The sequence below is a fragment of the Lytechinus variegatus genome, chromosome 17 (assembly GCF_018143015.1).
Source record: "Lytechinus variegatus isolate NC3 chromosome 17, Lvar_3.0, whole genome shotgun sequence".
Classification (NCBI taxonomy): Eukaryota; Metazoa; Echinodermata; class Echinoidea; order Temnopleuroida; family Toxopneustidae; genus Lytechinus; species Lytechinus variegatus.
The window spans coordinates 27,595,936-27,740,114 of NC_054756.1; the positions used below are offsets into that span (position 1 = coordinate 27,595,936).

The window sequence follows — 144,179 nt, forward strand, 5'->3', positions numbered from 1 at the left end:
CATCAGAGTAACACAGTGTGTCAACCTGTGTATCACTGTGTGTTCACCAGAGTAACATAGTGTGTCAACCAGTGTATCACTGTGTGTTCATCAGAGTAACACAGTGGGTCAACCTGTGTATCACTGTATGTTCACCAGAGTAACATAGTGTGTCAACCTGTGTATCACTGTGTGTTCATCAGAGTAACACAGTAGGTCAACCTGTGTACCACAGTGTGTTCATCAGAGTAACATAGTGTGTCAACCTGTGTATCACTGTATGTTCACCAGAGTAACATAGTGTGTCAACCTGTGTATCAATGTATGTTCACCAGAGTAACATAGTGTGTCAACCTGTGTATCACTGTATGTTCACCAGAGTAACATAGTGTGTCAACCTGTGTATCACTGTGTGTTCATCAGAGTAACACAGTGTGTCAACCTGTGTATCACTGTGTGTTCATCAGAGTAACACAGTGTGTCAACCTGTGTATCACTGTGTGTTCATCAGAGTAACACAGTAGGTCAACCTGTGTACCACAGTGTGTTCATCAGAGTAACATAGTGTGTCAACCTGTGTATCACTGTATGTTCACCAGAGTAACATAGTGTGTCAACCTGTGTATCAATGTATGTTCACCAGAGTAACATAGTGTGTCAACCTGTGTATCACTGTATGTTCACCAGAGTAACATAGTGTGTCAACCTGTGTATCACTGTGTGTTCATCAGAGTAACACAGTGTGTCAACCAGTGTATCACTGTGTGTTCATCAGAGTAACACAGTGTGTCAACCTGTGTATCACTGTATGTTCACCAGAGTAACATAGTGTGTCAACCTGTGTATCACTGTGTGCTCATCAGAGTAACACAGTGTGTCAACCAGTGTATCACTGTGTGTTCATCAGAGTAACATAGTGTGTCAACCTGTGTATCACTGTGTGCTCATCAGAGTAACACAGTGTGTCAACCAGTGTATAACTGTATGTTCACCAGAGTAACATAGTGGGTCAACCAGTGTATCACAGTGTGTTCACCAGAGTAACACAGTGTGTCAACCAGTGTATCACTGTGTGTTCACCAGAGTAACATAGTGTGTCAACCAGTGTATCCCAGTGTGTTCACCAGAGTAACACAGTGTGTCAACCAGTTTATCACTGTATGTTCATCACAGTGTGTTCACCAGAGTAACACAGTGTGTCAACCAGTGTATAACTGTATGTTCACCAGAGTAACACAGTGTGTCAACCAGTGTATCACAGTGTGTTCGTCAGAGTAACACAGTGTGTTCAACAGAGTAACATAGTGTGTCAACCAGTGTATCACAGTGTGTTCATCAGAGTAACACAGTGCGTCAACCAGTGTATCACAGTGTGTTCGTCAGAGTAACACAGTGGGTCAATCTTCTATCAGCGTATTGTGACATTGTGGCAATTTTTTTTTGTTGAAATTATCAATATTGTTGCCCAAGCAACCTGGGCTTGCCTACTGTAACGTCACCAGGGTCCCGCCCGTCTTTAGATTTGTGACTGATCCGATCAACCATACTATGGAACGCCAACATCTTCAAAATGCTTTCTAGATATTATGTATACTTATACATGCACCGTTGTCTTGACAAGTCAGTGTGCTTCCTCTTTGTTTACAACGGACATTTTGCAGATTTCTTGTAGGAAAAAAAGATATGACAATGATGGATTTCCATAGTTGAGGTTCATCGGATCAATCATAACTCTTTGTAAGACAGGACCCAGATATGATGTGGCTTCGGGACTTATTCTTCTCAGTAAGGAAGGGAGATGGAATAAACTGACTTGGTTTTCAAGCACTTATTTTACGTAATTCGCTTGAATATGCCTTTTGTAGCCAATCTGCAGGGCGTAACACATCTTGGCATTTTATTTCGAATGCGTGTCTACTTTAATTATTTGTCATTTAACTAGAATATTTTATAACTTACAGTCACTCTAAATGCATAAGTCTTCAACCACACTTCTCTCAGGGTGAGACGATTGACCATTCTTTTTTGGGGTGGGATAAACATCTTTTGAGAGTGCATTAAAGCTCCTTCTGGAGTGAAAAGTGTTTTTTTTTAGACATTTTCGCTCCAAAGAGAATAAGGTAAATCCAATCTCAAAAATGTATATATAAATCCCACTCCAAAGCGACTGGTCCCTCGTCCTCGTCTGAGAAGAGCTTCATTAGGGACCGGATTAGTTCTTTTGCATTTAGAGTGTACTTGTGTTTATCACCACGATTAGAATATCAGATGAAATCTGATTTCTTCCTTAGAAAGTCTAGATAATTATCCTCTTCACATCAATGCCCTAATCAATGCATATTTTTTAATTTTTTGTTCCCGTTCTCTTCCATTCTCTTTTTTTTCTTCAAACCAACCATCTCGGCATGTCGCTCTTTCTCTTTCCCGCTCCCTTTCATCTGGCTTTTCGGGATTCCTATGCAGGTAATTGCACCGATTTTTAGAGGAGTTCAGCTATGGATGGAAGGAGGGTGGGGTGTGTTGGATGCAGGGTGAACGACATTTGATGTCAAACAATCTCCATGAAGGGAGGGGGAGGGGGGCTTATAAAAGCCACTTCCCTTGTTTCATGTTGTAAGTGCAATTATCATTTACAGCTAACCTAATCTCAAATTATGTGTCTGTTACCATGTAAGTTCTGTCTCTCATCCACGTCCCCATCCTCGCTACTTGTCGAATGAAATAAGAAAGAAATCTTCCAAAGAGCACAAGAAAACGAACCAATAAGACCTGGCCGCCACCCGCTGAGCTGGGAGGCGGTTTGAGATGTCAGTCCCCGCCGAGCGAGCCGGGCAAATAAAAAGGGCGCGTCGTGTATCCACCCTGGTCGCTCTCCAATGTCAGCTCTCCCAAGACGCGTCTTGGGTCGAACCAAGTTAAAAAGGAAGAAATTCCTCCTTCTAATCTCCTCCCTTCTCTTCTCCCATCTTCGTCTGGAATATTCCCTTTGGTAGCATTGCAGTAGTACTAGCTCAGTCATCACAGGAAGATAGATGCTTGTCGAGTCTGTGCATTTATGTACGCTAGTGCAGTACAGCGTTACACGCCTTATTAGCTCGAGGCACTTCTTAATATCACTAAGGAGGCCACGTATACCTAAAGTCACAGTACTTCTTCATTTCCTAAGAATGCTACATAGAACCTAGCGTAGAGGAGCCAACAATTTTAAAAGATATAAATATCTTTATCCGGCAAAAGCACCGTCCTTATCACCACCGTCGAGACAACACTTTCTATCTGTTACGGTTTTAAGACGGATTGGTACTTTGTGAGGAGAGCTTAATAGAGAAAAAAAATTCATCAAGCGTTCTTTAAGGCAGCAAAAAGGTTGTATTTCAGGGAGAAACTGGTATCTGACAGCTTAAAGGAAATCTCGTCCTCGCAACTTCAGCTCCTTTTCTTCATTCTTGTCCCATCGCCATCCTCCCCATCTCTTGCACACAGCCATCATCGTCGACGCCAACATCGTCATCCATACCAACAACGTCACCGTCACCAGTACCATCATCGTTATCTCCATGAATTCGAGGTGAGGTCCGTTGCTACCAGGGGTACAGAAAAACGGTCTGGAAGGTCCTGAATCGGGAAGAGATATTCTGCTTATAACAGAAGTGGAGAGTTCATTTCGACCATGGAGCTGAGAAAAGCGCTGTAAGTATCTTTCTCTTCTAATCTCATGCAATACGGAAAACGCATTTCGACGATTTCTTGGCAAACCTATATTCCACTTTCCGTCAACCATAATCGATTTATGTTTTCATTGTTTGCCTCTTATCCGGTTGTTTGTCTTGGTTTCCATCTGTTAACATGTCCAAAAAAGATATGTGTATTGCAATTCAAATGTATAATATGTTTTGTAGGTTGTGTTCATGGTGTTTGGAAGAAGTCGATTGCCTTTCTCAAACCCGCTACAGACAACTCTTAACCGACCAATGGTACACTCTAAATGGCATGATTTGACATGAATCCAGATAGACGGTGGTTAGATACCAATCGAATACTGGATTTAGTTGAATCCTAAAAGTTTAGTTTTAAATCTCGTGGCATTTGAATTTAAATCCTTTAAGATTTAAACTTGAATCGAACTAAATCCAGAGTTCGATTGGTCCGTAATTACAGTCCACCTGGATTTGTTTTAAATCCATGCAATGTAGAGTGTATGTCTTTCAAAATAATGTAACATTTTAGGAAAGGACTGGGTTTGCGATGGGGGTTGAAAGGAATGTAATTTATTTTATAATGGTTATCATACTTTCGACCATAAAGATAAATAATAAAGATAACCATTTTGCAAAGTCAATGCTTGTTCATCGAAAGTTAAGTCATTTCAATTTACTTCACTCCAAGTGATATTTCAATTACGTCGTGTCTTATACGGGCACACTAAAGTTTACTCACATCCATTCTATTTCAAATCAGATAATCAGATTTTTTCGGCGCGATAAAACAAATATTAGTAAATTCGAGCCCGTCGTCTGGATTTCGCCTTCGTCAAATTCTGTTGCAAATTTAATTTCGTCGTATGGCGGGGTGTTATCACACATTGGAGTTACAAGTGCAACGTTTTCCCCCTCTTTCATTGAAAATGTTTGTTACTTCATCTTTAGCAGGCAGAGTTGATGCTTCCTTTTCTTTGATATCTTTTCTAATGAAGCACTCGTGGGGGTGTTTCCACAAAGAGTTAAATGTGACTTAGAGCCATGCTTAAATATCCAGTTGCGTGCGGGATACAAGATATCACCGCATTGGTCATATTATGCTTAGAGGACGCGCACTAATGCATATTTACCAATAAGATTGCGCGTTACATGGTCATTTCCTCGTCAGCACTTAACTTGACATGCTTGACTTTAAGTCACACCAAACTCTTTGTGAAATACTCCCAGGGTCCCCTAACACAAAGGTTAGCAATCGATCTTACGCTTGATTTTTACGATTGATGGTACATTGTAGTCAATGGAATCAATCGTAGAAAAAGTGTTTTACGATTAATGCTAAGCTTTGTGTTACGGGCCACAGATCGTTTTGGCCAGCGTATGACGACATAATTGACTCTGGTAAGTATGATGATAAGTAAGTGCGTGTATTCACACGTATGCCAACGTCGCTATACTGTCTCGGGACAAGCCCGGGGCTGTAGCGGTGTCCGATGCCAGTGTGAAGACGGTAGACAGTTCTAGTGTGAACTGGGCCGCCGTGTATTAGCACCGTGGAATAGTTGCTGATGCTGATATATGCAGAGCTTGGTCTTTTATGAAACACCTGGTTGCAGGTATGAACTGTGTGGGCGCGACTCGGCAAGGGGCCACAGCTGGCCATAATAGCAAGAATAGTACCCTTCCACGTCGCCCTTACAGGTCCTCAACAAGCCCCTCGACGGGGGCACTTGATCTCTCTAAATTTGTCGGGGAATAAGGACAGACCGAGGGCCAGGGGCCAGGGCCGGGAAGAGGGTACATTAGGGTATGACAATAGCTTATCTGTCCATGGAATAATCGTAATATTGACTCAAAGTCTCATACAGGAACCGACACCACTGATTGTGCAGATAGCGTGGCCCATAATCAAGTGAGGCGTTGTAACCGAACAAAGGGGTTGAGGGTTAATAAGTCCTAGACATCTTGGTCATGACGTCGTTTTCTTCAGCGTAAAAGTGATCCACATTGTGCTGCACTCGACCCAGGTGACGTAAGAAAAAGTTGAAGGCTTAATAGTTGTCAACTTAACAAACTGGGCCACCGAAGTCTATCTCGTATAATCTTCTGAATGTAAAATGAAGTACCAAATGCTCTTTCATGTCAACTCTCTACCCTGCATTTTAAGACTGAGAGTTTTACGAGTTTCTTTTTTTATTTCTCTCGTTAATTTGATGAGTATATACTGGGATGTCAATGTCTTTAATGTACGTATTTTAGTATGAATAGCTATAGTCTGAATAGGGTAAAACGAATCCCATTAATATTTTCATTTGGGATGATATTGTGCCCATTGGCTTCTTCGTTGGGGTAGGAAGCCACACCCTTGAAACATCAATACTTCGAATTTAAGAACACTAGAAACTATACAAGAATATCCATTGCTACATCAATAATCATGACCCGGCCACGACCTACAAACTGAAATTTAATATTTTCATAATTGTGAAAGGAAGACACACCAAGAGAGCAGTTCATGAATCAAAAAGTCTGTGATTTCACTAGCAAAATGTTATAAGCTACTGCAAATCCTTGAATTTGATTGGCCGAGAGGAAGTAAGTCAGTAAAAAGCTCTGACAAAACGTTTCATGAAACGCTCCCAGTAATACAACAGGAGAAAATTCATGATGAGATGATAAGCGGACACGGCCATGACGGTGAATCGCCAATTCACCCAGTGGGTATAGGTTGGGGCAGTTGGGTGCCTAGCCAATCAATGATCATGCAGATTGTGGGTTCGAATCCAAGCCAAATAACTGAAGTCCTTACATTTTGTTTATAACATCGATAGAACTCCCTCTTCACATACGCATTAATCCTGGTCATACGCTTTTGAAATACACACATACATTGTACATGCAAGTCTATTCATATATTAAATCATTAAAAGCACGAGAGTCACTACAAGGGGTGTGGGGGTAGTCTTAGTTTATCATAACCAATTGAAAAAAAAGACGTTTCCTTAGACTGTCTTGCCCCCTCCATGAACGATCTTTGGGGCACTTTACATAACTTGCAAAATACAGAGTTTCCATTTGTACAAATCATTATTTGCATTCTCATTATTCACATATGTTGCTTTGTGCTGTATGTATTTTGTTGAAGTTTACTTTGTTCAGTATGCCTAAATTTTTTTTAAGAGGTTCATTGAATCAAATCAATCATTATAGAGACATTACTTTCCATCTTAAAGTATATGTTTTGATTTAAAAATGAGTGTAAAAAATAATGTTCATGAAGCCGGTCATTTGTATAGGCCTTATTGGCTCTACAATAAATCCATTGACGTCATAATGTCGCCATCTTAGAGGTTGAAGCCATTGCCTTGCATGTTTTGTGATCTGTAGCTGACGCATCTCTGACATGTCTGGCAACTACGTTGAAACGTATTCCTATATCCTCTGTAGGAGGGCGCTATGGTATTGTGATGTCGTATTAATATGATCTATATACTACATGTTCAAGTCTTTAATATCTTAGGAGTGTTTTGCATCAGTATCTGTCACAATCCTTGTGTCGACTCCCGCAGAGTGAAACATTTATCTTATTTTCCACTATCATGAATGGCCCAAAGAATGTGATTTATTCCTCAAATTTTTCCTAAAAACCAAGCCATTTCCATTTAATAGGCCAGTTATCTCATTCACAAAATGGTGGAATGTAAAATGTGTCCTCGAAATGTGTTGAATAGAAATAGATTTCGCCCTTTTCACCTTTCAATTTGTTTCGTCTTTTCCTTATTTCAAAACAACGTCTTGGCGAAGTACAATTTGCCAAAGGCGTAGGAACTAAAGTTGTTTCGCAAGGAAATTTAGCAATTTGTACCCCAAGCATGGGGCAAATATCTGGAGGGGGTCATATGACATTGATGCTTAGACTGCGAGGGTAGTGTATGTTCATTAAGTATTCTTTGACCGGCTATAGTAAAAGTGCATTGGATTGTTTGCCATGCTACAAAACGGTTGTATTTTGAATATGTGTTAACCGTTTAGAGATCATTCAAGAACTGAGTCTCATTTCATCATGAGTACTACATTGTATACTAGACATTCGCGCTATGATTCAATCGCTTCTCTCGCTCGCAAGCATGTGTGTGGGGGAGGGGGGTGAAGTATCTAGGGTTATTATGTGGGCACCATTTAGAAACTCCATTTAGAAAGCTAGGTCTCTTTCTTGCAACTATATATAAATAATGTATTGACACACACACACATTTGCCACCTTAACACCCCGCCATACCCAAACACACACATACCTATGCAATATATGTAAATGAGTTAGGTAAAATGCAAACAACTTGTAACAACTCTCTTGTAAATAATAAGCGGTGAAAGAAATGAAAATGAGAAATATATATATATTATACACACACTTATATACATCTACAGGTAAATATAGAACAAACATACTTATTTTGCAGTGTGGTCAGTAAGATTAGTTAATGACGTCACAAGCATTCCCACGCAGTACTTCACCTAGTTAGTTTAACCGAACGCAGTGACGAAACCGAATTCCTGAGACAAAGCTCCCTGCTGCGTCGTTCGGAAGTTCATTGCATTGTCGCAGTACTGAATACATTGCTCTCTGACCAGAAATAGCCTATGATGCGTACATATTGTCTCTCGAGGTTTTACACTGCTTTTTCCTCAATTTAGCAGTATTAATTATTTGGCGACATTTTGAGCAACAGGGCGTGATCCATAACGCTGACTTTAAATTCTGCACTAAACTGTATTACAAGCGATCTAAACGTCCGGGACGTGAACCCCGATTGTTAAAAATACTGACTTCATTGTTTCGTTGAATTTATGTCCTTCTAAATGATACTGACTTCATTTTCATTCAAAAATACTGACTTCATTGTTTCGTTGAATTTATCTCCTTCTAAAGGAATATTATTAAAAATATTTGTCTGCTAGAAGCAGTTTAACAATTATTTTGTGATCTTAGGTATGCGCTATATACCTCATCGCGTTTGGCATCAACTGGCTATATATTATGTACTTGGTCTTATTCTAATTTAAACTCTGGTCTTAAGCTCTGGTCTAACTATGGCTAGCCAATTTTGACAGGTACTTGTAATAGAACAATTCGTCAGCTCATTTGGCGCTCTAATCATTCATAACTGACTTGGAATAATTACTGAATTGGTTATCTTCATCATTGAAACGTTCCTGGGTAAGAGCCAAGTGAAGATGGGAAACCTAATAATGCAAATGTTAATTTGCAAGGTTTGGCCTCCCATAATTTCAACACAGACCAAGCATGGCCTAAGTTAAACCGGGCTTTAGACATGTTAGATTACTGGTCAAAGTCACCACGCGGTAGCGTATCATGTCACTAATCACGTGGTAACTCATATTCACAAATGCCCAAAGCATCGTCAACAAAAGAGACGAACTGCAGAGTACTGTATACCAAGAAGAACCAGATGTAATAAGCATTGTAGAGACATGGCTAAACGATAAGATATCAGATGCTGAGATACAAATTCCTGGTTATCAAGCCACCCGACTAGATAGGCAAAACAGACCACATGGAGGTGTTCTATTGTACACCAAGGAAGGAATAGAAGTACATCCAAGAACAGATTCTGAGCTAGATATCTACGACGAAGCACTATGGTGTGATATCACTAGCCAAGGCACAGAACTAGATTTGTTAATTGGTATTGTGTACAGAAGCCCCAACAATACAAATGAACAGAATGACAACCTGAACAAAGCCCTATATCTGCTAAACAAAGAACAGAAAGACATCTTGATTATGGGTGACTTCAACTATCGTGATATTAATTGGGAAACGATGCAAGCAGGCTCAGGCAAGTCAGAAGCATTTTTGGACGTTATTATGGACAACCTGTGGACTCAACATGTGTCAGCACCGACGAGACAAGAATCACTCCTGGACCTTGTGATCACATCAAACCCTTGTGCAATCGATGAAGTTGAAATCATAGCACACCTGGGAAATAGTGACCATAATATGCTACGATGGGATACAAACTACTTTGTAAATCAGAATAACATGGTACCTAAACGAGACTTTAAATCTGCCAACTTTGATGCAATTAAATGTGAATTAGAGGAGATTGATTGGAATAACAAACTAAACAACAAATCAGCTGAACAGGCATGGAATGAAACTAAAGCTGTGCTACATCAGCTAATATATGACTATGTACCTACAAAACAACACAAAAAGAAGAAGACATTGTGGCTCACAAGGAGAGCACAGAAATCGATTCGCCGTAAACACAGAGCATGGAAACGATATAAAGCCCAGAAGTCAACCCAAAGATTTGAGCACTATAAGCAGTGCCAGAAAGAGGCAAAGCATGAAGTAGAAGTGGCAAAGAAAAACTTTGAGAAAAGACTAGCTGAGAATATAAAGGAAGATACCAAAAGCTTCTATGCATATGTGAGAACAAAACAGAAGGTTAAGGATTCCGTCGGGCCTCTTAAGAATGAAGCTGGTGAAACAATTAACCCAGGAGTTGATACAGCTAATGCCCTCAACAACTATTTTATAACGGTGTTTGCAGACGAGAAAGAGGAAGCACCCATTCCTGAAACAATATTCCAAGGACCCAGTGACATGTTTCTGAAAGACTTCTTGATATCGGATGAATGTGTCAGAAAGAAACTGGAAGCTCTTGATCCAACTAAAGCTGCTGGACCAGATGAGATACCTCCAGTCATTCTTACAACTCTGGCAAACCAATTATGTGTACCCCTAGCCTACATATTCAACAAATCCTTAGAGGAAGGAATAGTACCAACAGATTGGAAACTTGCCCATGTTATCCCAATTTTCAAAAAAGGATCAAGGTCTAAGCCTAACAACTATAGACCGATCAGCCTAACTTCAACAGCTGGGAAAGTTATGGAAAGCATAATCAGAGACAAGATAACTGAACACATTGACAAACACAAGCTTATCTATGACACTCAACATGGCTTCACCAAAGGAAGGTCAACAACAACAAACCTGCTGGAGTATCTCGAAATCATCACAAAGAGAGTCGACGAGGGTACGCCAGTTGACGTTGTCTACCTCGATCTAGCAAAAGCGTTTGACACTGTACCACACAAAAGACTAATCAGGAAAATTGAAGCACACGGGATCGGTGGCAAGTTACTACAATGGATCAAATGTTGGCTCAATGATCGTAAACAAAGAGTTAGTACACAAGGAGCAGAATCCGATTGGAAGGAAGTTACCAGCTCAGTTGTTCAAGGCTCTGTGCTGGGCCCAATCTGTTTTTTGATGTATGTAAATGACATGGATATTGGAATCAACAATGACTCTACAATCAGCAAATTTGCAGATGATACCAAGCTTATACACGCTGTACAAACTGACGATGACATACAAGGTATGCAACAGTCGATCAATCACCTTGATAGATGGGCAGCAAAATGGCTGATGAGATTCAATATAGACAAGTGTGGTGTGATGCATTTTGGATCCAAAAACCCTAACCAAGTGTATTCACTGAATGGCTCTGCACTAAAAGAAACAGTCGAAGAGAAAGATCTTGGGATTCTTGTCAATAAATCACTAAAAGTTGCTTCCCAATGTGCAGCAGCGGCCAAGAGAGGCAATATGGTACTAGGGATGATCAAGCGCAACTTTACATATAAAAACAGACAAGTGATCATGAAACTGTACAAATCTCTGGTACGACCACATTTGGACTATGCAATGCAGACCTGGAACCCCTACCTAGCAAAGGACAAAAAAATACTGGAGAAGGTCCAAGCAAGAGCTACGAAAATGATCCCAGATATCCATGATCTACCCTATGAAGACAGGCTCGCCAGACTAAACCTTACTACGTTAGAAAGAAGGAGAGAAAGGGGAGACCTCATTCAAACATACCGTATTATTACACAAATAGACAAATCAAACCCGGACAATTATTTCAAGAGAGTAGAATGTGACAGAACAAGAGGACACACTCTTAAATTTGCTAAGCAACGATCTAGACTGGATATAAGGAAACACTTCTTTAGCCAAAGGGTTGTCAATCAATGGAATAAACTCCCACAGTCCACAATTGAGGCACCAACACTCCTGCAATTTAAGACACAATTATCAAAATTGGGTTTTTAAATGGGCTCTAAGAGCCTCCTTAACCCTGCCACACTCATCTGTACACTTTCGTCGTGAAGACAGTGAGATGTGGCCATCAAGGTAACTTCAAGGTAACTTCAAGATTCACTCCTAATTCATCAAACGTCATCGCTTGTTCAACCTTAAAAACCTATTAAGCGGATCTACATCATGGGGTGGTGATACACAGAAAGCGAAAGGGGACCGAAGCTGGCGTCGGAAGCGGCTCGACTTGTGCGTATCACCTACCTTTCTTTGATTGACGTACTGACGCCGCCTCGGACTGAGTCTACCTTTGGTTGTGGTTGAAGGCGCCTTCACGCCGGCTTCATTCCTGTATATCACCCCCAAATAGACTCAGGCCGGCTTGACCACTGAAGTATAGTGAACATATTGAAAAAAACTTCAGGCGAGATGGTTTCTATTTGCCTTCGTAAAGGCGGCTTTAAAGCCGGCGTCCGAGGTGGTCTCAAACCTGACGCGTGTGTGTCACTGCCCCAAGTTGACTTTCCGTAGTCATGTTACTCGATAACACTGTTAAATTGGCTGCGTTTAATTCAAGAAAAGATTCCAGCGAATTCTTTGCACGCAAATATAAAGATTAAAAGAAAATCTCAGTCACCTGTGAACTCCACACATTCAAAACTAAAAACATTTCTTCGAAAAGGGATTACGAAGTCATGATGTGACATATTTGCTTTGTCAAGAAATAATAAAGAGAATAATGATTGACATGCAAAGGGCTTTTGAATTTCAAAACCTGCTCCACCAGCATGTTTCGATCTTTCTGGGGAGAACATGGGAATTTACAAGGTCGTTTTCACCAGGGCGAGTGAAGTTTTCTATATTAGGGACATACATTCATTTCTAATAACATTCCTGGCAACTTATTGCGTGAAGTCCTTTTTTTACCGTGACATTTACGGTTTATCGTAAAATTGGCTTTTCCTTTTTTTTTCATCGTTAACTTGAGTCTTTTGTCCCTATTTTATGCTATTTTCACCATAAATTTAGGCCAGTTTTACAACATTTTTTTCGTAAAAATACAACAATTTTTATAGTGAAGGCCTACTTGCAAAAATGTATCATATGTATTTTCTATATTCGTTTTTTACCGTATCAAAAATAAGGCTTTATATTGAAATGATATATATTGAATTTATGTTTATATGACAAAGAATGTGTAAAAATTTGATCATATTGTTCAGAGATATTACTAACTATGATGAACAATATGAAGAAAGTCATGTTTGGCCTAGCCTATAAACAAGGCCCCGTGTCTGATATGATGACCATTTCAGAAACTGAGCGACTAGTATGAAAAGACTAACCTCTCAAACACGGGTGAACAAGCCATCCATCGACCGTGTGTCGACTAGACTCGTTTCAGCCATTACTTCACTAGGAATACAGGAAAGTCACAAGGCCTTGTCAAGAGTCTATGTTCGGCCATGTTTTCTTGTTTTTATCCAGTCCCATACTGACTTGTTGAAACCAAACGCCAAAAATATTACAGTTTTCACGCTGTTTGTTAATTTTCGTGTACGCCTACACCTCAACACCCCAGAGTGACCCCCGACTTTTTGACTTTGACTTTTTTGACTTTGAAAGTGTTTAGGTCATTCGAATCTCACAGCTTGGATCATCGTAAGTCATCATGAGTGTATCCGTGGATGACGTCACAGGGGAGAAGGGGTGTCGGCCCTCTCTGATTTTCAAGTACTATAAAAAAGGAAGGAGGGGGAGAAGAATCCTGCTGAAAAATAACACAGTGTCACACAGTACCACACAGTGTGATAACAGTGTGTTCACATAGTACAACTATGTAAAAATATTCAAACTGCTAAATTGCTCGAATCAACAGTGTGAAGATATTTCCACACTGTGGACACTTAGACAGTGTGACTGTTCACAGTGTGTTCACATGGTCGACTATGTGATTCACACTAAAACTTGCTCAAATTCAACACGTGTGAATGTGATTTCAGCTTGTGTTCCACACTGTGAACACACTGTGGGACACTGTGATCTTTTCTGGAGCGAAATTAGAGCACACAGAAGAGAGAATAAAACAAGGAACGTGTATGGAACGCTACGTGTGTGTATTATAAAACGTCTTGTGAGTTGTAGCATGTAATCATACATCGAATACGGAGTGGCGGTCTAGAAAGTTGAAGAAGAGAAAATGGCCTGCAAAATTGACACAAGGTTATAGAAATATATCATGTATTGTGCAAAAGCATTTAATAATTTCTTAATGCGCATCATTTTCAAAGGTCGTCTCATGTCGTATAAAATTATCAGTGGCCTACGAAACAACATTGAAAAGGTTGGAGGAGAGACAACCTTGTCTGAATGTTGCATTTACCAGTTTAACTGGGTTCGATCCAAACACTTAAAATGAAATTGTTCTATTCTGCTTTATGCAAGGTTGGATGTGACATTTGGAAAAAGGTCACTCCTCCAACATGTCCAACCTTTCAAATGTTAATTTAAAATTTTCATTTTTAAGAGTGTAGCTCCTCCTCTCACTGACCTCATCTCCCTTCGCTCTTCTAAATCACTCAGATTACTTCCGGTTCTTTAACAACCTTGCGGCTAACGCTATAGGACCGCGAACAAATACCAGCTATGGCGATTGAGGCTACATTTTTTGGTCCAATCAAATGGAATGAATAACCAACATACATCCATAATGCCAACTCTGTTGATAGTTATAAGGCCTTCTTAACGAAACCCTTGTAATGGCTAGACATTTCCACTCTGTCTATCACTATTGTTGGAGGTACACATCTTTGTTTCGTTGATTTTGTTTCTTTTGAACTTTACGTTTGGTGATTTACTCATTTTGAGATTACACTTTTTGTTTTCACAACCCCCGCAATTGATTAAATGTCAGAAAATTTAGCGTTTAGAAACATCTGTATTAAGTGCCTTAAAAAAGTTATATGTATTATCATTATTATTATCATTATTATTATTACTATTATTATTATTAATATCATTATTATTATTATTATCAACATTAGTTCCAAGACTTCTGGGGAGCTGTTCATGAACACGAAGAAAGGACTTAAGGACTTAAGGATGAAAGGACTTTCGGATAAAATGTCCGACAATTAATTGTCGGACATTTTATCCGAAAGTTACCATAGTAACAGTGCTTCTCAGCCAATATCAAAATCACAGAAAGATGTCAGATTTGACAACTTTTTATATGAAAATATTGATGAAATGCCCCAGGTATGGCTTACAAAATACATTTTTGAGTAAGTCTTTAACATGTGTAATGTCCGCTGAAATGTGAATAGGCCTATAAGACGAAAATAACATGGATTATTTTACACAGTAAAAAATAGCACATGGTTTAAGCCTGTCACTCTAGCAACAAGTTGTTTAGACTTCTTTTATAATTGTTTAAAACTTTTTAACAACTTGTTTAAACAGTTATAACAGTTGTTTAAAAAGCCTAAACAATAGTTGTTAGAGTGACGGGCTTAAACAACATGCTTAAAAATGTAACCAGCGATTTTACTATCTCTCAATAGTCGTGATAGTGCACTTGGATTTCTTTATCGAAAACACACTGCAATTTGTCTTACCGTGAGCTTGCCAAAGGCGATGATGTTTCTCGACGGGATCCCTTTTACCAGTGAACCTCAAGGCACGCTAGGGGAATTCCTAACGAGACTCGTGAGGCTAGCCTCCCCAGGAGCTCCCCGGGGACGAGCCAAGAGACACTGGGAAGCGTCGTACTGGGTGGGAGACACTCGGGAGCACATGGTCTGAGTTGTCAGAGCTAGTTTCCTCACAGCCATGACCAGGGTACCCCTGTTCACGTTCATTAAGCCACGTTCATATGCAATGATTTTTTTTTTGGGGGGGGGTTAAAATTGTGATAAAATGAAAAAAAAAATGTATTTAATAATATCAGCATTCATAATCGACATTAACCTGTTCATAGGTCGGTTTTTTTTCATTCTTTTGAAGCGATTTTCTTTCAAAAAAAGGATTCTCCTTGATAATTGAAAAGAAATTAATTTGAGAAAATGTTATCAAATCCCCAAACGGTCCACATTTTATTAATAAGTTAATATGCCAAGTAAAAGGAGGAAATATAATAATAATAATGAATAATAAAAATACTAATAATAAAATCACTGCCCGGGAAGAAGATGGAGAGGGCGACAGGGCGTACCCCCTCTCCCATCCATTTATTACGGCCCCAAATATGGTAAATTGACAGGAAATTGAATGAAATATGGGAAACATGTTTAATGAATGAAGTAGACATGCTATTTGAGTGAACGAAGGGCTTTCTCACTATTGGAATTCAAAATGATTAGTTGCATCACTACACACTTAAAATGCTGGGCAACATATTGTTCTCTGTGTAGGGTAATGTATGTTGGTAAAAGTTTATATAGTCTGGGCAAATACTAATCCAATTGAGCAAATGACAATATATATATATATATATATATATATATATATATATATATATATATATATTTTTTTTTTTTTTTCTTTTTTTTTGGGGGGTCAGCCCCCAAAGCCACCTCCTAGAACCGCGCATGAGCATCTCTGCATACTTAAAATGTTAAGCAGCATACTCTCCACTGTATTGGGTAATGTATGTTGGTAAAAATCCATATAATATTCAGGATTATTATTATTCAACTGATGCAAATTGATTGCTCAATTATCAGTTTTTATTATCAAATTTGGGCAGATTTTAACCAATAGTTGTGTTGACAGTGTGATGCCTGGGGTTGGTTAAAAGTTTGTCATTTTTTGCCCAACTATTTCCAGAGTGTAAGCATTCTAGCACCTTTATTCTGGATTATCATTTTAAAAGCGAACATAACCTAAACATACATAAACCCAAGTATGAACAGACCCTAAGGCCACAACCTATACCACATTCGCCCATTCATGTTGATACTCTCTCAGCATGTTGTTAATAGAAAATGGATGCAGCAGACTTATGCTTATGGTGTTCAAGACGTCCTTCTCCTTCCAAATAATGGGAGGGGGGGCAGTATTACACGCTGTTTAAAATTTGTACAGTGCTGGTTACTATATGAACCTTAGGCCTAAAGTGCTTGTTTAACAGTATATAGAACGATTCCTGATTCATCGAGAATTATATCTTAAGAATTAAACTTTGTTGTTTGAGATTTCAAACACTGGTTTTAACCGTTTAAACAACTAGTGAACAACGATGTATAAAAAATCAAACAGCGATTTTACTGCGTGGTATAGTTTGCAGTTGAATATCTTGATTTGACCACCCCCACCCCCGCCGCATAAAAAGGAAATAAAAGAAAAATATTGACAACATTGATTTAAGTATAAAATGAATCTATGAATAGGGCACTGAATTGTAAAAGGAAAATGCAAATTCTTTAATGAAACCTTTATAAAACCCGTTGAAATAAAAAAAATGATTTATTAATTTATTTGTTTATTTACATATTTATTTATTTATTTATTTATTTACCACTCGTGGGATAGAATACCCTGTCAGTAACGCTGTTTTTCATAGGGGTCCATATTCATAAAAATAAAAAAAAACATTATACAATCAAACATGGTAATGACAATTGCACAAAATCATAATACATAAATCATAAAAATATGCAATATTGGTAGAACAAGCAAAGTACATTATAAGCAAAATGTAATAATAACCAAAAAAGGAAACAATAGCGGGACTATATAAAAGAAAACTGAGAATAAATTTAAATAGGAGAAAAATGACATAAGGAGAGCCTAAACAATGGACTGGGTGTGAAGGGAATGATTATGCAGGCATTGTTAAAGGGGAATCCAACCCAAATAAAAACTTGATTTTTTAAGGAAACGAAAAATCAGACAAGTTGATAGCTGAAAGTTTGAACAATATTGGACAAACAACAAGAAAGTTAAGAATTTTTTAAAGTTGTAAATATTGGTAATCACTATACCCATGGAGACTTCAAATTGGCCACATATGGGATGTCATAGTGATGTAAGGCAAGGACTACTCTTCCATGTACTCCAATACATATTATGGCTAAATTGTCATTTTTCCTAAAAGTTTTATTTCAAATTATATTTTTCTTTAATGAGGACATAAAACAATATAGTATCTGGGTTATATTTAGATTACAGCCCCAGGGGAATGGGTACTTAGGAGAAAACCACAAATCCCTGATAATAAAGTACATGGCCTACGGGAAAGTTGTCCTTGCCCCTTGTCATAATTTACTTACCCAGTTGCCAATTTGAAATCTACATGGTATTAGTGATCTCAGTTTTAAAACAGCAATAACTTTGTTATTGCTTGTCCGATTTCTTTCAAACTTTCACCATTCTGTTTAATTTATTTTTCTCCTTCCCAACACACCATTTTATGGCCAAGGCTGAATTCCCCTTTAACAACGATAATTAAGATGAGGGGGTGAGTATTTTTTTTTTTTTAGATGTCTTTTAAAGGAATGTATAGTGATACAAGGGGAATTTTCTTTTCAATAGAGTTCCATATTTGGGCACCTCGGTATACAAAGCATCTTTTTACCATTATTTTTCTTTGGATGCCTTGATTGGGTTCAGATCTGGTATTATAGGGTGTATTACGAATATAAAGATGTATTGCTAATGTTAGTTAGTTCGTAGACGGCACGGAACATAGAAAGATCCTACTGTTTTTATCTACGGTCTTCAAGATTATCAAATTTTAGGGGATTATACAATACTTTGATTTGATACTACTGTATGGACTGACTTTGCTACACATCTGTCAAGACTCTGCTCTATAACATCAATTAAATATTGAAAAGAAAACAACCAAAAGTGGCAAATTGACCATTTACGTACCCTAAAACATTTATATTTCACTAATTCTATTCTAGCCAAACTTGAGCGAATTTGTATTAGACTTTGATTTCAAGCAACCCTGTTATGTCTTTCTTGTAATCACCCGAAGTCTATCATGTCTATATGTATACCTTGTAAATTCACATCACATTCCTTAAACCATGTTATTTCTTTTTTAGTTATAATTGGGGGTATTTTTTCATGTTTAATTTTGATAAAATAAACTTTTTATTTTGGTGAAATTACTCATGAATGCAGTAATTAGAGTCAGGCAACTATCTATGAGTACACTAACTAATGAGAGACTACATAGACTACTATTCACATCGTTATTGTTTATGAGAGATGAGAGAGAAAATTGTATCGTTAGAAATTATAAAGGCAACCATTATTGTCCTCAACGCATCACGCCCCCGGGCGAGAGCTGAGGGGGCCACACGCTCGATGGGGGCCCACCGGCTACGTAAATGACAAGTGTAATCAGATATTTTCCATTCAAGCTTAATTGGTTCAATACTTTCCCCCTTGATATGAACACACAATATCAAAGTCAAGTATCACTGACATTAACTCAGGACAAACGCTCCACCGTCAGTGCAGTTCTAATTCTTCTATATATTTGAGTATTTCATGGCAGATATGGAAGTAAATGGGGGGGGGGGGGATGAGGAGCAGCTTTACATATTTAAAAAAAATCAACACAACTATTTAAGGAACGATTTTGAAATTAAACACTGCTTGGCGTATTATAATGGAGAGTGGTAAAAAAAACAAAAATTTCGTTCTGCAGCCCCGCTTCGAGAACAATGCATAAAAGGTTTTTTTTCTGTAAATAAGAATATCGTGTTTTATTATTAGTTTTCTTAACGTTTCTTCTACTCTTAAATTTCTGACTTCGAGTGACATTTGCGAGCTGGTTGAATTTTCACATATTTTAAAAACAAATAATTAGATGTTTTCACTATTGTTATAAGCTACTGAAATCCTTGCATCTGATTGGCTCAGAGCAAAATGATCAGTGGAAATCACCGACTACTTGTTTCATTAAGTCATACTTAGGTTATTTACTTTACGCCTAGTCTTCTGTGCAAACCCTTCACTAGAATTAAGTGGTCTGAATACGCAGCCTAACTATGACCTGTGTACTGAAGTTCCTCTCACTTGCTCAGAAATTGGAACAGCAATGTGTTCAGACTCTAATTGTTTTAGTTTGTTCTGGATTATGTTACTTGTCACTCCTTTTTTTTCTTTATCAATGTTGTTGTTTTATTTTTGTTTGTTTGTTTACGATCATTTCTAATTATGTAAATATTGTGATTTCGTGTAATTGATTATTTATGAAAACAATAAAAACATAATTAAAAAAAAGTTTTATTTGCGCTGGTCTTTCGTGAAGACCCACTTGTTGATCAAAGTTTCAGTCAGGGTCTGTGCCTGCAGACTACGCGACGCCTACCCAATGGCAATCTGCTCTTCGATTTGGCTTCGAACCTGGGACTTCCCCCCAATATCCTTGACCTTGAGCCACCATTATAAACATCCAGGTCTCGGTACCAATTATTATTGAATTTGATATACTGCTTTATCCAGCAATTAATTAAGCCAAATGAAATACGATATGCATTATATCCAAGCTGTTGTGCTGGTTTATGCTGTACAGTATGTTAACATCTTAATTAGATATCTCTTACTTTCTTATATCGTAAAGGCGGTTATTGTTGGTGAAGTGTTACAAAAAAAGAATAGCAGATAAAACTAAACTGCATGTAAGCATCATTCAATTTTGGGAAGAATGCGATGCCTAGAATCTTATTTCCTTTTTTGTCAAGTATAATAACGAAATACCCATTCCTTGTGTATCGCAGTGGGCAAAGTGAACATTCCATGATATTCAGTCGTTTACTAATAGGACATTATTTCAGTTAATAATAATAACGAGTAATGATATTCAGTCGTTTACTAATAGGACATTATTTCAGTTAATAATAATAACGAGTAATGGGTAAGGAGTGCTTACAGGTATACGCATGCAGTGAAAAGTATTCAATATATTTCAGGTCTGATATTAGAGACTATACTATATCTGCAAATTCTTTTTCAGGCCTCACCTGTTTTTAATGTAATTTACATTATTTGAAATTACTAATGACATGTCTTGTGCAGTAACAAAACGTAAACTACTCTAAACATGTCTATCTACACATGCATACCATTTTCTTCTCCTTGCTGCATATTGCAATGTGAAGGCCAGTATGAAATTGGAAAGGTTTTATGATTTGAGAAGTTAAGAAAGTTACTTATTATTTCAGCTGTAAAGTATTATGAAAAGTTGTGACTTTAAGTGGGTTGGATACCTTGTCACAATGTCAAGTTTTATGGAAGGATTTTACATGTATGTTCGATATATTGTCTACGTCCATGAATTTGTAGATGTCTTTGTTCTATGTTCGTATAAAGAAAAAACCCACAGTAGATGTGTTACAACTTTAGGAAGAAATGTCTTGCAGAAAACATTTTATGTTAAGCTATCGAGTGTTTTGTATAAGGAAACAAGAATGTTTTATTATGGCTGATGTCAAAATAATAACGGTAAATTGTAGAGGACTAGGTGATAAGAATAAAAGGAAGGATGTGTTTGATTACTTATGCCGTAAAAATGGCTCAATCTATTGTTTACAAGATACTCATTTTGATGCAGGATTATCTGACATAATTAAACAAGAATGGAATGGAAAAGGATTTTTCAGTTTTGGAAATACACAATCAAGAGGAACTGCCATTCTATTCAATCCTAAACTTGATTTTACAGTAAATCAAACAAAAATAGATCCTGAAGGAAACTGGGTAATTTTGGATTTGGTAATGGTTTCACTGAAATTCACATTGATATCATTGTACGGACCAAACGAAGATAATCCTGATTTTTATGAAAAGATAGGGAAAATTGTAACTGAATTTGATAATCCGCATATTATTATATGTGGTGACTGGAACTTAACACAGGATCAAAATATGGATAACTATAATTATGTAAACATAAACAACCCCAGAGCTAAGGGAGTGGTTGAAGAATTAAAAAATAAATTTGAATTAATTGATCCATGGAGACAACAAAATCCATATGTTAAACGTTTTACATGGAGGAGAACATCTCCAGTAAAACAATCCCGTTTGGATTTCTTTTTGTGTTCAAAAGAGCTTTTGTCTATTTTAAAAGAAACAGATATATTGCCTGGTTATCGAACAGATCACTCAATGGTCACTTTAAGTCTTAGATGCTCTGATTTTGCAAGAGGTAAGGGATACTGGAAATTTAACAACTCCCTCTTAGAAGATCAAGCGTATGCAAACTTAGTAGTTGAAAAAATTATTGATCTTAAAAAACAATATGCTGTATCTCCATACATAAAAGAGAAAATTCAAGATATACCAAGTCAAGACCTGCAGCTGACTATAAATGACCAGTTGTTTTTTGAAGTCTTACTAATGGAAATAAGAGGTTCAACAATATCTTATTCTGTGAAGAAGAAAAAAGACATGATTGAAGAAGAGGATTTGTTAGAAAAGAATATACAAAGATTAGAAAGTGAACTGAGCTTTAATCCCAACAGTGATCTAGAAAGACAAGTATTAGAAAAACGTATTCTACTTCAAGAAATAAGAAATGTGAAATTGAAAGGTCAAATGATAAGAGCACGTATAAACGCCATTGCATATGGAGAAAAACCTTCCAAGTTCTTTTTAAATTTGGAGAAGAAAAGAAATGTTGAGAAAACTATGTCGTCTATAACTTTGAGCAATGGATCAGTTGTTGACAACCCAAAAGAAATAACAGATGAATGTAAAAAATTTTATTCAAAATTATATTGTAACAAAGATCATATTTTAGACACAGAAAGTTTTCATGACAGGTTAAAGAATTTGGAGATAAACAAATTAAAAGACCATAACATGAAAAGACTAGGTGGTCCTTTAACCTATGAAGAAGTGACTGAAAGTCTTAAAAACATGAAGAATGGGAAGGCCCCTGGTTCGGACGGATTTACAGTAGAATTCTTCAAGTGTTTTTGGAAAGAATTGGGACATTTTTATGTCAGAGCAATTAACTATTCTTATAAGACAAAGAAGCTCTCAAATTCACAAAGATTGGGAATTATTTCTTTAGTACCCAAAGGAGAGAAACCTAGACAATATTTACAAAACTGGAGACCTATAACTCTTTTGAACACGTCATATAAAATTGCATCTTCTGCTATAGCCAATAGAATTAAAAATATATTGCATGAAATTATCCATGAAGATCAAAAAGGGTTCATGAAGAATAGATATATTGGAGAAAATATTCGTATTATTTATGATACTCTCCATGAAACTGAAGAATTAAATACTCCTGGGATGTTGTTATTACTCGACTTCGAGAAAGCTTTTGATTCAGTTTCACATAATTTTTTATACAAAGTCTTAGAAACATTTAATTTGGGGCCTTCCATTCATCAGTGGATTCAAACGTTTTATAATGAAAATATGTCTTCAGTATACATAAATGGTCATTTGTCAGAACGTTTCTTTATAAATAGAGGCTGTAGGCAGGGTGATCCCCTTTCCTCTTATTTATTTCTGTTATGTGCTGAAATTTTAGCAGTTAGGCTTAGGAACGTCAAAATGATTTTATTAAAGGAATTGATATTAAAGGAAATATTCGGAAAATTACTCAGTATGCAGATGATACAACCCTCTTTTTAGATGGTTCGAATGAATCTCTGAACAGTGCCCTTTCTGTTATTGCGATTTTTTATTCACTTTCAGGATTGAAAATTAATGAAGGTAAAACTAAAATTGTTTGGATTGGATCGAAAAAATATAGCCCATACAGAATTAAAACAAAAATGAAACTCTCGTGGGTTGATGATGGCTGTTTCACTTGTTTAGGTATAAACTTTTCTTTAAATTTAGATAACATTGTATCTCTTAATTACATACCTGCCCTAAACAGGTGAAGCGCCTAATTCAAGTCTGGTCAAATAGAAACATAACCCCACTAGGTAAAGTAACTCTTGTTAAAACTCTTTTTCTTTGACAATTTAATTATTTAATTTTGTCTTTACCAAATCCATCACCTGTGTTTATAAAAGAGCTGGAAAGGTTTCTGTTCAGTTTTTTGTGGAATAAAAAACCTGATCGTATCAAAAGAATTCAGATTTGTAATTCCTATATGGAAGGTGGTGTGAAAATGGTAAATATTGAATGTTTCTTTATGTCGTTGAAATTAACCTGGATACGAAGAATGCATAATGGATTCATGGATAATATATGCTTCAATTCTTTTTTGCATGCCATCCCTTTTTCAGACTCCAATTTTTTACTTTATAGTCATGGCTATTTAGAAAAGTTTGTTGATACAATAACAAACCCTTTTTGGAAAGATGTACTCTCCTCATGGTGTATTTTTCGGAAAGCAAATAGATGTTCCAGTAGAAGAGAATTCTTTTCTGAACTCCTATGTCATAATGAAGACATAGTTATTAACAGAAATCTAGTTAACTTTAGGCACTGGAGTCAAAAGGGTTTAAGATTTGTCAACGACTTAATAGGAACAGATGGTCAGGTTTTAAGTAGACAAAGAATTATTGAAGTGTACAATGTTTCCATTGATTACCTTACATATTTCATTATAAAACAAGAGATCAGTGAAAAGTTAGAGAGTTTTTCGCAACCTGATAACGATTTTGTGAAGTTAACCACTCCATTGAGACCAAATGTCATTACTGTATTGATGAAGCAAAATAAAGGTTGTAAAAATATTTATGTTCCATTGGTGAAAAAAAAGGTATCTGATAACTTTCAAAGAAAAAAAAATGGGAAGAGAGAATCGGAAAACAATTCTCACTGGAGAAATGGCGTTGTTTTAATTCTATACCGTTTCAAGTAATGACAGATGTTTCAATCAGGTGGTTTCAATATTGCTTAATTAACTGTATTATTCCAACGAATTTGTATTTGTGCAAAATCCAAGCTAAAGCAAGTAGTACTTGTACTTTCTGTACCTCCCAAGTTGAAACTATTGAACATCTGTTCTTTGAATGCCACTTAGTTAAAAAAGTATGGGCATACTTTGAAAGGAGACTGTTTGAAAGATGCAAATTAGTATTAAAATTAACCATGGAAAATGTTCTTTTTGGAATTACTCCCATTAAATATAATAGAGCCTTAAATACACTGATTATTTGGATAAAATGGATGATATATAAAATCAAATTAGCTGGAATTCGTCTTATGCCACAGAAAATCCTCTACGAGTTAAAGAATTAATCTTTTCGACTAATGTCGAAAAGATTGTCAACTAATGTCGAAAAGATTTTCAACGGTTTGCGAGATACAATTTTGCATCTTTTTCTTTCGTTCTCTACATAAATTAAAGCTATGTTTTTGCTTTTGGTACCGTAAATGATTCATTTTATAATAAGACTGTATTATCAGCTTTTTATACTGTTAAACACTCACTTTCTGATTATTTTTGTACATTGACTGAAAACAAATGTAAACTGAAGCCATATTGATTGTGCAAGCAGATCTACATGTAAACTGATTATATATTGAATAAAACACCCTACTGTGGGTGAAAAAGAAATTGGAAAAAAAAATAATAATAACGAGGGGTCGTATCTTAACAATATTGTTCACGATTGAATAATGTTTTTCCGTGAAGATTTAACGTTAAATTGCATCTTTCTTCCAAAACATTGTCAATACAAATAATAACACTGGTAAACTTAACATTTGTAATGTAATAACTCCGTTAAAACAGAAGTGTGCCCCCTTGAAAGTGAGAACCTCTTTTTTGTTGGGGGGGGGGCTTGTCAATTTTTCCTCGGAAAAATGTGCCACCCCCCTGGAAAATCCTGGATCCACCCCTGCAATAAATGACTTCTGGGTCAAGAATGAAAAAAAGGAAAGGACTAGCAGTAGTCCACTCATTTGTTTTCATTCAATTTGTCAATTTAACTAGACTCGCGTCGTGATATTATGTGGAGGCCCAAATTGTACCAGTGCATTTCGGAGTTTATATTTTGGTCTATAGTTCCAATAAGACAAAATACCGTTTAAGGTCAAGTCTTATTGATCTAAAGTGGCATAGCCAAAAAAGAATGATTGTCCTCGTTTTGATGATGATTCCACTTAGGTTATTTTTGTTTAAACTTTGATACAACCAGACATTCTGCGGTCAAACATATCAATTGAATAATCCAATTTGCGTTTTCCCATCTCGCCTGCAGTCTTTCTCCATTTATTTAAGTGGAACTTTGCACTGCGACAGTCACACCGACCCCAGACAGACTAAATATATTACGTTATGTCCATTGCCATATCATCGATCGGTTGGGAAATGAAGTCGCTGGTGTGACTGTTAAAGACAGTATGAGAGTTTCCGTATTTTGTCTGTGTCGAAACGTCCCTAACAGATTTTTAAACCGCTTTGGGGATGTCGTGGTCTAGTGGTTATGACTCTCGTCTTTCAATCTGAGGGACATGGGTTCGATTCCTATCCATGGCGTGTTTTCCTTCAGCAAGAAATTTACCCACGTTGTGCTACACTCCACCCAGGTGAGGTGAATGTGTACCCGGTAGGAAGAAATTTCTTGAATGCTTTAGCGCCCATATGGCAGCACGGCTAAAGCCGGGGTAATAATAGCAGCGCTTTGTTATCCTCAAGCGCTTTATAGAGTCAGCTATTATCATTATTATTATCATTATTATTATCATTATTATTATTATTATCATTATTGTTATTATCATTATTATTATTATTATTATAATTATTATTATTGTTATTATCGTTATTACTATTATCATTATTGTTTTTATCATTATTGTTATCATTATTATTATTGTTATCATTATTATTATTATTGTTATCATTATCATTATTATTATTATCATTATTATTTTTGTTATTATTATCATTGTTATAATTGTTATTATTGTTATTATTGTTAGTATCATTATTATTATTATTATTATTATCATCATAATCATTGTTATTATTATCATTATCATTATTATCATTGTTATTAGTATTATTATTATTTAAGAGGTATAAAACTCAAAATAATAGACACTCGCCATGTATAGTGAAACGATGGGATATTTTTTAACCTTGCAAATATGCCTTGATAAGCTGACATGTTGGATGTGGCCATTTCAATCACTGAAATCTGTGAATTGGCAAGAAAATATTGTGATAATCCTTTTATTAGCAATACTTCCGATGACCAATCATGATCGGTGATGTATGTGGATCGTCATCAAAAGACGGCCCAGTAGCCTATTAGTCTGCATTGTCTTTTTTTTAAATTTGCAATCGTTTACAAATACAAACCTTAAGGTTACATTGGTCACGCTTGCAGTTTACCAGCAGCGAAGCTATTATCTTGAACCTCTACTTTTGCGCATGCGCATCAAAAAATACAGAGGCGTTGCACGGACGAAAGCCAACCGTGCTATTTGGCTATTGGTGTAGGCGATGTCTGTATGTTGGCTACTGGTTCTATATGTATAGAGAGTCGTCCAGATTGAACACACAAGTAAACTATTTGTTATGCAAACAACAACGTGGAATACAATAATAATGAATACACAGTCAGTGAGAATTTTGATGGACCCCCCCAAAAAAAAAAAAAAAACAATAATAATGATAATAATAAAATAAAATAGAAAAACCTAAAATAAAAACCCATTTTTACAGTATCTTCTACATATATTAATTTAAAGTGTATCGATTGAATAAGGCATCTAATCATAGAACCGGGATTAAAATACTTTCCATGCACCCAGATATAATATGAGATATGAAATCGGAGCCTCTTATAGCAGACCCGGCAGGGAGCCTGGCGCACAAGGTTATATTCTTCTGGGTCAGACTGAGGTCACGCCTATACATTGAAACTCCCGGGGAATTTGTGTGTTAGTTGCAAATTGTTTTCCAAAACTCATCATGTTATGAAGAGGCGAATGTAATTGCCATGTGAGGCCGTGACGGAATGACGGCGGGAAAGTTCAATTGTTTCTATACCTCTAAATAACATTACTCATTTTCTTTTCATATTACATCTTTTGCTCAGGTATAAAGTAGTTATTGTGAGGTTTTTATAAGGTATGCATGTTTATTATTATTATAATACATTATTAGGATTTTAAAAACAAATTCACACCTAGTTACCAATAATGCATATAGCATGTCCATTTATTTGAAAGCAGGATAAAAGAGCATTGTAGATTAAATGCCTTGCTCACGGGTATAGCTGCCGCGGCCGGGAATCGAGCCCCGGACTTTTTCATGTATAGCCAGGCGCCTTAGACCACTCGGCCACGGCACCTCCTCGATATGCTTCTTGATAATGTTATTTGGGCATTTTCGCAATTAATACGCAGACGCTTTCCATAACGCAGATAAAATTGTCAAAAGCCCTTCAATGACAAAGCAGTCTTTGTCGGAAATCGGTGAAACATCAGTGTCGTCCGAGATTCTGGACAAACGAAGTTGTGTGCAATTTCTTCGTCCGGTCCGAATCTTTGGACGATCTGCTGTCCCAGTCAACCAGGTTTCGACAAAAACCTCTCAGCTCTCCATTATGATGTGAATGGTATTTTCAAAGTATTTGGTGCGTTGTAGAAGGAGTCTGCGTAGTCATTGCAAAAATACGCCATTATTTGTTTATAAACAGCAGAAAAAACCCATATCATTCTGTCTAGAACTATTAACATTAAGAGAAATTAAGCGACCTGTGTTTTTGTTATCACGCTATATGATTCACCATATTTCTTAATATCTTGCTTGCATATGAATTGGAAAATATTGATTGATTATATAATGTATTAATCATGTTCACTGAAATCCGTAAAAGTTGTAGCTCACAAGCATTGCTATTCTCTAAAGGTAGAACAAATAGAAGGTAACATTTATTAATCTTGGTTTTGTTAAATTTTGTCATATTTTGTATACAATGAATATGTGTATTTTACACTGAAATTTGGATTAACATCCATTTCCTTCTGACACAGTTTAAACACTTTGCACAGTAAATATGCTTTGACAGACATGCTGGGAAAACCGTTGAAAAAGGTACATGAATATCGAAGGGGTTTGCTACCTTGGTGCCGGTTAAAAATGGCAGAGGTAAAAATGGCAGAGGTAAAAATGTCAGAGGTAAAAATGTCAGAGGTAAAAATGGCAAAGGTAAAAATGTCAGAGGTAAAAATGTCAGAGGTAAAAATGGCAAAGGTAAAACTGGCAGAGGTAAAAATGTCAGAGGTAAAAATGGCAAAGGTAAAAATGGTAGAGGTAAAAATGTCAGAGGTAAAAATGGCAAAGGTAAAAATGTCAGAGTTAAAAATGTCAGAGGTAAAAATGGCAAAGGTAAAAATGGCAGAGGTAAAAATGTCAGAGGTAAAAATGGCAAAGGTAAAACTGGCAGAGGTAAAAATGGCAGAGGTAAAATGGCAAAGGTAAAAATGGCAGAGGTAAAAATTGCAAAGGTAAAAATGGCAAAGGTAAAACTGGCAGAGGTAAAAATGTAAGAGGTAAAAATGGCAAAGGTAAAAATGGCAGAGGTAAAAATGTCAGAGGTAAAAATGGCAAAGGTAAAAATGTCAGAGGTAAAAATGTCAGAGGTAAAAATGGCAAAGGTAAAAATGGCAGAGGTAAAAATTGCAAAGGTATAAATGGCAAAGGTAAAACTGGCAGAGGTAAAAATGGCAGAGGTAAAATGGCAAAGGTAAAAATGGCAGAGGTAATAATAATTTTTACCTTTGCCATTTTTACCTTTGCCATTTTTACCTCTGGCATTTTCACCTTTGCCATTTTTACCTCTACCATTTTTACCTCTGCCATTTTTACCTCTGCCATTTTTAACCGGCACCAAGGTAGCAAACCCCTTCGATATTCATGTACCTTTTGCAACGGTTTTCCCAGCATGTCTGTCAAAGCATATTCACTGTGCAAAGTGTTTAAACTGTGTCAGAAGGAAATGGATGTTAATCCAAATTTCAGTGTAAAATACACGAAGTAACAGTGTTACATGTATTCGCTCTTAAAATGTTGGGCAACATACTGTCCACACAACAACTGGTTTTAAAAATTATCCAACTCTGGGTAGTTTTCAACCAATACTGTGTAATTTTCACCCAAAGCACAAATTTCTGGTTAAAAACTACCCAGAATTGGATAAAGTTTTGACCAATTGTTGTGTGGACATTATGTTGCCCAACATTTTAAAGAGTGTAACGTGTGAATGAATGGTACAAATAAGCGGGTGTGATGGAGATCATTGGGTGTGTCAAAAAATGTAACGTCATCTTTCATTAATTATTCACACCCTTTCCGAAACATGACACATAATTTATATTATGGGCATCTATGCTGCCTCGCCCATAAGCTTATTCTCTTTTATAATATGAATTAATTATTCACACCCTTTCCGAAACATGACACATTTATATTATGGGCATCTATGCTGCCTCGCCCATAAGCTTATTCTCTTTTATAATATGAAGTTTTTGTTTTTTACTTCACATGTTAATCCTAGCAATGATTATTCGCCCTTTTCCCGGCGAGAGTTCGATTATTGCATTTAGCTGAGGTGCGCACCTGCGCGGCCCCTTACTGTTAACTAGACGGGAGTCGTAATTAGCTTGAGCAGCAGCGAAATTGGCAGGTCTGTGCGAGGTGTCGCACACCTTTTGTGCTCTTAAATCTCAGGTGTAAAAATGTCAAAAATTTAGTGAAATCCTGAGAGTAATATCTTCATATCAATTGGCTAAAATTGAAAACAAATCGTGACAATAATATTCATTGTAGAAAATGTTGGGGAAAACTTAACAACGTGTGCTTGAAAGTCATATTATCTAAGTATTTGAAATGAAACCAAAACAAACGACACAAAAATGATAAAAGGACAACATTCTATAATTAAATGCATCTCAATGCGGATAAGTACCCCCTTCCTTCATAGAACATATAAAACAAAAAAAAAATATTATGAAGTTAATATTGTAGTAAAAAGCGTGCAATAAACAGCGTTTTAATTGTGTGAGGAGGGCTCATGGGACGGATTGTCTCAAATTGCAGGTCCTCTATCATAATGTCAATTGTAGACATTCGGGTAGCTTATTTGTCGGTATAAACCGAAATATACACCAGACCATTTCACTGAGCTGTACATGCAGTGCTGGTATAGAAATCTCATTTAGATATGAAATGGTAGGAAGCAATTCTAAGGTGTCTATCGCAATCCAGAATGCTTATTTAGAACTAGAAAGTTTCATTGAGATAATTCAGGTTTCCTATAGGAAGAAACATATGGGACTACACGACAAACGGACGGGCAACTTTCGGTATTTTTCTGATCTTCATTTGCTCAATACTCAGTTACATAATATTTTTTTTAATTTTCATGAATATCGGTAAGATCTGTTCAATTATGTGAACATGCTTGTTATGTTCAGTTGTTACCAGTATCAGAGTTTATCGTCTATGACGTCACCACAGTACGCATCGCAGAATCGAAATCGGAATGGATTAGATTAAATCGTTTATATTTACTATTCCATGTATTCTGACTTTGTTGTTGTTGTTTTCTGGGGGGGGGGGGTGAAACGCCTCTCAGTGGTTTAATGGGGTTGTAATCTTGCTATTAATGTACATATTATCAATTATTAGGATTTTTTTTTCTTAATTTGACTTATATGAATTAATGTTCAAAAATGAAAAAAAAAAGGTTACATGGTCCTTGGGCCTCACAGAAAGATCTAGTTTCGATGAACTTATGAATCATCATCTCTACAATATTAGATGGCCTCGTTCAGTGATTCAAGGTCCCTTTCGAATCGAAGACAACCCCACAGCCTTGAACCACTCAGAAATCAGCAGCAATCTTTATATTATTCATCATTACGATATTATTCCCCACCAGTTTCTTATAAGATTAGCTCCAGACAAAAAAAAATATAATAATGCTAAGTAATATTTGGGACATGCTCGGGAGAATTTTCAATCAGGAATCTTAGCGGTTGGTTGGGGGTTACAGGAGGCATCGCATGAAGATATAGGCCCGTATTCTGAAGTCGGGTTTAACCCTCAAACTCAGGTTTAAAGTCGTGGTTTAAGTATGGATAGCAAATTGTTACATTAATCACTGACAGTAGAGATATCACATTTTAGCTCATTTTGGCTCTCAAATCATTCATAATGGTCTAGGGAGTATAAATAGACGATTGTCTTCACCATCGATGAATCAGGAAAGAGCACAGTAATCATAAGAAACATACAACTTTTGACACTTTTGGCTTCCCATAATTTTAGCACAGTTAGATCATGGTCTGACTTCAGAATACAGGCCATAGTGTTTAGAAGAAGAAAGAACAATTTGGAAGATAGAACCCACAATTATCATTATGCTTGGTAAACAAAACAATTAAGTTTAATTAGTCTGATTATGAATATTGTATGATATTTGCATCATTGCTGCAAATCTATTTCAGTCTATAGCGATCATGCTATTAAACGAAGTAATAAAATATATCAACAGATATCTCTGTAACTGCTGGTTGAGTAACAAATATTTCCCCAAACCCTTTCATGTTTTCAAATAATGTGAGTACTTTCAAACACAGTTGCGACACAGATCAAATATTGTTTCCCACATGTTCTATAATTGTAGAAGAATAAGACACAATGTTTTAAGAAATTGTTCCAATTTGTTCCAAAATATTCTCCGTGTTAAAGGGCAAACGAACCAGTAGCCTAAATACATAGCGCCACCACAAGTCCTCAAACTACTCATATCTGACAAGGTTCATTACCCATCATGCAATATTTTGAGCAGTGTAGTAATACAGGCCCATTTGAATAATAGCACACTCATATCGCAATAAGTATGTTACAAAGTAACAAATAAAGCACTCTAGAAAAATATTTTATTATCCCTATAAAAACAAAAATATAGGCCAATTTATATGACTAGCTATTTATAACACACAGTCAATGAGAGACAGAACACAGTGCCGGTCTGTTGCTATCCCTTTATATCTTAATTTCCCAATATTACTGCAACCACTTGTAATCTACGTATATATTTCATTTCATACTGACATGAAAAGTTCCCACGATGGACTGGACAACGTAATGATGAATTTGAAATTTCAATGGTTGAATCATTGTAATATAACTATGTTTAATATTCTATTTTGCATTTTTTTGTGAATTTCGTATTTTGAAAATAATTTGGAATATTCCAATGAAGGAGGCATAGAATTCCACTAATCTATTGTCAAGCATCTGATAATTTGCCAAGAGCGGCAAGTTTTGAATGCTAAACCACATGAGGCTGTATCCACGGTTTAAAATCAAACGATGCATGTGAAGATGTATTTGGTTTTACAATCATAAGACACATGTGAATGTGGTCTTAAAGTGAATGAAGACGATAGGAGATGTAAATCTTTAAAGAAACCTTGTGGATTTTCCTCAGAAATGGAAACCACAAGCACTGCAGTTGGTTATTAAGGATGACCTGCACACTGCTTGCCTTAGATTAAAGATTGATTTAAGGTTAATAGGAAATTGGAGTGTCCAACTTTCAGACTTCAAGGTCACCAAGATGTCAAAGGGATCTGGAAGTGTCTGGAAGAAAAAAGAAAACGCCAGTGATCTCCAGCAGGTCACGATGACAAAGATAGGAATACGACTAGGATTCACATACTGAGGAGAGGCAACGCGTTTCCTTCGTAAAATTTATTTATAAAATAAAAGAACAATCTGCATGTTAATCTGAAAGAAAATGTCATAAGTTTAACGATTTTCTTTTCCCAATGCAAATCAGGTATTGTCAGTGTATTCGTGATATTAGTTAAAGATAAAGAACACATTCACGTCCCACTCGAATAGAAATGGGCAAATGATTTATAAAACTATGTCATACTTACGTTCTCTATATGTAAGAGTACCTCAAGGTTGTAAATTTGGGCCTTTTTTATTTTTCATGTGAGTTCCCGATGCTCAGAACGCCTAAGAGCAGAAGAAATGTCTTTGTTATCGAATCTCTTTTCCTTGAATTTGATCAATTTGGTCAATGGTTATGTATTGGCCATCATACAATAACATTAATATGAACCAATTTGCACAATGACGTAATAGTTAAGAATTCATTGGTGCATGGGGGCATGTTTTTTTCTGTTAAAACATTGCTCGTCTTTCTTTAGGAAAAGGAACATTACAGGATATTCAATTAAAAAAAAACAAATCGACTATCGAGAGTCCTTTTCGTACTATTCTCATTTTGATGAAATGCTGAGCTCTGTTATAGTCGTATACATGGTATGTAGTTCCATTATGATGAGATCCTTGCCGTTATAACCATTTGTTCTGTTTAACAATTTCTGTGATAATTAGGGATAATCGCCTGCAAGTTAATGTAACATCACTAAAATTCAAAAGGTGTAGTTTTATTTGCCTAATAATTCATGAGAAAATGTACACCACATCTGTTATGTCTACACAATGTGTGTGAATAACATATTTTCATAGTCAACCACGTGACCTTGCTATGAACAGTCACACGGTCGAAGAGTCCACAGTGTGAAAATATCTTCACACTGTTTGAGCATTTTAAATTTGTTATTTATTCATTTATTTATGATGATCACAATCTCACAATATGGGGTTATAAAAATATAACCCGAATAAGTACACAGTGAAGACATACAGAGGTGCTTTATCATAAGCTTTAAGCTGGGATACATTGTATGAGTATCGCATACGTATTTATGGTTTTACGACCTCTTTCGATTGTCAGTTGAATTCGATCTTAAGTAAATCGCAATATTAAGACTGTCAGTGCTGTTTTCTTCACTTATCCCTCGATATATATTTTGAAAATATCATTTTATCACACAATGACTTATATACAAATAAATGATAATGTAAATCAAACATTTTTATCAAATGTTAAAACATATATTAATTTCCTGCAAATGTAGAAACAATTTATGAAACACAATTAAAATAAAACAACGTGGAATGTTATTCTGTGACATAATACGTTTTCATTACTTTTCTGAAGAGAAAGAGAGAGAAAAATCACCCATAACGCCAAAAGAGCGAGAATTCTTCGTAACGCTTTCGAACGCCTTCATCCACCTAGCTTCCTGTAATATTTACAAGATATTAAATGTGATTATGAACAAGTTCATAACACATTGTCTTGTACGGATACTGCTTAGGAAAATTGCACGAGCAAGCACAAATATTTCAGTGAACATAGTGTAACCAGCGGGGGTGCGTGTATATATGACCCCGGGCTAGTCTCCGCTACAGCATGTTTCTCGAATATCAAAACAAACACAGGCGAAGCTTGTCATGCACTTTATAAAAGTATATACTCAATGCAGAGAGATCATTTACCAAACCTGTCAAAGGGCCCTCGTGTGACAATGAAAAAGATAAGTCTATTAGCTTATTTCTCAATTTGAAATCTTCGTGTTTTTTCCCTACAATTATGACAACTTTATTTTACTATCTGTAAACCTCGGCGAGATATTTTAACTTCGAAACTTCAATAAAAGCTAGGTTATATCCCAAGTAGTTGCAACCTCAACGCTAACATAAATTCAATATTAAAAACAACGGTTTGTATCAACAAACTTTCCAAACCAGCTTTCCAGTCAGCAAGACGTCACGAGTTACCCCCCCCCCCCCAAAAAAAAAAAAAAAAAAAAAAAAAAACATCATCATCATCATTAAAAAGCTCGAAACCCTTCTTACAGCCCTTTGCAAATAAATCTTGAAAGAGTGAATGTTGTTGCCCTAGAAGTGTCTTTCACAAGTAATTTAGAGGACAGATTTGCACCTGTAAACACACCATCTTCGATCTCTTGAACAACTCGTCTGGAAGATCTGCAGGTCCCAGTCAAAGTTTCAGTCTTCCAAAATGACAATTTGTATTTGTAAGGTCTAAAGCTACATCAACAAAGAGTTACTGACTCACCAGTGCTAGGACTTGACATGGTATTACCTTTCAAAATACAAGAAGGTGAATGATAACTTGAAATAGTTTGAGGCTCGCAAAGTTCTCGATCAAAAATCACGAGACTAGCGTATAGAAGTTGCAAAGGTTGAGACCAAAATAATTTGTCTTGCAGCAAATCGTCAAACTGTTGTTTTTTGTTTTAAATGAAAATGTGAATGTTTAACTTTAGTTCATATAAACTGTTTTATTATATCATAGGGCCATATTTTCATTTTTATTGTTTCTTTCGATCAAGCCCTGCTGGAAAGAACATAGTATTACACAGTGTGATCACAGTGTCTTCACAAAGTGTACGATGTGAACACATTATTCACACTGTTAAAATTCTCAAAATTCAACAATGTGCAGACATGTTCACACTGTGGATACATCGACAGTGTGATTGTTCACAGCGTGTTCACATGGTCGACTACGTGAAAATGTGATTCATGCTGTTTGAATGCTCATAGTCAACAGTGTGAAGGGTGATTTTACGTTGTGTTCCACACTGACACGGAACACACTGTGGCAAACATTGTGGGACACTGTGTCCTTTCCGGTAGGGAACTTAATATTATGTCACAGTTACATCTGCGAAACTGACTCCAGACCGATTGTATTACGCTAAATCCGTTGAGATATCGTCGGACGGTTTGGAGTTAGTTTCGTTGGTATGACTGTACCATTGTCATCATTGCAGTTCCCTTCCCTAGCGGAAATATCACAGTGTTCCACAGTGTGTTGACAGTGTGGTACACAATGTGAACTTACCTTCACACTATTAAATTCGAGCATTTCAACAGTGTGAATCCCATATTTACACAGTCGACCATGTGAACACACTATGAACAGTAACATTTTCGAGGTGTCCATAATATGAAAATATCTTCACACTGTTGAATTTGAGCATAACACTGTTCCTTCCAACAGGGGTTTGACCCCCCTAAATGACCGTGACCATTTGCTATATTTCACTTCTTTTCTTCCCTTCTAGGTGCAGCTTTAGACGCGGGATCGTCTTCATATTCATTTGTACATTATTTAGGATTAATCAAATAAAAGCACGTAAGTAATCATTATCTTTCTTTACAAAATCTTACTGTGATTTTCTTTATTTAATCAGTTTTTTATGTCAAGAAACATAATTAAACATTCATCTCACATAATGTTTAAGACGCGGAATTGTCTTCATATTCATTTGTAAATTATTCAGAATAAATCAATTAAAATGACGTAACTGATCATTAACTTTAAAAAAAATATCTTGTGATTTTCTATATTCAATTGGCATTTGATATTAAGAAATATAATAATGACCTATATTCAACTCACGTTTGTTTATAGGAAACGAAAATTATAGAGATTTTATAGCAACATATCAACACAAAGTAGGTATATTCATTTATCAGAAATGTTTCTTCAACGGTACTGCATATTCGTAAATACATTCCGCGATCTGCGTTGATTTTTTTTCCATTTGAGATATTTAGTTCCTCAATTTTTTTATATGAAAATTGCTTTTTCGACGGACAGCAGAAAATGAATATAGTCAAACTCAAATTGAAACCATATAATGGCCACTGTTTTATTGTTCATGTATTGTTTGTTTTTCTTTTCTACAAAAGAATTAATGGAAACTGTGGAATGCCCTGGAGACATCCGGTTAGAAGAAAACGATTTGCCTGGTGAGAAAATATTTCATTTATCATTACCCAGTCGATACTCATTAAATACCAACTCTACACCCCACTCCACACAACACACACTCACTCTACACCCACTCCAACTCCACACCCACTCGATACTCACTAAACACCAACTCCACAAAAACTGTACACGCCCTCCCTCAACACCCACCCACTAAACACCTACTCCACACCGACTCCACACACTTTTTTTACTCTACGCCAACCCACACCCACTCCACAAACACTCACTCTACACCCACTTACATCCTCTCCAACTCCACACCGACTCACTAAACACCTATTCCACACTCACTCCAACTCCACACCCATTTGATACTCACTAAACACCTACTCCACATGCACACACTCCAACTCCACACCCATTTGTACTCATTAAACACTAACTCCACAAACACTCACTGTACACCCACCCACACCCACTCCAACTCTACACTCACTCGATACACACTAAACATGCAACTCCACAAAAAAATCACTGTACACCCATCCACACCCACTGCAAACGCCCTCCCTCCACACCCACTCACTAAACACCTATTCCACACTCACTCCACACCTACCCACTCCGACTCCACACCCATTTGATACTCACTAAACACCTACGCCACACACTCCAACTCCACACCTACTGGATACTCACTAAATACCAACTCTACACCCACTCCACACACACACACACTCACTCTACACCTACCCACTCCAACTCCACACCCACTCGATACTCACTAAACACCAAATCCACAAACGCTTCCTCTACACACACCCACTCCAACTCCAAAACGACTTGATACTCACTTAACACCAATTACACACCCACTGCACACGCACGCACTCACTCCACACCCACCCACTCCAACTCCACACCCACTGGATACACACTAAACACCAACTCCACACACACTCACTCCACACACACCCACTCGATACTCACTAAACACCTACTCCACACCGACTCAATACTCTTATAACACCTACTCCACATCCAAGCCATATTCACTAAACACCTTCTGCATTCCCACTTCGCATCTACTCACTAAACACCTATTCCACACCCACTCGAAACAACATATACCCCAAACCCAGTTCACACCCACTCCAAACCAACTCCAACCCACTCCCTGCTCATTACACCCCTTCATTACTCTCGAATCACCTTCCCCGCACCGGCCTACCCCACGCATTAACCTCACTCACTCCAAACAAATTGACATCACTCGATCACATTCGCTGAGCTATTCCACACGCATCTATTTCACACACTCTACACATCCATCTTATGCCTATTCCAAAATAAGTCTCTCAGCCTGAATTTGTTTCAATGGTCTAAAAAAATTTGCGATTAGTTACGAAAGGCCAATCGCAGCGTTCGTAACGAATCGCACAACAGACGGAACGAGGTAGATGCTAAACTATTCCTAGTGGAATGCCATCGGTAACTTCCGTATGAATTCTGATTTAAAGAGAAATGCCAGTAATTGCAGTAATCACTGATTTCATGAGGAAGTCTGTAAAACAAGGCTTAATCGTCAGCATATCATCGAGGATCTAGATCTGGTACAGTTACATAAATTGAACTTTGTGAAATCTTGAAATCTACACTAAAAAATGTTCACACAGAAGATCACCAACACAGATAAGCGCACGTGGGACAGTGTATAATCATTGCTTTGAATGTCGGGCACGACGCTTTACCCGAATCCTGTGCTTATTTGCTGATTTCTTAGCAATTACACGATTTCTTCCAGAATCCTTTGGCACATATGTTTTATTCATAGAAACAGACACTTTGGTGGTCATTTAATTGGATTCTGTATGAACTCATTTTGATATCGTTACCAAAACTGGCATTTACATTTAACAATTAATACACATGAATCTCCAAACTGTCCATTGTTTCCAAGGGACCACTTAAAACATATTCTCTGTGACCTTCCACTGCCTGGTTAAAATTGCATGGGTTTAACTTTTTATTAATAATAACCAAACACAACATTCGAATGTCATTATTTCTCCTTCGGTACAAATAGTTTTATTCAAGGCGACAAATTTTAACTTTTATTTGTCCTTGCTTTCAAATACCATGTTCGACTTGGTAAATCTAAAAACTAAATCCCTAATAATGTTGAATTATAAGCTCGCGTTAAATGTATAAAAAGAGTTCAATTGTCGAAGAAGAACTACTATTCCTTAAAAAAAAGAGAGATTTGATGCTTAATTTCTTGGGTTCCGTATCTGTCTTCATAATTTTTGTACATAGTGTTGCTATGTTTAATCATGTAAGTATTTTTGTTTTTGTTTTCATTTGTTTCATTATTGTGATTATTATCCATAAACATTCAAATAAAACAGTTTTGAGATCCGTGTAGGATGTGGACGGTAGAGGAATTGTAACACACGCGAAAAATGAATACCTAAAATTAGGGTCTCGCTGACCCCAGTCACACCAACGAAACCGATACCTAACCGGCTGATGGTATGTCATTGAGGATAAAGTGAAACATTCGGTCTGTCATGGGGTTCGTCTCACTAGTGAGACCGGGGCGTTACAGATCACATAATTCACAGCTTTACTGCAAGTGAACCTTCCTCACCTGTGCATACCTACTGTGCGCAGTTTGAGGTCACAGAGGAATTTTCGCTCCACGACGCACGATGGATTCAAGAATATTTAAGATGTACTGTTAAATGCCCTTCTTGACAAAGAACATCCAAGAAGTCTTTGTCGAAAATTGTTGAATAAAAAAAGCCAGCAGTTTCGTCTTGGACATATTCGCAAATTTTTGTCAGGTCCGAAACTTAGGACGAAAATGCGATTCCCGTTTCACCAATTATCGACAAAGACCTCCCACCTTTTCTTTGTCATATTACGTTATTGATTCTGTCATGCATCGTGGAAAAGAAACCTTTTGTGAATGCCATGTTTTGTCCCTGATGCTGTGTGCTCCACCCCCCTCCCTCCCGTCCCCGCCCCTCACATACACTCACACATCACTATCCACCACGCGCGCTGAAAGAACATCACTTTCTCGAATTTACAGATTTCGCTTGTATAATATGCAAGAAGGTTCACTTGGAAAATACCGGTTCCTGGGCCCCGTTGCAGAAAGAGTTGCAATCAAACGCAACTCTAAAAATCATGCGCAACTTGATTTTCAACCAATCAACAGCGCGTATTTTGGAATTGCGGTTGATTTTTTGACTTGCGTTTAAACGCAACTCTTTCTACAACGGGCCCCTGCACTATTTACAATCTGGACGAAGTTTTATCTATCAGCTCCTTTTTTTCTTCTTTTTCTTGCGAATGTTTTCAACAATTTCTTAGATTATATCTAAATTGAATTAGTCATTGAAATACATTATCTGTAGAAGGATTGATAGGTAAAGTATCGACTTATCAGTTCATTAATTCGATTCATGAATTCATTCATTTATTGAATCAATCTTTCATTCATCTTCTGCAGTTACTTACTAACTTGCACTTATTTATTTGTTTAATTTATTATTTTTAACCTGTCATGTATATTTCCTTAATGTATAGGGACTGGGAAGAAGAGCCAACAGTAAATTGGGTTCCTCACCTTTATCAAACCTGGCAAATTAGATTTTGTCACAACTTAAAACATCCAAACCTCGTTGCAGTTGAAACCCCCTAACAATTGTCACATTTACCCCCCCCCCCACAAAAAAAATAAAACCCTACGTCACAATTGAAAACTTCCATATCGCGTCACATTTGAAACTCCAATTTCCGTCAAGTTTGAACGGTCCTTTCCTTATTCCGATACAGGTTGGGATATAATTCGAATGTTTGAATTGGACTCGTCCACTGTTCAAGGGGTTAGAGTAGTGTCTGGATCAGACGATGTGCAGAGGGCATATAGACTTCTCAAGAACCATGATATCAGAGAACCTACAAGGTAGAGTATTACGTATTCCACTATGATAACAAGTATTGTATGATTAAGAATAAAAGATTATTATGATACTTCTTGCGGTTATGGTTTTAAAAGCAAAAGACTGAGCTACTTTGGAGACAATATCAGATCAAAAGACATCGAGCAGGACTTCATGCATGGGAAGGTACAAGGCATAAGTAGAAGAGAAAGACAAAGCAAAAGATGGCTAGTAGGAACCACAAAAGAAACTGGGAGAACTGAGAATGCTTTCACAGGATAAAACAGCATGGAAACAGTTTGTCCATTGGGTCACTAGGAGTCGAGAACGACTCGATGGATCTCATTTACCGAAGCTACCCATTTTAGCTATTGGCATATCTTCCAGCGGGCTCTACGTAAATTATAATACATGAATGTTGTTATAACCCTTCTCCAATCTGTACAAAAAAGTCCCAGTTTTTGGAAGTCTTTGGTATTTCTCGGCAGGGGATCGAACCCTCGACATGCTGTACATGAGACGGGTGCTCCTCCACTGAGCCGCAGTGACCAAATCCTTTCGATTCATTAAAATTTTCGCACTGCGAAGTACAACGGATTTAAGAGCATAGAAAATGTATTGTCAACTGCCTGTCTTGACAAAGAGCAACCAAGAAGTCTTTGTCAAAAATTGGAGAATCAAAACAGCAGTTTCGTCCAGGGCTCTGGACACACGACATATATGCAGTTTTCGTCAGCTCTGAACCTTCGGACGAAACTGCTGTCCTGGTTCACCAGTTCTCAACAAATACCTCCCAGCTATTCTTTGTCATTTTACACTCATTCTCAATAATTTTACTGTGTTCTTGAATCCGTTTTGTGTCGCGATGTAAAAGCTCCCCTATTATTTCTTCTTGATGTTCATTCTCTTAAAGATGACTTTAACATGAGAAGCCAATTAGTGTCAGTTCTGACACCCCATTTAAAAAACAATTTAGTGTTCTTTTTTTTGCAATATCAGTTTTTATGTCTATTACAACCTGCCTTGCAGCATTGACCTGGTTTTGATTGTAACTTTTCCACATTTTTACTCTGTTTATCGTTTTTACACTCCTTTTCTTTGGAATAAAGAAATATTTTAACTCAGCATGCTCAGTAAATAAGTATCTAAATAAGTATCTAAATAAATGGATAAATAAATAAACAAAAAAAACAATTGTTTCTCGTTGTTGTTAGTAACCAGTTTCAACAAGGTCTCCCAGACGAGTTTTCATTCGTATCCACCTTCAAACTGACTGATCGAACAGGAGATGACGAGGATTGGTGGTTATGGCTGATCCGTGACAGAGCTGGCACTCCGCAAATTGGCATCAGGTTGATGGGAGAGGAGAAAGCCCTTCAATTCATCTATGTAAATGAGCTAGGTCAACTCGAGAATGTCCGCTTCGAGTAGGTGCTTTTTTTTCTTTCACCCATCGAATCCAACATTAATTAGATGAAAACTATGACATTTGTACCACATTATACATGTATTTTCAATTCATCTATGTAAATGAGCTAGGCCAACTCGAGCACGTTCGCTCTGAGCAGATGTCTTTTTTTTCTTTCACCCACCCTTCCATTCTTACATTAATATAATGAAAGTTATGACATTTACATGTATAACCCAGGTGAGTGTTTAATAAAGCTGTTCGTAAAGTTACGAACGACTTTACGCATGACTGGAACATGTTCTTAGGTCATAACTCAATTACATAGGGATATCACATAGCACAAGAAAGGATCACCAGTCCTGCGTAAAGTCATTCGTATCTTACGAACAGCTTTATGAAACACCCACCACATATATTTAATTTATCTGTGCAACTGGACTTACGTTAATTTCTCTTTGATCGCTTAACAGCAACGCCATGATGCTGTTCGATAGGAACTGGCACAAACTCCACATGGCCATCAGTAAGAATCGACTCGATCTATTCGTAGACTGTCTGTCTATCGGGTCAGTCCAGTTGAGTCCCAGGGGTCAAGTCGATACCTTAGGAGAAACCCTCATCGGGAGAAAGTTCAGCAACGGAGGGGGACCAGTGCAGGTAAGAACATATGAACAGGGGCGGATCCAGAGTTTACAAGGGGGCATATTTTCCCTAGGAAAAATTGAGAAGGCCCCCCCCCCAAAAAAAAGAGGGTTTGCCTAAAACCTGGAGTTCATTTTGTTCACGTTAAATTTCATATATTCAAGCAAAAAGAAGATTCTCCCTTGTGGATGAACGACTTATTCCCATAAAAATAAATAATATTTCCTGTGGCTCTTAAGGGGGATTAGGGAATAAACGGCACGACAGCTGAGGAACGCTCTGATGGAATGAATAGTATACACACTTGAAGATGACATTGCTAGCAAAGAGACTTTGTTACACTGTGTAATCATAAAATTATAGGCTTTCGCTATTTACATGTTCATGAGTTTATTTTAGCCATGCACATGATATACGAACCCGTACACAGTGGGGGCGAGGTTTTGAAAACTTATTATCCTTTACTGATAAATATTCACAAAATTCACCAAAAGTGTGCACGAAAGTCTTTAATTTGACTTTGGAAAAAGCAATAGAGCCAACATGACGAGCTCTGTCGCTTGGCTCCCTCGAGTCTCTTCGAAAGTTTTATGCGTCAAGCCCCCAAGGAAATAACCCTGTGTATGGCCACGAACATGTTTAGTCAAATTTAGTTTTAGTATTGTTTGTAGTAAATATAAATATAAGTGTCGTTAAAAGCTATTCACGTGAAAGTAAATTTTGATATCAGTTTATTATCTACCTCCTCAAATTTCTTTTTCTTCTCCCCTTCCTTCTCCTCCTCCTTCTTTTTTTTCTTGTTCTTCCTCTCCTTTTTCTTCTTCTCCTTCTCCTTATTTTCATTCGTCTTCTCCTCCTCCTCCTCCTTCTTTTTCTTCTTGTTCTTCCTCTCCTTTTTCTTCTTCTCCTCCTTATTTTCATTCGTCTTCTCCTCCTTCTTATTTTTCTTATTTTTTTCTGCTTCTTATCATTCTTATTCTTCTCCTCCTCCTTCTTCCCCTTATTCTTATTATTCTTCTTCTCCTCCTTCTTTTTCTTCTTCTTCTTCTCCTTCTTCTTTTTCTTCTCCTTCTCATCCTCTCTCTCCATCATTCCTTTTCTATTTCCATCTTTAGTTTATTCTACAATGGATGATTATTCATTGCGACCGCACCTTCCCAACTCGTGACCATTGCTCAGAAATATCGGTAAGATAAGAATTTGTCCCTATTTTTTTTGACATGTCATGAATTTTTTATTAGTTTTTCCCAACAATACAAAATTACAGATATACCCAATCTCGATCTGTACGCTCCCAAAACTCACGATTTTTTTAAATTCCAAAATGGAATACTAAATGGGGGAAAGAGCTTTGGTTCTTGTTGGGCCTCTAATCTTGATTCTGTGATACCAACTCCACTAAAGAAAGCATTTAAAGTATAAATGAAGACTTACTGTATAATTTGATGTTTGTTTCTCTCTTTTCACCTGTGCGCCTCGATCACTTAGATTAAAATGGATTTGGCGCCTTGGAAATCATATTTATCATTATCATTACATTTATTCGTGGACTTTTCCATGATTTGAGGGATAAATCAGTTTATTTTAAATCGCTTTGCTATAATTTAAGCAATTTTTGATACACATTGCTTCTGATGGCAACCCTTCCATATACAGTGCGTATCAAAAAAAGTTTACACTTTGAAAAAGCCCTGGGAATTCAAAAATATACAACATGTGGGTAATATTTTCACATATAATCTTGGGTTTTGGTCTCATCTATCTAATGAAAGTAAAAAGTTTGACAGAATGCAACACTTGAGTGAGCACTGTCCATTTTTGTAAAGCTCGCAGAAATTTGTTTGCGCAGAAATGCTCGTTTTCACGCTTTGTCAAGGGAAAGGGCAAAATCAAACTTACCCTGCGAAACATTTCTCATACATTTCTCTTGCACTTTTATTCAATTGAAATAAAACGGATACATTCAAGCATTTTGTAACAATTTTGCACCCAAATTGAAATTTCAACATTTAGTAAGCACAACCTTTACCCTTTTTGTGCCAGCTGGATCTGAGGACATAACTGAATCTGAACAAAAGTTTATATCAGACATCTCCAGCATTTTTTCACTGAGTTTTTATCATTTAAGTGGGTTTAAATTTCATTTTTCATTTAATATTTGTTTCTCCACACTTTTCCCAAGATTGACAATGATTTACAAAAGTAAAATCAAGCCTTAGCCATTTCATGTAAATCGCAGCTCAGTGTAAATCAAATATCGTCTCGATTGCCTCGGTGTGTGGGGAGTGGGGTTGGGCGCAATGCACTCTTCGAAGTGTTTTGGGCATGGAAACAAGTTAAAAGGTAAAAGATATCTTCAAATCAATTTTACTAGCTAAATTCCACGTGTTCTTCACGATTAAGGTCTGCTTTTATTTGCTTAACTATTTCAAAGTTCTGCGCAAATCATTTTTCACTAAATTTTAAAAAGTAAGTGGTGCTCACTCAAGCGGAATTATTTTTCGACAGTTATATCGTCATTTGCTTAAATAGATCTATACCAATGTTAAAATGTGGAAAAATCTTCAGGATATTACAAATTTATAATTTTACAGGATTTTTTCAAAGTGTTAATTTTTTTTGATACGCACTGTATATAGGCCTATATTAAAACTAGTAATAAGATATGACTATCTGACGATTTATAATTATCCATGCTCCTTTATCTTATGAAGGTTGCGTAATAAACAATAAGTTTAAGGACTTGCCTTCACACAGGCTATGTTTTTGGCAACCTATTCCGTTTACTGTTGATTATAAGAATCAACTGATGATTATAATTATGATTACTCATATTATTTCTTGGAATAAATTTAGCCCAGTTATGTTTTGTTTATCATATCGTGTACAACTGTGAAACGGGAATCAATAAATGAAATAAATTTATTTTGTTTTTGCACAATCAAGTGTTGATATTTTAATTATTCGTAGTCATTATCCTCATCGAATATGATTTTATGATTTAAACATGTTCCGGTTTGTCATATTTTCATGCATTTCTACGTACAATTATAGTCCGTCCTCCGCAAGTGGTTTTACGTTCAATGATATATATTTATGATTTATTGTCATGATGTCTTTGTTACATTCTTATTACCATGTTATATTGTTATGCAGAAGAAAACTAGATCAAATCAAATCAAATCTGATATTTTCAAATGTGAAAATGAAACAGTTTATTGCGAAATGCAAAATGAAATGAATTAAATCAAGCCCACTTTCCAATGCGTGTGCCACAGTAACACCAACGTAACCGACTCCTGAACGATCAAATATATATTAATTTATTCGGATGGCATACTATCCGGTCTGTTTGGGATCGGTTTTGTAGGTGTGACATGTACTATGATTGCTGTGTCCTACCTGTTCATTTGTTGTTACCAATACAATAATCATCAAAACTGTCATTTTGACTTTTTTTACTCAACAGCAAGGACCTCAGGCGACAGAAGAGGTATGTTTAGGCTATATTCTGTTAAATAAGTTATGGCCACTTTGTTTTACATCTTGTCTTGCAATGTGCTAATCCCTAATTTTACGATTTAATCAAGACTTGTGTGTCTAGGAGTTAACGATGTGTCACCATTTTATATTCCAGCAGGGATAGGTGGTAGGTCCTGCCTTACTCTGGTATTTAAATTGTTCTTGAAAATTTAAAATGAAATACATGTTATGTTAAATCATTCAATCAGTCATTTTTACATATTCCTGTTTAACTGTCCCAATTTTCTCACGTGGACTTCTTTTGCTTTCAATAATCTAGCCTAAAACTTGCTCTGTGACCTGCCCAGAAGGACCACCAGGACGACAGGGTGATCCGGTAAATGTTTCACATTTTTCTTGCACTTAATAAATACCAAAAAAAATGATGAGTAAAAAAAATGATGAATGAATAAATAAAAAATAGATTATTAATAAATAAATTGATAAATAATTAAATAAATAAAATGAATGGATGAATAAACAAATTAATTAATCAATCAATGAATAATAAATAGATAAATAAATGAGTAAATGAATAATTAAAAAATGAATGAATGAATGAATAAATAAAATGAATAACATTTTCTATAACAGCAGTTGCTACCTTATAGCATATTTGCTATTGATATTACCAGGGTCGGATCCAGGATTTTCCAAAAGGGGGAGAACACATTTTTCCGAAGAAAAAAATGGCAAGCAAAAAAAAACTTCTCAAAGAGGGGGGGGGGGATGGGCCGGCTGTACTCCCCCCCCCCCGATCCGCCAGTGGTTATTAGGGATTTTGTTCTTTTTTATTGAATTCTTTTAAGTTTTAAGCTTCCAAGCTGATTTTATTTCCGGTGTTTTAAGAAGGAACATACTAAAAAACGATTCCCAATATCATTTTGCAAATCCATGTTTAAGGGATGAAATTTGTCCGAGGATTTTTTTTAAAAGGTCGTGAATAGTTCGACACTACAAATAATTTTAGTTAATATGGAAAAAGAAAATAAGTTACATCTACCTGGCGAGACATTTTATATTGTTATTCTGTCGACATTGTGTGGTGCGATATCTTCTGAATTCAAAGTAATAGCCGTAGTGACGACACACGATACCCATGGCGAATCGACTTTTAACAAAATGTATGTACGTCGACATGGCGAGATAAAGGATTTTGTATAAGTCCACTTATAAAAACAATGTGTCGTTATTGCGAGATTCGTTATAGATAATGACGACAACGTTTAATAAGTCGACTTGGAAAGATAACGTATATCACCACATCGAAATAATAAAGCTTCTATGTTGACATGGCAAAGTAAAATGTGACCATACTTCCATAGTTCTCCTTAAAAATAGGAAAAATAATAATTTGGTCTGAAAAAATTAGTTTCTCGTAAAGAATAACTATTCTTTTTCATACTGTAAATAAATGATGTTGTCAAGTTAGTTAAATAAAAGAAAAGATATAATGGGCTGTTTGGCAGAATTTTCACCGAGTTTGCGGTGAACCCTGAACATCAAAACATGTTTTTTAAGCCCTCACTGAATTTCAACTGCATTCAAACAAGTACTTCTGAGGGCTATTGTTAATCAACTTTGACAAATTATATATTGGGCGACTTAGTGTTCAGTTGTTGGTTTTGGGATGGCCGGCCCCAATTAAGTATCTCGTCAAGTAGAAAGCACTTTAAAACATTCCGTGGAAATATGAGCTTATTTTTCTTTCCTTTTTTTCATGGGAGGTTTGAAAAAAGGATTCACTATTTCTAATGGTAGGGTATCCGCGATATTCCTGTTTTCTTAACCTTGTCTATTATTTCATTTTATTTTATCCTTGTTTGGTTTTTATTTAGGGTTTGCCTGGACCAGCGGGTCAGTTGGGACGTCCCGGTATCCCGGGCCGCATCGGGTCAACCGGGCCGAAGGGAGAGAAGGGAAGTGAAGGATATAGGGTAAGTAAAGCATGCATGATGTCATCAAGTTCATATTCATGCTATATATATTGTTTAGTAACGGTAAGGCGTGATTTATGAAGGAAGCTTTGGTTATCATGGTTATGAGAGGTATACAAAATTTAATTGAAAGGGTATTTGTTGCCAATTTGATAAGAAAACTAATAACGTAATCTGTGACTCAAGGAGAGACGATGGAAAGAGAGACAGACTGACAGAGAGGACAGGGGTGGGGTGGGGGGCGTAGAGTGGATGAGGATGGGGCAAGGGCGGGGGAGGGACAGGGATACTTGGATAAAGAATGAATAATAAAAAGAGATATATTCCTCATCGAAAGCAAGATTTTAATCACCTAAAATATCAATAATTTAAATCTGGAATATGCAAACCTCCATCTTTATTGTACTCATTATCTTTAAATATTATTTGTTTGTGTTTTTTTTTTGCTAGGGGCAACCAGGTCCTATTGGTCCAGTAGGCATCCAAGGTCCAAGGGTAAGTTGTCATCAGAATTTAAACGAATATGTTATTCAGCTTGATGACTATGCTTTTGCATGACCATGATGAAGGGTGACTGTCAATGGTGTATTTTAGCATCCAATTCGCAGACGCTTTCTGCAACATTAAGAATATATTGAAAAGGCCCGTTTTATCACAATGGACAGGGCCCTGGGAACGATTTTTCGACTGGGGGTGCAGATGTAAATTTTGAAAAGTAAAACAAATAAAAATGAAATAAAAAGCCTAGAAAATGGAGGTAAATTGGTTCAGAAAAAGTATCCACAAGATAATTTTGAGGGTGCTACAGCATCCCCGCTTTCTGGGGCTATATGGATTAGAGGTCATTGACGAAAGGTTGAGAGCCGGAGCAGCATATCGTCTTACGATTCGAACCCAACAAAAAAAATGCAATTAGTGTCGTCTGTCAAGAGTTGGGGACGACACTGCTTTTTTTATTCACAGGTTTTCGACAAAGACTGCATTGTTATGAGGGCTTTAGAGAATAGATTCTCTGCGTCGTAGAGACCGTCTGAGAAGTAGCTACAAAGATACGATACATTGTCGAATAATCCAGCTTAACTTGGGGGGGGGGGGCATGACGGGATTCAGCCCCTCCCTCAATTGTTGCAGTAAACTTGTACAGAAAGGTAAAATTAACATCTGATAGTGTTTTATGGCATGTTCATCCTCCTCAACAGACACGCACTCACGCACTTACGATTCCGTTCCGTAGCCCTTTTTTGCCTGTATTGACATATAATGAATTCGATTGTATAATACGTACTAATACAGACTAGTGTGAGTGGTGTTGGAGTTGTGTTCATCAGTCTGGTGTAGTATATGCCAACGCTGCCAACACTAACACCAGCATTAACTCCAGAGCACTAGTTAGCACCGGACTCCAGCAGTAAAACGTGTTACCCGCCACCCCTATACCATCAATGAGTCGCCAGGGAATGTTCTCTTTGAATAGCCAAAATAGTAATTTGGTCTTCAAGTAGTAGAAATTATAAAATTAGCTTATCTGAAATAATTATTCTTATTCTTTGATACCACTTTTCTGGACTTCTTGGAAGGCTCACCAAGCCTGCACATCTCATGCTTAAATAGATCCCAAACCTCGAACGTTGTTTTCACTTTATTAGTAGTATTATACAATCGAATTTATTTTATATTTCAATATAGGCCTATAAGACCTACGACAGTATCATTTTGAAGGAGATGCATTTTAAAACTCGTAAAATACTCCAAAAATCTTTTTAGGGGAATTATTACTACTACTATTATTATTTTTTTTTTTTGGGGGGGGGGTGGAGTGGCAAGTCACATATTAATACTCTCATTCCTTTTTTTTTTCTTTTATCAGGGATCTCCGGGACCTGGCGGGCTCAACGGTGACCCAGGAAGAGCTGGACCTAAAGGAGAAATGGTAAACTTTACAGCCCATTTTTTTTAGGCTGACTAGAAAATGCTGGCCAAAGTGTTATTGAGTCGCCATTCAAAGTATGGTTTTCAATTTTCTTTTTTTGTTGGTGTGTGTGTGATCGAAAGAACTATTATGATTGTTTATATTTCAAAGTACTTACTTGTCCATTCATGTTAGCTGTTAGAGTGAGAATTTTCTTTTCTTCGCTTTCTTTGTATCACGGGAGCCACTATGGATTAAATACACATCTCCATGCAAATCCACAGCATTTGCACTTTCCTGTTTAAAGTTTTCCAGTGCTCTTCCAAATAAAAAGACTTCTCCCCTGATGCTGTCATATAAAAGTGTTGATAATGGGTTTAAGTTCAAATAGAAATAAAAATTGTCAACGAATTCGAAATTATTATTTAATCACATCAAAAACTCGTAATAAAATTCTATTAAAATCATAAACATATATACTGGGATCTAAAGTTCAAACAAGAAAAAGATATGATACAATTTTGGCCAATTAGAGTGATGCATTATGTCTCGCGTTTTTAATGCCACATCACGCGTTCTAAATTTTAGGATAACCGATGAATTATTTGTCACGTGGTCTTGATATGAGGATAACTGATGCATTATTTGTCACGTGATTTGATTATTAGGTTAACTGATTAATTGTCACTTGGTCTAATTATTAGGAAAGGTGATGAATTGTTTGCCATGTGGTATGATTTTAGGATAACTGATTACATTTTCTTAACACTTGTCACGTGGTTTCCATTATTAGGATTACTGATTGATTGTTTATCACGTGGTCTAATTATTTAGGATTATTGATGAATTGTTTGTCACGTGGTGTAATTATTAGGATAACTGATGCATTGTTTATCACAGGTCTAACTATTAGAATAATTAATGAATGTTTGTCACGTGGTCGAATAATTAGGATAACTGATTAATGTTTGTAACGTGGTCTAATTTTTAGGATGAATTATGAATTGTTTGTGACGATATGATCTAAATCTGTTTTTCCTCTGCCAGGGACCCAATGGACTACCAGGTTTGCCGGGCGTTCCAGGTGAACAGGTGAGTGTGTAGGATATGCTCTTAAGACCCTATATACGGTAGTCTAAAGTTAAAAAAAATGATGAAAAAAATAAAGGGTCGCTATTCTGATGTCCGGTTAAAATTTTGGGAAGCCGAAAATGTCAAAATTGTGTCAACACTTTCTGGTTCCTATGTTCACTGTTCTCTTTCTTCATGCTATAATGAGGAAAAAAGAATCTAATTAAGTAATTTTTCATACAGTTATGAATGAGTAGAGTGACAGATGAGGATAATGTTTTTATCCAATCATATCTCTCCATAGGGACCACGTGGTTATCCCGGCCCACAGGGCGATCAAGGACGACCTGGAGATACGCCCACAAGAGAGGTAAGATGGTCATGTGATGGGACAAAGTGGGTCTGGCTATTAGTATTGGAATCATTGGTCGCGTGAATTAGGGAATTTTTCAACGGTTTGCTACATCACTTTATGGAAACATTGAAATTGAAATTTATATTAAAGTTGAAATTGGAAATTAATTCCAAATCCAAAATAAAATTCAAATTCAAACCCAAATTCAAACCCGAATTCAAATTTATTTTCAAATCCAAACGTAATTCAAATCAAATTTAAATCCCAATTCATATTCAAATCCAAATTAATTTTCAAATCAAATCAAAATTCGGTTTCATATTCAAATTCATATTAGAATTCATATTCAAATTCAAATCTAAATTCAAATTTAAATCGAAATTGAATTTTAACTCTCTGCTTTTCTCTATTTCCCCAACAGCAATTGATCGATATTGTCGTTAGTATACCGGGCCTACAGGGCGAACCTGGTCCGCGGGGATTACCGGGTATCGACGGTGTCAAGGTATGTATTCAGCCGTTATTTCCTACTTGAAAGAATACAGTGTGTACCACAGTGTATTCACAGTGTGGGACACAATGTGAATACACCTTCACACTTAAAATTAGGCATTTAAACAGTGTGAGTCACATATTTACAATTCTAGTCGACCATGTGAACATGCTGTGAACAGTCACACTGTTGAGGTGTCCACAGTGTGAAATATCTTCACACTGTTGGATTTGAGCATTTAAACAGTGAGAATAATATTTCTTCATAGACCACAGTGTGAACACAATGTGTTCACGCTGTGTAACGATATATTCTTTTCAGCAGGGTTTGTTCACGGATATTCCAACTATTCATAATTTCAATTTGAAAGTGCATACTGGTAGTTTTTCTTTTCTCTATTCATTTCATGAATGTTGATCTTACACTTTATGGAAAGAATTGTTTTAACCTTCTTCTTGTTTAATTTGGTTTCAAATTAATTGTGAACATAGGAATCCGATATGACTGGAAATAAAAAAAAACACGTGAACATTAAAAAAGAAAAAAAATATAATTAAAAATATCATTGCTTTTAATTCTTTTAATATTTAGTCATAGGATCACTGCCTCGACAAAATTTGTTTTTAAGCAGCATTCCTCATTCCATCCTTTTATTGTATCATTCTCCTTTTTCTCTAGTTATGTATGTGAATATCATAAATATGTATTTTTGTGTTGATAAGTTGATATTGTGACATCATGTATATTCATCGTATTATTTCTATGGTGATTTAAAAAAAAACAGTTATCTTACATTACACCTTTTCATATCTGTTTTGATCTGGGTGTTTTTTTCATAGGGAGAGAAAGGAACTCGTGGAGAATATGGCTACAGAGGTGTTGAGGGACCAAAGGTATGATTCTAATATAAGGTGCAGATTGTTGAAGAAAACATTCATTATAAGTCATACTTACAAGCAGGGAGGCGACGATCACCCCCCCCCCACTCCCCTGCAATGAATATGTTGATGCATACCCCCTCCTTTGAGAAATTGAAAAGAAAACCAATTAAAAAATGCAAATACATGTTTTAAATACCATCGGAAAGTACTATGACATTTGGTAACTGAAAATATTATTTTTAAAAAACGAAACGTTTCTTTTACGCATTTTGGAATTTTTGCCGTATCATCATCATCATTATCATCATCATCAATATCATCATTATTATTATCATTATTATAGTTATCATTGTTATTGTTATTTATTATTATTATTATCATTATTAATCATCATCATAATTATGATCATAATCACGATGTTCATTATTATTTTATTACTTTTGTTGTAACCATTACCACCATCAGCATCCTTTTACTCAGTGTCAAATCTTGTATTTGCTTTTTTCAGGGTATCCGAGGAGAAAAAGGCCAAAAGGGAGTCTTTGGTGAACCGGGACCGCCCGGGCCACCTGGTACTTTGGTATGTATTTCATCAAAATGGATTTATGTCCTTATGGAATGATGATCTGTCATGTAATGTGGATACATACACAAGTCTGTAAAGTGAAGAAAGAAGGTCATGAAGGCCTTCCTCCGTGAAGGAGAACTTGTATGCAGAATTCTCATTGCGAAATCGTGTAAATTATGAAGAAGGGGATAAGGTTTTATCTGAATAACAAATTATGAATTTCGTAATAGGTCCATGGTCATATGCAGTAATAACAATTACTGTCATGAAGTGACAGTTATCAATGTTAAAGTGTGGAATAGGATCGGGAAAGGTGAGTCAATTTTCTCGCAAAATAAATTGTATGTAATTTTTAAAAGATTTTGCACATTCATTTACAGCAAATTGTATTAAATTTCTCTCCCATGTACTCAAAACACCTTTGTTTCATAAATCTTGAAAATGCCAAATTTCTAGGGCAAACTTTCTGTCAGCCAATCGAATCATTCTAGTGTAACTCTAAAAAAGTAACACTTATCTAAATAGGATTATCCAAAGACTGAAAATTTATTATTCATGTTCTGTGCTGGTGATTCTAATCGCAAAACATGTACTATATGGAATAGGATTTGGATGTTATTTCCTGTCAATTTATTTCACTATTTGGACCATTGAATATTTTTTTTGTTATCTGGGCTTCATTCTTTTTTTATAACTCATCACATACCTTACATCTCAGATGTTTAAGGTCAAATCGATGTATTTAATAATTCTTGGTATTTAAATTCATTTATGTTCATATTCCAATCGATATACATATATTTAATATTTTTGATATTTTAATTCATTTCTTCTTTCTTTAGGGTGATATCAACATACTGGAGATCACGGGAACAGAGAGTCAGTTGATTCCAGTACGCGGTTTTTATATCACGTTTCTTATTTGATAAGAAGCGGCATAATTATCTTTATTCTTTATGAATATATTTTTTTATTTATCTATTTTTATATTTCTCCGACCTCTTTGTTCAGATTTCTACTTCAAATAATACCCAGGTCGCGCAGGTAATGTCCAAGAGTTTTGAAGTGTCTTAGAATCTCTTTGATATATATATTAAACAAATTCACCCTAACGAATCGAGAGAGAGAGAGAGGCTTAGACCTATACTATTCAGACATATGCTGTTCATACCCGAGCCTTGGTCAGTTCAAATTGTTTGTTTTCTCACGATAATTTAAGACCTCTGAACACATCTGGGGTTGTCATTTTTTCAAGCAATCTGCTTATGATGACAATCCTTCTCTTGCAAATTGTATGAGATCAGTTTTGTTTGTAATCATAATTTTAGTACATTTAGTTATGATTCATGCCAAAAAAGTTCTCAATATACTATGTTTGTTATGTTATGGAAAATGTATTATATACGAATGATGTAATTGCAGAAGTAAACAAAATCAAATCAAAATTAAATCTTGTGTTCATAATGCCTGGAATTAGCCGATCCATGTAAATCTCACATTTTCTATCAAATCGAATGGTTACATTATTATTATGCATAATTATCGAATTCGATTTACTTTTAAAAAAAAAGAAGAAATAAAATAACGTTGGTCTCTTGCGCTATTCTGACTAGTATTACAGTCACGACAGTTTTAGGGATCATCGTCGACATCAACAAATATTGTTCGTCAAATGTTTTTGTGGGAACTAGGGCTGGCTTTTAGAGATGTTCTAGATTGTCGGAAACATCTCGAAACTCGTCGCTCGGACTCATAATCAAGCTCTTGTGAATTTGACATTTAAGATATGGGTCACTGAAAATGGGGGTTAAACAATTAAGATTGTCTTTGATTATAATCACTAAACACGAATGAGGTCTAATAAGTAGTGTTTTGGGAATGTCCTAACCAGTTATCGAAATAGGGATATTGGTAAAAACTTCCCCAAAAGTAAAAAACTTCCGCCTTCCTAACGAAGCTCTTGAAAACTTTGCATTTAAAATCTAAATTACTATAAAAAAGTTTTTAACGAATTTTGAATCCAATATCGAAAAAAATTACTCAAAATGACCGATATAGCTGAAACATCTTGGGGATATAACCCAACTACCCCTCTCTCTCTCGATACGCTTAGAACACCCTTGGAGTGCACCCTCCCCATATAGAACAACGAACGTAGAGGGTGTCAACACCTTACAGTGTTGCTCTGCAAAGTGTTGACATCCTAAAAGATCGTAGGTATTATAGACACACTAGTAAAAGCCAATCACCCATCATCCTAACCATGGAAATTGTTCACGTCCAAACTAAATTCATTACTTCCATTCATCCATTCATTCATTTTTTTCCCAATCCACCTTTTTTCAATAATATTCTAGAAGTAGCACCCCCGTTTTCTTATTAATTTGATGCTGCTATGAGTTTCCAATATCCATCTTAAAATTCACTCCCCTCATGTTCTTTTTCCAAACAGATTTACACCCTGCTTGTGGTTATAATTTTATAAAGCTTGCCACATCCTTTATAGTTTTCTCATGTGTTCGTATTTGTAGATTTTATTCCACCTATCTACCCACCCCAACACCCCAAAATGTTTAGATAGAGCCTTTAATTTAGGTAAAGCTTTTGAGTAGATAAAATTTTAAAACATGCCATTCCCACATCAATCAATTTCATAAGATATATTCGTATTTTTCTTCTTTTTTAACAAAAGAGAGTAAAAACTAACAATGTAGAAGTCTAGTTCCAAAACACAGTTGAATATGTCAATTATGTTTCTGTTTCGTTGCTTCAGTTTAAAAAGTATTCTTTTTTGTCGAATTAAGTGCATAGTCGTTAAATAATCATTGAATTGTATCATGAGGAACGGTATGCCCAATTGATTATTGTGTTTCTACAAAAGGATGGATCAATGTTTTCTTTGCAATTATAAATTATAAATCGCTTTACCGTTTTCTACAATATTCTATAAATATGCTGTTTCAGCGGTTAATAATTTAAGAGTTAGATGGAAAACAGGAGACAGAATGGGCTCATGTGGGGGTGTCACTGATCCCTGGAATCGAATAGTCGTATGACTTTCCATTTATTCTTTGCTCTTTTTTATTGTTATTCCATTTCTCATTTTAGGGACCACCAGGACCCCCTGGAGTTCCCGGTATACCGGGAGACCCGGGAGCACAGGTGAGACTGTGGAACCCTTTTATTATCATTTTCCCGTTATTCTCTTCGCCCAATCACCCCTTCTCCTCCCCCCCCCCTCTCTCTCTCCATCTCTCTTCCACTCTTTTATTTTCGATATCATCCGTTCCCTCCCTCCACCCCTTTCCCAAGTAACCCGTTATCTCACAAACAGTAACCATTAAATTAAACTTGCCCCCCCCACCTGAAAGTCATGGCCCAGATAAAAAAAATTGTTGTTGTTGTTGTTGTTCTTTGAACTAAATCTATTTGATATCCCTAATAGAGATATTTCTTCTTCCTGATATTTCTTCATTTTCTAACTGATTATTCTTCCCCCTTCGCTTCCCGATTCATTCTTTATCAGCCATCATGATTTATAATTTTGTTCGTAATTAGGGCCCATTCTCCAAATTACATGCGCTCTTTTTTATATATTGGACGTAAGACCATTTCCGATGGCGCCAGTTGGCTGCAACGATGATAATCCGGGATGATAATGTCAATAAATACCATTGTTATGATTAATTCATGACTATTATCATTTTTTAAACTGCAGGGATTCGGCGGGTCACCAGGTGAAAGGGGGCCGAAAGGGCTCGCGGGAATAAAGGTAAGAATATACGCCTAATTCATAAGGAGGGGCATGGGGTGGGCCAAAAAACTGTTTCATTGTGCAGTTGTGTAATGTTGTTTTAAAGGTTGTTATTTGGATAATATGGCGCCATTGTCGCATTTAAAATATCAAACACAGAAAAGTGCAACAAACATTACGATATTTACTTTACATGTACTTTATTTACAGTTCTATTTTTCATTGCTCGAGCATTTTATATTAAAAAAATCTTATAATTTGTGTCTTATATTTTGCTTTGTGAATCAAATCATCCATGTTTTTTTAATCTTTTAATTGAAGTCACTGTTTATGATATTATGTCAAAAATATCAAAATCTTTTTTATTGTATAATAAGATTTACGAATGAACAGAAATTACTTGCCAAGATCTCAAGTGGCAAGTAAACTTAACTGCTCAAACATATCAAACAGCATGAATTTTTTAATAGTTCTGAAAGGCCTATGACTCTCAGTATCACATTAGATTGGAAATATATTGCTAGACCTTGTAAAAAAAATAGATACTTATACTTTATTAGATGTTGGAATAAATCTTATTTTTTACTCAATACTGTGATAGGTAAGCGTATTTTCCCAATACTTGAAGAAATATCTTCTTTTTTTGTTTTACATTACAAATGCAAATTGACAATCGTCCAGCGTGATCAACTGAAGAGAAAGAAAATGCACCAACTTCATTTGAGAATATTTCATACATAATTCCCATGTTTAAACGAAGAAATAATTTCAATTTTTTTTTCGTAGGGAGAAAAGGGATCGGCAGGTTCCCGAGGGCCAAGAGGAGACGCGGGACTAACGGTAAGTATGTTTTGTAAAACAATTTATTTTTATTTATGGAATGAAATAATCAATAAACGAATGTTGCCAATTGCAGTGACAATTGATTGATTATTGGATATAAAAAATGATGAATTTATCATTATATTATACTTCACTTATACTTCACTGTTTAAAAGTTTACCTGTAAAAACAAAAGTTCCTGTAACAGTGTTTCAATAACACCTTTAATCTTACGGCAAGGTGTAATCTATGTGCATTGTGTACAATTACAAGTAAAGAAGATTTGTATAAAGTGTATGGAACCTTCAAAATTTCCTGTAATGAAACCTTCTTTCCTTTTTTTAAACAGACATGTTCTACTAAATTGCAGGAATATCATGTTGTACTTATTTACAGAATGATTCTGTTATATTTTCCCCTGTAAAATCTTTAATTTCGTCACCAGGGAGAGCCTGGACCGGGAGGACCGCCTGGACCTCGTGGGGATAAAGGAAGTACTGTAAGTATGGTCCCAAGAGATGTATTGAAATAATGGTTTTGTTGCAGTTCCTGCTGACACAACTGTGTATCGTCATATTGTATAGCGCCATCGTCGGTTTATTTTAGGAAGTGTTTCTTTATAAAATTATGCACCCCCCTCTTGAAGTCCTCAATTGTCGCAAGGTGCATAACTGGTATTATATTGTATTATTGTATGAGAGGTTCCTTTTTAGTCTTCATTTTTCCCTAAATTTTCTTTTAAACATATTAAAGTGCCACTGTAGGGTTCAAATATATGAGCGAAATGGGTTGGTAGAACAGCACCCCCGCATTGCTAATCATTATAATTACGCACCTTTATGCCTTCTGAAGTTCTGATTGTGCAGTTAGCTACATTTACATATCGCACCCTAGAGGGTGCAAAGATGAATGAAGCATTTAATGAAGACGCAAATTTGATTCTGTTAAAGTAAACATTGGAAAGAGTGCAAAACGAGCGTTTCTGGGTGCACAATAAACAAAAGGATTGTGCACCTATCCACTTACGGTGCAAGATTTCATACATCCCAAATTGTGCTGCCATTGTTTCATATATGGAGCAAACATGAACTTTTATTTCCCATAGTTTTTCACATTTTGACCTGTTTCAAGTAAAAAAAAGTAATTTTGTGAGAGATTTTTACTTAATATTCAGGAATTTTTTTCCCTTTTCTTTTTCTTCTTGTTCTTGGAACTTATTTATTATTTATATTTATTTGTTTGTTATTATTGATTTTTTGGGGGGGCATTGCCCCCGATCCCCCTTGCTAGCCAGTACATATCGCAATACTTTTAATATTATATTGCACAGGGTCCACAAGGTCCACAGGGATTGTTTGGACCAGAGGGTGAACGAGGACCAGCTGGATTGGTCGGACCAAGGGGTGTTCCTGGACCTCAAGGAGAACCAGGGCCAAGGGTAAGTTAACTTGAATATTGCCCCCACCAGTAAGCCAGCCTGTCATTTTTTTTAATAAAAATATTTTGTAGAGGGGGCTATAGGCAAGCCTTCTTAAAATCCAGACCCCACATTTAGTCAAAATGAAGCCCGGCGCAAACTAGATCTACTGACTATATAGGTCTGTGACCCGTTTCCAATGTGATTTAAAAAAAACAAATTGCACTTTTAAATTGTAAGGTGCCAACGAGTGAATTCATTTTATTGCAAGTTCGGCATAATGCTAGGAATACTTTAATCAGAATTCTACTTTGCTGCAAGGCTTGTGGTCGGAGTAAAGTCCAAAACAGTTTCATGTCGCAGCTGATGATGATGACGTCATTACGATTTGGAATTGAAGTTTCTTACATTCCTACAGGGAAGCTTGATGTAGATTTATATGCATTATATGTGCGCCGTGTTTCATTGTGAATATCTAATATTGATATGAATAATGCGAAATAATGTATGGATATGGACATGGATAATGTCCAATCATCATGCTAGTTTCACACTGCCGAATTGATCACATCGATAAAGTCTGATCAAGAGGTTTTGTCTTCCCACTGTCACTATTTGCGCCACGGTTAAAACAGTGATGTTAATCGTGGAGTAATCGTAGTGGTCATTACCATATCGTAGAAGATCGTGTCAAATCAGTCGTGGGAAGCGTATATATTAATCGTAGAAAATTTTGAACGGTTCAGTTCAAGGAGAATGTCCTGCGTAAAGTATCGCACGACATTTGGAACGAGATATCCTTTTATGGAGACGAATTAAATCAGGAATTTCTCACATATCGGGAGCGGCGGATGTAGTGTCTGAAAGAATTGCCTTTCAGTAAATAATCAACAAGGTAAATTGCGCGATGCACATGCTATGATATTCGATCAAAGTTTTCCTTTTCAAGGCTTCAAAACGTTTGTTATATTAATCCCGGAGCAAGCTGAAAGGTTTCTCTCTTCTCTTTGGTTTTTCTTTTGTAAAATTGACAGGGCTTCAAAGGAACTACAGGAAGTGTTGGATTCCCAGGATTCAAGGGAGATAAGGTGAGTCTTAATTCTCATACATAAGTATATATATGTAAGTATATCAGTATATATACTACCTTGGTATTAGGAATTTTGCAACTACTACGCAGACGATTTATGTAACGTAGAGAATCCATTGTCAAATGTCCTTCATGACAAACAGGGGCCCGTTGAAGAAAGAGTTGCAATCAATCGCAACTCTAAAAATCACGCCCAACTTGATTTTCAACCAATCAACAGCGCGCATTCGAGACTTGCGATTGATTTTTTGACTTGGGTTTAATCGCAACTCTTTCTGCAACGGGCCCCAGGACTGACAAACATCGGTAAAGCAAAATAGCAGTGAGACTGTTCTGGGTTCGTACATAACCCATCAAAATGACTACCCAAATGTCCATGCGTATAATTGCTGAAAAACTAGCAAAATAAACATGGGATTCGCGCCAAATGTCGGGTATTTTTCCAAGTAATAATAAAACACTGTCCCGTATATGCTTATCTGTGTCGGTGATCTACAGTATATATAATCATTTGTCAGCTCATATTTTATGATTCCACAAAGTTCAGTATATGACTATGCCAGAGTACCGTCTTACAAAAAGTTACGTTTGATCTGATCAAGCTCAAATATAATTACGGACATCCATCAATGTCATTATTTTCTACACAGGAAATTTGCACAATGTACTTTGTGAGCAAAGAGATGCACACTGGATTGTCAAAACGTCAATGAATGTATGAATATATATCATATATAAAATTTTTAAAAAATAATAATAATAGGCATTTATATAGCGCCATCTATCTAGAAATATTCTATTCCGAGACGCGTTGTTATTATTATTATTACCCCGGCTTTAAGCATAAGCATGCATTTCAGATAATATAATAATAATAGAGGTATATTTACCCAGGGAAGACACTTCAGTTCTACCCAGCGGGCCCTGCTATTATTATTACCCCGGCTTTAGCTGGGCTGCCTAGACGCTCAAAGCATTCAAGGAATTTCTTCCTACCGGGTACCCATTCACCTCACCTGGGTTGAGTGCAGCACAATGTGGATAAATTTCTTGCTGAAGGAAATTACGCCATGGCTGGGATTCGAACCCACGACCCTCTGTTTTAAAGTCATGAGGCTAATCCAATTTAGGTGTTGACGTTGCTGGCTTTGCATCTTTGTGGTTGATTGGATCAATCGCAACTCTTTGTAAGACGGGGCCAAGATCTGCATCCAAGATGATGATTCAGTTAATTGCAATAAATCCTGGTTTTACAGTCGTGTTATCGTCGTGATCGTCAGTGTTTACTGCAACTAATTGAATGTATCTTTAACCTTCAACCTTTTTTATACATACAGGGAAGTACAGGTGATCTTGGTCTACCGGGAATAGCTGGACCCAAGGGAGAGAAGGGTGACAAAGGTGCGACTGGCCTTCGTGGGATAGCTGGACTAGCAGGACTTAATGTAAGTTCATATCTTCATGAGATAGCAACTTGTTTCATTTTATATTTAAAAAGGGGGAATTCCAACAAGAAGAAATAAACACTGAATGAAAGCACATTACTGCTGTAACTTAAGAATTTCTTAAGGCATGGGCGTGACCAGCAGTGACTTCGTTTAAGGAGAGAATTCGACACCAATGCTGTCTAAAGTGAAGACGAGACTCCAAACTCTCTTTCTGAGGCAGCCACAGTACATAGTGAATCTAGTCTCATTACTTAAGACTCTGAAGGGGCATGCCACCCGCTATGATCTTTAAAGTTGTGCAATAATGGGTTAAAAAAGTAACAGAAACTATAAGGCTTAAGAGAGGCCACGGGAGAGGGGGGGGGAGTTTGGAAATAGAAGACTCGGCCATGTACTTCTACAACATAACCTTTAGATCGTCCCACTTGTTGTTAATTGTATATCCTAGTGCACCCCCGGTACAGTATTACCCAATGGTACTGTTATCAGCACAATAGGCAGAAAAATTGAAGGGGGTAACGTGGTGTATGGGGCTAATATTCTAATTTCTTTTAATTATGTGCAAACGAAGCGAGAGAGCAAAAAAATTTGCCAGTTATCATACGAAGCTATTTTTTGATAGATTTTGACATTATAATATTATTCAGAAAACAATACTACTAACTAATTTCACATTTTTTCACTTCCTTTGGCCCCCTCTCCCCCTTTCCTCGGTCGTTTAACATTGGGACAGACACCCAACCCCAGTCTATGATACATGTACAAGTAGTGTCGTATCGTAATCTCTTCTGTTCTTTTATCCTGTTTTAGGGTAACCCTGGACCGGTTGGAGATCAAGGGGAACAGGGCATACAGGGTAACAAAGGTCAACCTGGTGAGCGGGGAGCTCGGGGAGAGAAAGGAGACGAGGTACGTACATTATTATGTTTTATCTTGGCCTTAGATACAGATTTGCGTCCATCGATCTTAGATTGGAGATCACATAGTTTTTACTAATGATAACACTCGTAATATCTCATACTTACTCAGAATAGCCACTTCATCTTTACAAGCTAGCCATCGCCGCACAGTGGGCCAGAATGAGTTGAAAGTGCGCCAAAATTATATTCCGTGTTATATTTTTACACGTTGATTAAGGGTAATATTGGGCGTAGAATCGACTGAGCATAATTTAAAGCCGATATGATGTCACTTTGATACTAAATTTTGATTGGCTACTTAAAACCTGTCTGTGAAAAGACAAATTAGGCTAAACAAAGTGCAGTATATAAACTTTGTGATATGTGTTACTTTAAGATTGACCAGAGTGAATGTTGGTTTATGCTAACATGCCTAAAAAGTGTGTATGAGATCCTGAAAATAATTTTATGGCATCAAAATGATCATTAGATTAAAATAATACTTAAAAATATGAAAAATATTAACCGTGCTTTATCTAGCGGTGTAGACTTGAGTAAAACGCAGAATATATAACACCATGAATGATTCATGAGGAGGGTTTTTGGCTGAAATTGTTCTACAAGTAACTCATATCCCTGGAAGAGGGATGTCAACCTTTATTTTGTTTGCATTATACCCGGAATTCATGTGATTTTAATGGAATGGAAGGGGAATCGTCCTCGCCATGCAAAAATGAACTGCAATGTTCACCCCACGGTGCGCTGCGATGACTACGCGGTATAAAAATGATTGTCGTGGGGGAGTTGTGTCAAGTAAAATTGGCTCTAACATGATAACGGGCAAGAACGGGCAGCTAAATTTGGTATCGACTTAAAAGCTTAGACATCTGGCAAAATGATGATGATAGAACTTAGACGGAAATCCACGGAAATCAAAACGTTTCTAATGGAAATGCAAATACATGGATTATCCGCCTAATTCGATGAATGATTGTTCTATAAACCTTCTGAAATGTGTGTTTTATCTACTCTGAACCCTTTCGCACGAAAAATAGAATATATCAGGATTATGTAGGTGCCATTTCAGACTCCTTTATGAAAAACCTCATGTGAAATGGCTCGTTTTTTTTAACTAAGTTGTCATATACGCGGCATTTCGCAATATGTCACATTTTACGACTTGAGGTAGGAAATTATCAACCTTTATGCAAATTCCCGAATGAAATATTTTGCTGTAGTATTCTTCAAAGTATTGTCTTTCAGCTGGGCATGACAAAAATTAAAATTTGAAATTGCCCACTTTTGACGCACTTTTGTTTCGCCCCGGCCCACTGTGCGGCGTTCCCTGCATAACTCAATACGTAATTTTCCTTGTGAATTAGGTAAAGTAACTTACATCCTTGATAATTTGCGTCAATGCCCCATTGTTGCTTCGAATTTTGGATCATGAGAGATCAGAGAGTCCCATTCTGGCGACAACAATTTTTGTAGATCTGTGCGACAACTATAAAGGTCGTTTTATTTGTGGAACTGTGAACAGGTTACTGCTTATACCTCAGGTCTCTGCATGTGATCAGGGCCGTCACCAGCTATTTGCTAGGGGGGTGCTTTTTATGAAAAAAAACCACAAAAACACAAAAAACAACGTATTAACTCAATTTCATGCAGTTATAAAGCCCGCCGGCCAGATCTTTTTCAAAAGAGCCCTCAAGTATCCCTACCCCCCTCCGGTTGTTTTTTTTTTTTTTTTTTTTTTTTTTTTTGTTCTGAAGGGGGGTGCGTTCGTACCCTCCGCACCCCCCCTGGCGACGGCCCTGGTGATCATGGTGATTTGGTTAGGTTTTGGAGTCATTAGTTCAAAGGTTAAAGGCCACAGACGTCATTATTCGAAAATTGCAAAAGTTAAGTATTAATATATACCTGATATGGCTATGGCATAGGCATTATTATCCATTTTTATAGGAATTTCTGACCAGTATACCACCGAAATGATTGCTTTGTACGATGATAATGAAGATTATGATGATTATCATTAATGATTATTAAATGTAAAATCAGGGTCCGGTTCAATAAAGTCTTTTAAGGAAAAGAAATGCACCATTTCTATAACAAGTTCACTATACCAGCCAGTCGCATTGAATGATTTTTAGGAGCTTAGAACTGTTTTGCAAATTTGTTATAGGAATCGGCTCGTGTAGTGTAACATCCAACACCACACTGCAATAACTTTGGTGTTAACCGGTGTACATAAAATACCACACAAATTATTTTACTCCGGTGTTACATTTACAGTATTAGTTTAGCACCTATAGGTGTTCTTACAACACCTTTGGTTGTTACTTTTACACTCTTTGGTGTCATGTTTAATCTCTAGGGTGTGATTTTAACACCTCAGGGTGTGGTCCTTTAATAGACACCAGCTGGTGTCATTTATAACACCACAGTTTTTACAGTGCAGTTGATGCCCCAAGACTCCTAGAGGACCACACCCTATACCCTATACCCTATATATAACAACAAAAGTGTTAAAGTAGCACCAAAAGTTGTAATAAAGTGTAAAGTGTTAAAGTAGTACCGAACAATGTTATAATAACTCCATGAGTACGTGTTGAAATGATATTGTGAACTTCCGGAGTAAAGTGACTGGCTGGGTCCTGTATATACACCGGTTAACGCCATAGTTTTTTTGTGTGTGTTATTTTTGTCTGTGGAATTAAGAATCTAAAATTGATTTGAATTTATTGAATGACTTTATTCTTTAAATCTCAGGGTCTTCCGGGTGCAAGAGGTTTGACTGGATTGAGAGGGCCCAAGGGAGACGTAGGGAATACCGGTTATTCGGGACTCCCGGGAAAAGACGGCGATCCCGGTCCAAGGGTAAGTTCATTCTCCCGAATCATGCAAAGGACGTTTCAACAAACTTGATGTTGAGTAGTCGAGAGGCGACATATTTCTTGGAAAATAAGAAGATCATTAATATTTGAATCAAATTTATCTTCTTTTTTTCATCTCCCACTTGACCTTTTTTTTCGGGCCAAAGAATAAAATAATTCATTTACCTAAAGAGACAAAGTGAACTTTGACATTTCTACTCTAGATTTACAACTGTTCTAGTTAGTTAATACATGTATGTATAAATAATAACAATATACTACAAGAGTGCGATATACAGACGACCACGTGATCTCTTTTAATCAAAGAAAAAGAAAAATCATAACCGAGATATGTAACAAAAAAAAATTATGAAGTGAAAATGAGTCAATATACGAAAGAAAATGAAAAAAATTTAAGTTGTTTATCGACACGCGCAAGATTTGTCAATTTTTTTTTAATATGTTTTAGAAAATATATTTCGCTATCACCATAGGGTCCTCAAGGTCGTCAAGGAGTCAAGGGAAGTAATGGAGAGGTGGGAGATCGAGGTCCAACCGGATTGATTGTAAGTATTAATCTTGTCAGCTAGGGGGAGATTCACATAGATTTCAGTATGACTTAGGCCCATATTCTGAAGTCAGGTTTAACTTAGACCATGGTCTAAAAACTCTGTGCTAAAATTATGGGAAGCCAAAAGTGTCGAAACTTTTATTAAGTTGTATGTTTCTTATGTTTGCTGTGCTCTGTCCTGATTCATCGACGGTGAAGACAATCATCTTTTTATACTTGCTAGACAATTATGAATGATTTGAGAGCCAAATGAGCTGAAGTATGATATCTCTACTGTTAGTGATTCATGTAACAATCTGTTATCCATACTTAAACCACAACTTTAAAACTGAGTTTAAGTTAAACCCGACTTCAGAATGCGGGCCTTAGAGTCGCACTAAAATTCCCAGTTGCATGTTGTATAAAAGACATCGCCGCATTGGTCAAATCAATAACATTGTGCTTAACATATTCCATGTGCTTGACACTTACGCACGACTTTTTGTGTCAAAGAGGTGTTTGTAAAACCAACCCCAAGGACTTAGAAAGTCGGAGGAGAGAACGTCTCACATGTTATCTTGGACGCTAATAAAATGCCTAAGAGTATCTTTCTCCTAATCTAGACTCCGTAATACTCAATTTGGAAGAACAGTCAACACATTTAATTTCCCCCTCCTCTTTGCACAAATTCGCTTTTGCTGTCCCAGCCCCTCATATGATCTCCAAGAGGTACATTTAAAGGAAAGGGAAATGGATTTACTTTCATCAATGTTTGTTTCTTTCCATTTCCTTCTTCCTAATCTCAATAGAATATATATATGCTATCTCAAGAAAATTTGAACCTCAGGTTCCTGTATTTTAATTTCAATGAGATACACTGCTATCTTATGAAGATATGAACTTACATTAGTTCCAATCCCGTTATTCCACGCAGATCAGTGAAGCCTTTGTCTTTCTTTTCCTCCTATGGCTCGGGTATACTATTGTTGTTCTTGTTGAGATGTTAGGAATCCTCCTGATTTTCGGGGTGTATATCGCCTTGAGAGAGGCAATGTTGATTCCCCCGTCATCGGTGATGCCAGTGGGTACATTTGCCAATTCTTCTACCGCCAACTCGTCTACTCACCACGTGGTCTATCTTCATTTGGTATAATGTCATTCCAACCATCAACATTTCGTATAGCAACCATTTGGTCCAATAACCATTTGGTCCAATCATCACTTCGTCTAATCACCATGTCTTCTGTGACCATTTCGTCTCATAACCAGTTGGTCTAAAATCCATTTCATTTTCATTCGTGTTGCCCAACTAACACCTAGTCCAATTAGACCAATTGGTGTATGGACTAAATGGCTATTGGAGCAACTGATTATTAGACGAAATGGTGAGTGGACAAAATGGCAATTAGACCGTGTGGATAGTGGACGAACTGATGGTAGAGCAAATGATAGTAGACGAGTTGGCAATTAGACGAATTGGCATTGGACGAATTGGAAATAAACCATGCTAGTGATATTAAAGGAACTCTGTCTTGTATTTAATGTCTTAAGATTACATAAGGAGAGTAAATGAGTGACGGAATGACAGTAGCCCGATTTATTTTCTGACGCTCAGTGCAGAGTCATGATTTGCTTCCAGAGATAATCCAAATGACGTAATGAGATAAGGAGAGAGAAAGGTGGGGAGAGAGGAGAGGGAAGAAGCGAAGGATAGGGAGAGAGAGTGTGGGTGTGTGTGTGTGCGTGAAATTGGGAGAATTAGGGCACACGGCAGGGAGGATATTGACAAATAAGAGAGTGATTCTTTATAAATTTCTATAAAAAATGTCTATCGAAATCATTGCATTTCTTTTCCTGTTTGTGTGATACAGGGCTTACCTGGAAGAAGAGGTCCCAAAGGAGAGGTCGGAGAGACCGGCAACACCGGTCCTGCCGGTCGGAACGGCAAAGATGGACAGGCTGGTCCCATGGGCCCCCGCGGACCGGTATGTTTTCTGTTTCTGTCTGTTCCTGTTTGTGGTAACTCCCGTAGGAACTCGGCAGGACAACATTTTGCTTGTAAACGCCAAGCTGGTATATAACCAATTGGAAACATTTTACGTCTAGGTTAATCAGTCATAGTGGCTGACGTAAAAGACGACAGATATCACCCTTGGGCCTTTTTATCAAAGTGGAGACAATGGCAGTGTTTGGATTCGAACTCACAACCTTGCGATTATGAGTCCAATGCTCTAACCAGTCGATCACACTACTCTGTTAAGATTTTCTCCTAAAAAATATTCTTTGATCACTTAATTGTACACTAATAATGTCAGAAAAACAGCTAAACTAGCTTAAGAACTTTATGAGTTTGATTACGCCAAATACTAAATGTGTTCTCCATGTAGAAGTTTATATTTCCGTAACCCCAACTTTAACGCTTTATTGTAAAGTCTAGAAATAAAAAAAAAAGTTTGGTGTTGTATTTGATGGTGGATGTATTGCTTGTCCCATCTTCGACCAATCTACAGAACACGGAATAGGAATATGGGAAAGAAATGATCAATAATTCTTTCTTTTTTATATCAGTAAAATATTTTGCCATCTCATGAAAACTATGAACGTCAAAATATGAACTTAAAGTTACTCTATTTTAATTTTAATTTTGCGTACGCAGCATTGCCACATTAGAGAGCGAGAGAACGGGAATTCAAAATTTTGATTGATGTTACTTTGATATCATTGTTAAGGTGAATGAAATGTACTTAAAAATTACATAATGAAATAAAAAAATGGGCAGTTAGAAGTTTTCGAGAGGGATTATTCATTCTGGGACTGGCCATAAGTCTCAGCCATGACGTTATTTCCTTCAGCAAGAAATGTATCCATGTATGCTGCTCTCATGGGGGAGGAGGGGTGCTCTTCTTTGGAAAGGGTAGGGGTGTGCGGCCCCAAAATCTGAAACCTTACCCTTAAGAACAACGGAAGTTTTTTTGAAATGAGGGGCTTAAGAACTAGATGCCCTTCTGCAAATGGAGGTACTTTGGAAATGAAATTCAACATAAAATGAGGGTTTCGAGAACTGACACCTGAAATGAGCGGCCTATAGGATGGGGGGGGGGGACGGATTGGTCAGAGAAAAATTGTGAAATTGGTATCCTTGGGATACTGGCAAGGCATGAAGGGGGGGGTGCTTAGTGACCGCATATACTGCTCACAGCATAGGTGAGGTAAATGGGAACATGGGCCCCATTGTATGGATAACTTTGCCATCCAGTGGTAACTTCTAATAGATTCTTTGATTTTGATTGGCTGTTGATCAGCGTTACCATGGTAGTTACCATTGGATGGCTAAGTTACCATTACAGTATCTTTTTTGCAACGGGTCCCTGGCAGGAATGAATTCATTGAACATGTTGAAACGCAGAAGCGTGTAACTGCTTCTCAGCTATAGACAGAGTAATTCGTTGCATTATTGTAAAGCACTTGGCGTCGTCTGAAAAAGTTTAGCATTCATCACAATATGAATATGTAATTATCATTATGTTTTATTGGTATTTTTGTTTTGATGATTGTAGAAAGGGGAGCGAGGTGACAACGGTGACCCGGGTAGTACCGGCCCCCAGGGTCCCCGGGGAGTACAGGGGTATGTAGGTGGCAGAGGAGAGAAGGGCGGTAAAGGTGACCGCGGTCTAGCAGGAGCAAACGGGCAGAATGGAATACCTGTAAGTAAATAAGTATAAATTAAGTAGAAGTAAATTCTTGACAACTACATTGTCAAATAAAGTGTTGTGATGAAGAACAAATTAAAGAATTAAAGTAATTTATCAGTGTGCAGAGTAATAGAGATAAACATGACCGCATTATAGGGCAGAGTGCAACACCTGTTGAGTAAAGGAATAAACAATTAAGTCAATTGAAGTTGTAGCAGTAGTAGTAGAAGTAGAAGTAGTAGTAGTAGTAGTAGTAGTAGTAGTAGTAGTAGTAGTAGTAGTAGTAGTAGTAGTAGAAGTAGTAGTAGTACTAGTAGTAGTAGTAGTAGTAGTAGTAGTAGTAGTAGTAGTAGTAGTAGTAGTGGTAGTGGTAGTAATAGTAGTAGTAGTAGTAGTAGTAGTAGTAGTAGTAGTAGTAGTAGTAGTAGTAGTAGTAGTAGTAGTAGTAGTAGTAGTAGTAGTAGTAGTAATAGTAGTAGTAGTAGTAGTAGTAGTAGTAGTAGTAGTAGTAGTAGTAGTAGTAGTAGTAGTAGTAGTAGTAGTGGTAGTAGTAATAGTAGTAGTAGTAGTAGTAGTAGTAGTAGTAGTAGTAGTAGTAGTAATGAAGTGGTGGTAGTAGTACAGTAGTAGTAATAATAATAGTATAAGCAGTAGTAATAGTAGTAGCAGTAGTAGAGTTATTATCAGTATTATTATTGTTATTATTATTTTTGTTGTTGTTATTATCAGTATTATTTTTATTATTATCACTGTTATTTTCATTACCATCGTCATCATTATTCGCCATTACAATTGGCATTGATATTGTGATGAGCATCATGATATTTTGCATCGCTGAAAAAGTGGGTTATGTAAGAATGTCGCTTTGTGTCGAAGAACATTGATCGTGCAATTAGATTCTAAAGTTGTCCATTTTATCAGTATCACCGTTTTGTATGACTTCAATTTCAGGGTTTGACTCCAACCCAAGACGAAATATTGCGACTCATTGAGAGATACTTTCAAAGTAAGTTTTCCTATTTCATACAGGGGGCCAATTTTCATGAAGCAAATAATCGGTTATTTTCACCGACTAATTTGTTCTGAGCCAATCGGATGCAAGGATTTCAATAGCTTTTCATTTTCAGACAATCACCAGCATAGTGTATGGTCTTGATTATGTTGAGTGGTGCATACATGCCATAGGTGACCACTTCGGTAATTTTACTCTAGTTTTAAACATTTCCTGTTCAAAACTTATGAGTGTCGTCATAAAAATCAGTTGTTGTCTTAAGTTCAATTTCTATGGTGTAATTTAAGCATCTCAGTTGTATCAGTTTCAAAAGTGCCCCTGCCCCCCCCCCCCCCCCCCCCGACCCATGCCTGCTTATAAGAGACTATACATTAGCTGCGTAATATACCGGATTCTTTCTCGCCTTTCAGACAATATCGAAAGCTTTGAGCAGCGGTTCCGTGGTCCGCCTGGCCCACCAGGTGAGAGCATCCAAGGCGAGCCTGGTCCGCCCGGTATCCTGGGTGTGATGGGACCGTCAGGCCCAATGGGACTCAGAGGTAACCCAGGATCTATGGGAAGACCAGGGAACATCGGCGGCGTCGGAGCACCGGGAGAAAGAGGTACGCAATCAAACATTTACCTTTTTCCATGCCTCAGTCACATTGACCTTACCGACCCCGGACCGATCATAGCTATTACGTTATTTTCAATGACATACCGTCGGTCAATTTAGAGTCGGATTTGTTAGTGTGACTTAGCAAATAAGTTCTGGGATCGTTTCATAAAGCTGTTCAAGAACGACTGGCGATCCTTATTGTAAATGATATTTACCATTGAATGTCCATTGGTAATCACCAATCATTTAGCGAGTAAGAAAGGGTTATCAGTCGTTCTTAGAGTCGCTCTTAACTCTCAAGCGGTTTTAGGAAACACTCAACCTTTGGTATTGTAAGTCTATTTCTTCCTGTAGAGAGTAAGTGAAGTCATTTTTTTTTATATTAAAGGTGATGTATGAGATGCGTGGGAAATAATGATAACGTCATATTTTACCCGGGGTAGCCACTTCAGTTCAGAAAACTGTTCTCCCAGCTTAACATGATTATGTTATTTTTGGAAGGTGGATATATCTAGACTGTAGCCCGCCTATCAGTAAATCAGGAAATTTGAAAATTCTTTTTTTTGGGGGGGGGGTGTTCGTTTAGTGGAACATTACTTGTCCAAACTTCGATGGACCTACACCTAAAATGACAGGCTTGTTCCATTTAAAAAGAAGAAGAAAATACCCGCATTATCAGTGACAACACAATCAGCACCATGAACATCACTAACAAAATATCACCATGAATATAATAGTAGTAATTATAAAAATAGCAACGGTAAAGGTAACAATGAAATAACATAGCTATGAATATGGGGTCTTCTGCTTTAAACACCAGCTCGTAGCCTGAGATCATCACACCAGCAACTTCTTCAGACTCCCAAGACGCGTGTAGCATATGGCGCGCGAGCTTTCTCTACCTCAGCACCTTCTCTCTGGACTAATTTGCCGTTAATTTCAAGAGTTATACCATCATTGGAGACCTTCAAATCTTAACTGAAGTCTTATATTTTCTAACAGTATTAGTTATTGGCACTTTGACACTCATACAAACTTTCTCATTCTTTCTTTTCTTGTGCGCCTCGGAATAAAATATTTCTAGATAGATGGCGCTATATAAATGCCTATTATTAATATCATATTATTATTATAATTATTATTTCTCACCTCTTTGGCAACACATAAGAGAAAGACATTATTTGTCGCCAATGCGATTTTTTATCCTACGAGTAAAACTCGACTTACGTGACCTGTCACCCCAACATGCCCAAACCCAAAGTTATTGATTATTTTTTATTGAGCCCGGAAAGGCACATCCTAAGCTTTAAAATCATACATGACCTCTCAAAAATTATCAACAATAACCAAGGACCTGATTGAACGAAGAGGAAATATAGTGAGAGCTTCAAGTTTCAAGTTCGGGATTAACTCAAGCATGAGATGTGCACACTGTGAAATATCAGTAGGACTTCTTGTGCAAAAAAACTTATTTCTCGTCTTTTATTTAATTTTTTACAACAGAAGGTTTTGACATTATTTTCATCTTTGAGGCTAATTTTCTCATTTTTTTTTTCTTTCTGAAGACGAAATTTTTTTTGGGGGGTTTATTTACTGATAACTTTTCAGGCGACCTATTGTTGGTTTTGGGAAATAATTTCAATTTATCTTACAATCTTATTTCCAGGTCCGCGTGGTCCAAGAGGAGAGAAAGGCGACAGAGGACAGGGATACACTGGTCCGGCAGGGGCACCAGGAGAAAGAGGTAAGAATATCCCCCCTCCCCCCCAAAAAAATAATCTAGTGATGATAATGTTCTGTTGTTGTTTTTGTGGCGCTTACTACATTGGCTGACGTCTCTAAACGTTTTACGGATATATTTATACTGAGCCACAACACTTTTACATGGCAATTTATTTATCAAATAATTTTTGAGGAGCGTTGTGGCCAATTAATGGCGGAAATCTCTCCCCAGTGGTAGGGGGACCAGGGGCTGGAAAATTTAAGAAGAAAAAAAAGGTTATCACCGCAAATGTAAGGTAATTTTGACAAAAAAAGGTTGTCGCCCAAAAGGTAAGGTGATTTCGTCCAAAATACCTGTTATATTTCGATTTTGAATGAAGTTTTTAGAAGACCAAATCATAGAAGACGCCCCCCCCCAAAAAAAAAAGTAGGGGGACATTTGATATTGTGTCCCCCTACTAATTTGGGTACCCCCTGGGATTTCCATTCATGGTTGTGGCCCAGGGTATGAAAATAGAGTGGCTTTGGTTCGAATCCCAGCCATGATGTAGTTCTCCTTCAGCAAGAAATTGGCCCACATTATGCCGTACTCGACCCAGGTACGGTAAATGGGTACCTGACAGATATTCATTTCTTGTAATGTTTGTGTGCTGTAAAAAGCCTGCCATGCTTTGAGCCAGGATAATAATATCCAAGTCCTTTGGGGTCGCCGAGAGACGTTGAAAGACATTTTTTGATATGCGTTGTGAATATCATTTTTATTGCTACACTCTTAGAAAATTTATCCTTAAAATAAAAGAAGTTCCTGCAGCAGAGTCTCGAGAACACCTGTAATCTTACCAGATTGCGTAATCTTACGGAAAATTGATATTTGGTGTATGTAATCTTACAAATTTCCTTAGATAAAACACCCTTTTCCCCTTTTAAAGAGACCTGTTCTGTTAAATTGCAGAAAAATTCTTGTTTTATGAATTTACAGAATGATTCTGTTATTGCATTCTGCAAAATCTTTTAAAATCACGGGTTTTTTTTTTAACAGTGTACTTTCTTTTTTTATCTCTCCCTCAATTCTCTCTGATATTCTTCGCACCCTTTCTCTTTTCAAACAGGTCTACCGGGTAAACCGGGTGTCGGGCGTCCAGGCAAGGACGGTCAGTCCGGCTTTCCCGGTCCGGCCGGGGTACCCGGAGAGAGGGGTGAGACCGGTAAAATCGGTCCACCCGGATACTGCGAGTACTGCAACTACGCCCCGGGTACCTACCCGTTCCAGATACCCCCAGCGGTGGATCTAAATAGCAAGGGTTAGCTTAGGATAAAACGGGGTGGCTGTAAAAACATCATTTTTACTTAAGAAAATAATTATCGTCAGTGATAAGAATTGAAATGGACAAAATACCTTCAAATGTGTCAAACATGAGTGTGTAGACTTAAAATCCCGATGCCGATACTGTAGAAAATATGGTATTGGAAACAACACCATTCGTTGTTCTGAGACGACCTCTCCAAGCCAGCGTTAACATACACCACTGAGTTTGAACACATCACAACACAAAAAAGTGTTCTAATGACACATAGACTGTGCTATAACAGTTTTATAATAATGTGTTGAAATAACGCCATAAATCTAACACCGACATGACTGGTAAAAATGTTTGGTTTGGTCTTCTTAGAACATCTGCCGGTGTCATTTTAACTCCAATATTTTCCAGTCTATTACATGTATTTCATTTTGTTGTTAAGCATTAATCTGTACGCTTTTGTACGTTAATATAGCCGATGCAAGGTATAAACTCTGTAATATGGAATACAAGCATACCCCAAAATTATAGAAACGCTTTGATTTTTAATTTCGAGTAGCTTTTCTGCCCTCGGATATGTATTTTTGATTCTTTAAACATATTAAAAAGTCGACAACGGGACCAATACCCTATTTCATGTATTGTTATAGGCTAACATACCCCTTGGTAAAGTTATGTTGTTATTTTTTGGTGATTGGCGTTTCTACGTTGCTTGCTGAACAAAAAGTTTGTGTAAATATTATTTCTGAATATTGTGTGTGTAGGCATCATAAGAAGTGTTAATCCAATCAATATTACACTTTGTATTTGATTCGTAGGTTTGAAAAACAATATTTTTTTTCTTTTCATTTTTGTTACGAATTTGTGCAAAGTAATTTACTTTTAGCCAATCGCTCTCAACTTGCTAAAATGTGTGATCCAAATGAAAAATAAAATTAACAATGCAAGCAGCTGTTGAGTCCCTACATCTGTTTATATTGACATCTACTCTTATCAAATAGTCTGTAAGATGACGTCATTGCAATGATAATTGGAATACTTGAAATGAAAAAAAATGTATATATTTTTTTAGACTATGCATATGCTAGGTTTTTTTCTTTAGACAAATATTTTCTTTTATGGTCCAGCTGAATTTCCATTTATTTATCACGAATTTAGTATGTCGTTTCTTGACAAGTAAGCACTATATAGTAACCCTTTTCATTACTACAGTTTAGATAATAATATTGAAAACAGAACGTTATGTTCAATTGTTTAGGAATTTTTATTTCAACATTTAAACGCAATAATGAATCCGAATTCTCTTCATTAATTCATCTGTAGATAGGTTTATATCATTTAGACTTGCTAGCATTATTTTAGAGTTAGAGAAATACTGGCTGACATGCCTAAATTTGTATTACATGTGGTGCTGCATTTATAAATATTCATTTCGTAGAAGTTACCCTTGTTTATCAAATCTAGCAATTTTTTCGTTTCCAGCTACTAGTATATGGCTAAAAATGTACTTATGACGTTGGCAAATGGAATTGTTTGTTGTGTATTTTGTGCCTTATTCACGATTGGTGCTATTTTCCAGATTTTGACTTTTCTATAATCATATCATGTCAATATTTAGCAAAAAGCTGAAAAGCTATGAAAATTTCAATCTGAATGAGATTTTTTTTTGAAACTGCATCATTTTGAAACAACACAATATTTCTCTCTCTCTCTCTCTCTTTATTATTATTTTTTTTTGGGGGGTATACCTTTCACATTAGCTTAAACGATTGCTTCTATCATGTCTATAACCTGTACTTCTGTACACCTATAAAGCATGTGTGGATTCTAGTATTTGAAACTTAATCAGGTATTCATGATCTTACACCCTTTTTTTCAATAAAACTTTGGAAATATAATGCACGCTACAAGTCATTGTGTTCTTTTGTGGTCAGAATATCAAGCTGTTTATGAATTAGGAACTTGCAATATTACACTGTAAAAACTGTGGTGTTAAAACTGACACCAATTTGTGTTAATATAGAGGACCACACCCTAAGGTGTTAAAATAACACCCTAGAGATTGAACATAACACCAAAGAGTGTAAATGTAACCACCATAGGTGTAAAACTAACACCACCAATTTAACACCGGTGTGGTCCTCTATGTACACCGGTTAACACCACAGTTTTTGCTGTGTAATAAAGTGGTATAAGTGACCTTTTTTATGCCAGGCGCGGATCGGGGGGGGGGGGGATTCGGGGTAACCCATGAAATTTGAATTCAGAATGACCTTAAAGGGATGGTCCAGGCTGAAAAATATTTATATTTATGATAGTTATATGCATATTGTCATGAATATTCATTAGGTGGGCTGATGATTTCACATCCCCACTTTCCTTTTTCGTATGTTATTACATGAAATCATAAATGTTTCATTTTTTTCATACATGTGTAAATGATGTGCCTCCATTAAGGTGAAATAAGTTACGGCAATAAATAACAAATCACACAATCAGTTGTCAATTCAATTGTTTAAGTTCTTGGTAGAAAAGTTTGGAATAAACCTGATTTCATATAATAAATTTACAAAGAACAAGTGGGGATATGACATCATCATCCCACCTTATGAATATTCGTAAAGACATGCCTAGAAATGTTTCACAGGAATAATGCAATTCTCTAAACTTCAATAACTTCGTTATTTTGTTATCCGATTTTGATCGAACTTTCAGCATTTTGCTTTGTGAATTTTACTCTACATGTATTTATTGATATACAAATATCTCCGGCCTGGACTATCCCTTTAATTCGTAATTATTTTGTTTTGTTTTGCTTGTCAAAATGTTTGGGCATAATGCACCCCCTTAATAGGAAATTTCTGGATCCGCGACTGAAAACCCCGATCGTGTTCATTAGCAGGAGCAACAGAAGCCGCCGCCGCCGGTAAATCTCTAAGTTATCATCATCATCATCATCAAACATAATAATCACAATCATAATCAATGACTGATTTTACCCCTATCTAGGCCGGGGCGGGGAGTAGAAGCTCCCCCCCCCCCAACGATTCGCGCAAAATTGACCGCGCCGTCCGGTGACTTTACTTTCAAGCCTCCTGCATCTTTTGAAACGAAATAAGCACAATCAATTAATAGCAATGTGCATAAATAAACAAATATACAGTTTTGTAGAATATATCCTAGACAACTAGTGTGCCAATTTTCGATTCTCAAAGGGGCTCACAGACCCCCCCCCCTCCACCCGGCCTTATGATCTCCCAAATTACCCCGGCCGAGATAGAATTAAATGTCATCATCACTTTTATCATATTTATCAATCACCTTTATCGTCATCTTAATTGTCATCAGTCATCATCATTCCTTATCATCTTCATCATTACCACTATTATATTTTTTTTATCGCCAATCGCCATCATTGTCACCATTATAATTATTGTCATCACACCACCATCATCATCACTACCATCATCATCATCATCATCATCATCATCATCATCATCACCATCATCATCACCATCATCATCACCATCATCACCATCATCATCATCATCATCATCATCACCATCATCATCATCACCATCATTATCATCATCACCATCATCATCATCACCATCATTATCATCATCATCACCATCATCATCATCAATATCATCATCAACATCATCATCATCACCATCATCATCATCAATATCATCATCATCATCACCATCATTATCATCATCACCATCATCACCACCATCATCATCATCAATATCATCATCATCATCATCACCATCATTATCATCATCACCATCATCATCAACATCATCATCATCACCATCATCATCATCACCTCCATCACCACCATCATCATCACCATCATCACCATCACCACCATCATCATCATCACCATCATCACCATCATCACCATCACCACCATCATCATCATCACCATCATCATCATCACCATCATCATCATCAATATCATCATCATCATCACCATCATCATCATCATCACCATCATCACCATCACCACCATCATCATCATCACCATCATCATCATCACCATCATCATCATCATCATCATCATCATCATCATCACCATCATCACCATCATCATCATCAATATCATCACCATCATTATCATCACCATCACCATCATCACCATCATCATCATCATCATCACCATCATCATCATCATCACCATCATCATCACCATCATCACCATCATCATCATCATCATCATCACCATCATCATCACCATCACCACCATCATCATCATCACCATCATCACCATCATCACCATCATCATCACCATCATCACCATCATCATCACCACCATCATCACCATCACCACCATCATCATCACCACCACCATCATCATCACCATCATCACCACCATCATCATCACCACCATCATCATCACCATCATCATCATCATCACCATCATCATCATCACCATCCATTTCGCTCTCCTCTTCCTCCTACTCCTAAGAACTATCACTTCCTTCTTCGTCAGCCTCCCCCACCCCTCCCCTTAATACCCAGCTTGTCAATCATCACCATCATAATCAATTTCATTACCATGAGCATCATCATTAGCCCTAATAGTCCGCAAGAACCAAATTCCCCACCAAACGTCAACAGTGTGAAGATAGTTTCACACTGTGGATACCACAGCATGTTCACATGGTCAACTATGCCAATATGTGATTCACACTGTTGAAATGCTCATATTTAACAGTGTGAAATTGATTTTACATTGTGTTCCACACTGTGAACACACTGTGGCACATACTGTGAGACACTGTGTTCTTTCCAGTAGGGATACACACACCCAACCTTCCTCACACTGACCCAAAAAAAAAGAAACACAGTGCGAATGTCTTCAATTGTTGCATGAAAGTGTTTGGTATATTTTATTACAACAACATGTATTGTGAATACATAAACATATTCCAAGTAAAAGTACAAAAAAAACAGCCAAACAGAAAACTCAATGATATCCTTTTATACAAACTAATCAAAACAAACTGGTTTTGCAAAAACAAACGAAAATCGACTAGGAAAGTACAAGAACAATGGTTTCAGCTGATAAATGCTTTTAAAATGTCTGTGTACCTTACACATTAGTGAATTTATAATAATTTTTCAACCAATTGCCAGGATAAAAACAATTTAAGTTTTGCCTGTTGGTGGAGGCATGTCACTTTCTTTTCTAACAAAAAATATTTTGGATTATTTTTCTTTAATTCTCAAAGACCATTTGGTATTGATCCCCCTCCTCGTATTAATGATTTGAGCAATAATCCTGAAATTGACTCTTCCATTGTTTCTGGAATCAACGTGCATGACACTCTAAGATTACCCAAAGTTAGGTTTCAAAATTTAAAATCCAAAACTTGCGTTAGGTTTTCATTTTGTGATGTACATAAAATTGATATCAGCTCGTTGTAATTTAAAATAAGATTTATGCAAACTGAAGAATAGCAATGTTATTTCTGATCAAGGACTGACCATTCCCTGGCCTGATTTTATTTTAAATTAACCAATTGAGTTAAACGTCAATAAAATCCTTTGAAAATGCACATAACACCTAACGCCATTCTTTATTGTATAATGGCTCAAATCATTAATAATTAAAATTAGTTTAGTACCTCTTTTCACATTATACTTGGAAAATAGCTGTACAACTTTTAATTTTTCTGTTGGCCCCAGCACTTGCCAAATTAGTTGCCATTAACCATAAATGAACATTTTGAACACATAATATACATCAAAAACATTATTTGAAAAGAACATAATACAAAGTAAATCTTATGAGATGTATATAATAATTATCATTGGTAACTTATATCTACACAATATACGCCTTTGGTTTTCACATGAATATTTATGGACACTTCGAACCCATATATTTGAAAGTAGTGAATCATAAGATGTAATTACAAAACGAGGCTTCGAGGCTCATGTACTTTTAATTGAAAAACAATTTTTTTCAAAGCCCTAAAAGTTGCTAATATTGGTGCAAAATTATTCTGTCTTATTTAATCTGCAGCAAATATCTTTTTCATTTTTTTTATATAGCACGTAAAAAATTATTTTAAAAAAGTAAGTGTGATTCATTATTTTACATGACAACATGTAAAAATGGATGCAAAAATTTCCTGAACATAAATAAAGTACTGTAGATAACATGTCCTTTTCCTTTAATCATTGATTAGAAGTTATCTTCTGTACTTTGTTATTTCCAACAGTTTCTTTTATGCAATCATTGGAAATTTGTTGGTCCTGAATTTTCAACCTGAATTTCTGGGAAACAATCGTAGAAATGAAAAACTAAACAATTAGAGTTGAAACTTTATTTCTATCCGTTGATGGGCGACTCCATACGTGTAGTACGGGACATTTTGAAAACAATATCTTATCTCTTAGCTGGATGCTTGAGCAGTAAAATTTTCTCTTTTTTGTCAATGATGAAGTTACAGTGGAAAACTGATAACCAATGTAAAATGTTTTATTATGGGTGAATTAAAGGCGAAAATGTTGTGTGTCGTACGGGAGTCAGAAATGTCCCGTACGACACGCAACATTTTCACCTCTACAATTCACCCATAGACGACATAGTACTTTATTATTACCACAATACAAATTGACCTTTCTCATTTAGTTGGACAGCAGGTTGAAATATTTTGTGAAAATGGTTGATTTTTCTAGCATGGAATCGCCCTGATTAACAACAGGGAACATCATATAATGTAACTTTCCTGGGCAAACCGTCGATAAAGAAATTTATCTTTTTCAACTCATTACTTTTGAAAATATACTACATTGGAAAGTATATGTGGAAGATTCAAATCAGATAAAAGAAAATACCTCTCCATCCTTCTTCACCAAAAAACAATGAATCAATTATCTTTCCATTATTATTATCACTGCATGTGTTTCGATCATTCTTTGATTTTGCACTGACGGAAACTAACTTTGAATCGAACAAGCTAACAGAACAAAACTATACAGTAAAACGAAACGAATTAGTAAAGTGAAATAATGTACATTGCTCGGAAAGAATTTAAAAGCGAGAATTACAATCTATCATTCTTGGCGTAAGTCAGGCAAGACAATGAGGGGCAAGTCTTCTTGCGTTAAACTTCATCAAGATACGCAACTGGATTCACAAAAACATCTTGATAACAAATAGTGATTTTCAATATATCGATGCGTTTACAGGTCTTGTGCGCGTGCTTAAACTTATGCTACAGAAGCTCACTACTCTCTGAAAAAGGAGTGAGCAAATTACTCTTTTATGAATAAAAACGAGTGAATTTGGAGTCGATTTAACAATTTTATATAGTGCAACGTCAAGTTTTAGCCGCAAGCCACTCACATTGAGTAAAATTTTACCGTTCAGTCCTATAAGTCAATCAAAATCGAGTTACATTCACTCCTTGAAAAGAGTGACTTGTACTCTTACTTTTCAGTGACATGACCTTGTACATCTGAGTACGAGTATATTGCTCTCACAATTGAATAAATTACTCAAGGAGCATCATAACATAACACTTGAGCAAATTATGAATATTTGTTCACATAACTATACAATATATTCTTTTATAATTCATTTATATATGTAATGAAAATATGTTCATGAATATCTATGTATCAAAAAAGTAGTTGCGTACTATTTATACAATATCCTTTGCAATTTCCAGTCTCCTAGGCGGTCTCGGACTACCTCTGTTGTGGCGCCACACGATAGAGCTTTCTCTTAACACAGGCTGCATACGATAGAATCTTCTTGTCTTCGTGGATTTGGACTTTCTTCTCTGACAGGCCCCTTAGGCTAGTACTTATTTAAAAGTTTGGAGCATGCAGAGAAAATCATTTGAACGGACAAGAAGCTAATTGTATTGGCAGCTGAAAGAAACTGTACATAAGCACATCGTTGTCTTATCGAAATTAAAAAAAACAGATCTGAGGCATAACGTGAATGTGTTGTATGTTATACATGAACAACGGATGGTGAGTAGTTGAGATTAACCATTCGTATGTGGCCCTGTGGATCCTCTTCTATGTGGTGGTAAGGGGAGGGATGCTGTTCATACTCTTTCAGTTCTTGCTCGACGTCGTTGTCGGCGACGACGTTCCGCCTTCTATCTATGCTACCGAGGCTTCCCCCGTACCGCTGATGAAGGTGGTGGGAGGGATGCGGATGAGGGTGGTCGAGGTTTCTCTCGATTTCCATATCTCGACTTCGCCGGTCACGGCCACGGTCGTAACCGCCAGCGGCACGCGGCAACTCCAGCGTGTCCATATTATGGATGTCGGCCTCGCCGTCGGCGGACATCCGCATGTCAACATCCATATCAAAGTCGAGATCCATCCTACCGCTGATGTCCGTGTCTCGGCTCAGCCTCAAGTCACTCCCCATATCAAAACCCCTATCGGCCACCATATCCATTGCTAGACGATGCCGACCCAGCGCGTCGTCGTCATCGAAATCGGAGTTGATCGACAACGGGCGTCGCTTGTCCACGTCGAGGACATCGTGGTATTCGTTGACCTCCTCTTCTTCGATCATTCCCGAGGCAAGCGGTCGGCCGTAGTCGTAATCGCGAGGGGGCGGTGGCAGTGGGGGTGGGGTGGAAGACGGCGGCGGTGGAATGGAGAAGAGGATTCGATCATCCTGAAATGCTGTCGATGACACCACGTCAGGCATCAGCGTAAAATAGGGATGATCTTCGGGGTAGCTCCCCCTCACGCCAGGATGGTAGGTCTGACTCCTGTCAATGTAACTGTTTTGGCTATTATCCGCCCTTGATACGTTGTTGTTGTTCAGCGTCGCCGATTCCACGGGGACGACGCGCTCAACCGGTCGCTCATTCACCCGATCGTTGATCCGATCGTAGAAGTTATCCCCCAGCTCCGGCATGCTCCGCCGCATGGCCGGCGGCAGGTAGCCGTTCATCCTGTTTGCTGGGTGAGGAACCCGCGTTGCAGGATTGCCTTTCGGTCGCATCTCCAAGGTGGATTTCTTGTGGTTGAGTTCCTCGTAGATGCGATCAGAGTTGGACAGAGGGCCTTGAAGGGACTCGTACTTCCGGTCGGGTGAGGCATCCGCAAAGATGTTGTTCTCGTATAGCTGTGAAGGGGGTTCCAATGTTTCTCCGCCGCCTTTGCTAGATTTCCTGTAGTTCAGAAAAAGAAGACCCCAAAAAATTGTAATTTGAAACAATCCTCCCCGTTTCTAAAGTTGACATTGAAGATTTATAATCCATAGCCAATGATCTAACTAATGCTGTGATCACTAATTTTCATCTCCTACTCCTACTAATAATTCTTTTGCAATCATAGCACAGATTTTTTTTTCTATTCTTGCTCTCTCTTTTCCTTCCGTGAACTTAGTCTATTATTTTATTCATTTCTATTGTCTCCTCTCTTAAAACAATGCATTGATCAGATAACTGTTTTTCACAGTTTCGGGTGACTTTCGGCATTTCTTCATAAATTTAATTTTTAATCATTTTCAAATTTCATCAAATCCACCCAAAGTTTGGTCCTTCGCTTGCATCTACACGACATGTGGATTTCTGTTTATTTTTCTTATCCTCCAATGTCAATGATTTCTTTGTTTTCTTTACCTCTGCCTATGAATGATGAGGACGATGACGAGGATGATGATGAGGATGAGTGCGACCAGGGCTGCTGCTGCGATAGGGACGATGATGTCAAGACCTTTGATTGGGAAAGACAAAAATATGATATTTTAATTTCAAATAAATCAATTTAGATACAAGTTCACTTTTTAATAAAATGGAAACTCCAATATGAATTACCAATAAATGTACTAATAAAGAAATCAAATTACTCATAAAATTTCAGGCAAGCGGATAATACAAAGAGAATATAATAAAATACTAGACACATATACAAACAATAATTCTTATACGATGACAAGAAAGAGGGAATTTCATGATCACAATTACAAATCATAAAATCTAGTATTGTTTGTTTAATACACATTGGAATTGAGAATGAGCGGAAATGGCATAGAAATCAAACATACAGGATAAATAATTCCTTCCTGTTCTAACATAATGATAATAGTGACAATAAACTTTGGTTCAATAGACTTTCTTGTGAAATCGGTGTTTACTTGAAGCATGGTGGTGTGACCTTAATTCACGCGTTACCTTATTTTTCGTACGGTCAAATATCTCTATATCTAATCAATATTTTGAAAAACTGATATCACCAACAGAAAAAGCGACCCGAAATTACTCAGTATGGTCATTTTTGAATGAAGGGTCTCAATTTTTGAAAATATTGGCAAAACATCGGATTTTTTTTTATCTTTTGCGTCCGCTCCGAGAAAATCCGACCTTCTCATCATCGTACGCAAATTAAGGTCACACTTTTTATAACACTTTTTCAGCCGAGCGCGCACTAGTCGATCACCATGGAATTTTGAGATCGCGATACCAGCGAAACCCTGGCCGAGACCGACTTTATAATTCCGTCAAGCGAATATGACTTTGGGATCTTGCCTTCCGTCTGGTATTCATGATTTTGATAAATTTTGTGTGAATTGTGAGAAATTTTTGCTATAAAATGAACTTGATGATATTTTTTTAAAACGTGCGCAAATTATGGTCACCTCATCATACTTTTAGTTAGGATACATACCAAGCCCGTCGTTCGGGCCATTCCCGATCGGAGGAGTGATGGTCCCTGATCCTCCAGGCATGGGAGTGCGCCCAGACGTGCCCCCCATCCCGGGGTTTGTGAGGTGAGTTGATCCTGACATGCCGCTGGACGGTGGGGGCGTGCTTCCAGATGAGCTGGGACCTTTAGAGGTGCTGTGAGTTGCCGGGGGAAGGGCTGAAGAAGTTGAAAAAAGATGAAATTGAGATAAAACATCTTTCAAAAGATCATTTTAATCTTTTTTTTAGTAGGCCTACGCCCATAAGCTAATGTGGAAGTATTCCCCTGTTTCATAATTATTGAACTTCAGGGCCAATATATAAATTTGCAGTTACGATTATATTCACTGACATTTGGAAACGTTGGAAATGGAAATAAACGAAACGAAATGAAAAATGAAATGAACAAATTCAGGAGATTTAATTCAATACTTACGATCACCCTCGAATATATCAATGAGTTGTACATCATCTATAGCAATATCGCTCAGTACACCATTCCGGACGGCCTCGATGGAAATCTACAGGAAAACGAAAATGAGTGATGGAATTAATATGATTGATATCACTATTACTCTTCAATTATTTTTGCCGGATGAATTATGGAATGAAGATTAGAATAAGGCTGAACAATCTTTGTTGGATGAAGGAAATGGAGGCACCAACTTGGAGGGGGAGAATGGGGGGATGGGTGAAAATGGTGTTGGGGGGGGAGGGAAGGAGGGGGAGACAGAGATGGAGAGAGGGTATAAAATGAAAAGAAGGGGCGTCCCGGGTGGATAAAAAAGGGAACCAAGAATATAAAGAAGGAGTGAAAATAAGGGAAGAAAGAGAGAAAGTGAGATGGAAAGAGGGGGACAAGAGACAGAGAGATACGGAGGGAGAGGGAGACAAAGAAATAAAGAAAGGGAGAGAAAGAGAGAGACAGAAACAGAGGCAGAAAATAAAAATCAGATTAGGAATGGATAAGGAAATATCTTCCTGCTTCAGTCTTAAAAGACCTCTCAGCTCGGCCTCGAGCCTCATGGCGCCATAACACCCTTCCTACTCGGGGTAATATACCACAAAGACATATGCCATGTCCAAGCAAAAGACTCTTTCTTGTGCAATGCCACTCCAATAAGCAGAAGTTGCTAAAGGCACATACTAACATAATTATGTGTTCCAAATTATGTAATGAACAGCATAAAAAGCGGAAATCTTGCAGCTGTAAAAGCCAACAGTTAGAAAGAGATAATATAAGTACTAGTTTGTAATTTGTTTGTATTATGTTCATCTGGTATAACATTTTATTTGTCCCGCATTGTAAAATTAGGAGAGTTTTTTTTACATCAATTTGTTGTTGTTAATCAAATTTTCAATAATAAATATAGGGGTGTTAATATATATGATTTTATGAACTTCAAAATGATAGCTTATCCAGTTGTATGGTCAGAATATGATACCTTCATAAGTCTTCATCAATATGATTATTTGAAATTACATTTTGTTTCCAGGGGTGATAAAACGACGAAAGCAGTGACATCAACTTATTTGGTACAAATTTTTTTGAAGACATGATGTCGAGCGACCCCGAAAATGGCAAGAAAACAATGGAAAATATCGCGCTCTTTGTAAATTACCTGAACTGGTTCCTGATCGCACTCCAGACCAATGCTGACTTTGTGCCAATTCATTCCCTGGTCGCCGTCGACGGACCACGTCACGTTCCTCACCCCTCCGCAGTCGGTGTAGACGTTGAGCGTGCCCATCTGGTTGCGGGGCCCGTAGTTGTCGAGCATGTGGAAGGCGAGGGAGAGCACGGCCGTGCCCTCTCGGAACCGCTGCCCCTCCTCGAGGAGGTGGATGACGGCGCGATCGCCCATCTGGACGCCGTCGGCGTTGGCGTCGATGAAGAAGTAATTGCCTTGTGGGAGACAATTCGGAGTGAAAGTATTGATTACAATGGTTGTGATAAGACTGACGTCATAATGAAATAAATAGGAGAGTAAATAGATTCATAGCTTATTACAAAAAAGTATGAAGTTCAAATAAATGAAAAAATAAATAAATGAATTGACAAATAAAGAAATAAATGAATAAATAAATGAATAGATAAATGAATGAATGAACGAATGAATGGATGAATGAACGAACGAACGAATGAATGAATAAATTTATTTATTCAATTTATTACTTTAATTTCTTACACAAATATAATATGGAAAGCCAACAACGTCAACATTTAAATTGCATGTAAATTCAAAATATTTTCTAACTATGATTGTGTATTCATGTATTCATCGCTTTCTCCAAAATTCAGCATGCTTTTCCATATTTACAAAGGACATTGTGCAAATTTCTTGTCGAAAAAAATTATGACATTGATTGATTTCCATAAAGTTGAGGTTGATCGGATCGATCGTAACTCTTTGTGAGAGGGGGCCCTGACATACCTGTGCTATTCTTGAACGTGTGATCAGTCTCGGGCCCTGTTGACCACTCTCCATCCCACCCAGCCCTGATCTTGAAATCGATCTCGTCATTCTGTTTCTCTTGTTTGATGCTGTTCACACAGGCAGTCGTTTCGAAATTACACGAAAAGAGCACTGGAAAGAAAAATAAAAAATGAATTTTAAAACTATGGTGACTTTGCAGACGAAATAGAGTGTTGAACAACGTGGTTACAGGTTTCAATGACTTTTAAAAACTGAAATATTAAGTGGTAGCATTAAAATTCATACGTAAAATTTCAATAATCACTGAGTAGAACAGCATGTTGGTGAGTTGGTAACACTTTTGACCATGAGAAGCATAGGGATATATCTAGCATATACATGTGATTTACACTGCAAAAACACCGGTGTTGATTTGACACTAGCTCTACACTGCAAAAACTCAGGCGTTGATTTAATACACCAGCCCGGAATCTATATATGTCCACACCAGAGGAGTGTTAAACAACACCAGTTTGGTTTGGGTCTAACACCAGATAGGTGTTTATACACCAATAAGTATTAAAACATCGTTGTTTTTATTCCAGACTGGTGTTGTTTCAATACTTCTCTGGTGTGGACCTATATAGATTCCGGGCTGGTGTATTAAATCAACACCTGAGTTTTTGCAGTGTAGAACAAGACGCAAAAGTCAAAACAGTGGTGAGAAAAACACGGTCAAAAAATTTATGTCGGAACTCTTAACATATTCTATGGAATAGCGCCATCCGCGTTACAGTTTTTACATTGCCTTGTACCACATCGTTGTCCGCATCAACAATCTCCTGTTCGCTCTCATCGAATAGAATTTGCCTGAAGAAACAACATTCAATAATATCACCATTACATTCTCATCCTCTCTTTTATCAGTCCTTTATCTATCGTTATCCCCTTTGTTATCAATTCATTTGAGTTTTTTCCCGAATACATCGACGCGTTCTAATTTCCGTTGCAGACAAGGCGAAATTTCAACGATTCTTCTTATGTCTTCGAATGTACCTCTCGTACCCCAATTCAAGACAGACCATCGGAAGTTGCCAGGCTCTTCCTTAAATCTTCCAATTACATCCACCATCTCTCATCATAAGGGGGAGGATTTTCATGTTTCTGCTGCTTCACCTCATCCAAGCACGATGCACGGGCCAACGAGCTATAAATGCTATCTGCGGGTTCAGCGAATTATCGCTACTTTCGAAAAGGCGCGTGATGCAAAGTAGCATAATCATGTAAATCAAAGTCGTTTTTTTTTCAGTTAGCTCGGTTTTCTCCTCTCTACGTCATCTATTTTGAATAAAACTAAATCTCGACTTCTTCAATTAAGTCAGAAACCTGGTATCCTTATTCTTTTGTAGGCCTACCAAATGCTACAAAACGGGAAAAGTTGAAAAATGGGAAGCTGAAAATATTGGCGTCTGATAACCATTTTAAATCCATTCCTTGGTGGGTTATAGTGGTATCATGACATTACGCATCGATCTCGTATGGCAAAATGAATATTATGCAAAATAATATTATACTTTCTATGGAAATTGATAATCGTAATATCCAAGTCCACAGTGTAAACACTTTGATTTTGTCAATATAGGGCCTATACTGTAAATGCTATGGTGTCAAAAACTCTAGTCTGTGTGTTGAGACGACCACACCCTATAGATTTAGAAATTGCATCCTGAAATTTGAACAAACTCCCTAACAATGTGAGCAGGTATAACACCAAAGGATGTTGAAATACGGCACTGGTGTAACACTAACGCGGTACTCTCATAACGTTATAGTTTCAACAAGGGAGTTGGGACTCCCTGGTTTTAACAGTGAAATACCATCATGACCACCATTTCTGAAGTGTATGCCTACCAATCAAACGATGTACACTCATCCATGGATGTTCTCTGCTTCAACCAGGAAAGTAGGAGTTAGAGAAGCACAATACACACAGCACTGAAAAAAAGAGTCTACGCCAAGTTTGGGGGCAGTGAGCCTTTGCTTCGATTGGGGCGAGCGAGTCCGAACATTGGCGTCGACCGACTCAAACCAAACACTCGTGTTGGCAACGAGTCGGGACCGAGTGCGAAATTTTAATTGGCATTCTACCGGCCAATCACCGGATCACCGCCTGTCAAAATCCCCCTCTACACAAAGCATTATAAGCCTTGGGTGACATGACAAATCCAGTTGAAACAGAATTAAAAACCAGGAGAAAGGGAATAAGGAGAAACAGAAGTAACTCCAAGAGAATAGAAAAGCGATTCAGAAAAGAAATGAGTGACTGCTTCGAGTTAGGGCGATGTTTTTAATATAACACTCCCAAAGGCATTGGAAGTTATGAATAGAACGCGCAGGGTATATTAGGTCAAGAGTATTCAGAACGGATTTAATATTACCATTATTTCTTCCTTGTATGTGAAGGAGCTGGTCACACCTGAATGTATTGGCCAGCGTATGCCGACGTACTGTACGCCGCGCCTGACCAGCCGTTTTTCCCGTTTAATTCCATTTATTGGTACGTAGATTTTTTTTCCTGGGATCGGAGAGCAAGATGCGTATAAAAAATGAAGAAATTCGAAAGCGAGCGATCTTGTTAAGGGGGCGCTTTTGCCTTTTGTGTTTAAGTGAAATTGAAGGATTTTGTGCAATCTTTAGGGGAATTTGGTTTTCAACATCCACCCCCCCCCCCCCCCGATGCGTAGGACCATGTTACGAATATAATTTTGGGCAAGATTTTTCTAAAAGGCAAACTTGCAAAACGTTTTAATCAGGGCATGCGTCTGACGACTGACTGGGAAAGGGCGGGGAAGGGTAGAAATGGAAGAAGGGGCAATATTAATTAATACACGCTCGTACATTACTTGAATTAAAAAAAAAACTCTGGTCACGTGACGTAAATATAACCAATCACACATTTCATAAACCTATTAAGTGCATGCGTATCACACCCCGGTTGCTGCTGTCAACGACCTCGAATATTATTTCTTTTTATGTAAAATATCATATATTATGCCTTGTGGGAGGGTGAAACATGATTGAGACTCCACAACATTTTCGAACAATGGGGGTGTAGCAAAAATTGGTAAAAAAGGGCACTTTTCTCCCCAATTTTACTAAGCCGTCCATCACGCTTTGTGCTTGACACAGTTAACGTAATTAGGTGTGTGACACGCGGGCATAGCAACTGAAAACACGCATCTACATCACTTGACATGACCGCTTGGAGGGGATTTTCACAAGGAATGAATGATACATTAGGGTAACAATGTTGTGACAGCGACGAAGGAAAGCTGTGACGAAACAATGGATTTGATATTCCAGTCATGTTCGTGGTGAGGGTGGCTGGTGGCGGGGGTGTTGGTGTTGGTTTGTTCTTATTTCAGTATAAAAAAATCAATATTAATATGTACAAGCTCCCTGTACAAGCCGCATATAGGCCTAGTACAGTCATTGCAATGAAATGAAAATCGGATAAAATTGGACTTTATCATCATGATATCAGGGTAAATAGCTTTAAGCCCCCCCCCCCCCAGGCGCGGATCCAGGAGGGGGCCGAGCCGGCCCCGCCCCCTATTTTTGACAACCTGCAGAACCTGTGTACTCTTTATCTTGATAGAAACTACGAAAAGCAGGAATAAAAGTAAGAAAGAGGTATTATACCCATGATGTGTAATTTACAGCCTCGTAACGGCCGGCCCGACCCCGAGAGGAAACAAGACAAGGGTGAGGGGAAGAATGGGAAATAGACTTCATATACAAAATTTCGCTCGCGCTTCGCGCTCGCATTGCCTGTGTAATGAATCGCATTCAAGAGGATAAATGGCACTTCATATATCCATTTTCCAGTTCTGAAATCAATTTGCACACAATATTTTAGCTCGCACATCAAGCTTTTATTATTTTGTTTGATTTACACAAATTGTTATATCAAAATTTTCAGCTCGCGCTGAGCGCTCGCATTGTTTCATTTGTGAGATACCTATCCTCTTTGGAAATTATTTCTAAAATTTGTCAAAATGCTCTCGTATCATGTCAGTATGTAAAAAAATTAATCTCGTGCTTCGCGCTTGCATTTAATTGTTTGAGACAAACAAGCAAAAAACGCGCTTAGACCGTCCAGTTTTCAGGTCGGAATATCACTCTCATTATTTAATTGGTGATACTTGTATCCTCTTCATTAATCACTAAAAACAGTCCTAATTGAGTCCCTTAATTTTCACGTTACTATAATAAAATTTCAGCTCGCGCCTCGCGCTCGCATTGTTTAGTTGGATACTTATCTTTGTTCATGAATATAAAAACTGCTCAGAATCTTCAGTTCTAAGGACATAAAATATCAAAGAATTTTTTGCTCGCTCTTCGCGCTCGCATTAAATATTAAGATCACATGAGATAGCTTATCTTGTTTATAACAATAAAAAATAACATATACTTAAAACTTCAGTCTTTAGTTAGGACTACCCCTAGAAAACCCAACAAAAAATATAGGATTATGGCGGCCAATCGAGAAAAATGTTGCTGAAAATATTTTCGGCCCCCCTATTGGCGAAAGCTGGATCCGCCTCTTCCCCCCCCCATTCAAAATAGTTAGTCTTTAAAAAGTCTTAACTCGCACAGCGATTAACATTAACATGTTTTTGTTTCACTCAAGGTGCAATTCAAAGTGCAATATCGGGTCGGCGGAAAGGATTACAAGGTTGACGATTTTTTAGAATTAAAATAAGCAGCTGAATTTCAATTAAATCACGATTTTTAAAGTTTCACCGTTTCGCATTTTTTCTTTGCCAGCTCCCAGCCAGTCAAACAACAATTTAAGCAATGCGTCATCGAATATTTGATGACGAAACAATGGACCAGAAAAAATCTGGAACAGGTATGCAAGCAATCATTCCTAAACAAGATTAAGAAGGTGAGAAATATAAATCATTCCTGTTTCATTTTACTCAAAATTCTGACTTGTCGGGGGAACACCAAATGGGAAAGAAAGGAAAAAAAGCAGCGTTTTCTCCAAACTGGCACGTTTTTGCCCCTAAGCATTAATTTTCACTAGACGTCACTTTAATACAATTACTCGCTCCCGTACCCCAACTCCTTGTTTTCACCTACTTTATTATTATTCTCGTCTGACTTTTTTTCACGCTCTATATTTTGTGCTGCCTCTCGGCGATGAAAATCAAATCATGAAGGCGTTTGATATGAAACCGACCCCGGAAAAATGAAGAGCTGATTGGAAACAGACCGCCTAATCTGCTTTAAATCCTTCCTATCTTATGAGGATAGCAGACAATGAAGGTGTTTAAACAGAAAGAGGATGATAATTGAATCATCTTTCATACACCTAATTATATTTCTCGCGAACGGCGGTTTAATCACGTCGTATTTTTGACATCTTCTATTTTCAGACATCGTCGGCAAGGCGAATGATAAATGAATACAATTTAGAGAAATATTGGATGTATATTATTGCTCTATATCTCAAATTAGAACAATATTTTTGTTAGCATAATAGCTTTATATATTAATCGAGAAAAAAATGTTAGGATAGTTTGAAATTCTTTATTTCATGAAATTATACAGGAATTCAAAATGGTTACGAACGTATCCTGATACAATAATTATGTTTGTATATTTTTTGTGGAATATTTATGGTGAAGAAGGCGGTAAAATAAGAGGGCAGAAATCATGGACGTTCGACCGATCGCCCTTCTTTTCGATATTCGAACGCTGCACTTGATTAACGCGCGCCGAAACCTCGGGTTTGTAACGCTTCATGATCAATTATTATAGTGAGTTGTAGATGATTTAAGTTCCCGTTTGAATCAAACGAAATGCAATAAATTTATACACCTTTACCATGTTAATGATACGCAATAATCTCGGATATTCAAATTGCATCTAATGAAGATTCAGGACAGGCTCAATTTTTGTGAATTCCGATTAAACGATTTCTATTGTAGGCCGCTAAATAAATTGGCTTAGTGGGTGAGTTCAGTGCAAAAATATAAGCACGCATACCATGTATGCCCGCCCTACTCCCACACAACCAGTCTAAAATTCTTTTACAAAAAATATTTTAAAAAATAAATAAATAATAAAAATACCATGGCCGTCGCCAATTATCATTTTATCCACTTCTGACCTCATTGTGAATCAGATTGCAATAATAGGTTGTTAATTATCACCCGGTTGCAAGGTTACAGAAAAACGAACGCATTAAAAATCGTTATTGCAATGACGAATAAAAACATTTCAACTGGTGCTGGCGCCTTTGTTAACAGCAGATGTCAATATTATAGTTTTCATTTGTTCATTTCGTAAAATATAATAGGCAGATGTCAATCAAATACCATAAGTATTTGATGGCTTCATGTAGAATGATTATTAATTGGGAATATAATTGAGCCGTTGATTATAATTTTGTTTCGCAGTTTAGTGAGAGAAAATATATTTAACACGTTCTTGCAAAATAGTATCCATGACTACTCGTCAAATTATGTAATTGCTAACATTTAAAGAGAAATGCCAGTAGTTGCAGTAAACACTGATTTCATGAGAAAGTCTGTAAAACCAGGCTTAATTGTCAGAATATCATCGAGGATCTAGATCTGGTACAGTTACATAAACTGAACTTTGTGAAATCTTGAAATCTATGCTGAAAAACGTTCACACTGAAGATCACCAACACAGATAGGCACACGTGGGACAGTGTATTATTATTGCTGGAATAAAGACCCGACGGAAGTGACCGAATCCGCCCTTATTTTGCTTATTTCTCAGCAATTACACAATTTCTTCCAGAATCCTTTGGCACATATTTTTTATTCATACAAACAGACACTTGGGTGGTCATTATATTAGATTCTGTAAAAAGTCATTTTGAGATCGTTACCAAAACTGGAATTTATCTTTAAAATAACATGTCAGGGCAGCACTAGGGATTATACAATATACAACGTGGGTTGGCGCCAAAATGTAACGAGGGGGGGGTATAAATTATACGTTTCACGTTATTTCATGAAAGAAATGAATAGATATCATTAAATCAACCGAAACAAACAATGTATAAATTGATCAATCCCTAGATCAATAGTTATTTTGATATAAAAGTTCAATGAAAATGAACAAAATCGATTTCGGAAAAAAATCCAGCAATGAACGAATAAATGAATGAAAAAAAAATACGTTAATAAGACAGTGCGTTTTCCTTGAGTTGAACATGAAAAAAAAAAAATTATCAAAACCAACGATCTTGATTATAAATCTGATCTGCTGATAATGAAACGAACCTACACTTTACTTTCACAAAGAGCTGTATCAGTCGTAATTCGAAAGGTTAATTTCCCGTGTGAGCGTCATTAATATGTATTTTACTAAACATCTATATATTTTTGTCATCTTTATACATGTCTTCATAACTTCAATTAAAAACTGCAACGGCCGAGCTGCCGATACGAAAGAAGAGAGCATATGAAGAGATCTGAAAATAAATAGGCGTGCCAGATTTTGAAATGACAGAAGCTCAATAAACAGGCACCAGGCCGAAATCGATCGCGGAGGGAATATCATCATACAATTTTTCTCCAGATGAATAATAAGCAATAACTGACGAGGCAAAACGTTTGGTAATTATTCACAATAACTGCTGTGACCAGCGCACCACGCATGCCATGTGTCTTTGTTAAAAGCCTCATTAGTCCCATTCGTTGGCTCTGGTGAAAGCATTCCGTCTACCAATAAACAATACTCGGACATCAATAGTCTATTGTCCTCAAAAGCACCCATTATGAAGCATCCGCCAGCAAATAATATCGTCTCCGACAGAGATATGACAATTGCACAAGCAGGAAAATGGTTTCCTATTACTTCTTATTCCATAAAGATTTCGGTCATGTTGGTAGTAACGAGGATAAAAATTTCCATGCATTATAAAAGAAACAGCAAAAAATAATGTAAGAAATGAGAATAAATTAGGCTCCTCCTTTTTTAACATGAAACCCCGTAGTGCAAAAATGATACTCTGATTGGTGTTTGTGTATGTGTATCTGTCGGAGGGGGGTGGTCTATCCATTTTTTTATCTATATAAATATTGTAGATCTCCGCAGCGGGGGGAGGGGGACGAAGACCTCACAACTTTAGGTCATATTTCGTTATGGACGATTATTTTTTATCTCCTAACTTTTCACATATATCATTTTGTTTTGCTTGTTATGAAAAATGGAAGCAAAGAGAAAAACATGATTATTACCCCTTATTACATCCGTTTCGTAAAACTTTGCTACACCAACCACATTATGCAATGTGCTTGTCGAAAAGGGGAAATGCGAGCAATTAAATATGCAGTTATAGTAATTAGCATATCACCCACACTGTAAAAACTGTGGTGTTAAAACTGACACCAATTGGTGTGAATAGAGGGCCATACCCTGAGGTGTTAAAATTACACCCTAAAGATTGAACATAACACCAAATAGTGTAAATGTAACAACAAAAGGTGTTGTAATAACACCTATAGGTGTAAAACTAACACCACCAATTTAACACCGGTGTAAAATAACTGGTGTGGTCCTCTATGTACACCGGTTAACACCACAGTTTTTAGGTGCTCAAGGCGCTCCTATATATTCCAACAATATCGTTCAGGAAGAAAATCTGAAGAATCTTTAACAATGTTACTGAGTGATCCCGAATGTATAAGACATACTAGGAAAAGAAACAAGAAAACAAATATCATAAAATAAAATAAAACAAATAAAATACACATCATGAGTATATACCTTCATGTTTCGCAGACATATCTGCTCAAATATCCAGATCATTAATCCAACTTTTAATCCAAATATAATCCAGTTATCAGAACAACAGACAAGGCTTTATTCGGTGACGAGAATTCCCACCGGTCTTTACACGGCAACCAAGAACACGATACTAGTGCTACTGAATTCCTCCTGCTCAAAACGATTCAAAATTTCACGAAAATAAGCTGGCTATACCCTTGAGAAAAGAGACTGCAAACAAGGCTCTGTGCAATACTAATGGCTCTCTCCTATTCAAATAGTATATTTTCCCCTCAACCTCAAACAATCAACATTGTATATTTGTTATGAGGACCGGAGTGGGAGAAGAAAAAAAAACGGATGACAGGGAATGAGAGCGAGAGAGAGGGGAAGAAAGAAAGAGAGATAATAAAAGAAGCGGTAAAAAATAGAGAAAAGTAAATAGTCAAAATTTAACTACCCGTTGAGCTCAAGGAATTAGCCCCTCAGTTATTATGTTTTTCGATATCCCGACACTCCAAACGCAAAGTGGTGTACTTATTATAAGTGACTCCCCAATACAGGAGCGTGTAGTGTCTCGTTTGAAACAATGTTGAATAATATCAAAAGGGCGAAAAATCGATTAATTAGTAGCATTATTATAAAGTAATCCTCTCATTTTTCCTGTCCCAACGTTCAATTCATTATTTTAATTTGTAAATTTCTGCTTCTTACTTCTGTGTTTTGTTTGTCCAGCTTCCTTGCATTATGTCTTTGCCCGGATCTTGCTTAATTTCTGTTTTGAAATATTATTCGTTACATTCATTCAATTCAAGTTAAAAAAACGAAGTACAATGCCACATGTAAAAATGTAAATCAACATAAGATTATTTCAAGTTTACGCTCAGTATTGATCACCATGGAAACCTATAGATTGTCCAATGAGAAATGATACTTGAACATTCTCCAACAATATTTACACAGGGATTTGGGAGTGGACTCCCAAATCTCTGATTTACAGTTACTTTTTATGCTGAGCCTAATTATTCCGAAAGAATATCGATTCGGTTGTCCCCGAATCATCTTCATAACACTTTCATCCTTTTAAAGACAATTATTTAAGCCTAATATATATATATATATATATATATATATATATATATATATTTATATATATTTGTCAGATTGGGAAGCATGGGTAGAAGCAACGTATCAAGCTATTTAAACCAGGATAAGACCACTATATAGAGAAAATCGTCTTTCTGATGGAAACGCCATTTTATTTTAATTCTAATATCAACAACCACCACCACTCTCTCTTGTATAATATTTTGCTGACGTGTTGCTGGCTATTGTTGTCACGTCGTCCGACACTGAATCGGGGATCAATTGCTACATGAAAGTTAAGATTCGAGAAGTTTCTAGTAGGTCCATGATCATAGTAACTGGAGCTGTATACAACCATGTAAGCCCGTGTAGATGAATTCCTGTTTGGGGAAAACTGCTTATTGCTTAATTCCGTATTTACAGCTCAGGTTTTTATTTAATATTTTCCAATTACTTTCCCCTTTGCCCCACTCCTGAAAGTTACATTTCTATTTGTGTGCACTGAGATTCCAGTCTTTTGTCAGGCCTATAGCTCGCCAGGCTACGTCTGACATTTAAAAGGTTTCTGAGGAAGGAGTGAATGAAAATGAGAGAAGTTGAGTGAGTTTAATCCCTTTCATGGTGTTTTTTGGAAGGTCGAGAGCCTACTCGAGGTAAATGGAGCCGTTCTTGCGTGGGAATTAAACCCCATAATCCGACCTTAAAACCCAATTCAAAGAGTGAGGGGTTGATAAATGTCAGTAAATTAAAATAGAGAGAAAAATCATGAATCCCCCCCCCTCCTGTTCTTTCACACAAACACATGAGAAGACGGGGTAGAAAGAAAGTGTACGGGAACATATAAACAGGGATTGGGATGTAGTTCGAGAGGAAAGGAGGAAGAAGGTAGCTGAACTGGATATCTCGGGCTTGAGTATTAAAGGACGGGAGAGAAGGAGAGAGGATGGGGGGGGGAGATGGGGGTGATTGGGAGGGAAAAGGGGTTGGAGGGATTGGTATCATGGGTTTGGGGGTACGAAGGGAGCTGACCAGACAGAGTTGGATAGAAATTGCGGACGAGAGGCAATGAGGGAGGGACGGGAAGGGGGGGGGGGGGGGGTAACAAGTGTGAGACTTTGAAAAATGTAACCACACTTATGACAAACAAGCTAATCCGGAAACATCTCATTCTCTCTTGATTTGTAAACACCATCAAAAGACGCCAAATGTCTATTCTAACAAAAATGAAAGGAGTAATTTCATTTTGATCGATCGATATAAAGCATACAGTCAGAGCATTACTAAGATATTGTAAACCACATCAAACGACTGCTGCGACCCATTTAGCTTACTCGTATAAAAATGCAACAACGAAACCGGATTTTAGGATGATCTGTTGGATGTAGAAATGAAGCAAATAAAAGGAAATCTATGACACGATTCGAAGAGAGGACAAATGCAAAATCCTTTCTCAGCAGAAATTGATTTCATTTTTCCGGTAATCAGAAGGACATCATTATGTAGTCGTAATAATGATGAAATTTGAGAATAAGGCACTTTTTTGTGCTCCCAAATGGCGGTGGGTACCTATTATAACGAGTCGAACATCGTGAGGAGCACTGGGAAAAATCTTTGGTATTAGGGAGCCAGGAGAGCGAATTTCAAAATTGAAATTGAATTTTCTGATAGATTTTGGCATAATACTTTTCTTTATTTTAACCCTTCTCTTGTTTCTCCTGGTAAAGGAAATTTGGGGATCGGATTCCCAATGCACCCTCCATAATGTTATCTATACATCAGAGGTATTGACTAAATGAGTATAGAAAGTTGCCTTTTCATCAGGTAATTTCTACAAATGACACACCCCCATCCTTGCACCCCACTCCCCCTTTGACCTCTCCCCGTAGACACGAGCCGAACGGCTCGTATACATCTTGAGAGGTCAATGACCTGAGTCGGGGTTGCAACCTAATCGGTCATTGTTCTCACGAATGCTAAAACAATGCCGAGATCTATCCACGAACGCCACCGAACCGGCTGGCTCTTTAGCCTCTGGACGAACTTCTTGGTAGAAGCATTTGGTGGCCACTTACAAGAATATTACATTACTGTTGATAAAACCTTGAACTAGTGCATCCTCCACGACAGAACGCAGTGTAACAACAGATTCATGTAGTTATTTGAATTTCTGACCACGAAACCAGGAGCTGGGTTTGTTCAGCTTCCAGGAGTGAGTGATGTCGCTTCTCAACTGCCGCTCAGGGGATGTGAGAAGGGGGCACGACGGGTGGAAAATATGGGAGGAGCGGGGTTGAACTGAGCTGAAGGAGGGTTTCGTGGGGGAGGGTCATTATAATTGGAATCTGGGTGAACATTCCGTGATTTCTGCACAAAGTTTAGAAAGAAATCAATGGAAACATCAACAACAATGACAACAATAATAGTCTCTCATGTCAACGTAGTTAAAAAAGAGTGCCACATGAATAGTTTATAATTCACTTCGACCAGTGGATGGTAAAACTCTTCAATCACCAATTAATCATGATGATAGTACCTGGACCTTGAGCAACACTGATAACATAACGGAATAATACGAAAAACTGTGACCGCGGTTATTGACAACTATAAAATTGCATAAAAATGCCAATGGGGTGAGTGAGATAATAAATGTTTTTGAAATAAATAAAAGAAGGGTTTGGAATGTTACGATTGAATATGCGGACAGGAATAAACAAAACGTGATCTTCTTATAAGACCACATAATGACCTATCTCTTTATACTTCGTCACTGCCATATCACGAAGATTTACGATCATGTGTATTGGGTGACAGGGGTTGGGAGTTGGTCACGAAATAGTTCTATGACATCATCGCGAGGGTCTCCTTCGATTACGAAAACGAAACCAGATCGGTACCCCCGATCAAATTTAATTCCCAATCTATCATCATTGTCTCTTACACATTAGCAAGATTAATACATTAATCAATCGAAATGATAAGACAGGCATCCCTGCAAAGGCTGCAATAGACAAACGTCAACGAATTAAACGATGATTTTTACCTAACGAAAAGGGGGCGGCGACGCGGAGGGGTGGGGCAGGGAGATGAACGTCCCTTTTGAGATTCCAGGTACAGACAAAGAATTCAATACATAGGGAGGAGAAATAAAAGAGAAAGAAAAGAATTGCCTACAAATTTGGTACAATGAACATACATTGCCGCTTTTATTTAACTAGAAATAAATGTGGGCTCCAAACTGTTGGAAAATTAATTTATTTCTTCAAAATGGCCCTCTTCTTAATGTGGATATTTTGTCCAAAATATTCATTGGAAATAAAACTACTTTCGACACTTTATGCGATAGCATAGTAAGCATACATTGTCCAATAAACAAGTATCTCATTTTATGGTCTGGTATATCACTTTCTCTCCAAAACCCATAAAAAATAAGAAATGAAATTTGAGCTTTCAATTTTACAAGGATTTCTCATTTTCCTACTTGGCCACGTATGCATGCCCCTTGGAAAGTTATTTGTGATATTTCTGAACTTGAAGCTCACGTTTCGGTATTTTAATTGTCGTATCGACGAACCATTGGTATATAAATCACCTTCATAAACTCAGTCATCCATCGCTGCCGAACGAGAATTCCGTTTCCCCCTGACGAAAAATATATTCGAGATGTCGGGGGGGGGGGGTACTAAGAAATTTATGGTAAACAATATGGGATCATTAGGCACTAATCCATCGTCTCTGATTGATGGGTATTAAGCAGAGGAAAGGTTTCGGATGAAAATCCTACTTTTTGTGTCTTCAAAAGTCCCCAGTATTTACATGGGTGGTCAGATTTTGACGCATGGCGGCTCAATGGAATTTTCTTCTTTGTTTGCAAATAATCTTTCTGTCTGGATTGATTTGTCGAAGAAAGAAAAGGAATGCAATTCGATCAGAATAGTTCCAACCTTCGGTCATTGTTTTTCAGTATACTTATTGATTGAATATAAGTGGATTTGTTTCTTCTTTTGCATCTTTGAGAAGGAAAAAAGTCTCCGGCCTCGTATCATGAAACTAAGAAATTGATTGTAGGGCATTTATACGATTTATCGCATAGACTACAAAGTATACAATCAATCGTAAGATAAATTTTTATGCATTGTGTTACGAGACTGGGTACAAAAGATTTGTGTAGACAGTGCTTCGAAACATTGTTATAAAACCATAACTTTTGCCCTATATTTATTTTCATTATTTCATAAGTGAACTTTATTTCCGATTACTTTTCGTATTTTATGTCGAAGAGTCGGGCTATACCACGAAGAAACAGAGGTTTGTATATGTATATATATATATATATATATATATATATATATATATATATATATATATATATTACGTATTGATTTTCCCTTTTCATTGTCGAAACCGCCCTTTCATAGACTCCGGATGTAGAAGGTTAAATCTTGGGTTTATCTTATTTCTTTCTTCTAATTGCTGTCTCTTATAAATCCCATCAAAATCACTTTTTTTATTAATCCTCTAAATACGTTGCCACTGCGTTACATCTCGCAACCGCGATCCTGCTGCAACACTTGCGGTGAGGTCGTATAAAACTCGTTATAATCGCGCCCAATGACAGTTATGTCGTAAAGTTAGCAAAGGGTCGCTAACTGTTCCGTGTGTCATGTGTGTGGTCACCGCCCGGTGTGTCAAAGTTTGATGACGTCATCAGATACCCATTGTTACGCGAGTGTCAATTACCTGTAAATATTTAGGATGAATGAAGGGGTGGTGCGCGGAATTGTTATCTGGGAATGACCGCTTGACCGTTCGCTTGAAAGGAGATGGAACAATGTTACTGCAAGTTCGTATGCATTACAAGATTATATGCTTCCTGCGTTGTAGTATGTGGTTGTTGTAACTTGTGGCCTATGTAATTTTAATGTCCAACTGAGCTTATGGGATTATGGACAATGGCGGGATTCACCATCGGAAAAAAAATTAAATTATCGGATTAAAACTTTCAACTGAAATTGGATAGTGGCCGTTGGGGAGGATTTTTGTTGTTGTTTTAGGGCGCAATAAGCTGAAGAGACTATTCATGACAAACCTATCCTGACTGGCATCAAATCTATATGAGGAAATCCATGACCTTCGCTTTTTATTATACGCTTCCCCAAAATAAAACAAAACAAAAATTATATAAACTGACCAGAAAAGAGTCGCTTTCAATCAGTAATCCATATCTTGCGAAGTCCAAATCGGTATCATTTGTGTGAACAACTTAAAATTACCACATAGGCATACAATAATATTGTATTAAAACATCAATTTTCGTCAAGAATACACCGGAAAGGTGCACTATCTGTTCTCTGCAAAACCGCAGAAAACCCCGACTAAAGCAGAAAGCAACTGCGCTGTTCACGTCCAATTTCTTACCTAGAAGCGCCCCTCTTATTTTATGTCTGTCGCACCGCCCCCACCATCTTTCTCTCCCTCCCTCTCTCTCTCTCCCTCTCTCCCTCTAATTATATGCAATTAATATAATCACGGAACAACTTCCAGTTTCTTCTCTGCGTTGCCATTATGACAGGCATGAAGGGGATCATCGTCTGATGCAGAAACACTCGGAAGGCATCTATGCAAATTAAGGAGTGACAATTGACAAGATACGCATCAAAATGAGAACCATCATCCATATCCAATAAACATCATCGAAAAGGAATAAGAAACGTGTGCTTATTGCAACAGAAGTAATACAATGATAATGTATGGAGAATTGAATACCCACACTAACAAGATGTCGATTGTTTTGCCGTCATTTTGTTAGTTGAGTTCTCAATGAGGCAAATGTCAATATTAGACTTTTTTGTCGACGAGAATAAATTTGTAACAAACAACCTCCCCCCCCCATCAAATAAATGCTTCTTTGGCTTTCAGAATCTTTTCTATACTCGATTTAACCGAAATATTTACCAAAATGAAAATGTAATATGCTAAAGATTTAACACTGAACTTTTTACACCCTTTTTTTTACATGAACATGATGATGAAATAGAGATTTTCATCCTGTACGCCCTACACATTTTCTTCATCTCTTCATCACAAGATATAACTTCTCCAGCAGTCTTCGAGATTTTGTGATTGAATAGAACCATATCGATTTTCAAATGGCACCCAGATTCCGCGATGGGAGAGACGAAAAACTATTGAAAAGACTCGAAAACACCGCTCAACAACGAATACCATCTCTCGGGGAAAACGTATCGATAATACGCAGACCCAGTTTTGATATTTGAGAGAAATTCGAATTGATTTCTTCATCACATTCACTGCAACACTCTGCATGGTTTTAAGAGGAAGGTACTATACTCTATCTATCTGAAACATTTACCACGGCCTCAATCTGACCAACAAAAAAAAGAGAAAAGAAAATGAAAACCGTCCCTAGAGACCATGTGGCTTAAGATATCCTTATGAGAGATAAATGAGGATCGTCTTTAAAAATCGCTTGGATGCGAAGCTTACTTATATGTATTGATTGCGATGCAACAATACGAAAAGTGCGCCAACTCTCGGCGAGCACGTTTCCACTCATAGAATACATAATATGGCAAGAATGATACAAATAGATTTCAGAGAGTTTCAAGAGGTTGACGATATCAATCCGTGTGTCTCGGCTGCACTTTTTCGGATGGTGTCGTTGCAGTAGTTTTCAAAACCTTAATGAGAATGAGAAATGTTATATTGTATTAAATTACTTTTCTATTCATTCAGTTTTCAAGATCATTACATCAATATCTCAACAATAGCCCTATGTACGATATAATGACGCGACTGTCTTGAACACAAGATAGTATTTTTTTATTTGTTTGTCATTCTTTCACAGAGGTCGGGGCGCGTTCATCGTCGAAGCTGGTCTTTAGGCAAATCCTCGCGCACCACTGAATTATTTGCCAAATACTGTCAACAATTATCCAATCAGTCAAAAAGCAAGCTCGGTCGAAAACCTCATCCTTGTATTTCGAAAAGATCAACGAAGACGAAGATGAGAAAAGCCATCAACACAACTAGACGAGTACTTACAAGGAGTTTATTCTGACGACTAAAATGCGCCGGATGATTATTGGAAATGGGACAGGTCGTGTAAAATATCTGTCGAATTCGACATCTTTGTACCGGTTTTTGTTCGGTAACCATTCTCACCCTAGCCTCCGTCTAGACGTTATATTTTATCTATTTTGATGTATACACAGGCAAATGTGAACTTGGACCTGATTATATTATGGCAGAGATTAGAGCAAAGCCTATACAAATATCCTATGCTCGCTAGAGAAGATGCTTTTTATCTAAATTGACATACGCTGATGTACCGAATCTCGATTACAAATTAAAGGCTCAAGCAACATGAAAAGAAATATATGGGTCTGGAGTCGGGGCTATACTCGGGTTAATCCCAGAACATCTTGAAAGTTACTTGCGATAAGGCGAAAATACCTCGAAAAATCCGTTGAAAATCTCCGGATAAATGTAAAACGACGAGGAGATTTCTGATGGGGGTCTTCAAGAGCTCAGAGTTTTCGTTTCAAATAACATCTGACCAAATTCCATCATAAAATCGACGTTTTTATCCACCCCCCCCCAAAAAAAAAAGAAATCCCGTCCGAGATCTGCTGTCATCACGCCGTGTGCTAAAAGTTCAATGGTACAGTTGTTATATTGAAAATAAAACTCGGACGTATCCTCCAACGCCATTATGTAATAAAATATGCAGAAAAAAAGGCAACGTCTTATAAGTTATATTGTGATCACTTTGATGAGGTTTGGTTAAATAATTTTGACCAAGGGTAGAAATGGCACACATTTTACACAAAATAATAATTATCTTATGTTATGAGGAGTAATATGATGATATAGAATCATAATTATTCATGGCACCATAGTATCACATTCTGCAGGATTTATTCGCCAACCACTACTACTATTCTATCCCTTTAAAAAGATTTCATATTTCAAAGTGGATATTCGAAGACTGAGCCCATAGGATATTCATCACGCATGATGGACTCCATAATGATCACATCCATTATTTCTTTATTTGATAGAATACCGTACATGAATGAACAATCTTTGACATGAGAGTATTATGTATGATGGATAGCCAAGAATATCAATGGCCATTTCCAGATCTTATACACATAACATAAACCTCGAATGAAAAAAAAAACGTGTTTTCAATTATTCATAATAAGCCTTGTCACATTCCACATACAAGTTTAGTATTCATGTGCATGTACAGTAGGCTTGTATCTTATGATAATAATCACTCTTCAAGATATATCCATACCAAATGAAGTTTTTTATCATTTTATTTATTTATTCAATTATATATTATTTTAATTGGGTATATCATGGACCTACTAGCAATTGAGGAACTCTTAGTTATTACCTTTTACACTGAAAACTGCCGTGTTTGAAGGACGCAAGTCTGTGTTCTGAGACGACCGCTTCCTCAGGTGTTAAAAACACCATGTTATTCGAAGTTTTGAGTTAAAATAGCAGAGAGCATGTGATTTCATAAAACCGATAGGCAGTGAACACCCACCGTGAAGTAACACCATGAAGTAACACGGCGACGTGTAGTAACACCGTGAGGTAATACCATGAATTAGAAACACGAAGTAACACCATGAATTAAAGCCATGCAGTAACACCGTGAATTAAAACCATAAATTAACATCATGAATTAACACCTTGAAGTAACACCATGACTTGAAAATGAATAAACACCATGAAATAACATAACGAACAACACGAATCATCATGAATTAACAATGGTGTAAAATGCTCATTGTAGTGTTCTGTCAGCACTGTAAACACCAGTGATGTAGTCATAACACCACAGCACCCTTTCCCAAGGGTAATATAAGAGGAGTGCGGTGGGGGAGGGGGTGAAGGACCCAGACCCTCGTCACCATTCTACCCTGAGCATTGGTAAGTCCGTAATAAGATAATAGGATCGCTTTAGTGATTACCAGAGACTATATGCATACACTACAGACGAGGAAAGAGTCATCCTCCAACTCCAAGGAGGTTCAATATTGAAAAGAAGAAATCAATCACTGAAAGAGCAAGTGCATTTAATCGGGGGCTCAGGGCTACATTCCATAACTGACCATGGTCAAGACCTATTGTCCAGTCCATCCATCGTCAGGGGATCTATGATATTTAAATGTTTTTAATATTTGTTTTACCTTCTATTTCCTCGAGGCGCCTCGAAAGCAGGGTGAAACGCTTGTAAGCGCAGCTCGCTCATTCTTCCCTTGTTTCATGATGATAAAATGAATTTTTGACACTATAAATCGTTATGGTGAGCGTTTCATCGACATTTTTGTCCGACAAGTTGTCGGATCTGACAACTTTCCTTGGTTTTGATTGGCTGAGAAGCACTGTTACCATGGTAACTGTCGGATAAAAAACATCTGACAAGTCCTTTCATGAATCGCTCCCCATATATTGGGAATTTTTTTTTACTAGAAAAAGAATGTAACGATATATCCGTTAGAAGCATTTTATCATTATCAACGAAATTGTTCCATCCACCATCCATTTAAAGGGGAATGAAACCTTTGGAACAAATAGGCTTGTGTAGCAGAAAAATCATAGAATGCGACAAGGGTGTGTGATGTCACTAATGAACAACTTTCCCTTTGGTGGACTATAAAATACCCTCAAAATGTCTCTTTTTGCTTTTTCTTACGATGATACAAACTCTTTATCCATTATGTATTCTTAAAAAATATGTATTACATGCCCTCATGTAGACAGAACACATGATTTATGGATAGATGAGATAAAAGAGGCAATTCAAGTGAAATATATACTAAAGTAATGGGGAGAGTTGTTCATCAGTGACATCACACATCTTTGTCGCATTGCCAATTTGCTATCTCCATAGCAATAGTGATCGCAATATTCAAATGCTCATAACTTTCTCATTATTTGTCTGATTTTTCTCAAACTTTTGTTGATCTGTTTCTTTTATTTTTCTGTTTTCACACAAGCTATCTTGTTCCAATGGTTTCATTCTCCTTTAAACAAAGCAGAGTGTAATGAATACAATTTTTTCGGGAGCCCGAGAACAGAAAGGGACAGGAGAAATAGCACGACTACCACAAACACATGAAGAAAAACAAAATCTGCATATCAGACCCCCCAAAAAAAAATCATGCCTTGCACTATCACAATACCCTTTGCTCAGTGGAAAAGATGTAAACAAATCACTTTCCACTTTGAATTTCGAAACAAAAATACCGGGCGGCTTCTCTCCAGAATTAGGACAGGTATTGCGAGATGCCGCGGGTATCTCTGTGAATGCGAGGATGGGAAAATGAATCAGTTATCTCTCAATTCGATTGAATTCTAGAATGAAAGCTCTCTGGAAAGATTTAAAAAAACGGCGTGCACCTCAATTTCTAAGCAAGAAAAGAACATGAGTGATGTAGACAATATCTGTACTGGAAAAATTGTACACTTTAATGGTTCTTTTTATCTAGGTTCACGAGACGATTAAGAAATAATGAATGATTTCTCATTTTAACCAGTCAACAGACATCAACAGGAAAGGGGATTTCACTAATAAAAAAAGAGTCAAAATAGCTAATAATAGTCGAGAATCTAGATCTCCTAATAACCTGGTAATAAATCGAAATACGCTGGAATGAGGCTACGGATCTAGAAGGGAGAATTTGAAATTAAACTTTGTAAATTAATTTTGCAAGACCTGGGTGTAAGGGTGTTCGAAAAGTTGTGCGCAGATTAGGTATTGATTTACACTGTTCAAAAACTAATTGGTTATGAAGTGCAAAATGGGGTGTTCACGCATTTTCCAGATTTCTGTTCTTTTTTAAAATAAAAGTGTTATTTTTCTTTGCTTATAAAGCTTCATCTTTGTGGCGGTACGTCCATGGCATGTTTTACTCGATAGTTAAAGTGCCTGGAACGCAGAAATTATCTATCAAGTTGGTAACTCCAAGATCTACGGGTTTAGGCCCTCTCCGAGGGACCTGGTAATTGAAGGTAGCTTCCTCCATCAAAAGGTTACTGGATCATCCACATGGTCTCGAATCACTGCATCGCTAACGAACAACGGCGTTTTATTAATAAAAAAATCATTTGTTACAATGGCAACACAAAAACATGGCTTTGTAAAATACTTCGTGGCCGATCGCTTGTACTTTTGTTTCCTAATATGGGAGTCTCGAATTGACGATCCTCAGAAAACCCAAGTGGGTTTATTGAGGTGAATTACAATTACTTCAACAACTTGGACACGTTAAATGGCAGAAAATATGGGTTAATGTTTCATTGTTGACCAAAATATAACCCCATTTCGGCACGGTTGAATTGCGATAAAAAGTTTAAAATGTCAACTGGTTGTCTGGTTTTAAATTTGGATTATTTGGGTTTATGGTGAGTATACCTATAGAATAAGTTACCGGATTAATGACCAGCTTGAACTGGATTTCTGGTTATAGAGGCAAGACAATACACTGATCATGCTTTAGGGTTTTTGATCATTTATTATCTAACTTTGGGGTACAAGAAGACTATATTAAGTTACAGTTTCAGCCTTTTCTTTAGATTAGATTTAGATTTAGATTTATTCATTTTCCGTTCACAAAGCAAGCACAACAAAATCAAACAATACATAGTCAAATTTAAAGTACAACATCAATCGAAATAAGGTATAAACAATGAGAACTAATGCAAATTAAAGTAACTTTGACTATAATAACTATATAAAACAGAACGGAGGGGCTTGCCGAGAAAAGCGAAGCTTGTATGGGAGGCAAGCCCCCGTAACTTAGTTTCTATACGTATAATTATCTTTCTTTCTATAATAATAATAATAATAATAATCCGCTTTTATATAGCGCTTAATCCATCGGAACGACGTTTCTAAGCGCTTTACAGATATATTATTACCCCGGTCATCGGATTCAATCAGTCATTCCCGCACACAATGTGTGCACATCCTCCACTCCCTGGGGAGTATTCCAGTCAGTCGCCTGTGAGGCGCACACAATACTGAACAAGCTACAATGACTTTCACATCCTACCGGGTACCCATTTAGCACCTGGGTCGAGAGTGGCAAAGTGTGGATTAACGCCTTGCCAAAGGACGCCAGACCGCGGTGGGATTCGAACACACGACCCTCTGTTTACAAGGCGAGAGTCAGAACCACTACACCACGGCTCCTCCTATACGTATATTACCTTTCTTATCTTTCCTTTCAACCATTGCGTTATGATTCACATGTTTTTTTAGTCTCGATTAACAAAATAAAAACCAAATCCAAAAATCATAATCTAGTCAACATGATTTCAACATTGCTTTCAAATTACTAATTATAAACGAACCAGTCGCGACAAAACAGTGGAACAAGACATACCGCAAGAATGGTATTTGTCGGGTAATTTACATTAGGGGAAATGGTTGTTGACAAGTTAATGGGCCCTGTTTCATAAAACCTCTTCTTAGGAGAACCAATCGAATTCCATTACTTTGGCATATTAAAATAATTACATTTGGTGGGAAGGAATTCCAGGAGAAGGGTATAATCTAATCTGCATCGTATCATTTATGAAAACCGAAACATCAGATGACATGTTTGTTACATTTCAATGTAAAATGGTTTCAATCGCACCGAAACCAGACCTTTTTTTCAAGAGAATGCAATAAAAATATATTATGCTTGGTTGGTCCTGGCTGGAAAACATCAAATGACCACTTTTTACCTTTCAATTTCAACGAATGCCAATCTAATTTACAACCAAATGCAGGGATATTAAAAACCTCTCTGTATCGATTGGGAGTGGTAGAAAGACAGTGATAGGGATATAGGCCTGTCATGTAATGCACATAGATACAATGGCAAGATTAATTACTAAATTAAGCTAGACAAAAATATTACAAAAACATGTTATTGAGAGAGGGAGACATACGTAATCTACAATGCAAATGAAAATAGATGAAATACAGATAAAATGTGTAAAAGGAAAGGAAATGGGACAATGACATGGGGACTTTCAAGAGTTTAAGAAATATAAGGGGCAAAATATTAAGGACAAAGGTCAAACATAAGAAAAACAATAGAAACTAAAACCATGGAGAATAATTCCTCGATGCTTAAACCAACTGCATCAGAAATAAAACACAATAAGGAATATTCCAAATCACCAAGACAGAACGAATAAAATGGCCCATAACTCTCTGTGATCTTGATAATGAGACGAAATTGGAAGTATTCCGGCCAAGGTGGCCAGACACTTGCGAGGGATAAATCACAAGTCCACAGTTATAGTGGACAGGCTTTTTAAAAAGATAAGTGGGTAATTTCATTAGCCAATCAAAAGCAATCATGTCATCACGTGACCTCTGACCCACGGTTTACCACACTCGATATTCGTCTGCGTGGCATGGGGGCATGAAGGCTTTGGCATGGATTGCAATTGATGAGCTTGAAGAGGGGGTGTTGAAAGAAAAGTGAGGAGAGAGTTCGAGATGATCAGGGAGAGGAAGATAAGAAGACAAGTGTAGTGAAGAACGGAAGAAAAGTCAGAAGTAATACCCCTTTCATAAACCCCATTAAAATGAATTAGGCGGCTAATAGCAGCATAATTTGGTCGTAAAATTGGAGGAGGACAAGAGTTATCCGCATTACTCTGACGCTGCTATTATCCGCATAATAGCAGCATCGGGACAAGATTTTGAGTTTATGAACGCATTTCCAAATAATGCGGATAATTGCCATGGTGCGGTCACAAGGTCACCCTTTTCCAACACAACCGCATCGGAGGGGGCGTGTCCAGTTGTCATGGCGATTATCCGCCTTTTTCAGGACGGGCGCTCGTAAAAATAATGCGGCTTATTTTCAGAGTTTATGAACGCATTTTTTTTTAATTATCCGCATTACTCTAATTAGGCGGCTAATTGGAGGATAGGTTTATGAAAAGGGTATAAGATGAGAAAGACACAGAGGGAGTGAGTCATAGGGGCATCGCATGACCTTTGACCCATGGACACAAGAGAGAGAGAGAGAGGGAGGGGGTGGAGAGGTTAATTACAAAATGGGGAAGAAATAATAGAAAATGAGGACTATTTACACATGGACATACAGGAGGGGGTGGCTGGTACCCCTACCCCACCTGTAAACAACATTGGCATTTTGTTTTGAAAAAATCGTATTCTTCAGCAAATTGCACCGACTTTTCATATGATCAATATTACACGCCAACACAATCAAAACCAAGCATGAGTTTCTAATTTCAGAAGAAACCCATAAAACCAAATATAATTCATGTTAAACAAAATATGGGTCAAACAACAAACTGCGGTAAGGTTGATATTTTTGTTCAATATTTAGTTCGTTGTCGTTGTTTTTTTACCTCATTCTACTAAGTACAAGTCATTCCAAAATGGAGATCACACAATTCAACCATTTTCCTTTCATAAACTCGTGGATAGATATAGCCTTGGTCATTGAAACAGCCACTCAAAATCAGGTCAAAATCGATTCACACTAATTTTTATCAACGCTCGTTCGCGTGCGGCCATTGAGAAAAATATATGACTGGAACTAATATATGAAATAAGAGTGGACACGATATTAGAATTCATGCCTGTTATTATATTCATCCTTTCACTAAAAATTGGAATCATGGGAGCCTTCATCATGTTCATTATGGAATTGTATGATTTTAGAAATGCGCTCGCCTCCAGCGTGTTTCCGACATGGTTACAGTGAGTAAATTGCAAAAAGGGCACAAGTCACACATTCAATAATTTTGACATCTTTGCAGGCCTTATATACACGATGGAACTAGACAGAACCTCCTATAGAAATATAATATTACAATAGGGGTTAAATAGTTGATTAAAAGTCTTCATGATGGTTTAATTGAATAATGTTAATTCAACATCCAAACCTTAATCATTGTTAATAAGTATAGTGACCATCCTAAAACTTTCAATTGATAAATACCTTGTAATTGCATTTTGAAAGATACAAAAACAGATTTTTCCTTTAAAAATTTGACCACTTCAAATTATGCTTTCGAAGAGTTACACCCCATTATTATTTTTATTTCATTTAAAAAATGTCAGAGGCCCCAAAATTTAATTCAGAATTTTGAAATTTAACTCATATAAAATGTTAAGACTTTAACATACACAAAGTAATATTTTGCAACAACTTAATACAGACCGTAACTCTCTCTACATACGATTTTGAAAATTATTTCATAGAATTATTTTTTTCGAAACTTCTTCATATCTATACATGCTACCTTTTATCATGATGTCTTGCTGTTATTGACAAACATGTTTATCCTTCCAAGCCTATACCTCAAGAATAGATCACAACTGTTCCCTAATTTCGAGGACAACTCTTCGATGGCTCGGTTAAGCCGACATCACGATCGTTCGTAAGTTGCTTCGATCTCTCTATTTCCGTGCTCCGATACGCGAAGGAAAGACAAAACGATACGGACAATAGCGAGACGGATAGACCAATCTCAGCATCTGGTTGCTATGACGACGGGATGGCATCAATAGCGATGTTATCACTAACCCGCCCTATCATCCACAATGCCGGGGTTGATAACCTTGAAGATATTGACGATGGAGTGGAGATGGAGGGGGAAGCAAGCAATAATTTTCATATTGCAAATTTGATTTTCCCTAACACGTTTTTGCCAAATTCGGAGCGACAAGAGCGCGGATATTTTGAAGAGCAAGTAAAAGAAAGAACAATGAATATTCGAAGTCTGGTACATTTGTCGATTTCATTACTTCTCTCGAGAAGTAAAGAACAAACAATTTATTGAAGGTCCAGAATACACCAGGAACCATTTTCACGAAACAGAATTCCGTGATTTTCCCTGACTCCTTTATAAGCTACTGAAATCCTTGCGCCTGACTGGCTCAGAGCAAGGTCGTCATTAAATGCTTCATAAAACAATCCCTACGACTTTGAAGACCACCATGACCACGGAGATACTAACTTACAGATGCTCCGACGTTCGACAGAGAAATCTTCAGAATAACACACCATTCCCTAATTAGATGCCAATAATCGTTGTAAAGAGTGCGAGTAGAATATCGCATCTTTGATTAATTACATAATCATAGTTAGTTTTTTTTATAGAGCAGTACATGGAGCTTCATGCTGCCTTGGGGAGGATTACCCTGGCCAGCGTGCCCACACGAGATAAACCTAACCATGTTGTAGTAGGTCCAAGACCTAACCGATACAGTTGCGTGGTTGCATTGAAGGTGAAGATAACTTTCGCATGCTTTCGGTTGTGCCTTTTTTCAACCGAAGATGATACTGAAAATAAATTTCAAGATGGAGAACTGTAAATTCATTCGAATTAACGTAATCGTTTTAATCGATCTAGAGTCGATTACGTTAGTGTGACTGCATCAGAATTGTCCGATGACATGTCCGATGACAATACCACAAGATGGTCAAAGAAACCAAGGAGTTCCTTGAAGAGAGAGACAGAATGACATTAGTCTGCAGGCACAGACCCTTGTTTTCGCAATTTCGCACAGTGCACAATGCAGAGTCTGAAGTAGTGAGACTAGATTCACTAAGTATGTACTGTGGCTAGCTCTACCATTATTCTTTGACACAGGGAGAGACTTTTTGGAATCTACATGTAGACTTCACTCCAGACATGGTTTTAGTTAAAGTGTCAGATATGAGTCTGTGTTTACAGACTAGAATGACATCGCAGTGCATTTGAAACAATCCCATATCATTGCATCCCCAGAAGATGCACCCCGATTCATGCTGCTGGGTGTTTGGAAGAGGAGGGGAAGAAAAATACAAGAGCGAGTTTTCAATTTCAGGCAAGTGTTGCCCAGTCGCACGGTACAATCGCTGGAGCTATGTTCATACGGCATGTACGGGGATTTATAAACATTTAGGCGGATTTAATCGTCACAGGCCGTGTGTAGTCGGGCAACTTATAAGGCACGCGCCCTTTTTGCAACAAAACTAAGATTTTCTGAAATCTGAATGTGAAGCATACTGGATGTCTAAAATGAATTGATATAGGCCTTCTGTGTAGCTTCAAATAGTTTGCACTAGACCTTTCTAAGGATGTTCGCGATTCAGAATCTAACTACTTTACTTTACTTAACGTCAGATATAATGTCTTCTTATCGCATGAAGAGTTTATACGGGATAAAATGAACCACTGTTCACACTCTTACAAATTGAAACTCCCTGTTACGTGACGACGTAACAGGGAGTTTCAATTTGTAAGAGTGTGAACAGTAGTTCATTTTATCCCGTGTAAACTCTTCATGCGATAAGAAGACATTATATCTGACGTAAAGTATCTAAGCATCGGTTCAAACTTTATCAGTCACGTGTGAACACAACCCGAGAAGATCGGCACCATGGCAACGGGTATCCAAAGGATGTTGTCCTGCCGTGTTACTCCTCTCGGTATCCCACTGCTATGGTGTCACTCAATACCATTATTGGCAACCAGGCTCACTGGTGGTATCGGGGTGGGAGGAAAGGGGTGGGGGCAAAGTATTACCCCTATTGGAATCTAAATTCTTAGTTATAATCGTAAAATTCTCACTTACAAATTCAATTATGATTGTAAACAATGATAGAAAACGGACGTTGTCCCGGAAGATCATTTGTGGCAGGGTGCATTCTCAAGATTTAGTGAGATTCATGAGGATTCAAGATTCAAGACCGTTTTACTGATCCATGGATGTTAGTCCGCAGGTATACAAAGAAATTAAGCTTCCAATGTCTTTTAATGAGCTAATTCCAATGAGAGGAATGACAGGAAATGACGGGCGGGGTCCATCTCCCCACCCTTACCCACATCGCACAGGTTGTCAGTCACGGTGATGTTTCCAACACTGAAACTGAAAATACAACACCTTTGTAAGAGATTCACCAATGCCAATCAAAGCAACGAAACCACGAACACAGCAGCACAAAATAAGTTGGCCACATTGTCATATTACAATGCACGTCAATCAAAATTGGGGAAACCGAAACAAAAGCGCAAGGGGTATGACCCTTAATATTTCTCAGAAATAAAATGCAATTATCAAAGACATGGTTTTTAATGATTTCAATCAATGGGATTGATCCTTAGTTCCATTCTAATACGATTTGAATTCTGAAATATATTTCTACATCGCGCATATCTACGAATGAACTGTACTTATAGGCCTACCGATAAACAATATAAGAATGGCGATGGTTAATTGCTCTGGCACTATAATCGAAATTGTTCAGAATTGGGATTTGTGTATACATGAAAATCGGAAAATGAGGGAAGACTAGGAGTTTCATGGGAGCAAGGACATATCACCTTGATCTGAGAGAGAGTCAACGAAATTCTCCTCCTCTACTTCTGTCTTTTCTGGCTACACCTTTTCCCAAAAGGTAATGGTGAGAGCTCGAGCAGACTGATCTTGGATGGGATATTATTGTTTTCACTCAATCGTTGACGGGGTGTGCTGTATCAACTCTTACTTATCCTCCGGTGAAACCCGCGCCATTTCTGACAACTCGTCCCAGAAAATAAAACGCCATCTTATTTGCCTCTCTGTGTGGCACATGTGTTGATAAAACACATGGATCTGAGCAAGAACAAGATGGTGAGAATGGAAAGGAATTTAACGGCTCGCCTAGTTTTTTCGATACTTAACACAGAAAAGAGGCATCTGGTCCTAAATGGATTTTCAGAGAATTCAACACAATTCGCACAATTTCCGAATTAAAGAAAAAAAAATGAAGACGAGTGGCGGAACACAGGTCCCGACGACATTGAGCATCACCATACTAACGATTGCCGATCTATACAGTGCGTCCCACAAAAAACGAAGCCGAGATTTATCGATGATTTATCATAACTGAATCATTAATAAAATAGACAAATGACCTACCAATTTAAAGCATACAATCTCTTCTTTCCATCTTTCCTCTTTTCTTGACCATTTTCTGTGATTAAGGTATCAAATAAAAGAGCAGATATTGAACTTTTTAGGCATGTAGTTTTCTTTTTGAAATTCAGATACCCCCGCCAAATTAGTTTTTGGTATCCTTTCTTCCAATTGTTTTTGCTCACTCATGCGTGAATGAGGAATAATTTAAGTAATATCAGATGAAAGAGGAGATTCTAAGCTTTACATTGGTAGGTCATTTGTCTATTTTATTAATGATTAAGTTATGATAAATCATCGCTAAATCTCGGTTCGGTTTTTTTTTCTGGGACGAACTGTACAGGCGGAATAGCAGGCCTATATAATAAGCCCACCGTTTCGGTATAGTTAATAAACAATATTAAGAATGACACAATGCAGGATCTATGATAATTTTATAAATTTGCCAAAGAACGAAAATATTGAATTAAAGAGCAATTCAATTCAGAGGCATATATTATGTTAGATATGATAATAATACATTAATGTATAATTTATATAGCGTCTTTTCCATTTTGATTAAATGCTCAAGGCGCTTAGAAGAGAGCAAAACATAAAAAGAGAACTAAGAGAAGTACAAGAAAGGGTAAATTAAAAATGAGGAAAAATGACTGTCTTCAAACCTAGTACCTGCTGGTGAACAAATGCAATTTTAGGTTGCCCTTAAAGGATGTTACTATGTGCATACACTCAACAGCGCTTTGATACGTAGTATCATGACTCCAGCCGAAGCTGAACCGCCATATCGGCGTTGAAGGAATAGAGTAAAGGAATAGAACCTTCATTCACCCCATTCACCTCACCTGGGTCGAGGCAGCACAGTGAGGGGAAGTTTCTTGATGAAGAAAAATACTACATGGCTGGGATTCGAACCCACGTCCCTCTGATTGAGAGACGAGAGTCATAACCACTAGACCACGACGCCCTCACTGTTGGCAAAGAGGCAGAGGATAATCGTCGATTTGTCGAGAATACTTCTCGTTTCTTTCCCTGAATGTCACACGAAGCATTGCATAATGTGCAGAGAAGTTTGATATGAACTTCAAAGCGGAAATGCGACAAATGATATTCATGATATTCTAAAGTTGTTTTTTTCCTCCATGACTGCAACGTGATATCGCTGTCCCTTTCCTAATACGAGTGGACAGAATGCTCTTCTTCTGCTTGGCTCGACTGGGCTGGCCTAACCCCGGCCATTCGATTGATTTCGATGGGGACAAACATCTCTTGGCAACAGTATCCGAAAACTTCAACCCTCCCCGAGTGAAATACGATCAGAACGCAAACATAGATGGATGTTTGTCCAGCAAACATTCATTATCCGGACAATTCTACCAGCTAGCCATGTTCAAGGGCTTATATAGCCTTGAAAAATCGGAGGGGGTGGTAGGGATACCCGCCCCTCAGCCCCCACTCCCCCTAAAAGCAAGTACGACGGGCACACTTCTTGGTTTTTTAAGTGGATGATGACTTTCTTAAGCTCTGTGGAATAGTTTTTTTCAAATGAATCGACACTTCCGAGTATAGAAAAAGTGATATCCTAGTTGTGGGGGAAATAGTGATTACAAAACTGTCAAATGATTTTAGGATTTCCTGATCACGGTCGAAGAGATTGGGGGAAAAAAACCTTCAAAAAAATGCATATGCCTATCCTATAAAAAAAACTTATCGATTGATATAGGCTTATTTATGCGAGTCTAAACATAACCATGTTGCTCAGATTATTCAAAGTAGTATTTTCGCCTGCTTTCTCGATGCAATTCATGAATCTCCCACAAAGCTACGAATAATTCAGACTTCAGCCGTTGGATTCATAGCTAGATGTATCACAAGCCTTTGTGTCCATACACATCTCGCCTCCACCCACTCCTCGACACGCTTCTCCAAACTCAACCCCTCCAGGGACTCGAACCGATACCCCCGTCTGTCCGTTCTGATTCGAACCAGCCACGACTGCGCGACCCCTGACCCCCAAAGTGCGCCTTGCGTGACGAAATCAAATGAGATCCTGTTCATATTTCATAATGGAATGCCATCTTGCCCCATGCGCTCGCCCAATCTTTTCAACTTCCACGTGATTTTAATCATAAGAAGATGTCGAAATGGAGACGAGATGCGATTAAGATCACGGTTAGTACAGGTTCAATGGGAAGGTTAAAACGAAATGTCAAGATGGAGGGATAAGATTTTAGTATAGTATTCAATCTCAGAAATTGCTCGGTTGTTCTGTGGCGAGGCGATCTATCACATGGGAGTACCAACGTGGACCAGAACAAGATGGATGCTGAAATACATAATGAAAGGGATAAGAAAACATGCATTGATCCTAAAATCATCTCACATCTTGCTCACGATTGCCATCACCCCCCCCCCCCCTTCCAAACTGTCATCACGAGGCCCTACCCATAACACTAAACCCCTGAGTTCCAGCATGAATATCATCAATCGTGCATGCTCTCTACTTTCCCTATATAAATTCCTATTTTTTTTGTATTCCATTACTCTCATTATCCCTCTCTCCGCCCCCCCCCCCTCTCTCTCTCTCCCTCTCTCTCTCGGTCTCCATCTGTGTGTCGCTCTCCTCCATCTCTCTATTTTGAACTCCCAACAAACCCCGCATCCCCCATTCCATAAACGAATTCACCTTCCATCATAATTACTAATCATAAGACAAAATCATCTTCTTTCTGCATGCAAGAAGGGCACTACCTCCATATATATTAAATATATTAAATCCCAAATGGCCCCCACAATCACCAGATGAGATGACAAAATGCAATTTCTCCAACCTCGCAACAGCAAAACCAAAAACATAAATGTTGACATTTCGATTCGACCCTGGGATTGCGAGTTCCATCGGGGCGATGCCGAAGTGACGATAATTTGTAATGGGGGAGGTATCGCAGAACTCGGTTCATGAATAAATAGTGGCATCGGTTCGTTACACGGAGAGGATAGTACATCGATATGTCATTATCTAATGTCCGCTGGGGAAGGGCAGAATGAAATTATTTGAATGTCATTGGCTTCGGTTTGGTTCAAGCAGTTTGGCTGCTACAATCACAATCAGATAATAAGGAATAGGGATAAAAACTATTTTCTTTTTTCTTTTACTTCTTTTTAAGCTATGACCACTTTATTTTTTTAAGGGAAACTAATTTGGTGGCAAGGCGAAAACGAAACCAGATAATAATTATTCGATTTAATATTTTACTCGTAATAATAAAAAAACTGTACACGTTTATCAAATAAATTAATTGATTTTTTTTAACGATTTACCCCATGATTTATTTTGTACCTACAATGAATTTATTCATTTTGTACAAGAAGATGTGTATCAGTAACTTGATCGTCTGTCCTTGTTCTTTTTTAAAGAATGCAATCCGAATATATATAGTTGTCTGTTTTTGGTACTCACTTTCCCATTTCCGAAAACATAATGAACGTGTTTCATGTTACACTGTAAAAACTGCGGTGTTAAAACTGACACCAATTGGTGTTAATAGAGGACCACACCCTGAGGTGTTAAAATTACACCCTAGAGATTAAACATAACACCAAAGAGTGTAAATGTAACAACAAAATGTGTTGTAATAACACCTAGAGGTGCAAAACTAACACCACCAATTTAACACCGGTGTAAAATAACTGGTGTGGTCCTCTATGTACACCAGTTAACACCACAGTTTTTGCTGTGTACGTGCAACTAATAATCATTATAGTAATCACATTGGAAATACAGTTCCCGAGCCAATTAAGAGTGACAAAAATACAAATTATTTTGGCAAAGTGCAAGAGCGGATATTAAAAAAGAAAGAAATTATGAAACAAAGCAAGGGTAATTCGTTGGTACCCCTTGCCATTACATTCATCACTGTTCCCAAATCAATTAAAGTGATCAAATCATTGTTGCAACGGGAATCACAAACGGTTGGAAGTTTTAGGCAAACAGGGTCAGCACCCATCTCTATTTAATAGGCCATATTATTGTTATTTTTTTATCAACCTTCGGATTTCAAGACAATCTTTATCTCAAACATCGCAAAGCAGTTGCGTTTATTTTGCCTTTCACGTTCGGTCCGTGCACATGAGAATACATGCTATCTTCCTCCCAAGAACAGGGGAACATTTCATGAAGCAAACAATCAATGATTGTTCACTGACAACTGTTCTAAGCTACTGAAATCCATGCTTCTGATTGCAAGTTCACCAGTGAAAATCACCGACAAGATGCTTTCATGAAACACTCTCCAACATGACAGAGGAAGAGATATTAATGCAAATCACATTGGAAACGGAAACTCAAAACCGCTCCCAACACCATCCACACGCTCCGTCACGCATTGTGGGTGAGGGGTTGCCATGGCAACACAACGTGTTAAAAACCAAGGGAAGTCATCATGGAAAACGGGGAAGAAAGCCAACAACCTGTTGGTTGAGGAGGGCATCACCACACCGCGGCGATGATCATCGTCGACATCGCATTCATGGTTTCGAGTTCTCGTCTAGGGTTTCCCCCGTCATTGTGACGTTCTAAATAAGGACGGTTCGCGGTCATACGAGCTTTGACAAACAGAATATAATAAGAAGTACACACACACACCACGGAGGCCCGTGCAAGGGCAGTGGAGGTGAAGCCAGACATGAGAGTCATTGAAAGGGGGTCGTATTTTACATAGACACGAGTAGAAATCTATCACTAAATCATATAAATTTATATAAATTCTGCGTGGAAGGGAAATGAGAGGGGGGGGGCCAGGGGATATTGGGAGTGCATGAAAAAAAATATTTTCAAAATGTGGAGATTAAAGTACATGGACCATTTATTTTGTCAAGTCGTAGAGTCTGGGTCAACTGGTTCGGGTAGGCATTGTGGTAGGGTCCGTGGAGTAATGAAGTAGGCAAAGACTTTATCACCTAATCGCGATAGGGGTTTAAAAAACACAAAAAACCTGTTAATTATTACATGTAAAACAATGTTGTAGGAAGTTGTAGATTTCTTAGTACGGTCCATGGGTAGAGGATATGAAAGAGATTGGTTGGAAAATATCCTTACAATTACCTCTGTGAAATTACATGCTTCTTCAAAATAATATATTTTGGTCAGAAAGAAGTAGAAGTTGCAGCACTACCCTCGGAATTAGTTTTGTTGCCAATAAACATGACATGTTATAGGTCAATGGTTTAACGAGAATCCCCGATCTGCAGTCTCTAGTCTGACCATTAACATGATTAATGATTAATACCCCAGCTCCTCGGTTACATAACAACTTCATTAATATGGATGCAATACATAAGCTTTAATCAATGATGAATAATTAATGTGAACCAACGGGGATTAAATCTCATTCATGTCCTCGACAGTGCGGGTGGCAAATTGGCATCTTTGCAATAAGCGGTGCAAACGGAGCGCTTTCTTCAAACGAGAAATTGAAAGAACCTCGTAAGGATTCCACACAGAGATCGCCGACGCCGGACTGAAATTAGATCGAATTTCGCGTACCAAAGGACCTCATTTCCTTGGCTTCCGTGGATGTATCTATCTGAGCTATAATTGTTTTGCAACAATTTCCCATTTAATCAAGTATTCTGTCAACAACATTTCCATGTATTCGAGTGTTTAATGGGATTATTAGGTAACGGATTCGGAATTATGTTTGAAGGATCGCTTGGGAATAGAGAAATAGACCCTTTGAAGGAGTTCTAAATTAGGTCCACCACGAATCTATCAAAAAGAGTGGTCTTAAAAGCCGTTGCTGTTGTTATTGGTGTGTATCTCAATACATACTACGTCATGAATAGTTTGGTAAACAAATAAAATAATGCAAACTGGGCTTTGATGTACTGTTGGCTATCAACTAATTTAAAGAAGAAATTACATTCCTTCTTCTCTCCCTTTAACCAAGCTCCTTGCTTTAACATTCTACCATAATGCTTCATAATGCACTCACACCAACGCATTCTATTCCAGTCCGACCAAACACGCTACGTTATTTCGAATGGAATATCGTCGGTCGATTCGGGTAGGTTTCAAATGTGTGACCGACTACTGGGGTAGACATCGCGATATTTTGGAAGGCGAAGGAGGCATGGACGCAGTGGACCGATCTGTGATTCAAGAACACCAACGACGGTCTCCGGATCGAGGTCGGGCAAGGGCACGAAGTAATTATTGGTTTCATCCATGCCTATTAACCGCTTAGTAAGGTGGAAATATTAGTTTTATCATGCTTAACGAAAGGCATTGGTAGCCAGAGATGGGGTTCGAAAATGGTGCAATATTCATATCATTTGTTAAATACCATGCCAAAATCTATCACGAGATAAGATTTTCAGTATAAAGAGGCTAAAAGTTTCGCTCGCTTGCCCAGCTCGCCCGCAAACTTTTAGAACATTTCCATAAACACCGTGTTGTGCCCCTTAAAATTGCTGGTACAATACGCTATACGGATAAACATGCAGGTTGATAAAAGTGGAGATGGAGAATGGGGAAGATGGAAGCTGAAGCAGAGGCCAAAAATTTCGCTAGCTTGCCTTGCTCGCTCGCAAACTTTTAGAACATTTCCCACATATACCGTGTTGTGCCCCTTAAAATTGTTGGTACAATACGCTGTACGGATAAACATGCAGGTTGATAAAAGTGGAGATGGAGAATGGGGAAGATGGAAGCTGAAGCAGAGGCCAAAAATTTCGCTCGCTTGCCTAGCTCGCTCGCAAATTTTTAGAACATTTCCATAAACACCGTGTTGTGCCCCTTAAAATTGCTGGTACAATACGCTATACGGATAAACATGCAGGTTGATAAAAGTGGAGATGGAGAATGGGGAAGATGGAAGCTGAAGCAGAGGCCAAAAATTTCGCTCGCTTGCCTAGCTCGCTCGCAAACTTTTAGAACATTTCCCACAAACGCCGTGTTGTGCCCCTTAAGATTGTTGGCACAATACGCTAGACGGATAAAGATGCAGGTTGATAAAAGCGGAGAAGGGGAAGATGGAAGTTGATGCAGGGTTGACGTAGGAGAAGAAGAGGTATTCGTCTGTACATACACTCTCATTTTGATTGCATTAGATGCAGTCCAGCGGGAAACAGCTGAAATCGATTGAACCATGGAGCTACGATTGAACCCTACCGATATAGGTGAACTATATCAGCGGGCTCAATGCATTATTACTCATTAAACGGTCGACTCTATCTAACCCCACAAGGTTCCATTCTGTAGCCTATAAATGGTCATTATAATAACCCCTTTAGACTTAGTGTAGAAGCTTTCACGGAACACCATGTATCTTTCTTGGGCAAATATTGGTCTTTTAAAGGACCTTGAGACTTTTTTTAGGATAAGGGGCGTCCCAGATGTAAGAAGATATTGGGAAGTGTGACCATAGACCACAGTTGAGCCTCGACCCCCCCCCACCCCCGCTCATTAACTTAATTTTCATACTATCATGCAGTCATGACTACCATATCGACGCTCAAGTAACAACAGGGCCTGATATTGCGCTATTTGGTATTGCAATACATTATTTGAAATCAATTGCACATTTCTATTTAGCATGTTGAAATTTAAAAGCGATTGATCAATTTCATCTGTGGAAAACTGGTTTACACTCCTTAATGCAAGAAGCCGAACAGCAATTACTTACAACACATAATCATGATTGATTAGGACCCCAAATTGATTTACGATTGATCTTGAGTTTCTTACAACGCCCCGTTATTGACTGAAAAACGGTTACATAAATCAGGCCATGCAGTAATTAGTACATTGTTCTTGTGAATTGTTATAGAATTCTAGAAATCAAGGTACCGAATGCTAATCATTTTGTTGTCGATGATTTCTAATTAATTTTCCTCACTAACTTTTTTTTCATTCATCCAGCCTGCACTTTTATGTCGCTTTCAAGTTCTATCTCCCCACCTGATCACTGCGTCCCCTTCTCCCACATATGCTACATGGGCTATACACACCTGCCCCCCTCTCTATCTCTCCTTGACCCGCTCCCCTCCCCTTCTCCCTCACCTCGCTCTTTCTCTCTAATTCTCTTCCATCTCTATATTTTTCATACATAGTCCCCTCGAACGCACGAACTAACACAAATCAAATTAAAAGGAAACATGCTTACCGCCTTTTGTCAGCGCGCTTACATTACTCGTTACCATGGTAACACCCTTGAAATTGAACAAAATTATGGAGGCTTACCTGCAGAGAGAGAGAAAAAAGAAGAACATACATTATTTAAGTTTATCAGTTTGTAAATAACATTCAATTATCAAATTACCCATCCCTATATACTAGAGTGTTAAGATATGTTTTGATTATCATAATACATCAAAAGTGAATCACAATGTTGATAATATACATAGAATAACGCTTTTAGAAATGATTTAGCTGTAACGAGCATGTTTGTAGAGATGACCCCTTAACAAGATGCCGATGAATTAAGACCTAATGGGGATTTAAACCATTGGTAAAAATTGATTTGAAATCTAAGATCCGAATTGTTCTCACGGTGTCCGTAATAGGCCTACATGCTGAAAAATGGGGGGGGGGGGTGGATCCTCAAAAATCACTTAAAGCTGTAAAAAGGTGAACATGTACAAATGACCAAACACACTTTCCAAATTTCATTTCATATAATAAGTGTGTTACAACTATTATTCTCCAATACAAAGAAATCAAATTACGATTTTCAGAAAGCGTCTAAAAATTAATTTCAAGTCTTCATTCTCTTCCCATTTTAAAACACATAATGCCAGGATTTCTCCAACAAAAACTTTGTAATGTCAATCAATGTTAGAACATGTATAAAGATAATGATTGAAAATAACAATTGACGCAATACAAAGTATCCGTACCAAAGGTGCCTAATTATCTCTCTGGAGTTGATATTATTGGCACCTTGACAGCGACATGTCACTCTGTTCGTATTTATATTCTTCACAAAATGCTTCTCTAGTACGTCTATAGCCTACACACTGACATAATGAACGTTCCATTGAAATAATTATGAAAATAAAATAATGAATGACCATAATGTGGTACGTGACAAACTCGCCGTTCGTCCATTTGTCTCCTTTTTGTTGAGACAATAATTCAAAAAGATATTGGTTATTTGGGGCCCTTTTTCAAGTAATGCTCAGAGGGTTCGAGAGCATGTCCTTGTGAGACTTGGATGTTACAAGGAGGTCGGGAGAAAATATCTGAATGGAAATTCAAACAAAGCTCGGTGCATCTCGCCTTCGACTGAGCAAACTAACCTTGTACTTGAACATGATGGTCAACATTTAAAAACAAACGGGGAAGGGAGGAAAGAGGTGGAGGAGGGGGCGGGAGAAAATGGAATGAAAAGGGGCGGGCGGGGGAATCGAAAAGAAGGGGGGTGTGGATATTGTTGTAACGGACGAACAGGGGTTTGGAACCAGTAACCCCCTCACCCTCCCCGAGCAGGTTTTGTTTCATTGACACATGTTCTGGGACCCTAAATATCAATTTTAGCGATTGATTTTGCAGCGGATGTCTACGATTGGTTGCATTGACCAATAATGGTCACCCATCGTAAAAACCATGGACCATTATATGGTAAAAACACAGCCCTACATACGATCAATCGCTACGTTTTATGCAAATGGCCCCTGTTGCCATATAATTCATCAGAAACTGGGCCTCACTGCCTCCCCCTCCCCACCTAGAAAAAAATCTGTATTCATTGATCACTACCATTAGCTAAATAAAAGTCATGATAGCAACTAATTAACAAAACAATTAAGAAAATAACTATTTCTTCTGAAACTGTAACAGAATCAGACAGTCATGAAATAACATCGAATGTATTTCATGAAAATTTAGAATTGAGTCTTTCAAAATCCTCGAGTTGCGAGGATTTTAAAACACATGCTATGTGCCAAACAGATCCACCCCCCCCCATCTACTCTATAGCCTGGAAAAACAGGGCAAAATGCAAAATTTCCGAGTAGAAAAATAAGTGTTCCCTCGCTGCCGCCCCCCTCCCTCCTTTCCCTTCTCATGCCGCATCAAAATGTTTGCTACATCATGTTGTGGCACAATAAAAACATGAAAACCATTTGGAACAGCTTGCGTAGGAGTACGATGTGGTGCCGCTAGGAATTCAACTATAACTCGACAGCTCCCTTTACTCACTTCATATTCTCCGCCTAGCTCCCTCTCCCTTCATTGCTCTCATTCCCCTTTTCGATATCCAATTGTTGCCGACAGAACCGGGGCAAATGCACTTCGTGGATATCTAGATATTATTTGTCAATGACTTCAGGCCTATTTTCTCTGCTCCCATCCTCCCATACTTGTGACCTTTTCATTAGGTGTTCAGAAATAGACCGCCACTTCAGACCCTTTCGAAATGTCTGACCACCACTTGCTGCTGACTTCTGAGCTACTGACGATACAGCCGCTGTCATCATTTTCATACACCGATATCGATATCGAATATCGATTCTGGGTTTGTTTGGATTTTAAGGGCAGTCGGGAGGTGACGAGGCCGAGTTGTCTACTGTTCGTTCTCACTTCTCAACTCCCTAATGTACACACGAAAGCCCAGGGTTCGATTCCCTCATCACATTACATGTTATTTAGGTCTTTTTAAGGGGAATCCAGCCTGGGTTGTAAAATAATGTGTTGGAAAGGAAAAAAAATGAACAAAACACAATGGTGAAAGTTTGAAAGAAATCTGACATGTACCTAATCAAATTGTCCGATTTTTCGTTTTCCTCTAAAAACATTGAATAACAAGTTTTTGTTTGGGTTGGATTCCCGTGTAAGTTGTATTTATCACATTATTGAAATGCTTCTTGGTCATAATTGGTACCAGCGTGTGTCCTAATTAAGACATCATCAGATCAGATGACGTGTCACACAAAAGAACCAATTCAAATTTTTCGTAATATACATTCGATGTTATTTCATGACTTCCCGATTCCGTTACAGTTTCAAAAGAAATAGTTATTTTCTTAATTGTTAATTGGTTGCTATCATGACTTGTATTTAGCTTATGATAGTGATCAATGAATAAAGTTTTTCACCAATCAGGAGAATGAAATATCCAGGTCATGACAGTCTTATGATAGGCCTACTCAAACGTACTCTATAGAGATATGAAAGAGAAGATGTCAGCTTAAATCAGGGCATGACAATATTTCATATTTAATTATGATTGATGATCATGCTTTTAAGGTGACAATGAACAGAAGCTTAAAATGGCGAATATTGAGGAGTATTTCTGATTATAAAGAGGCCAGCTTTATCAGTCCTCCCTGCAGAAGTCAATCTGATCCATCAGCCAAGAAAACAAGTAGGTCTTGACGATGTAAACTAGGGGTGTGAAGGCAAGGTCTAATTTTGACGTATCACTGTCGTATTTCCTCGTCCGTTTGTCGCCACGAAGACACCGTATCTGATGGAAGGGGGTGCAGTGTCGGTGGCACGATTGGATAAAGGAGCTTGCTTCAGCCTCCTACCTGACGACGCGCATCACTCATCCGTCCACCGGCGGAACGGGGTGGTCTTAAAGCGAAAGTAGAATTTGAAAAAAAAGGGGAAAAAATAATTTTCCATTGGAAAAGAGTGGATTGAAGGTTAATGATTTCATCATTAAACTTGGAGATTTACCAGCGACAACGGAAGGATATTTTAAAATGTACTCATACGAGAGAGACGGGTGGCCAATGGGAGGAGGTCAACTGCATTCTTACATTGCAACAATTTCACTTCTATTTCTATTTTCCAGCAAAACGGATTGTATGTACATGTTGATTAAATATCAATGAAGCTCACCCAAAATCAATAGAGTAAAACTTGCAAAGGGCTGGTTGAATGAAAAAATATTGGTCGAAAAAAATAGTTAGTCGAACCTTTGGTCGGATGATCGAAGCAGTGAAAACACCAATCATGCAAAATTAACAGACAGTCAAAATGTTCACGAATCGTAGGGTTGACGAAGTTATTTAAGATACGACCTGCACAAAAAATGAATAAAACTGTTGCTGCAACAAAATTATAAACCCCTCAAAAAAAGTTTCGCAACTCAGTTTTGGGGGATGATATCTCTTTGGTTAATGAAGTATAAAAGATGAAACTGGTTTCATTGGAAAGCTGAATTATTCCTCTTTACAATGACATGCCATTTGCTGTGATTATGTAATCATGGAATATGCAGTCACCATGAACATTGAGAAAAGTCAGACATGTCAGAAGTGAAATGTTGCAAAGTGCATTGATTTCTAACAAGAGTATCCTTTTCTATAGAATTTCCACCATGCTGGCCGGCCGGCGACAGTGATTGCACTCGGTCCATCCTCAAAACAATTGGAAATTCGCTATTGGAAACGACGCATTTTGCAACATTTCGTTTCTAACATTGCTGCGTATTATCATGTCTGTGTATTCCATGATAACACTAGCATTACAAATGACACATGATTGTAAAGGAGAATAATCATGCTTTCTAAAGATATCACTTTTACACATGATGATGGCACATTAAGAAATTTATTGGCACTCAAACTTGCAGTTTGAGTTGCAGAACTCAAACATGAGATGGCAACGAATTTTGCAACATTTCATTTTTTACATTGCTGCATATTTATCATGTGTGTGTATTTCATGATAACACTAGCATTACAAATGACACATGATTGTAAAGAGGAATAATCATACTTTCCATGATGATGGCTCACTAAGAAATTTATTAGCACTCAAACTTGAGTTGCAGAACTTTTTTTGAGGGGGTTATATATTAGGATTTATATTGTTGGATGATACTAAGGGATCAAAACCTATAATCTTCATGGAATCAGATTGTTATCAATTCAGTGTGGATGCACCCACCCAAGACCGGTCGCACGTCACAGCTCACTCCTCCGACCTTTGAATAATTAATACAGGTAATTAGAACATCTAGTTTAAGTACTGTTTTATCAGGTTGAATAAAAATCAGAAGTGTTGATTGGCCTATTTCAAAGCAATCATACTCTGACATTTCCATGGACCTATTTCTCAAAACCTTTTCGGGTACAAGACTATTATTCGATGGCTCCTCAAGAAGTTCAATAGCTGGTCGGTAAACTCATTTTTTTTAACCGCTATATCTTCTTGACAAGATGTTCCATCAACCTTCAAAAGATAGGACGGGGATGATGGAGAAAGGGAAGAAGTAACAGATAAATCAGGCACAACAGAGTATGGCCCCATGAATCGGCTAAGGGGGAAAGGTGCACGTTAAAGGGGAATGAAACCTTTGAAACAAGTAGGCTTGTGTCGAAACCAAAAAATCAAAGAATAAGAACAAAGAAAATTTGAGAAAAATCAGACAAATAACGAAAAAGTTATGAGCATTAGAATATTGCAATCACTAATGCTATGGAGATCCTCACATTGGCAATACGACAAGGATGTGTGATGTCACATGTGAACAACCTTCCCTGTGATGGACTATAAAATACCCTCAAAATGTCTCTTTTTGCTTTTTCTTATGGTTATACAAACTCTTTATCCATGATGTATTCTTTAAAAGTCTGTACTACATGCCTTTATATAGAAAGAACACATGATCTATACGGATAGATGTTATAAAACAGGCAATTTACGTGAAATATATACTAAAGTAATGGGGAGAGTTGTTCACAAGTGACATCACACATCTTTGTCGCATTGCCAATTTGCTATCTCCATAGCATTAGTGATCAAAATATTCAAATGACCATAACTTTCTCATTATTTGTCCGATTTTTCTCAAACTTTCGTTGATCTGTTTCTTTGATTTTTCTGTTTTCACACAAGCTATATATATATCTTGTTCCAAGGATTTCATTCTCCTTTAATTTATTTTTAAAAAGGGGGTAAATACATGTAAGGAGATCGATGACTATGGTCATGTTAGTTTCATATATTTACAATTTTTTAGATATTGAGATCAATCAGCACAATTGGGGAACTCCGAGGCATTCAATTATTTGTTGCATTCCCCCTTCTCCCCCGTAAGAAGTATTTCCTGATAATTCAGCACAGCGTTGGGAAGTTGGAGCTCAGCTTCCCAGATTTGTCAAGAACTTGTATCAAACTGAATTCCAGTTTAAAAAAAACATGGACATGATGGAGGAATACTTTTAAAATCTAAACAAAAACACAACAATTTTCGAAATTCACTCCCAAACAGAATGGCGACGGGGCACTTTTGCCCTTTTAAGCTTCCATTTTTTTTTAGATAAGGATGAACTTTCGCTTTGAAGATAAATCGGTAATTTTGACTGATTACCTGATTACAATGACATGAAGTAGGGGAGAAGAATGTGCCCACCGGTTTGATCGATCGGTCTTGATCGCGATCCCAGGCCTGGCGATCACGTCCGATCGATTAATGACCGGTAGCGTCAAATGAATTTCATAATTAGGAGATAAAGTCCTCGCATTCATCAATTTGGGGGTGACTTGATCCCGTCTTTTCCAAACATCCCAGGGGCCCAGGCCGAACCAGCAAAAGTGCGCTCGCTTCATCGGGGCTTCCCGTTCCCATTTCCAATCCTATTTGCAGTGCATTCGAACATTTTCCAAGATTCTCAAGATTCCATTTAGCCTACATGTTCATGATTTTCTGTCTTCATTTTAAGTGCTCATCAGAAGTAGAAAGAAGAGAAAAGAAAATGTGTATATAGATTATAGAAGGTACCCCTGTACGAATACCGCTCCCCCCCCCCCCTCACCACCTCCGTATTACCTAACTTAATCTGTCTATCTATCTATCAATCAATCTATCTATCCTTACCTATCCCTCATTCACACAAAATGCCACATCCTCTAACCACGAAACCCTTTTCACGGGGTTTCAAAGATATCGCAAATCAAGCAGAATGCAAATTTTCCAACGCAGGTTTCAATTCGTGCTTAACCGATCGCAAAATGATCAAATATGGCTCGGAATATGCACCATTAATCACAGAAACATTACAACAAAAACTCGACAAGACTCGAGATTTTCTTTTCATAATAAGCCCGCTTTGAAAGGCTCAGCGGGACACGTTAAACTCTCAAACGAATTGTTCATCATGTTCATGTTTCCAACGTATATATGAACGTGAAAGCAGTGAAATGTCAAAATCAAGGTCGGAAGAGCAAGTGGTAAGGTGGTTCTGGCTCCCGCCTTGTAATCAGATGGTCGTGGGTTCGAATCCCACCATGGCCTAGCGTCCTTTGGCAAGGTGACAATCCACACTTTGCCACTCTCCACCCAGGTGTTAAATGGGTACCCGAAAGGATGTGAAAGCCTTTGAAGTATAGCTAGCAATTGAGTCTTGGGACTCAAGTTGAAATAATCCCCAGGGTGCGGAGAAAGTACATACATGTACATAGTGTGCGGGCATGGCAGGATCCAATGACCTGATAATCATATGTCTGTAAAGCACTTGGAGACGTCGATCTGTGCCGACCGCACAGAAACGTTGTTAGCCTAACAAAGCAATAGCAGTAATCTCAGTCACATCTTTCGTCAAAACATTTATTTATGTTAAGCAATGCATTGTTGTAACATTAGGCATCGCCGCCACAATACCGGTTGTAACTGGGCCTCTGTTAGTGCACTGTTAGCGCTAAACAACGTCTATGTGCGGTCAGTAATGATCAATTAAAACCAAAGCGGAATATTATCTCTTTTTTTCAAATGTCCCATTACAGAATATTCATCACATTATAATGACTGTAATATCGTATGTTATATTTGCTTTCAACTTTTTTTCTTTGGTATGTTTGGATTGAGTTTGAAAAGAAAAACATCTGTATGAAAAATCCTGGGATATGGTATCCAGAAACGTATCTGTACAGCAGTTACCATAGTGTAACTTTAAATTAACGGCAAAAAGGTGGCAGCTTTTCGGAATATTTTTGCACCTGGCTTGGATGTCAAGATTGGAGCATTAAAATATGTAACGAATGAAATTATGACAACATACTGAAGGAAAGAATGTGACGTGGTCTCCGTTGACGAGACCGGATCTTGACCTTTCGCTCGCCACATTGTTATTCTTGAGCCAGAAAATTGCAATTTGGGATTTTATTTTCACTTCTGGGTGCTGGCCTGGCAGCGAACATTCCCACGGCAGATAGGAATGGGGGAGGAAATTATTTGAAAGAGAGGGAGGTGGAGAGTGTTGATACATAATGAGAGTGCGTGACTAAACTTTGGAAACGTTGTAGCAAAATATTGTCGGATTAAAAAAGGAGGGGAAACTTGAGACGCTATGTCAAGTTGTAATCCAAGGTCCCTATGGGCTGGACATGATGTTCGTGTTAGTCTACAAACACAAGCTCGATTCATTATGATGTCTTGCGAGCCTAATCTTGCTTTCTTATGTAAAATAATAGAAAAAGCAGTGGTCCTCTTGCAATATGAAGCAGGGACCGCTGAACAATTCTAGAAGGGAACGGGCAACAATCACAGGGAAATCATATTAATTGTTACGTTTTTGCTTACGTTTATTGGAAAAGTGGGGGTGAAGCCGCCCCTAAGCTTCCCCCGTCAGTTTCGAAGCCACTGTGTAGCACTTTGATGCGCGCAATTCTCTTTGCATTCTTAGATATCAAATCAACAAAATATTTCTCATTGTTGCTGACTCCATTTGCAATCCTCAACACGATATGAAAATTCTTCCCTTTGTCCGTCATATTTCCTCTACAGTTATTTTGTCTCAATGTTTTCATTAGCTAGCCTTTACCTTTATTTATAGCCCGTTACTTTCTTATTGTATATTTTGTTGCCAAAGATTGCGCGCTCACGGAGCGCGGGCTTCTCAAAACATGATTTACCGGGATAATTGGAGTTTTACAATAATATTTTTCGTCTCCCGATGGCGGAAACCATGACCATGACATTTCAGTGTTTCATATCCGGCAGTATGGTAGCAGAATCGCAAGAGGGAGATGGAAAATGTGCTTGTTGAAGTTTGAAATATCAAGAGAACGATAAAATCAGACAAAAATATGGGGATGTGAGATTAAAACAAGGTATCGAAATGGAAAATGTCTTGTCTACGCGAATACACGGAGGACGATGGTATTTACAAGGAAAAGAGATACAGACAGAAAGATATTGAGGCCCCGTTACAGTGAGAGTAAAGAGTTTCTGCAATTGCAACGGGAACGCCTTCTAGAACATAGCAAACCCATTGAAAATGCCCGTCATATCACAATAACATCTGAGAGGTCTTTGCCGGAATTTATGAAGTGGGAGTGCAGACCGTCCTCAGATTTGGAGCTGATGAAAAATTGCAAATAATTATGTCAATTGTCCAAGGTCAGGGACGAAAGTGCTGTGTTTATTCACCGATTATCGACAAAGAATTCTTTGTATTGAATGGCTTTCGACAATAGATAATCTATGTTACAGAAAGCGTCCGTGTAGTAGTTGTTTAAAACTCCCTTTAACGTTTGAACGCAACTGAAAAGGAAAAAAAAATCAAGCGAAAGTCACAAAAAATGTGCGCATGTTAAAAGCATGGTTAAAAGTCTTGTTGCGTGATTTGGAGTTGTGTGTGATTGCGTCTCTATTTGCAATGAGACCATTGAGTCAGGTGATGAAAGAACACACACACACACACAAATATAGACAATATTACGTCTGGCGGCCAAAAATATGGGAGCCTTTTATTTCCCCTACAGCACAAATTCTTAAAATTAAACAGTATAGCGGCAAATCTGTTCAATTTGTTATTATAAATGCACCCTTCTCTCAATATCTGGCCGTGGTCATGAACACGATTGATAATAGGCACTTTTCACAAACAGTACGCAAACACTTTCTAGAACGTAGAGTATCTATTGTCAAAGCCATTCATGGCAAAGCAGCCTTTGTCGAAATCGGCGAATCAATAAATAGCAGCGGCGTCCTGGACTATGGACAAACGAAATATATTTGGAATTTTTTCGTAAGCTCCAAATCTTAGGATGATCTGCTGTCCGGGTTCACTAATTTTCGACAAAGACCTCTAGGGTGCACACAGTGATATGGATTTAATATGTTGCTAAATCCGTCCCTGCCTCGATTGCGAATACTAGCTAGTAATACGGGGCCTTATGACGATGGCGAACCAGAGATATCAAACACACTTCATCCCCATGATGATGTTTACTGAGTATGATACTGATCTTAACACAGCGATGTGTGAAGATGGTTATGTTTGTTAAAAATGGCGCGAAGCTGCATCTTTTGTTTGCGCTCACCTAATCATCTCTGTTTTGTGACGACAGCTCGACAACATTGGGGAGAAAGAGAAAATGTGAGCGGAGGGCCTGTCTCGTGTTTCTGAAATATAGTTCATGGCTTAAAACTGGTCGTGTGAGTCATGACCAAACAATATTGAATGTTATATCATGTAAATACCCGATGCCGAAAGATGCTCTTAGTGGTCTTGGCGGAGGTGTGAGAAGTATATATTGAGATGACTCAATCACGTAGCTATATATACATAAACCATTGGAGAGACCAAGTATGAAGAGAAGGGGGGGGGGTGTCAACTTAGAGGAGGTTGGTGTATACATAACTCATATTCCCCAAATATTTTGTTCTTCAAAGACACAAACATATCACTGAGCCATAAACATAAGAGTGGTTACTCGAGACAGACGGAGAATGTCAATGAACATTTTTTCATCTTACAACATAATTTTGTATAGGCATAACTAGTCCCACCCCCCCCCAAAAAAAAATCGGGGGAATTATAATGAATTTAAAAAAAAGACATCTCTTCTCAAACACGTTAGAATCATCAATCACTCACGTAATAATGTGTCTTAATTGGTTATTAAAGTAAACAAATATAAGATATCAAATATACAGGAGTAATCTTGTTAAAGTCAGAAATAAATCTTGAGTACATGGGATGTTGGGGAGGGGTGGGTATTGGAATATTATAGAGGGTAAAGGGGCCTGGCAGAAAAGTATAATTGAATTTGGAAATTGATGATGTCGGGTTGCAAATGGAGTAGCACTGCAAATCTGCCTTGATTCATGAGGGCTATGCGCCGAACCAATTTGTAACGCGATCCCAAGTTTGAAATGATTTCATTCGTCTAGCTTTAAATCAAAACGAGTTCCACTGACATTCTTTCTTTCTATTTCTTTCTTTCTCCTCCTTTGCTGTCATTTCGGGTCCCTCGGCGTGTTTCTTGGATTCCAAAGCATAAAGAGATTTGGGAAATGAAGAATCGGGACTAGCCTGAAGGCACAGACCCTTTTTCAATCACTGGACCTTCTACAATTCGTAAACTTGAATGTGAATCGGGTCTGCACATTGTAGACAACGAATAACTGCATGGAAGAGTAGTGTACGCAGAACATTGTCAGAGCATGGAGCTAATAGCTCTATGGTCAGAGCTAGTCTCTGCTCATAGCTGTCAGATTACTTTTTTGTAAGTGATAAACTCAAGTTTGTATTTCGAGACTACAGTGATTTACCTCTTTTTGTTTTACTTTTTCGGGGGAGGGGAGGAGGTAGAGAGGGCATCATCAATTCGCCCTTGAATCCCGGGGGATATCTTTGATGAACTTGGGATAACAAGTCGAATAATACGATAATCTTTTTGAATACATAGAGTGAGTGACCTGATGAATTCCTGAAGAAAAATGTCGCCGATGAAGAGTTGGATGCTTGTCATTATTGGAACCCTGAATAAAGTGGACCTGCCAAGTAAGAACTCTACTTCAAGAAGGGGAGGGGGGCAGGAACATATGAATATTAGGATGTAGAAGGGTGTGGCTATGAAGTACACAAAATTATGACAAAATGGTGGACTTCTCCATCCTTTGCTCCCCCATCCCCCTTCCCCCTCCTACTCCTACTCTCCCCCTACTGTTGCTCCTGCTCCTTCTCACTCCCTCTCTTCCCATTCTTCTCCTAATGCTCCTCTTCCTCCTCCTCTTCTTCCTCCCCCCTCCTTCGTCTTTTTATTCTTCCTTCATTTATTACTACTACTACATTACTACTACTACTACTACTACTACTACTACTACTACTACTACTACTACTACTACTACTACTACTACTACTACTACTACTACTACTACTACTACTACTACTAGTTGTAGTAGTAGTAGTACTACTACTAGTACTACTACTACTACTACTACTACTACTACTACTACTACTACTACTACTACTACTACTACTACTACTACTACTACTACTACTACTACTACTACTACTACTACTACTACTACTACTACTACTACTACTACTACTACTACTACTACTACTACTACTTCCTACTACTACTACTACTACTACTACTACTACTACTACTACTACTACTACTACTACTACTACTACTACTACTACTACTACTACTACTACTACTACTACTACTACTACTACTACTACTACTACTACTACTAGTACTACTACTACTACTACTACTAGTAGTAGTACTACTACTACTACTACTACTACTACCATGACTACTACACATTACTATGTCGAGAGGGATAAAGAAAAACAATAATTCATAACATTCTATCCTATTACAATACAATTTTTGAATAGAAAATGTGATGTTTCAATTCGCCTTTCCTGATAGGCTTATTGTGAATCGAGATGATTTGAATTGGTAAAGAAATAATACACAGAGAGTATCATGAATCATATTTCCATTTTTTCACTGTCTTTGTATTTTCGATGACTGACAATCAAACACTACAATCTAATCATGCTATGTTGAGGGCAAAAACCTGAATCAAATATTTCGGTCATGAACCCTTCCTTCTCATACAAATACAGATCTCAATTGTTTGATGAAACTCCCATAAAAATGTTACATGGATTATCTAGAAGGCGCGAATTATAGTCACATAGCCATCATCATTATTCATGATATTTAATTCATTGAAATCGCAGACATGTCTTCGTGTGATCTGCAGCGGCAAATGAACCCCTACATTTACAAATACAAATGTGACGGTGAAAGAGAGATAATAAGCAGATTTGTTTGGCGACATGAGAGTATAAGCTACCCTCCTGGTATAATCTTTGCACGGTGAATAGACTTGTGTTATATTCGTGTAACAATCAAAGACGAATAGCCCAGAATACAATGGCGACGATCTCCATAAAACCCCCATATGGCGAAATATTACTGGATAAACAGATCTAACCACAGTGACAAATAACACTCATCAATTCTATGCAAAGGTTTCTTCCCTTGAGTTTGGCGGCTGATCGTTCAGATAATTCTTTAAAAGAGGTGCAAAAGTTCACACTCGATTCAATGACGATTTAACTAGTCTTATCCTTGTCTTATTGCCAGATTGTGAAAAATCAAGAAAAATCGAAGGTGTGAGACAAATGAGGGGGAATTAGTACGATTCGACCATCACCAAACAAAATACATAAATAAAAAGATACAACAAATGTTTAAGAGGATTGTTGAAGGTTACGTAACCATCAAACCCGTGTTGCTATTGGTTACGGGAGCTAATGCGATCGAGAAGTAACATTTCGTGCTTTACTATTTCTTTAAAAGTTTTGGAATCAGGCTATATCCCGAATAAAAGAAGCCCTTCTTCAATTTTAATACCAAACCGCAAATCTTTCTGATTCGTACTCATCTATTATTTGGCATGACATGCCCAGATAAATTGGTAATCTACAGCGACAATGAAAGCGTTATCGTTTGATAATAACTCCATTCAGTAGTGACGTCGGGAATAGCGCGTTCCGTCCCATTAAACGGGCGCGGTCGCAACAAGGGACGAGATTGCAATTTCGTCTCCATTTCTTTGCTATTCACCTACCATGCCTACATGACATGGGAGGTTTTGAGTGAATGACACGGTGGTGGGACAAGGAATTACAGATCTATCAGGAAGAAGTTTAGAAGAATGGAAAGATTGATGGAACGAAAGAAAAAAAAAATAGAAGATTGATCTTGCAAACCAGACAGAGATCAACGATCTTCTGCTAGTTAATTCCAAAATGAAACCATTGAAAATTATTTTCTGAAAAAAGGCGGACATGTTGTTGAAAACAGAGAATAAAGAGATTTCATAGGCACGTGAAATTGATGAAGCCAAGTAGCTCACTCTCCAGAAACTATATATAGTAGTGGAAGGACTAAAATAGTCATGATTTATCATTCTGACATACGAACTATTATCTGCTTTAATATCCCACTGGTTTCTTCAAATCAGGGAGAAAAATACAACAATACACTCTTAGAAAATGTTGGGCAACACATATACTGTCCACGCAAAAATTGGTTAAAACTTAATCCAATTCTAGGTAGTTTTAAACCAAACAATTCGTGCTTTATGTGAAAACTAAACAGTACTGGTTGAAAACTACTCAGAGTTGGATATTTTTTAACCGATTGGCGTGTTGACAGTATGTTGCCCAACATTTTAAGAGTGTGTTAATCGATATTACATAAAATGTTGACGTAATCGCCGAAGACGTCGAAATGTCGAGTGTTGTACAAGGGGAATAAAACCAATGTGTTTTCCCTTTTATAAACAGAAACGATTGGACTAGATTGAAAGATAGAGGGAGACTTTTGAGGAGATTTTACCATGGAGATAGAAACGGGTAATACCACGCATCATCAGATGTCACGTTTACACGGTTTAGCAGTAGAGCGGAAGTAAGGATGATGATTGAGGACGCCCTATTATCGTATCATACACAAGGGCACGGGCAAAAGGGGGGAACTTTTGTATCTTGTTTTGATCAGGTTTTGACGGTGATTAATGAAACCTTACGAAATTTATCCACGAATCTATTTGATACACAGCTGCCCAATTACGCGCCTTGGGGGTTCTGGCAGGTGTTTAGACGCAGTGTCTTCCAAAATGGACCACTGACAAAATGACCCCCTTCAGATAATTAATACTATTTGTGTTAAATTTGATAAATCTTTCAGCAACAAACAACGAGTTCGAGCACAACTTCAAAACAAAATGCCCATGCTCAGAACTACGCATGCATGCATGTCGTCTTTATAAAGAAATAAAGGTGGTCAATTTGGTGGTTATTGGAACTAAACAGCAATTTCAAAATCGGCTAAGCAAACGTGGAGAAGGCGTTGCAAACACAGCTGATATGGTCAGACTTGTTTCCTTTCTCCACCCTTATGATTGTGCATATAATAGCCTGGATGAATGAAGCGATGATAAACCAATTTATGGAGTTCCCTGAGCCACGAAATTAATCATATTTTCATGCGACCATGAGCGATGTGATGCACCGAACTCACAAAAGAGCCTTCCTAAAACCCCGAGGGGTAAATATTATTGCTCTCATTCAAGGGCATAAAAGGGAGTTTGCGGACTCGAATAGGGGATGGGACCGATGCTGTAGTTTGATGCACTCTGAAAGGGTTCTTCCGTGTTCGTACTACCAGAGAGCAAACAGTTCTACGATGAAAGCATACAATCCAAGCTATTCTTGGGAAGGAGAAGGCTGCCATGTTTGGTTTAAAGGCCATGTCCAACCTCCAATTCAGTCCAACCTAGGGGCAGAGCTATGATTTTGAAGTGTTCCGAAATGAAGATCATTCTGTCTGGAGTATACGTCACTTCGAACACGGTTCCAATTTCACAAAACTTGTTGTAATATCAGTTATTCAATTACAGTTAAAAGCTACTGAAATCGTTCGATTTGATTGGCTGAGAGTGAACGTGTAGTATAGAAATTTCGCATACATTATAACAAGAAATCATGAAATAGGTGTGGTCTCAGTCTCACCAAGGAGGTTCAACCATGGAGGTCTTTCTACCTCCATGGTTCAACCCTCCTTGGTCTTACTTACAATGCTCTAATTATAACAACATAAATGGCGATGAATATGGTGTAGGCCTAATACAGGTCAATCATCGAAAAACCAGGACCTTCAATTATCGATTTCAACAATCATCTAATTGTTTACTGTACGACAGCTTTTCCCAATGAATTTCAAAAGCGAAATAGTTACTCTTCTTTTCTCAGGGTAGCGACTTCAGCTGTAAGCCGTTCTTTCAGCGGGCCCTGAATAACGTAACATATTATTATTACGACATCGAGCACCTAACAAGAAGGCAACAGATCCCATTTTTTAAAGTATTTGGTATGACTCGACCGGGGATCGAACCACGACCTCGCGTTCTCGAGGCGGACGCTCTACCACTGAGCCACCATGCCCTACGATGTATGCCTGCATCCTAGGCCTTCACGTTGCAAGTGGGTGTTAAAAAAGGTGTTTATCTGAAACCTTGTTTCGTCCTTTAAGCCATCTCGCCCTTTTCCAAACCACACTTCAGATGCATAAGAGATAATCCAGGGGGAGTTCTAAGAAGGATTGTCCCATTTTCTGTTGATATTCCCGGTGTAAATACGAGGATTTTGACGCTGTCTCTTTGCTTGATCGAAAACAGGTGAGTTTGCTTTGGACGAAGACGAGGCCGATGATTCACATCAAAACTCTGCTGCAAGCCCGCAAATGGAGGTCCTGGGGAGTCGTTTGGGGAAGGGGCTTTAGGAAAATTCGTCCAACCTCGTTTGATGGGTCCAAGTTGAAGGCGTCGCCCCCCTCTTTGAAGTTGATGCGTAATTCTCCCCAAAGATTCCGAAGTGGGGTTTCCTTCTCGGCAAGGTATGAACGATAGCTTACATTCCACTCACAACATTAGACAGCCATTATTCGTGTTAATACAACAAAACTACTATCCAATATCAATGGGAAATACAATTGTGTATTTCAACACTTCATGGTAGATACTTGTGTAGATAGTTGTGTTGCCATGGTAACAGGGAGGCCACTGAACCCATCCTAGTTTCACCTTTTTTCATGCAAACTTTTTAAATACCAATTGATTTTAGCACAAAAATGAAAGAAAGTGTTAGTTTAGCTCCCTGGTAATATTTTCATCCATCCTCAAATTATTTTTTTCCACCATTGTCCTCCCATCACTGTATCCCTTCCCACGCTCGTAACACTAAAAAACCCTACCGGGGGGACCTTCCTGCCGATATTAAATTCAGAAAAAAAATCTGAAAATTCCTCTCTGGGCCAGGCACAAAAATAACACATTCATGAATTTTAATAACGCTTTCATCTACCATTTCTCTTTGTGCAGGTTCTGTAATAGAGGAAACGCACGTCATGGTAGCCCTTGGTCCCACCTTACCAAAACGGAGTTGGTACAACCTGATTCCGTCAGGGTCAACAGTTTTCTAAGGGCCTTTGTATGCACTGACAGATTGGGTTTACACGGCCAAATCCCTTCACGACAAAAGGCCAATGCCACCACCTCCAAGAACCAGAACAAAAGACAAGGGGAGACTTGGGCTTGAATTACAGGTGGGGAAAATGAAATTTTTGCGGAGGGGGAAAAAGAGAAATATTAATTTTGGAGGCTTTGGTTTGCTCCCGTCTCATGAGACGTAAGATTAGAATAAGATCAAACCGTAATGCATCGCGATTTGGTACGACTGACGGCAGGTAGAACAGGAGCAAGGTAGGAGGACTCCGGTAAGTCCTGACGAAGGTCGCTGTGCTACTTGAATTTCTTCAGATCTCCACCGAAAGTTCCTCGGCACGACCCTGATAACAGCATGGGATGGGACCCCGCCGAACATGAATGTTCATCTGGGAGGCCTTTCATGACAGGTTCTGTCGCTGATTTTCACTTTGCTCTCAAGTAAATATCAGAAGCATGGATTCGAAGAGTATGTCAAATCACTGGCTATTTATTCCATAAAATGAACCCACGTACACAGATGTCAACTTTGCAAGGAGACAGTGAAAAATGTGGAAGAAATCTTGATAGAAATATTTTGATTAGGGCTATTCATGTATAGAAACCCAGATTTTTTTTTAATAAAAAAATTAAATTACCGATCACTTCAGTCAAACAAATCCATTCGTTACTTAATGTCAAATCTTAATCTCTTTTATCGATGTCCCTACAACTTTTCAATCTTTATCGATATTATAACATCACTATCCCACCCAACATTGAATCACTGAAAGATCGTGTATAATATAGTCTTTATGCCAATCCGGATATGTCTACCCGGATGATGGATAACCGAAGTCGATTCCTTTTATCCTGATCCTTTTGGTCGGGTATTTAGAATTGAGTGTCACCCATGTCGACTGATTTGTCGAGAAGAGATGGGGAGTGGTGAGCGATTACTTGGTCTCTGATCGTAGTCAGTGATGATTGACGGGTTTGTTGGTTGGTGTCGGGAGGCTCCATGAGGCATGGGGCTTTGGGTCTATCGAGGCTTCTGAAAAAAAATTAAATTTCCCTCACGTTCGTCCATGTTCTGAGCACGAACAAGAGGGACGGTCGGATGGGGACACGAAGACTTTTTCAAAAAAAAACCCACCGAAAATCAAGACAAAAACTAAAAAATAGTATACCAGATAATGTAAACTCTAAAATAAACAATAAAACATGATGCTACAGAGTTTTTAACTTAAAAAACAATTTGTCTTGAACATGATGGGAGAACCCCTTGGTCAAACTCGACACCGGTATCGGATTTTGGTTTTGAATGTCAAGAGGATTGAAGAAAAGGTCTCATTTTGGTTTTGACTACGTTGGCAGAAAAATATGACATGCTTATTATTTCTAGGTGCGAACGGGGTCGTAGAGAGGGTTGGGGTTCTATTTTGAGTACGAACAGGGCCGAGAAGTTCCGATTAAAGCTAGATCCAATCCCAAAGAGGAAGTACGGCTAGCCTGCTTCGCACAAGAGCTACCAGCTGTCTTTGAGAGATATATATAAGGTTGTCTGGAAACTCTATTGATTACAGACGGGGACGTCGTGTGCGTTACGTTCACATCTACCTCAGATA

The 144,179-nt window shown here is 37.6% G+C and overlaps 2 protein-coding genes across 2 annotated transcripts; one reads left to right on the plus strand and one right to left on the minus strand.

The window, feature by feature from the left end:
* The first annotated feature begins 2,384 nt into the window (after nt 1–2,384).
* Nucleotides 2,385–76,365, plus strand: LOC121430607. The gene is made up of 36 exons (XM_041627924.1): nt 2,385–2,442; nt 3,463–3,547; nt 9,093–11,555; nt 36,748–36,818; nt 37,379–37,438; nt 41,250–41,379; nt 42,571–42,783; nt 43,238–43,424; nt 44,525–44,596; nt 46,879–46,902; nt 47,212–47,268; nt 48,770–48,868; nt 49,319–49,363; nt 50,736–50,798; nt 51,825–51,869; nt 52,153–52,218; nt 52,625–52,708; nt 53,536–53,589; nt 54,086–54,157; nt 54,988–55,038; nt 57,254–57,307; nt 57,864–57,917; nt 58,686–58,739; nt 59,167–59,220; nt 60,052–60,159; nt 61,173–61,226; nt 62,566–62,673; nt 63,487–63,585; nt 66,345–66,452; nt 66,943–67,014; nt 68,870–68,983; nt 70,556–70,702; nt 71,642–71,696; nt 72,113–72,304; nt 73,967–74,044; nt 75,132–76,365. The coding sequence occupies exons 1-36, from the start codon at nt 2,385–2,387 to the stop codon at nt 75,326–75,328; spliced, it is 5,547 nt and encodes a 1,848-aa protein (XP_041483858.1). The 3' UTR covers nt 75,329–76,365.
* A 4,162-nt stretch (nt 76,366–80,527) lies between these two features.
* On the minus strand, nt 80,528–97,527 carry LOC121430547. Its single transcript, XM_041627851.1, has 7 exons — nt 97,237–97,527; nt 88,438–88,590; nt 87,625–87,908; nt 86,439–86,523; nt 85,986–86,180; nt 84,941–85,034; nt 80,528–84,487 (listed from the first exon to the last, which is right to left on the minus strand). The coding sequence occupies exons 1-7, from the start codon at nt 97,253–97,255 to the stop codon at nt 83,302–83,304; spliced, it is 2,016 nt and encodes a 671-aa protein (XP_041483785.1). The 5' UTR covers nt 97,256–97,527; the 3' UTR covers nt 80,528–83,301.
* Between the last annotated feature and the right edge of the window lie 46,652 nt (nt 97,528–144,179).

Coding starts and splice junctions, on each gene's coding strand:
- LOC121430607 (XM_041627924.1), top strand. CDS start 2,385: ATGTCGCTCTTTCTCTTTCCCGCTCCCTTTCATCTGGCTTTTCGGGAT. Junction 44,597..46,878: donor ACCATTGCTCAGAAATATCG/GTAAGATAAGAA, acceptor TTTACTCAACAG/CAAGGACCTCAGGCGACAGA. Junction 51,870..52,152: donor CGGGCGTTCCAGGTGAACAG/GTGAGTGTGTAG, acceptor ATCTCTCCATAG/GGACCACGTGGTTATCCCGG.
- LOC121430547 (XM_041627851.1), bottom strand. Junction 87,909..88,437: donor CACGTTCAAGAATAGCACAG/GTATGTCAGGGC, acceptor GTCTCCCACAAG/GCAATTACTTCTTCATCGAC. Junction 86,524..87,624: donor GCGATCAGGAACCAGTTCAG/GTAATTTACAAA, acceptor GTTTTCCTGTAG/ATTTCCATCGAGGCCGTCCG.